Here is a 144,179-nt window from a genome sequence, read left to right on the forward strand (position 1 = left end):
GAGACCTCACACTGCTGTGCTCTGTGCTCTCTGCCCCCAGTGTTATGTATTGTCCCTGGAGAGATGTGTAATCAGCCCTCACACTGCTGTGCTCTGTGCTCTCTGCAGCCAGTGTTAGGCGTTGTCCCTGGAGAGATGTGTAATGAGACCTCACACTGCTGTGCTCTGTGCTCTCTGCCCCCAGTGTTATGTATTGTCCCTGGAGAGATGTGTAATCAGCCCTCACACTGCTGTGCTCTGTGCTCTCTGCAGCCAGTGATATGTACTGTCCTGGAGAGATGTGTAATCAGATCTCACACTGCTGTGCTCTGTGCTCTCTGCAGCCAGTGTTATGTATTGTCCCTGGAGAGATGTGTAATCAGACCTCACACTGCTGTGCTCTGTGCTCTCTGCAGCCAGTGTTATGTATTGTCCCTGGAGAGATGTATAATCAGACCTCACACTGCTGTGCTCTGTGCTCTCTGCAGCCAGTGTTATGTATTGTCCCTGGAGAGATGTATAATCATACCTCACCACGAAAGTATCAAAATTCTTCATAAATGTCATTTTTATGGATCATAACATTGTTACAAGTCTTCGTGGTCACATCAGATTCTGGCTCCAGTGATGGGACCTTTATGGGACCCTCGGTACATAACATAGGACCCTAAATATTACTTCCATACAGATGCCTAAAATAATAGCGCTATACAGTAGCAAGGACCTAATGTAATACTGCACAATATAATACCGACATACAGAGACCGTATACCAACTATACAATGTGTAAATAATACGGCCATACAGTTACATGACGTTACATGGTGATCACACATAGTGAGTGGCAGGTCATGTGGTGCCCCCTACTGAGGGTGGCCATGATGAGGACCTTACTGTGTCTGCATGGGCATCACTTAAGGTCCTGAAATCCAAATTTGACAAGGTATGTGACTATATAGGAGCAAAGGATTAATCACTGGAAAAGCTGGGTGACAAGACCTGCTAATGGGTGACAAGACCTGCTAATGGGTGACAAGACCTGCTAATGGGTGACAAGACCTGTTAATGGGTGACAAGACCTGCTAATGGGTGACAAGACCTGTAAATGGGTGACAAGACCTGCTAGTGGGTGACAAGACCTGTAAATGGGTGACAAGACCTGCTAGTGGGTGACAAGACTGTATTGGGTGTCACTTGGGGTCCCAGAGATAGTTGGAAGAAGAGGATGACCTCACCGCTAAACAAAGCCATAGAGTTACATGATTACATTATGGCTTCCTGTTGCCACCACTAGGGGGAGCTCACTTCATGTAGATTTAGATTCCATTGATATTACAGACTCCTTTTACCTTTTTAGGTGACTTTCCATGTCATGTGTGGGTGTCATATGTGGGTGTCATGATTGGGGCGTTATGATGGCTGTTCTGCAGTGTTTTCCTATCAGCAGGATCTTTTTGTAATTCTCAGAGCTGGTGGCTGGAGAGTAACTGCTATGTTGTCTCCACAGATTGTAGAGGAGAATCTGCTCCCTCTGAAGCATCAGCAGGATCATAGAGGTCATTATGGGATATACTGCCCTGTACTCATGTGAGATAGTTACTTACTGTTAGCTGCAGCAGCTTCTGTTATCCTTATTCTCTCCTCTGCCATTCACTCAGAATCATCACCTGGGTCATATAGGACATTATAGAGACTGTCCTGTGCTGATATGAATAAAGCACTTCGGGTTAGATAGAAAATGACTACGTGCAGCAGCAGAATTCCGATGTCTCTCATTCAGGTGCTGTTTCTCCTTCTGTATCCATACACTACTATAGGCAGCTGTAATGTGATCCCTCTGTGAGCTCACATTCTGTCATGGAGGTTTATACATTCACCTTAATTATTACACAGTGCACGGAGAGCTCCCCCTAGTGGTGGCTGCAGCCAGGCAGAATAGGAAGGATGGGATAGATGGAGATTCAGTATCTAAGTCTGACACATTTTCTTATATTCCAATAACAATTATTTTATATGGAGGTTTGGGGAAAAGATAATAGTACAAGTAGTTACTGGTAAGTAGGGGGGGGGGGGTGTAACATGACGAAAAGTTACTTTGAGATTCTAAAGAAAGTACAAGGAAAACAATTATAGAGAACCTGTCAGCAGAAACTGACCTTATAAAACACTAGCAGCATGTGGCACTTCCATAAAATCTACTTTGAAGTGAGATGGAAATTGGTTGTATAAAGTCAAGGAGGCGGAGATTTTAACACTGAAGTCAAGCTCTCTCTTCCTCAGAAAGCCCCTTTCACTGTAACTGATGGTCCTGCATCCCGAGACATCACTATCCAGATCTCCTGAAGTGCTGTGCACAATGCCAATCACTGAGGAGGAGGAGTTTAGAGATCCCCACCTTGACTTCAGTGTGAAACTCTCCGCCTCCTTGACTTTATACAACCAATTTACAGATCACTTCATCGTTGTTTTTCTGGATGATGTCACCACACAGGACCATGAAAGAAACAAAAACTAGAAGGTGTGACGCTGCCTGACAATATTCTGGCAGTGGTTTGTTGAGCCAATTGCTGATGACAGGTTCCCTTTAAGCTCATATAAGTGGTGATAACATGAGGAAAAGCTCCTGTATCCAACCCCTTCTTCCCGATCCGAGCATTTCCCACATTCCAGGATCTTCTGTGTCGCTATGTGTCATACAATGTATAGACAGATCAATATATTGACTACCTTCAGCCACCACTAGAGGGAGATAACCACATCCTGTGTGTACACTGTATGCAGGAAGCTCCTGAGCCCCCTCTAGTGGTGAGATGTGCCTGTCTGTATACAGGGTTTGGAGAAATGTATCAGATAAACCGTTGTCATAGAGAAGAGCTCAGAGTTTTGGATCTGTGTTATACAAGGTAGCGGGATATTCTCCTATGCTGAAGGTCGTCTGTCTTCTCCCTCCGTCTCCTCATATAATATAATACAATTCATGGTGCACTATATGGCGCCATTACTGCTGTGCTGCATTGTTCCCAATCCTGTGTGTATAATACCGCCAAACCCTGAATGTGTCGTCTCTCAAATGGAAGCAGAAAACATTTACATTTATATAGGAAAATACTGGAGAAGCGCATTCACGGACATAACGAAGCGACTGACGCCAATGTACCACCGCCATTGTGTGCACCACACCTGAGTAGTAGTAGGAGATTAATGCCGCCATTGTGTGCTATACACCTGTGTATAGCGGAGATGAATGCCGCCATTGTGTGCACCACACCTGAGTAGTAGTAGGAGATTAATGCCGCCATTGTGTGCTATACACCTGTGTATAGTGGGGATGAATGCCGCCATTGTGTGCTATATACCTGTGTATAGTGGAGATGAATGCCGCCATTGTGTGCTATATACCTGTGTATAGTGGAGATGAATGCCGCCATTGTGTGCTATATACCAGTGTATAGTGGCGATGAATGCTGCCATTGTGTGCTATATACCTGTGTATAGCGGAGATGAATGCCGCCATTGTGTGCTATATACCTGTGTATAGCGGAGATGAATACCGCCATTGTGTGCTATACACCTGTGTATAGCGGAGATGAATGCCGCCATTGTGTGCTATATACCTGTGTATAGCAGAGATGAATGCCGCCATTGTGTGCTATATACCTGTGTATAGCAGAGATGAATCCCGCCATTGTGTGCTATATACCTGTGTATAGCGGAGATGAATGCTGCCATTGTGTGCTATATACCAGTGTATAGTGGCGATGAATGCCGCCATTGTGTGCTATATACCAGTGTATAGTGGCGATGAATGCCGCCATTGTGTGCTATATACCTGTGTATAGCGGAGATGAATGCCGCCATTGTGTGCTATATACCTGTGTAAAGCGGAGATAAATGCCGCCATTGTGTGCTATATACCTGTGTATAGCGGAAATGAATGCCGCCATTGTGTGCTATATACCTGTGTATAGTGGAGATGAATGCCGCCATTGTGTGCTATATACCTGTGTAAAGCGGAGATGAATGCCGCCATTGTGTGCTATATACCTGTGTATAGCGGAGATGAATGCCGCCATTGTGTGCTATATACCTGTGTATAGCGGAGATGAATGCCGCCATTGTGTGCTATATACCTGTGTATAGTGGAGATGAATGCCGCCATTGTGTGCTATATACCTGTGTATAGCGGAGATGAATGCCGCCATTGTGTGCTATATACCTGTGTATAGCGGAGATGAATGCCGCCATTGTGTGCTATATACCTGTGTATAGTGGAATGAATGCCGCCATTGTGTGCACTAAACCTGTGTGTAGCAGATATAATACCGCCATCATACATGATACACTTGTATAATAACCACCATTGTGTTGAAGCCGCATCATGTAATATATTCTTTGTCCAGAAACATTGTAAGCAGTCCATAGCGGTGCCGGAAGGTGTCAGGTCCATAGCGGTGCCGGAAGGTGTCAGGTCCATAGCAGTGCCAGAGGGTGTCAGGTCCATAGCGGTGCCGGAAGGTGTCAGGTCCAAAGCGGTGCCAGAGGGTGTCAGGTCCATAGCGGTGCCGGAGGGTGTCAGGTCCATAGCGGTGCCGGAAGGTGTCAGGTCCATAGCGGTGCTGGAGGGTGTCAGGTCCATAGCGGTGCTGGAGGGGGTCAGGTCCATAGCGGTGCTAGAGAGAGTCAGGTCCATAGCGGTGCCGGAAGGTGTCAGGTCCATAGCGGTGCCGGAAGGTGTCAGGTCCATAGCGGTGCTGGAGGGTGTCAGGTCCATAGCGGTGCTGGAGGGGGTCAGGTCCATAGCGGTGCTGGAGGGGGTCAGGTCCATAGCGGTGCTGGAGAGAGTCAGGTCCATAGCGGTGCCGGAAGGTGTCAGGTCCACAGCGGTGGGGGGGAGACCATGGGGTACAGGCCGCCCCCCAATGTCCAGTACAGGATCCCCCCCACATCTCTATGGTCCTCGCTCCAGGATCAGGATTTTAACATGTTCCTGTAGGACAAGGAGGTCGATCTCTCCAGCTGCTTCTCCAGGAGGTCACCAAGATCCTGCGACGTCTTATCCAACTTCTCCGCCAAGTGGAAGGTCGTAAGGAGAAGATTATTCATCAGCAGGAAGTTTTTCTTCAGTCTAAGGAAGAAAACAAGTGAGAATCCTGGTATAACCTGGGTACAAGATATACATCCCCTCTATATAGTGATATATGTACAGCTGGTATAACCTGGGGATCTCCTGTATATAATGATATATGTACAGCCGGTATAACCTGGGGATCTCCTGTATATAGTGATATATGTACAGCTGGTATAACCTGGGGATCTCCTGTATATAATGATATATGTACAGCCGGTATAACCTGGGGATCTCCTCTATATAGTGATATATGTACAGCCGGTATAACCTGGGGATCTCCTGTATATAATGATATATGTACAGCCGGTATAACCTGGGGATCTCCTGTATATAATGATATATGTACAGCCGGTATAACCTGGGGATCTCCTGTATATAATGATATATGTACAGCCGGTATAACCTGGGGATCTCCTGTATATAATGATATATGTACAGCCGGTATAACCTGGGGATCTCCTGTATATAATGATATATGTGCAGCTGGTATAACCTGGGGATCTCCTGTATATAATGATATATGTACAGCTGGTATAACCTGGGGATCTCCTGTATATAATGATATATGTACAGCCGGTATAACCTGGGGATCTCCTGTATATAATGATATATGTACAGCCGGTATAACCTGGGGATCTCCTGTATATAATGATATATGTACAGCCGGTATAACCTGGGGATCTCCTGTATATAATGATATATGTACAGCCGGTATAACCTGGGGATCTCCTGTATATAATGATATATGTACAGCCGGTATAACCTGGGGATCCCCTCTATATAGTGATATATGTACAGCCGGTATAACCTGGGGATCTCCTCTATATAGTGATATATGTACAGCCGGTATAACCTGGGGATCTCCTGTATATAATGATATATGTACAGCCGCTATAACCTGGGGATCTCCTGTATATAATGATATATGTACAGCCGCTATAACCTGGGGATCTCCTGTATATAATGATATATGTACAGCCGGTATAACCTGGGGATCTCCTGTATATAATGATATATGTACAGCCGGTATAACCTGGGGATCTCCTGTATATAATGATATATGTACAGCTGGTATAACCTGGGGATCTCCTGTATATAATGATATATGTACAGCTGGTATAACCTGGGGATCTCCTGTATATAATGATATATGTACAGCCGGTATAACCTGGGGATCACCTGTATATAATGATATATGTACAGCCGGTATAACCTGGGCATCTCCTGTATATAATGATATATGTACAGCCGGTATAACCTGGGGATCTCCTGTATATAATGATATATGTACAGCCGGTATAACCTGGGGATCTCCTGTATATAATGATATATGTACAGCTGGTATAACCTGGGGATCTCCTGTATATAATGATATATGTACAGCTGGTATAACCTGGGGATCTCCTGTATATAATGATATATGTACAGCTGGTATAACCTGGGGATCTCCTGTATATAATGATAGATGTACAGCCGGTATAACCTGGGGATCTCCTGTATATAGTGATATATGTACAGCTGGTATAACCTGGGTACAAGATATACATCTCCTGTATATAATGATATATGTACAGCCGGTATAACCTGGGGATCTCCTGTATATAATGATATATGTACAGCCGGTATAACCTGGGGATCTCCTGTATATAGTGATATATGTACAGCTGGTATAACCTGGGTACAAGATATACATCTCCTGTATATAATGATATATGTACAGCCGGTATAACCTGGGGATCTCCTGTATATAGTGATATATGTACAGCTGGTATAACCTGGGTACAAGATATACATCTCCTGTATATAATGATATATGTACAGCCGGTATAACCTGGGGATCTCCTGTATATAGTGATATATGTACAGCCGGTATAACCTGGGGATCTCCTGTATATAATGATATGTGTACAGCTGATATAACCCGGGGATCTCCTGTATATAATGATATATGTACAGCCGGTATAACCTGGGGATCTCCTGTATATAATGATATATGTACAGCCGGTATAACCTGGGGATCTCCGGTATATAATGATATATGTACAGCTGGTATAACCTGGGGATCTCCTGTATATAATGGTATATGTACAGCCGGTATAACCTGGGGATCTCCTGTATATAATGATGATATATGTACAGCCGGTATAACCTGGGGATCTCCTGTATATAATGATGATATATGTACAGCCGGTATAACCTGGGGATCTCCTGTATATAATGATATATGTACAGCCGGTATAACCTGGGGATCTCCTGTATATAATGATATATGTACAGCCGGTATAACCTGGGGATCTCCTGTATATAATGATATATGTACAGCTGGTATAACCTGGGGATCTCCTGTATATAATGATATATGTACAGCCGGTATAACCTGGGGATCTCCTGTATATAATGATATATGTACAGCCGGTATAACCTGGGGATCTCCTGTATATAATGATATATGTACAGCCGGTATAACCTGGGGATCTCCTGTATATAATGATATATGTACAGCCGGTATAACCTGGGGATCTCCTGTATATAATGATATATGTACAGCCGGTTTAACCTGGGGATCTCCTGTATATAATGATATATGTACAGCCGGTATAACCTGGGGATCTCCTGTGTATAATGATATATGTAAAGCCGCTATAACCTGGGGATCTCCTGTATATAATGATATATGTACAGCCGGTATAACCTGGTGATCACCTGTATATAATGATATATGTACAGCTGGTATAACCTGGGGATCTCCTGTATATAGGATATATATACAGCTGGTATCACCTGGGGATCTCCTGTATATAATGATATATGTACAGCCGGTATAACCTGGGGATCTCCTGTATATAATGATATATGTACAACCGGTATAACCTGGGGATCTCCTGTATATAATGATATATGTACAGCCTGTATAACCTGGGGATCTCCTGTATATAGGATATATATACAGCTGGTATCACCTGGGGATCTCCTGTATATAATGATATATGTACAGCCGGTATAACCTGGGGATCTCCTGTATATAATGATATATGTACAGCCGGTATAACCTGGGGATCTCCTGTATATAATGATATATGTACAGCTGGTATAACCTGGGGATCTCCTGTATATAATGATATATGTACAGCCGGTATAACCTGGGGATCTCCTGTATATAATGATATATGTACAGCCGGTATAACCTGGTGATCACCTGTATATAATGATATATGTACAGCTGGTATAACCTGGGGATCTCCTGTATATAGGATATATATACAGCTGGTATCACCTGGGGATCTCCTGTATATAATGATATATGTACAGCCGGTATAACCTGGGGATCTCCTGTATATAATGATATATGTACAACCGGTATAACCTGGGGATCTCCTGTATATAATGATATATGTACAGCCTGTATAACCTGGGGATCTCCTGTATATAGGATATATATACAGCTGGTATCACCTGGGGATCTCCTGTATATAATGATATATGTACAGCCGGTATAACCTGGGGATCTCCTGTATATAATGATATATGTACAGCCGGTATAACCTGGGGATCTCCTGTATATAATGATATATGTACAGCCGGTATAACCTGGGGATCTCCTGTATATAATGATATATGTACAGCTGGTATAACCTGGGGATCTCCTGTATATAATGATATATGTACAGCCGGTATAACCTGGGGATCTCCTGTATATAATGATATATGTACAGCCGGTATAACCTGGGGATCTCCTGTATATAATGATATATGTACAGCCGGTATAACCTGGGGATCTCCTGTATATAATGATATATGTACAGACGGTATAACCTGGGGATCTCCTGTATATAATGATATATGTACAGACGGTATAACCTGGGGATCTCCTGTATATAATGATATATGTACAGACGGTATAACCTGGGGATCTCCTGTATATAATGATATATGTACAGACGGTATAACCTGGGGATCTCCTGTATATAATGATATGTGTACAGCCGGTATAACCTGGGGATCTCCTGTATATAATGATATATGTACAGACGGTATAACCTGGGGATCTCCTGTATATAATGATATATGTACAGCCGGTATAACCTGGGGATCTCCTGTATATAATGATATATGTACAGACGGTATAACCTGGGGATCTCCTGTATATAATGATATATGTACAGCCGGTATAACCTGGGGATCTCCTGTATATAATGATATATGTACAGACGGTATAACCTGGGGATCTCCTGTATATAATGATATATGTACAGCCGGTATAACCTGGGGATCTCCTGTATATAATGATATATGTACAGCCGGTATAACCTGGGGATCTCCTGTATATAATGATATATGTACAGCCGGTATAACCTGGGGATCTCCTGTATATAATGATATATGTACAGCTGGTATAACCTGGGGATCTCCTGTATATAATGATATATGTACAGACGGTATAACCTGGGGATCTCCTGTATATAATGATATATGTACAGACGGTATAACCTGGGGATCTCCTGTATATAATGATATATGTACAGCCGGTATAACCTGGGGATCTCCTGTATATAATGATATATGTACAGCCGGTATAACCTGGGGATCTCCTGTATATAATGATATATGTACAGCCGGTATAACCTGGGGATCTCCTGTATATAATGATATATGTACAGCCGGTATAACCTGGGGATCTCCTGTATATAATGATATATGTGCAGCTGGTATAACCTGGAGATCTCCTGTATATAATGATATATGTACAGCCGGTATAACCTGGGGATCTCCTGTATATAATGATATATGTACAGCTGGTATAACCTGGGGATCTCCTGTATATAATGATATATGTACAGCCGGTATAACCTGGGGATCTCCTGTATATAATGATATATGTACAGCCGGTATAACCTGGGGATCTCCTGTATATAATGATATATGTACAGCCGGTATAACCTGGGGATCTCCTGTATATAATGATATATGTACAGCCGGTATAACCTGGGGATCTCCTGTATATAATGATATATGTACAGCCGGTGTATCCTGGGGATCTCCTGTATATAATGATATATGTACAGCCGCTATAACCTGGGGATCTCCTGTATATAATGATATATGTACAGCCGGTATAACCTGGGGATCTCCTGTATATAATGATATGTGTACAGCTGGTATAACCTGGGGATCTCCTGTATATAATGATATATGTACAGCCGGTATAACCTGAGGATCTCCTGTATATAATGATATATGTACAGCCGCTATAACCTGGGGATCTCCTGTATATAATGATATATGTACAGCCGGTATAACCTGGGGATCTCCTGTATATAATGATATATGTACAGCCGGTATAACCTGGGGATCTCCTGTATATAGTGATATATGTACAGCTGGTATAACCTTGGGATCTCCTGTATATAATGATATATGTACAGCCGGTATAACCTGGGGATCTCCTGTATATAATGATATATGTACAGCCGGTATAACCTGGGGATCTCCTGTATATAATGATATATGTACAGCCGCTATAACCTGGGGATCTCCTGTATATAATGATATATGTACAGCTGGTATAACCTGGGGATCTCCTGTATATAGTGATATATGTACAGCTGGTATAACCTTGGGATCTCCTGTATATAATGATATATGTACAGCCGGTATAACCTGGGGATCTCCTGTATATAATGATATATGTACAGCCGGTATAACCTGGGGATCTCCTGTATATAATGATATATGTACAGCCGCTATAACCTGGGGATCTCCTGTATATAATGATATATGTACAGCTGGTATAACCTGGAGATCTCCTGTATATAATGATATATGCACAGCTGGTATAACCTGGGGATCTCCTGTATATAATGATATATGTACAGCCGGTATAACCTGGGGATCTCCTGTATATAATGATATATGTACAGCCGGTATAACCTGGGGATCTCCTGTATATAATGATATATGTACAGCCGCTATAACCTGGGGATCTCCTGTATATAATGATATATGTACAGCCGGTATAACCTGGGGATCTCCTGTATATAATGATATATGTACAGCCGGTATAACCTGGGGATCTCCTGTATATAGTGATATATGTACAGCCGGTGTATCCTGGGGGTCTTTTGAACGGAATTATATATACATGCCCTCCCCTCTGCTCTTGGTGAAAGCAGTATCACGCTGCTGGTTAAAGTTACTCAGAGAGAAGTTCTATGGATTAGCACAGCAGCATCTCATTACAATCCTGGAATATAAATCCATATTTCACAGTCCTGCTGCTAATGCTACTTAATGCAAATCTTCAGGAACACTACATGACACTGGCTGCAGTCTGTGTGGCCAAAGACAGAACTCCTCTGATGAAGGGGTTAACGGCTATAGAAATCAGGTGCAGTCACTTGTGATAGGACCTCCTGTCATTATAATGTCATTAGTCCTCGGCTGCCTGTCTGACTATTCTGCTGATTTCCAGGCTGTTACCTGAAGATCCAATCTGAGGATCATCAGTCATCCTGCCAATCAGATTGTGTCCTGATTGTACTGATTGCAGGCATTGTTCTCTGAGGCTCTGGTTATCTGGGGACAGATAAGATCTGGAGGAGACAATCACAGGACACTCAGAAGGTAATAGGGATCGATAATGTCTATGACCAAGAGATCAACTTCAAACCCTTCAATATGGGACATTAGGGGTGGGACACGCTGTCTTTACGTTATGGGATTCTGCCCTCTAAAAAAATCCAAAAATTGCACCTATATATGACCTCCATGTGGTTGGATCCACAAAGATCACGCAATGAAGAACTACCCCTAAAGTCCATAAATATCTGCTTGATGTGGGACCTCCAGCCATAACTGATGCAACAGAAGGTCAGTGGGTAAGGTGCTAACAATATAAATTGGGACAACTCCTTCAAGTCCTCAGTAAATTTCTCCTCAAAATCTTTCAATGTTAATCTCAGCTTGTGGTCGCTCAATGTTAAGAGCTCAAGTTGATATCTAAGACATTGGGGGTCATTTACTAAGGGCCCGATTCGCATTTTCCCGACGTGTTACCCAAATATTTCCGATTTGCGCCGATTTCCCTTGAATTGCCCCAGGATTTTGGCGCACGCGATCGGATTGTGGCGCATCGGTGCTGGCATGCACGCGACGGAAATCGGGGGCGTGTAGCCTGAACGAAAACCCGATAGATTCGGAAAAACCGCTGCATTTTTAAAAAAAATCTGTCGCAGAGCTTGCACTTACCTTCACTCAGCCCGAGCCGGTGAACTCCAGTGCGTTCCGATGCTTTTCAGCGCAGCAGCGCCACCTGGTGGACGGCGGAGGAACTACCTTAGTGAATCCCGGCCGGACCCGAATCCAGCGCAGAGAACGCGCCGCTGGATCGCGAATGGACCGGGTAAGTAAATCTGCCCCAATATGTAGTTCTAGAAAAGAAAGTGAAGATGGAGAAGAAGGTCTGTAGGTAAGGGGTTAACAGTAAAACTTGGGGAAACCCCATTTAAGGATAGTGAATTTCCTCTCAATATTCTTGAATGTTAATACCAGCTTGTGGTCAGGCAAAGTTAAGAGCTCAAATTGACATGGATGGAGAAAAAGTTCTATGGGTAAGAGGATAACAATAAAACTTTGGTAAACCCCATTTAAGGACAAGTCGTCAGTAAATTTCCCTTCAAATTCCTTGTAAATTAATACCAGGTTGTGGTCAGTCAAAGTTAAGAGCTCACTTGATATCTAAGGCATTATGTAACTCTAGAAAAGAAGGTGAAGAAGGAGAAGTTGGAGAAGAAGGTATGTATGTAACCATAAAACTCTGGACAACCCCATTTAAAGCATAACTGTTAAATTATAATGAGTTTACCAAATTATTATATGTGATTACACCTTTGAATACAAACAACTTTCTCACCAGAGGTGAAGTGGGCGGAGACTAATGTCTGTCTGTCTGTGCCCTCAAGCTGAGACCAGTTATTATGCCCACAGATCCCATGATGCCTTGTGTTCTCTCTCTAAAGTAATTTAGCATTAAATCAAATTAATTCCCAACAAGTAAATCCAGTGAACACTGCACAGTGCACATACAGGATGTATATGGTGACAGCCCGGCAGCTCCCGTCTCATGGAGGAACAGGGAACATGTAATAAGTAGAAGAAATCATAAGTACTCCAGGTACATGCAATCTATAGCCTTCGCTGTGTGTGCACCAAGAGTTAATGGCTTATCTGCAAAAAGCTGATAGTGATGAGTAGAAGGTGGGGGAAGGGAGCAGCATGAGGTGCAGAGAGATACAGAGAAAGTTCTGTAGAATCGCAGACTGGGATGGAGGGACTGATAGGGAACAGGGGAGATCTTGCACCTCACTATTCTGAGCAGAAGACATCTGCATTGACACATCCAGCTTTGCTACATACACAGAGAGCTCTGTCACATGACCTCCTCCTCTATGAGCAGGGAGAAGCAGTCCCTGTCCACCCATGAAACATCTGATGAACATCAGATAAACATATCTATAGACTCCAGGGCTTATCAGCAGAGGGAGAGGAAGCAGCTATTGCAGCACTGAGATAATCTGAGGGGGATATCTAGGAAACTACTGGATTTAGGTAACAAAGATAATAGGCAAAGTTGTTTTACATCCCAAGAGCTATTGATTTGTGGGAAAAAAAACATCTGAAGTTGGTCAAACCAAAAAGTGGAGATTCTTACTTCTTTCTCTCGTCAAGGAGCTCGGCCCCATCATCATCCATCCGGGTGTGGAGCTCGTGAATGATCTTGTTCAGTGTGCCATAGAATTCCTTGTTGTCCTCTCGGATTCCCTTGTTGTGTTCGGAGATGACCTGTTGGTAGCCCAAGTCTTGAGCGTCAGCGTTGACCGTGTACTTAAGGCTCTGCAGGACCCGGTTGTGGTCCTGAAGAATGTTCTGAAGATACTTCACGTCCTCCTTGATGCTGTGGGAGTTGTCCTTCTCGGCACATGGCTCCTGGCGTGGGGTGACGAAAGTCAGCTGACACTTGTTGGTTTCTTCTGGGTGATATCGCGGCTGCTTGGGTTGGTCTTGAGGAGTGTCGAGGATGTATCCCGATCCCAAGTCAGCCAAGACGCCATCTCCACTCTGGGCGGAGCTTAATGATATTACAAACCAGAAGTTCAGGAAGAGACGGAAGGCGGAGAGCTGCCACATTGTATCCTGGGAATCACAGACAAGACAAATGACAGGTTGGTGTCTTACATAGGACTTACTATTATTATTACATAGGACTGCCAGTTCTGCAGCTCAGATTGAGTACAATTTAGTGCAAAAGTATAAATGCGATTGTACAAGTCTTTAATTTAGGACCATTTGTAAGATCTCTGCTTGCTGTCAACATCAGACAATCATTTAAAACTGCATTTAAGGAAGGAACATTGTACTCATCCTTCTCACACAGCTGAAGGCTACATCATCCAAGTCGGGAATCAGGGGTCGGAATGAGAAACTTGCATCATTGTGATGTTTCACGAGACAATGGGGCTCATTTACTAAGGGTCTGTCGGACGCACTTTCGTTGCGTTTCCCGAATATTTCCGTTTTGCACTGCATTGCCCCGGGATTTTGGCGCACGCGATCGGATTTGGGCACATCGGCGCCAGCTTGCACGCAACAGAAAGCGGGGGGCGTGGCCTTCGGACAACCTGACGGATTTGGACAAACCGCGGGATTTAAAAAAGGTTTTGTGTCGCAGGATCAGGCACTCACATGCACCAGGAAGAAGCAGGGAAGTAGGTGAACTCAGGCGGACCTCGGCACAGCAGCGACACAGGAAGGAACCCGGTCGCACAAGCTTAGTGAATCGCGCCGGACCCGAATCCGCATCGGACAAGACACCGTAGGATCGCAACTGGACCGGGTAAGTACATCTGCCCCATTTTGTCACCTGACTCTGATTCCTACGTCGGAGAACTCTGACATCTGAGCTCTGCCTCCAACCCCTGATCCGACCCTCAAAATTGACCCCTGACCTTGACCCCTGACCTTGACTCAGCTGCTGTGATGTTGGACCAGGACCGTCAAGCAGTGAGATTGATGTCAGATTTGGAAACATGGAGGACACTTCTATTACTGTGATGTCTGATTTATTATTATTTATTATATATTATAATATTTATTATTTATTATTTTTATTTGAAGTTCCAGACAATTCCCGGACCCTGACTCCTAAATACGAGATGAGATTCATGGAGGGGATTTATCAGACAAAATGCCTCCTGTATTGTGGGGTCTCCAGTGAGGGGGCAGCGCACGTCCCTCTCCTCCACTGATAGTTTGTTACAATGTTGCATCATGGATTCCAGTATAATTATGGAAACTCTATAGAACTGTAACAAACCCTCAGCTGTGAGAAGTATGAGGTAGGTGCAGTGGTTTCCTGGTGTCCAGGTGCAGGTGTATTTATAGCTCGGGGAGCCCTGAGATCATCTGTCACCGGGGCCGGGAGATAATACTGTCACATAGCGGAGCCTGGACGCTAATTAATGAGGTGTAACTGCACCTGGCGTCACGGATAGACAGGTGTGCGGCAGGTGTCACCAACACCTACAGTATATGATGACCCTAGAGGAGGAGTCAGGAGGGAGGGGCCAGGACCGGCAACATCTTCATCCCACACATCATCATTTATTCCGGCAGGTGTTTATCTAGAACCATCTGCTACACGGAACAGCGGAGCGCAACGACACTACATCATCAGCACCAGGTGCAGGCGGATAGTACAGATGGAGCAGAGCCAACTGGGTCACTGAGTACAGATCATGTGGTAGATGTGACCTGCAGTCCTATGTAACACCACAGATAACACAGTGATATCTCTGAGTACAGATCATGTAATAGATGTGTCCTGCAGTCCTATGTAACACCACAGATAACACAGTGATATCTCTGAGTACAGATCATGTGGTAGATGTGACCTGCAGTCCTATGTAACACCACAGATAACACAGTGATATCTCTGAGTACAGATCATGTAGTAGATGTCTCCTGCAGTCCCATGTAACACCACAGATAACACAGTGATATCTCTGAGTACAGGTCATGTAGTAGATGTGTCCTGCAGTCCCATGTAACAGCAAAGATAACACAGTGATATCTCTGAGTACAGATCATGTAGTAGATGTGACCTGCAGTCCTATGTAACACCACAGATAACACAGTGATATCTCTGAGTACAGATCATGTAGTAGATGTGACCTGCAGTCCTATGTAACACCACAGATAACACAGTGATATCTCTGAGTACAGATCATGTAGTAGATGTATCCTGCAGTCCTATGTAACACCACAGATAACACAGTGATATCTCTGAGTACAGATCATGTAGTAGATGTGACCTGCAGTCCTATGTAACACCACAGATAACACAGTGATATCTCTGAGTACAGATCATGTAGTAGATGTGACCTGCAGTCCTATGTAACACCACAGATAACACAGTGATATCTCTGAGTACAGATCATGTAGTAGATGTATCCTGCAGTCCTATGTAACACCACAGATAACACAGTGATATCTCTCTGTGTACAGATCCTGTAGTAGATGTGTCCTGCAGTCCCATGTAACACCACAGATAACACAGTGATATCTCTGAGTACAGATCATGTAGTAGATGTGTCCTGCAGTCCTATGTAACACCACAGATAACACAGTGATATCTCTGAGTACAGATCATGTAGTAGATGTGTCCTGCAGTCCTATGTAACACCACAGATAACACAGTGATATCTCTGAGTACAGATCATGTAGTAGATGTGTCCTGCAGTCCTATGTAACACCACAGATAACACAGTGATATCTCTGAGTACAGATCATGTAGTAGATGTGTCCTGCAGTCCTATGTAACACCACAGATAACACAGTGATATCTCTGAGTACAGATCATGTAGTAGATGTGTCCTGCAGTCCTATGTAACACCACAGATAACACAGTGATTTCTCTGAGTACAGATCATGTGGTAGATGTATCCTGCAGTCCTATGTAACACCACAGATAACACAGTGATATCTCTGAGTACAGATCATGTAGTAGATGTGACCTGCAGTCCTATGTAACACCACAGATAACACAGTGATATCTCTCTGAGTACAGATCATGTAGTAGATGTGTCCTGCAGTCCTATGTAACACCACAGATAACACAGTGATATCTCTGAGTACAGATCATGTAGTAGATGTGCCCTGCAGTCCTATGTAACACCACAGATAACACAGTGATATCTCTGAGTACAGATCCTGTAGTAGATGTGTCCTGCAGTCCCATGTAACACCACAGATAACACAGTGATATCTCTCTGAGTACAGATCATGTAGTAGATGTCTCCTGCAGTCCCATGTAACACCACAGATAACACAGTGATATCTCTGAGTACAGATCATGTAGTAGATGTGTCCTGCAGTCCTATGTAACACCACAGATAACACAGTGATATCTCTGAGTACAGATCATGTAGTAGATGTGTCCTGCAGTCCTATGTAACACCACAAATAACACAGTGATATCTCTGAGTACAGATCATGTAGTAGATGTGTCCTGCAGTCCTATGTAACACCACAGATAACACAGTGATATCTCTGAGTACAGATCATGTAGTAGATGTGCCCTGCAGTCCTATGTAACACCACAGATAACACAGTGATATCTCTGAGTACAGATCATGTAGTAGATGTGTCCTGCAGTCCCATGTAACACCACAGATAACACAGTGATATCTCTCTGAGTACAGATCATGTAGTAGATGTGTCCTGCAGTCCTATGTAACAGCACAGATAACACAGTGATATCTCTGAGTACAGATCATGTAGTAGATGTGTCCTGCAGTCCTATGTAACAGCACAGATAACACAGTGATATCTCTGAGTACAGATCATGTAGTAGATGTATCCTGCAGTCCTATGTAACACCACAGATAACACAGTGATATCTCTGAGTACAGATCATGTAGTAGATGTGTCCTGCAGTCCTATGTAACAGCACAGATAACACAGTGATATCTCTCTGAGTACAGATCATGTAGTAGATGTGTCCTGCAGTCCCATGTAACACCACAGATAACACAGTGATATCTCTGAGTACAGATCATGTAGTAGATGTGTCCTGCAGTCCTATGTAACACCACAGATAACACAGTGACATCTCTCTGAGTACAGATCATGTAGTAGATGTGACCTGCAGTCCTATGTAACACCACAGATAACACAGTGATATCTCTGAGTACAGATCATGTAGTAGATGTGACCTGCAGTCCTATGTAACACCACAGATAACACAGTGATATCTCTGAGTACAGATCATGTAGTAGATGTGTCCTGCAGTCCTATGTAACACCACAGATAACACAGTGATTTCTCTGAGTACAGATCATGTAGTAGATGTATCCTGCAGTCCTATGTAACACCACAGATAACACAGTGATATCTCTGAGTACAGATCATGTAGTAGATGTGTCCTGCAGTCCTATGTAACACCACAGATAACACAGTGATATCTCTGAGTACAGATCATGTAGTAGAAGTGTCCTGCAGTCCTATGTAACACCACAGATAACACAGTGATATCTCTGAGTACAGATCATGTAGTAGATGTGTCCTGCAGTCCTATGTAACAGCACAGATAACACAGTGATATCTCTGAGTACAGATCATGTAGTAGATGTGTCCTGCAGTCCTATGTAACAGCACAGATAACACAGTGATATCTCTGAGTACAGATCATGTAGTAGATGTGTCCTGCAGTCCTATGTAACAGCACAGATAACACAGTGATATCTCTGAGTACAGATCATGTAGTAGATGTGTCCTGCAGTCCTATGTAACACCACAGATAACACAGTGATATATCTCTGAGTACAGATCATGTAGTAGATGTGTCCTGCAGTCCTATGTAACACCACAGATAACACAGTGATATCTCTGAGTACAGATCATGTAGTAGATGTGTCCTGCAGTCCTATGTAACACCACAGATAACACAGTGATATCTCTGAGTACAGATCATGTAGTAGTTGTGTCCTGCAGTCCTATGTAACACCACAGATAACACAGTGATATCTCTGAGTACAGATCATGTAGTAGATGTGACCTGCAGTCCTATGTAACACCACAGATAACACAGTGATATCTCTGAGTACAGATCATGTAGTAGATGTGACCTGCAGTCCTATGTAACACCACAGATAACACAGTGATATCTCTGAGTACAGATCATGTAGATGTGTCCTGCGGTCCTATGTAACACCACAGATAACACAGTGATATCTCTGAGTACAGATCATGTAGTAGATGTGTCCTGCAGTCCTATGTAACAGCACAGATAACACAGTGATATCTCTGAGTACAGATCATGTAGTAGATGTGTCCTGCAGTCCTATGTAACACCACAGATAACACAGTGATATCTCTGAGTACAGATCATGTAGTAGATGTGTCCTGCAGTCCTATGTAACACCACAGATAACACAGTGATATCTCTGAGTACAGATCATGTAGTAGATGTGTCCTGCAGTCCTATGTAACACCACAGATAACACAGTGATATCTCTGAGTACAGATCATGTAGTAGTTGTGTCCTGCAGTCCTATGTAACACCACAGATAACACAGTGATATCTCTGAGTACAGATCATGTAGTAGATGTGACCTGCAGTCCTATGTAACACCACAGATAACACAGTGATATCTCTGAGTACAGATCATGTAGTAGATGTGTCCTGCAGTCCTATGTAACACCACAGATAACACAGTGATATCTCTCTGAGTACAGATCATGTAGTAGATGTGTCCTGCAGTCCTATGTAACACCACAGATAACACAGTGATATCTCTGAGTACAGATCATGTAGTAGATGTGTCCTGCAGTCCTATGTAACACCACAGATAACACAGTGATATCTCTGAGTACAGATCATGTAGTAGATGTGACCTGCAGTCCTATGTAACACCACAGATAACACAGTCATACCTCCCAACATTTGGGAAAAGGAAAGAGGGACAAAATGGCGGCACGCGTAGCGTGCCGCGGCGAACCCCCTAAGCCACACCCCCAATCACTCCCTGGCCACGCCCCAAATTTTAGCCATATTAAAAATAATAAAAATCATAATTAAAAAAAAAAAAAAAATATTATCCTCATTGGGATTTGAACCCAGAATCTGCAGTGTCCATGTACAATAATAACACAGCGCCTCAACCCACTGAGCTATAACCTCTGTGATTAACAAGTGGAGAATTTTGGTAACTAAGAACTATATACTGCCTTGGTATATGGGGAGGGATCTTCTCAGATTATTGTAATTATTGAGACTATTATTATTATTATTATTATTATTATTATTATTATTATTATTATTATTATTATTATTATTATTGAGATGATTATTATTATTTTTTACCATTATTAATAATCATCTCCATAATAATAAAATGTATAATAATAATAATAATAGTCTCAATAATTACAATAATAATCTCTGAGAAGATCCCTCTCTATATATCAGTGCATTAGTCTGTGTCACAGTGTAAATGGCAGATAACATGTCTTACTTACCAGAAATCCTCAGCTCTGTATCACTGGGCTTATAGCTCAGTTAGTTAGGCTCCTGTCTATGGTGCAGAGGGTCCCAGGTTCGAATCTCAGCCTGGCCAAAACTTTATTTAATTTAATTATATAAAGAGCTTGTGTCTGGGGAAGACCTGGAGACCATATATGGACAGATAGAGATCTGAGCTGATGACGTGGTCCCTGCTCTCTCCACTAAGCCGACACTTCTCTGAAAAGGATTCCCTGCCGATGTCTGCTCTGGGGAACCCTAGGAGATGCAGTGACCATATATGGACAGATCTGAAGCTGATGACGTGGTCCCTGCTCTGCGCTAAGCCCGACACTTCTCTGAAAAGGATTCCCTCCCGATGTCTGTAGAAGCCATTCTGTACTGTGAGTTCAGACTTTCAAAGTATTTACTATGCGGACACAGCAGCGGGACACAGCGGGACCTGGGGGGAGAATCCGTGACAATATCATAGCTGCCCGTGACGCGGGGCAGAGGTACGAAAAACGGGAAAGTCCCGTCAAAATCGGGACGGTTGGGAGCTATGAACACAGTGATATCTCTGAGTACAGATCATGTAGTAGATGTGACCTGCAGTCCTATGTAACACCACAGATAACACAGTGATATCTCTGAGTACAGATCATGTAGTAGATGTGTCCTGCAGTCCTATGTAACACCACAGATAACACAGTGATATCTCTGAGTACAGATCATGTAGTAGATGTGTCCTGCAGTCCTATGTAACACCACAGATAACACAGTGATATCTCTGAGTACAGATCATGTAGTAGATGTGACCTGCAGTCCTATGTAACACCACAGATAACACAGTGATATCTCTGAGTACAGATCATGTAGTAGATGTGTCCTGCAGTCCTATGTAACACCACAGATAACACAGTGATATCTCTGAGTACAGATCATGTAGTAGATGTGTCCTGCAGTCCTATGTAACACCACAGATAACACAGTGATATCTCTGAGTACAGATCATGTAGTAGATGTGACCTGCAGTCCTATGTAACACCATAGCTCCCAACTGTCCCGATGACGGGACTTTCCCGTTTTTCGTACCCCTGCCCCGCGTCACGGGCAGCTATGATATTGTCACGGATTCTCCCCCCAGGTCCCGCTGTGTCCGCATAGTAAATACTTTGAAAGTCTGAACTCACAGTACAGAATGGCTTCTACAGACATCGGGAGGGAATCCTTTTCAGAGAAGTGTCGGGTTAGTGGAGAGAGCAGGGACCACGTCATTAGGTCAGATCAGCATCTGTCCATATATGGTCTCCAGGGCTTCCCCAGACACAAGTAGTAGTAATTTAATTAAATTACATAAAGTTTTGGCCAGGCTGAGAATCTTGTTAATCACAGAGGTTATAGCTCAGTGGGTTGAGGCGCTGTGTTATTATTGTACATGGACACTGCAGGTTCTGGGTTCAAATCCTAATGAGGATAATTTTTTTTTTTTTTTATTGAGATGATTTTTATTATTTTAATATGGCTAAAATTTGGGGCGTGGCCAGGGAGTGATTGGGGGTGTGGCTTAGGGGGATCGCCATTTTGTCCCTCTTTCCTTTTCACAAATGTTGGGAGAAATGGTGATATCTCTGAGTACAGATCATGTAGTAGATGTGTCCTTATAGATAGATAAATAGATAGATATGAGATAGATAGATAGATAGATAGATAGATAGATAGATATGAGATAGATAGATAGATAGATAGGCTTGAGAAAGGCTCTTGCAGAGCCGAAACGTCGCTGTCACAGTTGCTCACTATGGAATAAAGACACTTTTTTACTTTTATCTACAACGGAGTGCTGCCCGCTTTCTTTATACTATTACTGGAGGACCTGAGGCCCGGTCCTGGGTTGCCTGCACCCAATTTTCTTTTTCTCTGAAGGTTTGTGCTGCTTGGACTTTCTTTTTGTAGATAGATAGATAGATAGATAGATAGATAGATATGAGATAGATAGATAGATAGATAGATATGAGATAGATAGATAGATAGATAGATAGATAGATAGATAGATAGATATGAGATAGATAGATATGAGATAGATAGATAGATAGATAGATAGATAGATAGATATGAAATAGATAGATAGATATGAGATACATAGATAGATAGATAGATATGAGATAGATAGATAGATAGATAGATAGATAGATAGATAGATAGATATGAGATAGATAGATAGATAGATATGAGATAGATAGATAGATATGAGATAGATAGTTAGATAGGAGATAGATAGATAGATAGATAGATAGATAGGAGATAGATGGATAGATAGATAGATAGGAGATAGATAGATAGATAGGAGATAGATAGGATATAGATAGGAGATAGATATGAGATAGATAGATAGATAGATATGAGATAGATAGATAGATAGATAGATAGATAGATATGAGATAGATAGATAGATAGATAGATAGATAGATAGATAGATAGATAGATATGAGATAGATAGATATGAGATAGATAGATAGATAGATAGATAGATAGATATGAGATAGATAGATAGATATGAGATACATAGATAGATAGATAGATAGATATGAGATAGATAGATAGATAGATAGATAGATAGATAGATAGATAGATATGAGATAGATAGATAGATAGATATGAGATAGATAGATAGATATGAGATAGATAGTTAGATAGGAGATAGATAGATAGATAGATAGATAGGAGATAGATGGATAGATAGATAGATAGGAGATAGATAGATAGATAGGAGATAGATAGGATATAGATAGGAGATAGATATGAGATAGATAGATAGATAGATAGGAGATAGATAGATAGATAGATAGATATGAGATAGATAGGAGATAGATAGATAGATAGATAGATAGATAGATAGATAGATAGATAGATAGATAGATAGGAGATAGATAGGAGATAGATAGATAGATAGATAGATAGATAGATAGATAGGAGATAGATATGATATAGATAGGAGATAGATAGATAGGAGATAGATAGGAGATAGATAGATAGATAGATAGATAGGAGATAGATATGATATAGATAGGAGATAGATAGATAGATAGGAGATAGATAGGAGATAGATAGATAGATAGATAGATAGATAGATAGAAGATAGATATGATATAGATAGATAGATAGATAGATAGATAGAAGATAGATATGAGATAGATAGATAGATAGATAGATAGATAGATATGAGATAGATATGAGATAGATAGATAGATAGATAGATAGGAGATAGATAGATAGATAGATAGATAGATAGATAGATAGATAGATAGATAGGAGATAGATAGGAGATAGATAGATAGATAGATAGATAGATAGATAGATAGATAGATAGAAGATAGATATGAGATAGATAGATATGAGATAGATAGATAGATAGATAGATAGATAGATAGATAGATAGATAGGAGATAGATAGATAGATAGATAGATAGATAGATAGATAGGAGATAGATAGGAGATAGATAGATATGAGATAGATATGAGATAGATAGATAGATAGATAGATAGATAGATAGATAGATAGATAGGAGATAGATAGATAGATAGATAGATAGGAGATAGATAGGAGATAGATAGGAGATAGATAGATAGATAGATAGATAGATAGATAGATAGATAGATAGATAGGAGATAGATAGGAGATAGATAGATAGATAGGAGATAGATAGGAGATAGATAGATAGATAGATAGATAGATAGGAGATAGATAGATAGATAGATAGATAGATAGATAGATAGATAGGAGATAGATAGATAGATAGATAGATAGATAGATAGGAGATAGATAGATAGATAGATAGATAGATAGGAGATAGATAGATGTCAGTGGTTTCTGTAGCAGACATGTGATGACAGGCTAGGTATGGATACTTCCGTGTGACTGTATATCTGTGGGATAATTGGCGCTCGGAGCCGTCATCTGGAGGATTAAATTCACATCCCTGAAATGTCTTCATAGTGTAATGTAAGACGTACAATGCAGGAGCGACACAATAGACTCCTCGGGAGAGTACGGAACATTCCGGATCCGAGGCTTAATGGATCACTTAACTAAACTTATTATGAGCAATCAGCGCAGGAGACATCTGTTCTACAGACTGACATTTACTACAGAGCCGGGGATCAGCTACTCCACAACCCCTGTACTGTGACATCACTGTGTATTATCTCTGTACTGTGACATCACTGTGTGTATTATCCCCTGTACTGTGACATCACTGTGTGTATTATCCCTGTACTGTGACATCACTGTGTGTATTATCCCTGTACTGTGACATCACTGTGTGTATTATCCCTGTACTGTGACATCACTGTGTGTATTATCCCTGTACTGTGACATGACTGTGTGTATTATCCCTGTACTGTGACATCACTGTGTGTATTATCCCTGTACTGTGACATCACTGTGTGTATTATCCCTGTACTGTGACATCACTGTGTGTATTATCCCCTGTACTGTGACATCACTGTGTGTATTATCTCTGTAATGTGACATCACTGTGTGTAATATCCCTGTACTGTGACATCACTGTGTGTATTATCCCTGTACTGTGACATCACTGTGTATTATCTCTGTACTGTGACATCGCAGTGTGTATTATCTCTGTACTGTGACATCACTGTGTGTATTATCCCTGTACTGTGACATCACTGTGTGTATTATCCCTGTACTGTGACATCACTGTGTGTAATATCCCTGTACTGTGACATCACTGTGTGTATTATCCCTGTACTGTGACATCACTGTGTGTATTATCTCTGTACTGTGACATCGCTGTGTGTATTATCCCTGTACTGTGACATCACTGTGTGTATTATCCCTGTACTGTGACATCACTGTGTGTATTATCCCTGTACTGTGACATCGCTGTGTGTAATATCCCTGTACTGTGACATCACTGTGTATTATCCCTGTACTGTGACATCGCTGTGTGTATTATCCCTGTACTGTGACATCGCTGTGTGTATTATCCCTGTACTGTGACATCGCTGTGTGTATTATCCCTGTACTGTGACATCACTGTGTGTATTATATCTGTACTGTGACATCACTGTGTGTATTATCCCAGTACTGTGACATCGCTGTGTGTATTATCCCTGTACTCTGACATCACTGTGTGTATTATCCCTGTACTGTGACATCACTGTGTGTATTATCCCTGTACTGTGACATCACTGTGTGTATTATCTCTGTACTGTGACATCACTGTGTGTATTATCACTGTACTGTGACATCACTGTGTGTATTATCCCTGTACTGTGACATCACTGTGTGTATTATCTCTGTACTGTGACATCACTGTGTATTATCCCTGTACTGTGACATCACTGTGTATTATCCCTGTACTGTGACATCACTGTGTGTATTATCCTTGTACTGTGACATCACTGTGTATTATCCCTGTACTGTGACATCACTGTGTGTATTATCCCTGTACTGTGACATCACTGTGTGTATTATCTCTGTACTGTGACATCACTGTGTATTATCCCTGTACTGTGACATCACTGTGTGTATTATACCTGTACTGTGACATCACTGTGTGTATTATCTCTGTACTGTGACATCACTGTGTGTATTATCCCTGTACTGTGACATCACTGTGTGTATTATCTCTGTACTGTGACATCACTGTGTGTATTATCCCTGTACTGTGACATCACTGTGTGTATTATCCCTGTACTGTGACATCACTGTGTGTATTATCTCTGTACTGTGACATCACTGTGTGTATTATCTCTTATTCATAGTGGAGAAACCCTTTTTCTAAAATGTTTTTGAAATTGTGTCCTTGTAAATTTTCCTCTACTATACAGGGTGAGCGGATCCTGACTGATCTGCGGCAGCTGCCGGGTCTCCACGTGAAGGACGCTCTGCCTGGTCACGTAGTGGGCACTAATCTGCGGAGATTACTGTCTGTATTCTCAGCTTCACTCCCAATCGCTGCCAAATTAATTGATGTTACCAGACAATACGGTAAAGGTCTCACAAAAACAAAGCCCCGGCCTCACGATCCACGGAAGAAAGGCATTCTGGGAGAAGAAACAGACGGGGGAACATCAAAGGAGCCGATCAGGTGGGGTCATTAGTGCCCCCATCACGCACTGGATGCGGGGGTCACCGGAGACTCAAGTTGAGGCGTTCAGCACCTGCAATCAGTAGTTGGCAAAGGGATCCCTTATATAATATCACACCAGGGTCCGATGAATTCAAGGGTTCACCTGTAAAATAGATTCTAATTTATTTCATCTTGATAAGGTTTCCATTGTTAGGGAATTCTCCAGTGTCTGCGCTGGAGAGAGGCCAAGACATGAATATCCAGAGCAATTCATCCCACTGCTTAACATGCACAGAGCAATGCGACGGCTACACACTGGTCTCATCTGCTTCATGTATGGTGATAATTTATGCGCAGAATACTTATGACAAAATATGGAAAAACTTTATGATTAATACAAATAGAATAAAACTTTATGACGAGAGTAGAAATCACAGCAGGAGGCAGGACACAGGGCAGAGTATATAGTAGAGATCACAGCAGGAGGCAGGACACAGGGCAGAGTATATAGTAGATATCACAGCAGGAGGCAGGACATGGAGCAGAGTATATAGTAGAGATCAGCGCAGGAGGCAGGACATAGGGCAGAGTATACAGTAGAGATCACAGCAGGAGGCAGGACATAGGGCTGAGTATATAGTAGAGATAACAGCAGGAGGCAGGACACAGGGCAGAGTATATAGTAGAGGTCACAGCAGGACGCAGGACATAGGGCAGAGTATATAGTAGAGGTCACAGCAGGAGGCAGGACATAGGGCAGAGTATATAGTAGAGGTCACAGCAGGAGGCAGGACATAGGGCAGAGTATATAGTAGAGATCACAGCAGGAGGCAGGCCATAGGGCAGAGTATATAGTAGAGATCACAGCAGGAGGCAGGTCATAGGGCAGAGTATATAGTAGAGGTCACAGCAGGAGGCAGGACATAGGGCAGAGTATATAGTAGAGGTCACAGCAGGAGGCAGGACATAGGGCAGAGTATATAGTAGAGATCACAGCAGGAGGCAGGACATAGGGAAGAGTATATAGTAGAGATCTCAGCAGGAGGCAGGACACAGGGCAGAGTATATAGTAGAGATCACAGCAGGAGGCAGGACATAGGGCAGAGTATATAGTAGAGATCACAGCAGGAGGCAGGTCATAGGGCAGAGTATATAGTAGAGATCACAGCAGGAGGCAGGACACAGGGCAGAGTATATAGTAGAGGTCACAGCAGGAGGCAGGACATAGGGCAGAGTATATAGTAGAGGTCACAGCAGGAGGCAGGACACAGGGCAGAGTATATAGTAGAGGTCACAGCAGGAGGCAGGACATAGGGCAGAGTATACAGTAGAGATAACAGCAGGAGGCAGGACATAGGGCAGAGTATATAGCAGAGATCACAGCAGGAGGCAGGACATAGTGCAGAGTATATAGTAGAGGTCACAGCAGGAGGCAGGACATAGGGCAGAGTATATAGTAGATGTCACAGCAGGAGGCAGGACACAGGGCAGAGTATATAGTAGAGATCACAGCAGGAGGCAGGACATAGGGCAGAGTATATAGTAGAGATCACAGCAGAGGCAGGACACAGGGCAGAGTATATAGTAGAGATCACAGCAGGAGGCAGGCCATAGGGCAGAGTATATAGTAGAGGTCACAACAGGAGGCAGGACATAGGGCAGAGTATATAGTAGAGATCACAGCAGGAGGCAGGACACAGGGCAGAGTATATAGTAGAGATCACAGCAGGAGGAAGGACATAGGGCAGAGTATATAATAGAGATCACAGCAGGAGGCAGGACATAGGGCAGAGTATATAGTAGAGATCACAGCAGGAGGCAGGACATAGAGCAGAGTATATAGTAGAGATCACAGCAGGAGGCAGGACATAGAGCAGAGTATATAGTAGAGATCACAGCAGGAGGCAGGACACAGGGCAGAGTATATAGTAGAGATCACAGCAGGAGGCAGGACATAGGGCAGAGTATATAACAGAGATCACAGCAGGAGGCAGGACATAGGGCAGAGTATAAAGTAGAGGTCACAGCAAGACGCAGGACATAGGGCAGAGTATATAGTAGAGGTCACAGCAGGAGGCAGGACATAGGGCAGAGTATACAGTAGAGGTCACAGCAGGAGGCAGGACATAGGGCAGAGTATATAGTAGAGATCACAGCAGGAGGCAGGACATAGGGCAGAGTATATAGTAGAGGTCACAGCAGGAGGCAGGACATAGGGCAGAGTATATAGTAGAGGTCACAGCAGGAGGCAGGACATAGGGCAGAGTATATAGTAGAGATCACAGCAGGAGGCAGGACATAGGGAAGAGTATATAGTAGAGATCACAGCAGGAGGCAGGACAAAGGGCAGAGTATATAGTAGAGATCACAGCAGGAGGCAGGACATAGGGCAGAGTATATAGTAGAGATCACAGCAGGAGGCAGGTCATAGGGCAGAGTATATAGTAGAGATCACAGCAGGAGGCAGTACATAGAGCAGAGTATATAGAAGAGATCACAGCAGGAGGCAGGACATAGGGCAGAGTATATAGTAGAGATCACAGCAGGAGGCAGGACATAGGGCAGAGTATATAGTAGAGATCTCAGCAGGAGGCAGGACACAGGGCAGAGTATATAGTAGAGATCACAGCAGGAGGCAGGACATAGGGAAGAGTATATAGTAGAGATCACAGCAGGAGGCAGGACATAGGGAAAAGTATATAGTAGAGATCACAGCAGGAGGCAGGACAAAGGGCAGAGTATATAGTAGAGATCACAGCAGGAGGCAGGACATAGGGCAGAGTATATAGTAGAGATCACAGCAGGAGGCAGGTCATAGGGCAGAGTATATAGTAGAGATCACAGCAGGAGGCAGTACATAGAGCAGAGTATATAGAAGAGATCACAGCAGGAGGCAGGACATAGGGCAGAGTATATAGTAGAGATCACAGCAGGAGGCAGGACATAGGGCAGAGTATATAGTAGAGATCCCAGCAGGAGGCAGGACACAGGGCAGAGTATATAGTAGAGATCACAGCAGGAGGCAGGACATAGGGAAGAGTATATAGTAGAGATCACAGCAGGAGGCAGGTCATAGGGCAGAGTATATAGTAGAGATCACAGCAGGAGGCAGGACACAGGGCAGAGTATATAGTAGAGGTCACAGCAGGAGGCAGGACATAGGGCAGAGTATATAGTAGAGGTCAAAGCAGGAGGCAGGACACAGGGCAGAGTATATAGTAGAGGTCACAGCAGGAGGCAGGACATAGGGCAGAGTATATAGTAGAGGTCACAGCAGGAGGCAGGACATAGGGAAAAGTATATAGTAGAGATCACAGCAGGAGGCAGGACACAGGGCAGAGTATATAGTAGAGATCACAGCAGGAGGCAGGACATAGGGCAGAGTATATAGTAGAGATCACAGCAGGAGGCAGGACATAGGGAAGTGTATATAGTAGAGATCACAGCAGAGGCAGGACACAGGGCAGAGTATATAGTAGAGATCACAGCAGGAGGCAGGCCATAGGGCAGAGTATATAGTAGAGGTCACAACAGGAGGCAGGACATAGGGCAGAGTATATAGTAGAGATCACAGCAGGAGGCAGGACACAGGGCAGAGTATATAGTAGAGATCACAGCAGGAGGAAGGACATAGGGCAGAGTATATGCAACACCCTCGCCGATGCAATGGCGAGGTAGTGCTTGCGAATACGTCCCACCTGTAGGTAACACCACATTACACTACATGGTCCTTATAGGATCAAGGGGAAATTGCAGTGGTTAATCCTGCCTGGCAAGGCAGATGTTAATCTGAGATGTAATTATGTCAACCAATGTCTGTGTTACAACCTGTCTTTGTGCACTGAGAGGTAATTGGAGGAGCAGCCACCACCTGACCAAAGGGAGGTAATAAAACCTCTGGCCAGGAACGTTCTAGAGGTCTTAGAGAGAAGTCTCTCTCTCAGGAGAGAGAGGAGAGCAGTCTCTCCCAGAAGGGAGAAGAGACCGGTCCTAGTCAGGCCCTCTGGGTCTGCAGGACGCAAGCAGAGAGTAGTTAGCTGAGCAGTAGCTCAGAGTCTCTAGCACACCAGACCAGTGCAGGAAGAGCCTAGCCCCTGCCTGAAGTGGAAGATAAGACTAGAGCTAGTGTAGTGAGGAAAGGGGTATCATCCTACCTTCAAGGGTGATACCTGAAGAGATCCAGGACCGAGCTGAAGCCTCCTCTAAGGACACAGCTGCCTCCCAGCCTGCCCTATACATCCAGGCTGGTGAAATACATCCTGTGGCTCCCTCCAAATACCTCTCCAGTACTCCACCATCTTGTTAAAGGCACGTTGCTGATGTTCCTGCGGTTCCAATAAAGAACTGTAAGTTGTTTTCTTCAACTTCTGCCTCCGTCTGGTCCCTGCTACTACCCCTGCCTTCATCACCGGCACCCTGTCCATCACCCAGAGACTCACACTCGGGACATTAAGGGGTTGCCCCAGGGAGATCCGCTATAGCAGCCTCTCCCTCATCTTTTCTTGCCAACACCACCCTGCTGGAGACCTGCCAGGCTGTAGGACAGCCCTCCGGTTCCCCCGTACCAAGCACCGTGACAATAGCGTGCTTAGGCCGCAACCGCCAGCCACTCCGGTACCGCGGGCCCCGGCTGTCTCCAGGCCTCACCTCAAAGGCTAGGCCCCGGTGGGGGATGTTGCAAGTGGCGTCACGAACAGGATATTTACCTCTGTGCCTTATTACGGCATTAAAGACTTTCCTTTACTGGAAAAAAGACTGTGCTGCCTAACCCTGCTGCCATCCGGGTTTAGGCCCAAGGACTTGTGTGTTTCTGGAATGAACTGTGTTATACTGCTGCCACGTGCGGTCGAGCGCCGCTCCCGCACTCTAGAGGTTAATCCTGGCAAGAACTGTACCAGCTCTGCTACATCCGGCGCTGCCGCGCCTGAAGATTTTTACCTCAGAAACTGTGGCGCAGCAAATAATTCAAGCCCGCCAAAACCTTCACTGGCGGGAAACCCAGATGACGCATCAAGCTCCACCCACGCGTGAAGGGCGCGAACCCCGCCTCCTGTGGCGCAGGAAAAATTAGAGCCCGCCACAGCTCTTGGCGGGAAGGACATGGACTCCTCCCACTGGCTCGAGGCGGACTTCCTGCCCTGCCTCAGAGAAGCGCCAGAACTGGAGTGGACTTTGGACAGAGAGGACAACGCTATGTGGGGTCCTCCGCCTTTCCCTCCTGTGGAGCGTCCGGAGTTTTATGAGGTCCTAGAGACTATGGTGGTGGTCTCTGCGCAGCCCGTCCGAAGACCTTCCGCTGGACATCGGCTGCACCGAGGATTGACTCGGGCCTTCGTCACCAGGACATGTTACCAAACGGTGACGCAGTACCAAATCCCACCCGGGCGGTTCCTCGTCCCTATCCCGGCTACCCTCCCGGTACCGCGGGTCCACGTGGAGGCGCCACGTGGGGAGGCCCCGACTCCTGCTGAGCCAACGCCTGGGCCTAGTGTTGCCGCTCCACCTGCTCCGAGGCCTACTACTCCTGCTGCGCGGCCTGCTAGCCCCGCGGTGGTGGCTCCTGACCCTCCGGTGGTTCCTGCTCCTGTTCCGGCACCTACCTGTCGTCCAAGGAGATCCGAGCCTGAACCGGAGCCACGAGCCCCAGCACCGAAACCTCCGCAGCCTCAAGGCCGAGGTGAGGCCGCCCGCCGGCGACTCCGAGACGCTGTCTCGGACCAGCGACGCAGAGAGAAGGAGGCCCAGCGGTATATGGCCGGTCGATCTACAGCTGGAGCTTGGGTCGAGAAGAATCGCACCACCGGCATGGTCCGGTTCTTCGACAAACGGAAGGGCTATGGCTTCGCCACCCAGGACTACACCGGACGGGAGGTATTTATTCCCCGCCGGTCAGTCAAGAGGCCTGATCTGCCCGAGAGCCTGCACAACCTGAAGCCGGGAGAGTGCATCGAGTTCTCCCTGCAGGAAGGACCTCGAGGACCCTGGGCGGCTGGCGTGATCCGGATCCCCGACTCCGACGAGGACCGTTACTTCCCGCAGGACGACTGGTATGAGGACGACGAGTGGCCGGAGTCTCCGAACACCTCTTCCTCCTCGGCTGCAAGTCCCCGGGCGGTGACCCACGTGAATGCCCCATCCACAGTAATTGTGAGTACGGGTCCCATTGCCATCCATGGGCCGGGCATGATACAGGGCGCCACCCCCACCGGCTCCCCTGCCGGGAGCATTGCCAGGTCCCGCGGCTCTTCTGTGGGAGAAGACATCCCGGCCAGCGAACCTTGTCCGGAGGTTCCGTCTAGGCCCACATCCCCCCTTGCCGGTTACCAATGGGGTGATGACCCGGCCCCGGAAGAACCGGAGCTGGAAGGAGCCGCGGCTCGGCCGCCGGGCTCTGTTTATTTTTTCCTGGACCCCTCTGTGGTCCCTGGCTCAGTTGAGCCCCCGGCTGGAACAGCCGACACCCCGGGTGACAGCGCTCCTCCCCCTGCAGGTCCGGAGGATGTTGCTGCACCTGCAGTACCCGCTACTGCCACCGGGTGTCCCCAGCCGGCACCTACTCCCGCTGAGGATGGACAGGATTCCCTGCAGGAGCTGGATCCTGTCTTTGCTGAACCCAGCGATACTGACTAATCCCTGAAGGGCTGTAGCCCTCTCCAGGTACTATGTCCTTTGTACATATTGTGTATATTTTTCCACTTTCCCCAAAGAGCCAGAGACTTTCCTGAGACTCTTACCCTTATTTATCTCAGTCAAGAGATTATACACTGTCATGTGCTATGATAGCACCCTTCCTCTGCCACAGCAGAGTTTTCTTCAAAGGACACTGTCCCTCTACACATAGAGGAGACCCTTTGCTTCTCAGTGCACTTTTCCCCACCTCAAGGGCTGTACCCAGAAGATGGACTTTGTCAGTAGAGACCTTCTGTGAGACTTTTGCCAGATACTCCAGGGAAAAGTTGCTATTGCTATTGACTATTATTTTGCACTTAATGCCTTCCTTTTTAGGTACGGACATTCTGCATGCACTTTTTATGCCTTTTCTTTGCAGGAAAAGAGACATTTAATACCGTGCTACCCTGAGTAGCTTATCCACCTCTGTAACGTTTGTAACGTTCAAGATATGTACCCATTGGGCTCCTAAGCCAATGTGAATTAACTTGTTGCACACTGTCATATCTGCCAGTAGTCTGCATTAACCCTTTCATAGGCTTTTCAGGTTGTAGTGTGGCTGTGTCGGACCGTCTTTTATGTAAAACACTGACCGCTACCTGATCCCTCAAACTGAGGTTTGCACGTGGGGGTAGTCCGTAAACTGCGGGTCTTTAGGGGACCGGGGGTGTTACACAGATAGCACCTGGATGCCACTCATACATGGGTAAGGTTGTCAGTCAGGAGGTACTCGTGTCGCATATGCTCATGCAATGCAGATAGACACCATATAATTGCCGCCAGGGAAGAAGCGTTGATTAAACAAATATACAGGCCTTGGTGCAAGGAGTGGATTACAGGACATGACACCACACCTTTCCTACTGTACAGTTCGGTTTAATGGCGTCAGCGACCAACTGTCATACAGCTACATATATTTTTGTCTTAGTCCGACACCAACCCAGGTGCCTGTCTCCAGGACCATGGGCGGTTTGTCCCTACACCTCACCTAGCCTGCACTTCCTAGAAGTGCCCTTAGCCCCCTCTGTGCCCCAAACCATCTGTAGTTGAGCCGAGGGCGGCTCTTTCAATTGCCCCCGGGGTATGCAACACCCTCGCCGATGCAATGGCGAGGTAGTGCTTGCGAATACGTCCCACCTGTAGGTAACACCACATTACACTACATGGTCCTTATAGGATCAAGGGGAAATTGCAGTGGTTAATCCTGCCTGGCAAGGCAGATGTTAATTTGTGATGTAATTATGTCAACCAATGTCTGTGTTACATCCTGTCTTTGTGCACTGAGAGGTAATTGGAGGAGCAGCCACCACCTGACCAAAGGGAGGTAATAAAACCTCTGGCCAGGAACGTTCTAGAGGTCTTAGAGAGAAGTCTCTCTCTCAGGAGAGAGAGGAGAGCAGTCTCTCCCAGAAGGGAGAAGAGACCGGTCCTAGTCAGGCCCTCTGGGTCTGCAGGACGCATGCAGAGAGTAGTTAGCTGAGCAGCAGCTCAGAGTCTCTAGCACACCGGACCAGAGCAGGAAGAGCCTAGCCCCTGCCTGAAGTGGAAGATAAGACTAGAGCTAGTGTAGTGAGGAAAGGGGTATCATCCTACCTTCAAGGGTGATACCTGAAGAGATCCAGGACCGAGCTGAAGCCTCCTCTAAGGACACAGCTGCCTCCCAGCCTGCCCTATACATCCAGGCTGGTGAAATACATCCTGTGGCTCCCTCCAAATACCTCTCCAGTACTCCACCATCTTGTTAAAGGCACGTTGCTGATGTTCCTGCGGTTCCAATAAAGAACTGTAAGTTGTTTTCTTCAACTTCTGCCTCCGTCTGGTCCCTGCTACTACCCCTGCCTTCATCACCGGCACCCTGTCCATCACCCAGAGACTCACACTCGGGACATTAAGGGGTTGCCCCAGGGAGATCCGCTATAGCAGCCTCTCCCTCATCTTTTCTTGCCAACACCACCCTGCTGGAGACCTGCCAGGCTGTAGGACAGCCCTCCGGTTCCCCCGTACCAAGCACCGTGACAATAGCGTGCTTAGGCCGCAACCGCCAGCCACTCCGGTACCGCGGGCCCCGGCTGTCTCGAGGCCTCACATCAAGGGCTAGGCCCCGGTGGGGGATGTTGCATATATAATAGAGATCACAGCAGGAGGCAGGACATAGGGAAGAGTATATAGTAGAGATCACAGCAGGAGGCAGGACATAGAGCAGAGTATATAGTAGAGATCACAGCAGGAGGCAGGACACAGGGTAGAGTATATAGTAGAGATCACAGCAGGAGGCAGGACATAGGGCAGTACATAGGGCAGAGTATATAGTAGAGGTCACAGCAGGAGGCAGGACATAGGGCAGGACATAGGGCAGAGTATATAGTAGAGATCACAGCAGGAGGCAGGACATAGGGCAGAGTATATAGTAGAGATCACAGCAGGAGGCAGGACACAGGGCAGAGTATATAGTAGAGGTCACAGCAGGAGGCAGGACATAGGGCAGAGTATATAATAGAGATCATAGCAGGTCATAGGGCAGAGTATATAGTAGAGATCACAGCAGGAGGCAGGACACAGGGCAGAGTATATAGTAGAGATCACAGCAGGAGGCAGGCCATAGGGCAGAGTATATAGTAGAGATCACAGCAGGAGGCAGGCCATAGGGCAGAGTATATAGTAGAGATCACAGCAGGAGGCAGGCCATAGGGCAGAGTATATAGTAGAGATCACAGCAGGAGGCAGTACATAGAGCAGAGTATATAGTAGAGATCACAGCAGGAGGCAGGACACAGGGCAGAGTATATAGTAGAGATCACAGCAGGAGGCAGTACATAGAGCAGAGTATATAGTAGAGATCACAGCAGGAGGCAGGCCATAGGGCAGAGTATATAGTAGAGATCACAGCAGGAGGCAGTACATAGAGCAGAGTATATAGTAGAGATCACAGCAGGAGGCAGTACATAGGGCAGAGTATATAGTAGAGAACAAAATGGCGCTTTATAAATAAAGTTTATTATTATTATTACAGCTTCGCTTCCCCACCAGATCACAAAGTCCAACATCTTTGTTACAAGGTTATGCAAGCGGCGTTGCGACCCTGGAGCCGTCTCTGTACAGATGTGGCGCCATCTTTATGACACAGAACTTGGCTCCAGCGCTGGACGATGCGTCGGGAGCCGCTGATTAACGCTGCGGCAGGAGATTTGTTGGCGACACTTTGTAATGTAACTTTAATGAGACTGAATTAATATGTGGCCGCGGAGGCGATAAATTATGACAATTATGTGAAAAGCTGAAATGTTTCCTGCTGCGAAATTACATGAATATTTCCTGTGATTAATCCGTCAGATCGATCCCGGAAGGTCAAGAGATAAGATGAGAGGTTCATATATCTGTCAGGAGTCGTCATACAGGCGGAAAATCATTCACATCCAGGGAGACACCTTATATACCACAACAGCGAGTATTACACATCACCCCACAGCACAGGGATAATACATACAGTGATGTCACAGTGCAGGGGTAATACACACAGCGATGTCACAGTATAGAGATAATACACACAGTGATGTCACAGTACAGGGATAATACACACAGTGATGTCACAGTACAGGGATAATACACACAGTGATGTCACAGTACAGGATAATACACACAGTGATGTCACAGTACAGGGATAATACACACAGCGATATCACAGTACAGGGATAATACACACAGTGATGTCACAGTACAGAGAAAATACACACAGTGATGTCACAGTACAGAGATAATACACACAGTGATGTCACAGTACAGGGATAATACACACAGTGATGTCACAGTACGGGGATAATACACACAGTGATGTCACAGTACAGGGATAATACACACAGTAATGTCACAGTACAGGGATAATACACACAGTGATGTCACAGTACAGGGATAGTACACACAGTGATGTCACAGTACAGGATAATACACACAGCGATGTCACAGTACAGGATAATACACACAGTGATGTCACAGTACAGGGATAATACACACAGTGATGTCACAGTACAGGGATAATACACACAGTGATGTCACAGTACAGAGATAATACACACAGTGATGTCACAGGACAGGGATAATACACACAGCGATGTCACAGTACAGGATAATACACACAGTGATGTCACAGTACAGGATAATACACACAGTGATGTCACAGTACAGGGATAATACACACAGTGATGTCACAGTACAGGATAATACACACAGCGATGTCACAGTACAGGGATAATACACAGTGATGTCACAGTACAGGGATAATACACACAGTAATGTCACAGTACAGGGATAATACACACAGCGATGTCACAGTACAGGGATAATACACACAGCGATGTCACAGTACAGAAATAATACACACATTGATGTCACAGTACAGAGATAATACACACAGTGATGTCACAGTACAGATATAATACACACAGTGATGTCACAGTACAGGGATAATACACACAGTGATGTCACAGTACGGGGATAATACACACAGTGATGTCACAGTACAGGGATAATACACACAGCGATGTCACAGTGCAGGGATAATACACACAGTGATGTCACAGTACGGGGATAATATACACAGTGATGTCACAGTACAGGATAATAAACACAGTGATGTCACAGTACAGGATAATACACACAGTGATGTCACAGTACAGAGATAATACACACAGTGATGTCACAGTACAGAGATAATACACACAGTGATGTCACAGTACAGGGATAATACACACAGTGATGTCACAGTACAGGATAAAACAAACAGTGATGTCACAGTACAGAGATAATACACACAGCGATGTCACAGTACAGGGATAATACACACAGTGATGTCACAGTACAGGGATAATACACAGTGATGTCACAGTACAGGGATAATACACACAGTGATGTCACAGTACAGGGATAATACACACAGTGATGTCACAGTACAGGGATAATACACACAGTGATGTCACAGTACAGGGATAATACACAGTGATGTCACAGTACAGGGATAATACACACAGTGATGTCACCGTACAGAGATAATACACACAGTGATGTCACAGTACAGGGATAATACACACAGTGACGTCACAGTACAGGGATAATACACACAGTGACGTCACAGTACAGGGATAATACACAAAGCGATGTCACAGTACTGTGTAATACACACAGTGATGTCACAGTACAGGGATAACACACACAGTGATGTCACAGTACAGGGATAATACACACAGTGATGTCACAGTACAGGGATAATACACACAGTGATGTCACAGTACAAGGATAATACACACAGTGATGTCACAGTACAGGGATAATACACACAGTGATGTCACAGTACAGAGAAAATACACACAGTGATGTCACAGTACAGAGATAATACACACAGTGATGTCACAGTACAGGGATAATACACACAGTGATGTCACAGTATAGAGATAATACACACAGTGATGTCACAGTACAGGGATAATACACACAGCGATATCACAGTACAGGGATAATACACACAGTGATGTCACAGTACAGAGAAAATACACACAGTGATGTCACAGTACAGAGATAATACACACAGTGATGTCACAGTACAGGGATAATACACACAGTGATGTCACAGTACGGGGATAATACACACAGTGATGTCACAGTACAGGGATAGTACACACAGTGATGTCACAGTACAGGGATAATACACACAGTAATGTCACAGTACAGGGATAATACACACAGTGATGTCACAGTACAGGGATAGTACACACAGTGATGTCACAGTACAGGATAATACACACAGCGATGTCACAGTACAGGATAATACACACAGTGATGTCACAGTACAGGGATAATACACACAGTGATGTCACAGTACAGGGATAATACACACAGTGATGTCACAGTACAGAGATAATACACACAGTGATGTCACAGGACAGGGATAATACACACAGCGATGTCACAGTACAGGATAATACACACAGTGATGTCACAGTACAGGATAATACACACAGTGATGTCACAGTACAGGGATAATACACACAGTGATGTCACAGTACAGGATAATACACACAGCGATGTCACAGTACAGGGATAATACACAGTGATGTCACAGTACAGGGATAATACACACAGTAATGTCACAGTACAGGGATAATACACACAGCGATGTCACAGTACAGGGATAATACACACAGCGATGTCACAGTACAGAAATAATACACACATTGATGTCACAGTACAGAGATAATACACACAGTGATGTCACAGTACAGAGATAATACACACAGTGATGTCACAGTACAGGGATAATACACACAGTGATGTCACAGTACGGGGATAATACACACAGTGATGTCACAGTACAGGGATAATACACACAGCGATGTCACAGTGCAGGGATAATACACACAGTGATGTCACAGTACGGGGATAATATACACAGTGATGTCACAGTACAGGATAATAAACACAGTGATGTCACAGTACAGGATAATACACACAGTGATGTCACAGTACAGAGATAATACACACAGTGATGTCACAGTACAGAGATAATACACACAGTGATGTCACAGTACAGGGATAATACACACAGTGATGTCACAGTACAGGATAAAACACACAGTGATGTCACAGTACAGAGATAATACACACAGCGATGTCACAGTACAGGGATAATACACACAGTGATGTCACAGTACAGGGATAATACACAGTGATGTCACAGTACAGGGATAATACACACAGTGATGTCACAGTACAGGGATAATACACACAGTGATGTCACAGTACAGGGATAATACACAGTGATGTCACAGTACAGGGATAATACACACAGTGATGTCACCGTACAGAGATAATACACACAGTGATGTCACAGTACAGGGATAATACACACAGTGACGTCACAGTACAGGGATAATACACACAGTGACGTCACAGTACAGGGATAATACACAAAGCGATGTCACAGTACTGTGTAATACACACAGTGATGTCACAGTACAGGGATAACACACACAGTGATGTCACAGTACAGGGATAATACACACAGTGATGTCACAGTACAGGGATAATACACACAGTGATGTCACAGTACAAGGATAATACACACAGTGATGTCACAGTACAGGGATAATACACACAGTGATGTCACAGTACAAGGATAATACACACGGTGATGTCACAGTACAGGGATAATACACACAGTGACGTCACAGTACAGGGATAATACACAAAGCGATGTCACAGTACTGTGTAATACACACAGTGATGTCACAGTACAGGGATAACACACACAGTGATGTCACAGTACAGGGATAATACACACAGTGATGTCACAGTACAAGGATAATACACACAGTGATGTCACAGTACAAGGATAATACACACAGTGATGTCACAGTACAAGGATAATACACACGGTGATGTCACAGTACAGGGATAATACACACAGTGATGTCACAGTACAGGGATAATACACACAGTGATGTCACAGTACAGGGATAATACACACAGGGATGTCACAGTACAGGGATAATACACACAGTGATGTCACAGTACAGGGATAATACACACAGTGATGTCACAGTACAGGATAATACACACAGTGATGTCACAGTACAGGGATAACACACAGTGATGTCACAGTACATGGATAATACACACAGCGATGTCACAGTACAGGGATAATACACACAGTAAAGTCACAGTACAGGGATAATACACACAGTGATGTCACAGTACAGGGATAATACACACAGTGGTGTCACAGTACAGGGATAATACACACAGTGATGTCACAGTACAGGGGATAATACACACAGTGATGTCACAGTCCAGAGATAATGCACACAGTGATGTCACAGTACAGGGATAATACACACAGTAATGTCACAGTACAGGGATAATACACACAGTGATGTCACAGTACAGAGATAATACACACAGTGATGTCACAGTACAGGGGTAATACACACAGTGATGTCACAGCACAGGGATAATACACACAGTGATGTCACAGCAAAGGGATAATACACACAGTGATGTCACAGTACAGGGATAATACACACAGCGATGTCACAGTACAGGGATAATACACACAGTGATGTCACAGTACAGGATAATACACACAGTGATGTCACAGTACAGGGATAATACACACAGTGATGTCACAGTACAGAGATAATACACACAGTGATGTCACAGTACAGGGATAATACACACAGTGATGTCACAGTACAGGGATAATACACACAGTGATGTCACAGTACAGGGATAATACACACAGTGATGTCACAGTACAGAGATAATACACACAGTGATGTTACAGCACAGGGATAATACACACAGTGATGTCACAGTACAGGATAATACACACAGTGATGTCACAGTACAGGATAATACACACAGCGATGTCACAGTACAGGGATAATACACACAGCGATATCACAGTACAGGGATAATACACACAGTGATGTCACAGTACAGAGAAAATACACACAGTGATGTCACAGTACAGAGATAATACACACAGTGATGTCACAGTACAGGGATAATACACACAGTGATGTCACAGTACGGGGATAATACACACAGTGATGTCACAGTACAGGGATAATACACACAGTAATGTCACAGTACAGGGATAATACACACAGTGATGTCACAGTACAGGGATAGTACACACAGTGATGTCACAGTACAGGATAATACACACAGCGATGTCACAGTACAGGATAATACACACAGTGATGTCACAGTACAGGGATAATACACACAGTGATGTCACAGTACAGGGATAATACACACAGTGATGTCACAGTACAGAGATAATACACACAGTGATGTCACAGGACAGGGATAATACACACAGCGATGTCACAGTACAGGATAATACACACAGTGATGTCACAGTACAGGATAATACACACAGTGATGTCACAGTACAGGGATAATACACACAGTGATGTCACAGTACAGGATAATACACACAGCGATGTCACAGTACAGGGATAATACACAGTGATGTCACAGTACAGGGATAATACACACAGTAATGTCACAGTACAGGGATAATACACACAGCGATGTCACAGTACAGGGATAATACACACAGCGATGTCACAGTACAGAAATAATACACACATTGATGTCACAGTACAGAGATAATACACACAGTGATGTCACAGTACAGAGATAATACACACAGTGATGTCACAGTACAGGGATAATACACACAGTGATGTCACAGTACGGGGATAATACACACAGTGATGTCACAGTACAGGGATAATACACACAGCGATGTCACAGTGCAGGGATAATACACACAGTGATGTCACAGTACGGGGATAATATACACAGTGATGTCACAGTACAGGATAATAAACACAGTGATGTCACAGTACAGGATAATACACACAGTGATGTCACAGTACAGAGATAATACACACAGTGATGTCACAGTACAGAGATAATACACACAGTGATGTCACAGTACAGGGATAATACACACAGTGATGTCACAGTACAGGATAAAACACACAGTGATGTCACAGTACAGAGATAATACACACAGCGATGTCACAGTACAGGGATAATACACACAGTGATGTCACAGTACAGGGATAATACACAGTGATGTCACAGTACAGGGATAATACACACAGTGATGTCACAGTACAGGGATAATACACACAGTGATGTCACAGTACAGGGATAATACACACAGTGATGTCACAGTACAGGGATAATACACAGTGATGTCACAGTACAGGGATAATACACACAGTGATGTCACCGTACAGAGATAATACACACAGTGATGTCACAGTACAGGGATAATACACACAGTGACGTCACAGTACAGGGATAATACACACAGTGACGTCACAGTACAGGGATAATACACACGGTGATGTCACAGTACAGGGATAATACACACAGTGACGTCACAGTACAGGGATAATACACAAAGCGATGTCACAGTACTGTGTAATACACACAGTGATGTCACAGTACAGGGATAACACACACAGTGATGTCACAGTACAGGGATAATACACACAGTGATGTCACAGTACAAGGATAATACACACAGTGATGTCACAGTACAAGGATAATACACACAGTGATGTCACAGTACAAGGATAATACACACGGTGATGTCACAGTACAGGGATAATACACACAGTGATGTCACAGTACAGGGATAATACACACAGTGATGTCACAGTACAGGGATAATACACACAGGGATGTCACAGTACAGGGATAATACACACAGTGATGTCACAGTACAGAGGTAATACACACAGTGATGTCACAGTACAGGGATAATACAAACAGTGATGTCACAGTACAGAGATAATGCACACAGTGATGTCACAGTACAGGGATAATACACACAGTGATGTCACAGTACAGGGATAATACACAGTGATGTCACAGTACAGGGATAATACACACAGTGATGTCACAGTACAGGGATAATACACACAGTGATGTCACAGTACAGGGATAATACACACAGTGATGTCACAGTACAGGAGTAATACACACAGTGATGTCACAGTACAGGGATAATACACACAGTGATGTCACAGTACAGGATAATACACACAGTGATGTCACAGTACAGGGATAGTACACACAGTGATGTCACAGTACATGGATAATACACACAGCGATGTCACAGTACAGGGATAATACACACAGTGATGTCACAGTACAGGGATAATACACACAGTGATGTCACAGTACAGGGATAATACACACAGTGGTGTCACAGTACAGGGATAATACACACAGTGATGTCACAGTACAGGGGATAATACACACAGTGATGTCACAGTCCAGAGATAATGCACACAGTGATGTCACAGTACATGGATAATACACACAGTAATGTCACAGTACAGGGATAATACACACAGTGATGTCACAGTACAGAGATAATACACACAGTGATGTCACAGTACAGGGGTAATACACACAGTGATGTCACAGCACAGGGATAATACACACAGTGATGTCACAGCAAAGGGATAATACACACAGTGATGTCACAGTACAGGGATAATACACACAGCGATGTCACAGTACAGGGATAATACACACAGTGATGTCACAGTACAGGATAATACACACAGTGATGTCACAGTACAGGGATAATACACACAGTGATGTCACAGTACAGAGATAATACACACAGTGATGTCACAGTACAGGGATAATACACACAGTGATGTCACAGTACAGGGATAATACACACAGTGATGTCACAGTACAGAGATAATACACACAGTGATGTCACAGTACAGGGATAATACACACAGCGATGTCACAGTACAGGGAGAATACACACAGTGATGTCACAGTACAGGGATAATACACACAGTGATGTCACAGTACAGAGATAATACACACAGTGATGTCACAGTACATGGATAATACACCCAGTGATGTCACAGTACAGGGATAATACACACAGTGATGTCACAGTACAGGAATAATACACACAATGATGTCACAGTACAGGGATAATACACACAGTGATGTCACAGTACAGGGATAATACACACAGTGATGTCACAGTACAGGGATAATATATAAATCATGTATGAAATTCCTTAGCTATATTTGCGTTGGGGCCTGCAATTACAATTATCCTTATTATAAGTCTTACATAAAGTTTTTGTCTACATAAATAGTTTTCCTTTTAGTTTCAGAAGATGCCAACAAGTGCTGAGCACAGAGTCCGTCTTAATAATGCAGAGACAGATGTACCCGACGTCTCACTAGTACATTGTATATTTATATTGTCACATTCTATCACACAATGTCCCCATCTCCCCAGTGATCCATCAGTGTACTGTGTATTATAGCCGTATTATTTCTCAAGGTCTATCCACCCCCACACTGTCTGCCCTGAGTCTTCCATGCAAAGTTAATGGACCCGAACATGTATTCTGCTCACACGAGGACAGAGAAGTATCCAGTATACAAGCAGATGGCGTGAATACCTGTCTACAGAGCTGGGCAGATATCTATGCCAGACAATAGAGGGACTGCACTGACTGAGAACAATACAAGGCTAAAATATCATATGTGCATCCAGCTGCTCAATAGCCAGGGGTGCACAGCCATGAGGCAAATACTGCCCCCTATGTACAGGAATATAACTACTATAATACTGCCCCCTATGTACAAGAATATAACTACTATAATACTGCCCCCTATGTACAAGAATATAACTACTATAATACTGCCCCCTATGTACAAGAATATAACTACTATAATACTGCCCCCTATGTACAAGAATATAACTACTATAATACTGCCCCCTATGTACAGGAATATAACTACTATAATACTGCCCACTATGTACAAGAATATAACTACTATAATACTGCCCCCTATGTACAAGAATATAACTACTATAATACTGTCCCCTATGTACAGGAATATAACTACTATAATACTGCCCCTCTGTACAAGAATATAACTACTATAATACTGCCCCTATGTACAAGAATATAACTACTATAATACTGCCCCCTATGTACAAGAATATAACTACTATAATACTGCCCCCTATGTACAAGAATATAACTACTATAATACTGCCCCCTATGTACAAGAATATAACTACTATAATACTGCCCCCTATGTACAAGAATATAACTACTATAATACTGCCCCCTATGTACAAGAATATAACTACTATAATACTGCCCCCTATGTACAAGAATATAACTACTATAAAACTGCCCCCTATGTACAAGAATATAACTACTATAATACTGCCCCCTATGTACAAGAATATAACTACTATAATACTGCCCCCTATGTACAAGAATATAACTACTATAATACTGCCCCCTATGTACAAGAATATAACTACTATAATACTGCCCCGATGTACAGGAATATAACTACTATAATACTGCCCCCTGTGTACAAGAATATAACTACTATAATACTGCCCCCTATGTACAGGAATATTACTACTATAATACTGCCCCCTATGTACAGGAATATAACTACTATAATACTGCCCCCTATGTACAAGAATATAACTACTATAATACTGCCCCCTATGTACAAGAATATAACTACTATAATACTGCCCCAATGTACAGGAATATAACTACTATAATAATGCCCCCTGTGTACAAGAAAATAACTACTATAATACTGGCCCCTATGTACAGGAATATAACTACTATAATACTGCCCCCTATGTACAGGAATATAACTACTATAATACTGCCCCCTATGTACAGGAATATAACTACTATAATACTGCCCCCTATGTACAAGAATATAACTACTATAATACTGCCCCCTATGTACAAGAATATAACTACTATAATACTGCCCCCTATGTACAAGAATATAACTACTATAATACTGCCTCCTATGTACAGGAATATAACTACTATAATACTGCCCCCTATGTACAGGAATATAACTACTATAATACTGCCCCCTATGTACAAGAATATAACTACTATAATACTGCCCCCTATGTACAAGAATATAACTACTATAATACTGCCCCCTATGTACAGGAATATAACTACTATAATACTGCCCCCTATGTACAAGAATATAACTTCGATAATACTGCCCCCTATGTACAAGAATATAACTCCGATAATACTGCCCCCTATGTACAAGAATATAACTCCGATAATACTGCCCCCTATGTACAGGAATATAACTACTATAATACTGCCCCCTATGTACAAGAATATAACTACTATAATACTGCCCCCTATGTACAAGAATATAACTACTATAATACGGCCCCCTATGTACAGGAATATAACTACTATAATACTGCCCTCTATGTACAAGAATATAACTACTATAATACTGCCCCCTATGTACAAGAATATAACTACTATAATACTGCCCCCTATGTACAAGAATATAACTACTATAATACTGCCCCCTATGTACAAGAATATAACTACTATAATACTGCCCCCTATGTACAGGAATATAACTACTATAATACTGCCCCCTATGTACAAGAATATAACTACTATAATACAACCCCCTATGAACAGGAATATAACTACTATAATACTGTCCCCTATGTACAGGAATATAACTACTATAATACTGCCCCTATGTACAAGAATATAACTACTATAATACTGCCCCTATGGACAAGAATATAACTACTATAATACTGCCCCCTATGCACAAGAATATAACTACTATAATACTGCCCCCTATGTACAGGAATATAACTACTATAATACTGCCCCCTATGTACAAGAATATAACTACTATAATACTGCACCCTATGTACAAGAATATAACTACTATAATACTGCCTCCTATGTACAAGAATATAACTACTATAATACTGCCGCCTATGTACAGGAATATAACTACTATAATACTCCCCCTATGTGCAAGAATATAACTCCGATAATACTGCCCCCTATGTGCAGGAATATAACTACTATAATACTGCCCCCTATGTACAAGAATATAACCACTATAATACTGCCCCCTATGTACAAGAATATAACTACTATAATACTCCCCCTATGTACAGGAATATAACTACTATAATACTACCCCCTATGTACAAGAATATAACTACTATAATACTTCCCCCTATGTACAAGAATATAACTACTATAATACTGCCCCCTATGTACAAGAATATAACTACTATAATACTGCCCCCTATGTACAAGAATATAACTACTATAATACTGCCCCCTATGTACAAGAATATAACTACTATAATACTGTCCCCTATGTACAGGAATATAACTACTATAATACTGCCCCCTATGTACAAGAATATAACTACTATAATACTGCCTCCTATGTACAGGAATATAACTACTATAATACTGCCCCCTATGTACAAGAATATAATTACTATAATACTGCCCCCTATGTACAAGAATATAACTACTATAATACTGCCCCCTATGTACAAGAATATAACTACTATAATACTGCCCCCTATATACAAGAATATAACTACTATAATACTGCCCCCTATGTACAGGAATATAACTACTATAATACTGCCCCCTATGTACAAGAATATAACTACTATAATACTGCCCCCTATGTACAAGAATATAACTACTATAATACTGCCCCTATGTACAGGAATATAACTACTATAATTCCGCCCCCTATGTACAAGAATATAACTACTATAATACTGCCCCCTATGTACAGGAATATAACTACTATAATACTGCTTCCTATGTACAAGAATATAACTACTATAATACTGCCCCCTATGTACAAGAATATAACTACTATAATACTGCCCCTATGTACAGGAATATAACTACTATAATAATGCCCCCTATGTACAAGAATATAACTACTATAATACTGCCCCTATGTACAGGAATATAACTACTATAATACTGCCCCCTATGTACAAGAATATAACTACTATAATACTGCCCCTATGTACAGGAATATAACTACTATAATACTGCCCCCTATGTACAAGAATATAACTACTATAATACTGCCCCCTATGTACAAGGATATAACTACTATAATACTGCTCCCTATGTACAGGAATATAACTACTATAATACTGCCCCCTATGTACAAGGATATAACTACTATAATACTGCCCCGTATGTACAAGAATATAACTACTATAACACTGCCCCCTATGTACAAGAATATAACTACTATAATACTGCCCCCTATGTACAAGGATATAACCACTATAATACTGCCCCGTATGTACAAGAATATAACTACTATAATACTGCCCCCTATGTACAAGAATATAACTACTATAATACTGCACCCTATGTACAAGAATATAACTACTATAACACTGCCCCCTATGTACAGGAATATAACTACTATAATACTGCCCCCTATGTACAGGAATATAACTACTATAATACTGCCCCCTATGTACAAGAATATAACTACTATAATACTGCTCCCTATGTACAGGGATATAACTACTATAATACTGCCCCCTATGTACAGGAATATAACTACTATAATACTGCCCCCTATGTACAAGAATATAACTACTATAATACTGCCCCCTATGTACAAGAATATAACTACTATAATACTGCCCCCTATGTACAGGAATATAACTACTATAATACTGCCCCCTATGTACAGGAATATTACTACTATAATACTGTTCCTTTTATAGTACTGGTGTGGGGTGCCCTCTGTCAGTACTGGTGTGGGGTGCCCTCTTTCAGTACTGGTGTGGGTGTCCTCTGTCAGTGCTGGTGTGGGGTGCCCTCTGTCAGTACTGGTGTGGGGTTCCCTCTGTCAGTACTGGTGTGGGGTGCCCTCTGTCAGTACTGGTGTGGGGTTCCCTCTGTCAGTACTGGTGTGGGGTGTCCTCTGTCAGTACTGGTGTGGGGTGCCCTCTGTCAGTACTAGTGTGGGGTTCCCTCTGTCAGTGCTGGTGTGGATTGTCCTCTGTCAGTACTGGTGTGGGGTTCCCTCTGTCAGTACTGGTGTGGGGTGTCCTCTGTCAGTACTGGTGTGGGGTGTCCTCTGTCAGTACTGTTGTGGGGTGCCCTGTGTCAGTACTGGTTGTGGGGTGTCCTCTGTCAGTACTGGTGTGGGGTGTCCTCTGTCAGTGCTGGTGTGGGGTGTCCTCTGTCAGTACTGGTGTGGGGTGCCCTCTGTCAGTGCTGGTGTGGGGTGTCCTCTGTCAGTGCTGGTGTGGGGTTCCCTCTGTCAGTACTGGTGTGGGGTGCCCTCTGTCAGTACTGGTGTGGGGTGTCCTCTGTCAGTACTGGTGTGGGGTGTCCTCTGTCAGTACTGGTGTGGGGTGCCTTCTGTCAGTACTTCTGTGGGGTGCCCTCTGTCAGTACTGGTGTGGGGTGTCCTCTGTCAGTACTGGTGTGGGGTGCCCTCTGTCAGTACTGGTGTGGGGTGTCCTCTGTCAGTACTGGTGTGGGGTGTCCTCTGTCAGTACTGGTGTGGGGTGCCCTCTGTCAGTACTGGTGTGGGGTGCCCTCTGTCAGTGCTGGTGTGGATTGTCCTCTGTCAGTGCTGGTGTGGGGTGCCCTCTGTCAGTACTGGTGTGGGGTTCCCTCTGTCAGTACTGGTATGGGGTGTCCTCTGTCAGTACTGGTGTGGGGTGTCCTCTGTCAGTGCTGGTGTGGGGTGTCCTCTGTCAGTAATGGTGTGGGGTGCCCTCTGTCAGTACTGGTGTGGGGTGCCCTCTGTCAGTACTGGTGTGGGGTGCCCTCTGTCAGTAATGGTGTGGGGTGCCCTCTGTCAGTACTGGTGTGGGGTGTCCTCTGTCAGTACTGGTGTGGGGGGTCCTCTGTCAGTACTGGTGTGGGGGGTCCTCTGTCAGTACTGGTGTGGGGGGTCCTCTGTCAGTGCTGGTGTGGGGTGCCCTCTGTCAATGCTGGTGTGGGGTGTCCTCTGTCAGTGCTGGTGTGGGGTGCCCTCTGTCAGTACTGGTGTGGGGTGTCCTCTGTCAGTACTGGTGTGGGGTGCCCTCTGTCAGTACTGGTGTGAGGTGCCCTCTGTCAGTACTGGTGTGGGGTGTACTCTGTCAGTGCTGGTGTGGGGTGCCCTCTGTCAGTGCTAGTGTGGGGTGCCCTCTGTCAGTGCTAGTGTGGGGTGTCCTCTGTCAGTACTGGTGTGGGGGGCCCTCTGTCAGTGCTGGTGTGGGGTGTCCTCTGTCAGTGCTGGTGTGAGGTGCCCTCTGTCAGTACTGGTGTGGGGTGTCCTCTGTCAGTACTGGTGTGGGGTGCCCTCTGTCAGTACTGGTGTGGGGTGCCCTCTGTCAGTACTGGTGTGGGGTGCCCTCTGTCAGTACTGGTGTGGGGTGCCCTCTGTCAGTACTGTTGTGGGGTGCCCTGTGTCAGTACTGGTTGTGGGGTGTCCTCTGTCAGTACTGGTGTGGGGTGTCCTCTGTCAGTACTGGTGTGGGGTGCCCTCTGTCAGTGCTGGTGTGGGGTGCCCTCTGTCAGTGCTGGTGTGGGGTGTCCTCTGTCAGTACGGGTGTGGGGTGTCCTCTGTCAGTGCTGGTGTGGGGTGCCCTCTGTCAGTACTGGTGTGGGGTGCCCTCTGTCAGTACTGGTGTGGGGTGCCCTCTGTCAGGGCTGGTGTGGGGTGCCCTCTGTCAGTACTGGTGTGGGGTGCCTTCTGTCAGTACTGGTGTGGGGTGCCCTCTGTCAGTGCTAGTGTGGGGTGTCCTCTGTCAGTACTGGTGTGGGGTGCTTTCTGTCAGTACTGCTGTGGGGTGCCCTCTGTCAGTACTGGTGTGAAGTGTCCTCTGTCAGTACTGGTGTGGGGTGTCCTCTGTCAGTACTGGTGTGGGGTGTACTCTGTCAGTGCTGGTGTGGGGTGCCCTCTGTCAGTACTGGTGTGGGGTGCCCTCTGTCAGTGCTGGTGTGGGGTGTCCTCTGTCAGTGCTGGTGTGAGGTGCCCTCTGTCAGTGCTGGTGTGGGGTGCCCTCTGTCAGTACTGGTGTGGGGTGCCCTCTGTCAGTACTGGTGTGAGGTGCCCTCTGTCAGTACTGGTGTGGGGTGTCCTCTGTCAGTACTGGTGTGGGGTGTCCTCTGTCAGTACTGGTGTGGGGTGCCCTCTGTCAGTACTGGTGTGGGGTGCCCTCTGTCAGTACTGGTGTGGGGTGCCCTCTGTCAGTACTGGTGTGGGGTGCCCTCTGTCAGTACTGGTGTGGGGTGCCCTCTGTCAGTACTGGTGTGGGGTGCCCTCTGTCAGTACTGGTGTGGGGTGCCCTCTGTCAGTACTGGTGTGGGGTGTCCTCTGTCAGTGCTGGTGTGGGGTGCCCTCTGTCAGTACTGTTGTGGGGTGTCCTGTGTCAGTACTGGTTGTGGGGTGTCCTCTGTCAGTACTGGTGTGGGGTGTCCTCTGTCAGTACTGGTGTGGGGTGTCCTCTGTCAGTACTGGTGTGGGGTGCCCTCTGTCAGTACTGGTGTGGGGTGCCCTCTGTCAGTACTGGTGTGGGGTGCCCTCTGTCAGTACTGGTGTGGGGTGCCCTCTGTCAGTACTGTTGTGGGGTGCCCTGTGTCAGTACTGGTTGTGGGGTGTCCTCTGTCAGTACTGGTGTGGGGTGTCCTCTGTCAGTACTGGTGTGGGGTGCCCTCTGTCAGTGCTGGTGTGGGGTGCCCTCTGTCAGTGCTGGTGTGGGGTGTCCTCTGTCAGTACGGGTGTGGGGTGTCCTCTGTCAGTGCTGGTGTGGGGTGCCCTCTGTCAGTACTGGTGTGGGGTGCCCTCTGTCAGTACTGGTGTGGGGTGCCCTCTGTCAGGGCTGGTGTGGGGTGCCCTCTGTCAGTACTGGTGTGGGGTGCCTTCTGTCAGTACTGGTGTGGGGTGCCCTCTGTCAGTGCTAGTGTGGGGTGTCCTCTGTCAGTACTGGTGTGGGGTGCTTTCTGTCAGTACTGCTGTGGGGTGTCCTCTGTCAGTGCTGGTGTGGGGTGTCGTCTGTCAGTGCTGGTGTGGGGTGCCCTCTGTCAGTACTGGTGTGAAGTGTCCTCTGTCAGTACTGGTGTGGGGTGTCCTCTGTCAGTACTGGTGTGGGGTGTACTCTGTCAGTGCTGGTGTGGGGTGCCCTCTGTCAGTACTGGTGTGGGGTGCCCTCTGTCAGTGCTGGTGTGGGGTGTCCTCTGTCAGTGCTGGTGTGAGGTGCCCTCTGTCAGTGCTGGTGTGGGGTGCCCTCTGTCAGTACTGGTGTGGGGTGCCCTCTGTCAGTACTGGTGTGAGGTGCCCTCTGTCAGTACTGGTGTGGGGTGTCCTCTGTCAGTACTGGTGTGGGGTGTCCTCTGTCAGTACTGGTGTGGGGTGCCCTCTGTCAGTACTGGTGTGGGGTGCCCTCTGTCAGTACTGGTGTGGGGTGCCCTCTGTCAGTACTGGTGTGGGGTGCCCTCTGTCAGTACTGTTGTGGGGTGTCCTGTGTCAGTACTGGTTGTGGGGTGTCCTCTGTCAGTACTGGTGTGGGGTGTCCTCTGTCAGTACTGGTGTGGGGTGCCCTCTGTCAGTACTGGTGTGGGGTGCCCTCTGTCAGTGCTGGTGTGGGGTGTCCTCTGTCAGTACGGGTGTGGGGTGTCCTCTGTCAGTGCTGGTGTGGGGTGCCCTCTGTCAGTACTGGTGTGGGGTGCCCTCTGTCAGTACTGGTGTGGGGTGCCCACTGTCAGGGCTGGTGTGGGGTGCCCTCTGTCAGTACTGGTGTGGGGTGCCTTCTGTCAGTACTGGTGTGGGGTGCCCTCTGTCAGTGCTAGTGTGGGGTGTCCTCTGTCAGTGCTGGTGTGGGGTGTCCTCTGTCAGTACTGGTGTGGGGTGTCCTCTGTCAGTACTGGTGTGGGGTGCTTTCTGTCAGTACTGCTGTGGGGTGCCCTCTGTCAGTACTGGTGTGAAGTGTCCTCTGTCAGTACTGGTGTGGGGTGTCCTCTGTCAGTACTGGTGTGGGGTGTCCTCTGTCAGTACTGGTGTGGGGTGTCCTCTGTCAGTGCTGGTGTGGGGTGCCCTTTGTCAGTGCTGGTGTGGGGTGTCCTCTGTCAGTACTGGTGTGGGGTGTCCTCTGTCAGTGCTGGTGTGGGGTGCCCTCCGTCAGTACTGGTGTGGGGTGCCCTCTGTCAGTACTGGTATGGGTGTCCTCTGTCAGTACTGGTGTGGGGTGTCCTTTGTCAGTACTGGTGTGGGGGGTCCTCTGTCAGTACTGGTGTGGGGGGTCCTCTGTCAGTACTGGTGTGGGGGGTCCTCTGTCAGTACTGGTGTGGGGGGTCCTCTGTCAGTGCTGGTGTGGGGTGCCCTCTGTCAATGCTGGTGTGGGGTGTCCTCTGTCAGTGCTGGTGTGGGGTGTCCTCTGTCAGTACTGGTGTGGGGTGTCCTCTGTCAGTGCTGGTGTGGGGTGCCCTTTGTCAGTGCTGGTGTGGGGTGTCCTCTGTCAGTACTGGTGTGGGGTGTCCTCTGTCAGTGCTGGTGTGGGGTGCCCTCCGTCAGTACTGGTGTGGGGTGCCCTCTGTCAGTACTGGTGTGGGTGTCCTCTGTCAGTACTGGTGTGGGGTGTCCTCTGTCAGTACTGGTGTGGGGTGTCCTCTGTCAGTACTGGTGTGGGGGGTCCTCTGTCAGTACTGGTGTGGGGGGTCCTCTGTCAGTACTGGTGTGGGGGGTCCTCTGTCAGTACTGGTGTGGGGGGTCCTCTGTCAGTGCTGGTGTGGGGTGCCCTCTGTCAATGCTGGTGTGGGGTGTCCTCTGTCAGTGCTGGTGTGGGGTGTCCTCTGTCAGTACTGGTGTGGGGTGCCCTCTGTCAGTACTGGTGTGGGGTGTCCTCTGTCAGTGCTGGTGTGGGGTGCCCTCTGTCAGTACTGGTGTGGGGTGCCCTCTGTCAGTGCTAGTGTGGGGTGTCCTCTGTCAGTACTGGTGTGGGGTGCTTTCTGTCAGTACTGCTGTGGGGTGTCCTCTGTCAGTGCTGGTGTGGGGTGTCGTCTGTCAGTGCTGGTGTGGGGTGCCCTCTGTCAGTGCTGGTGTGGGGTGCCCTCTGTCAGTATTGGTGTGGGGTGTCCTCTGTCAGTACTGGTGTGGGGTGCCCTCTGTCAGTACTGGTGTGAAGTGTCCTCTGTCAGTACTGGTGTGGGGTGTCCTCTGTCAGTACTGGTGTGGGGTGTCCTCTGTCAGTACTGGTGTGGGGTGTCCTCTGTCAGTGCTGGTGTGGGGTGCCCTTTGTCAGTGCTGGTGTGGGGTGTCCTCTGTCAGTACTGGTGTGGGGTGTCCTCTGTCAGTGCTGGTGTGGGGTGTCCTCTGTCAGTACTGGTGTGGGGTGTCCTCTGTCAGTACTGGTGTGGGTGTCCTCTGTCAGTACTGGTGTGGGGTGTCCTCTGTCAGTACTGGTGTGGGGTGTCCTCTGTCAGTACTGGTGTGGGGTGCCCTCTGTCAGTACTGGTGTGGGGGGTCCTCTGTCAGTACTGGTGTGGGGGGTCCTCTGTCAGTGCTGGTGTGGGGTGCCCTCTGTCAATGCTGGTGTGGGGTGTCCTCTGTCAGTGCTGGTGTGGGGTGTCCTCTGTCAGTACTGGTGTGGGGTGCCCTCTGTCAGTACTGGTGTGGGGTGTCCTCTGTCAGTGCTGGTGTGTGGTGCCCTCTGTCAGTACTGGTGTGGGGTGCCCTCTGTCAGTACTGTTGTGGGGTGCCCTGTGTCAGTACTGGTTGTGGGGTGTCCTCTGTCAGTACTGGTGTGGGGTGTCCTCTGTCAGTACTGGTGTGGGGTGCCCTCTGTCAGTACTGGTGTGGGGTGCCCTCTGTCTGTGCTGGTGGGGTGTCCTCTGTCAGTACTGGTGTGGGGTGTCCTCTGTCAGTACTGGTGTGGGGTGTCCTCTGTCAGTGCTGGTGTGGGGTGCCCTCTGTCAGTACTGGTGTTGGGTGCCCTCTGTCAGTACTGGTGTGGGGTGCCCTCTGTCAGTACTGGTGTGGGGTGCCCTCTGTCAGTACTGGTGTGGGGTGCCCTCTGTCAGTGCTGGTGTGGGGTTCCCTCTGTCAGTACTGGTGTGGGGTGTCCTCTGTCAGTACTGGTGTGGGGTGCCATCTGTCAGTACTGGTGTGGGGTTCCCTCTGTCAGTACTGGTGTGGGGTGTCCTCTGTCAGTACTGGTGGGGGGTGCCCTCTGTCAGTCCTGGTGTTGGGTGCCCTGTGGTGTAGTGTGTCCGCTGTCAATCCTTGTGTCGGGTAATTTGCATCAGTATTGGCTGTACTGCTGTTGAAGGCCCTCTGTCAGTTCTGTTTTTGGGTCCATCTGTTAGTTCTGTTGTTGGGTGCCCTCTATCAGTCCTGGTGTTGGGTACCCACCGTCAATAGTGGCGTTGGTTGCCCCCTGTCAATACTGGCATTGGGTGCCCTCTTTTAATCTTGGGAGTCCTCTGTCTGTCCCGGTGTTGGTTTTCCTCTGTTATTCCTGGCATTGCGTGGGCCTTCTGTAAGTCCTGGTGTTGGATGCCCTCTGTCATTCCTGGTGTCGGGTGCCCTCTGTAAGTATTGCTTTGGGTACCTTTTGTCTGTCTTGGTTTTGGGTGCCAACTATTAGTACTGGCATTGGGTTCCTAAGTCATTATTTGCATTGGGTGCCCTCTGTCAGTCCAGGCATTGGCTACCTTCTTTCAGTCTTGGAATTGGGTGACCTCTGTCAGTCCTGCCGTTGGGTGTCCTTTGTTAGTACTGGAGTTGGGTGCCTTTATCAGACCTGGTGTTGGGTGCCCTCTGTGAATCCTGATTTTGGGTGCCCTCTTTCAGTATTAGTCTTGGGTGCCCTCTATCAGTCCAGGTGTTAGATGCCCTCCTGTTTGTTCCGGTGTTGGTTGCCTTCTGTCAGTCCTGGTGTTGGGTGCCTTCTGTCAGTCCTGGTGTTGGGTGCCCTCTGTCAGTCCTGGTGTTGGGTGCCCTCTGTCAGTCCTGGGGTTGGGTTCCTCTGTCAGTCCTGGGGTTGGGTTCCTCTGTCAGTCCTGGGGTTGGGTTCCTCTGTCAGTACTGGTGTTGGGCGCCCTCTGTCAGTCCTGGTGTTGGCTGCCCTCTGTCAGTCCTGGTGTTGGGCGCCCTCTGTCAGTCCTGATGTTGGCTGCCCTCTGTCAGTCCTGGTGTTGGGCGCCCTCTGTCAGTCCTGGTGTTGGGTACCCTCTGTCAGTTCTAGTGTTGGGTTCCTCTGTCAGTCCTGGGGTTGGGTTCCTCTGTCAGTCCTGGGGTTGGGTGTCCTTTATCAGTATTGTCATTGGGCTCCTCTATGAATCCTGATGTTGGATGCCCTATGTCAGTCCTGGTGTTGGATGTCCTCTGTGAATCCTGATGTTGGGTACCCTCTGTCAGTCCTGGGGTTGGGTTCCTCTGTCAGTCCTGGGGTTGGGTTCCTCTGTCAGTCCTGGGGTTGGGTTCCTCTGTCAGTCCTGGGGTTGGGTTCCTCTGTCAGTCCTGGGGTTGGGTTCCTCTGTCAGTCCTGGGGTTGGGTTCCTCTGTCAGTCCTGGGGTTGGGTGTCCTCTATCAGTACTGACGTTGGGTTCCTCTGTGAATCCTGATGTTGGGTTCCTCTGTCAGTCCTGGTGTTGTGTGTCCTTTATCAGTCCTGGAGTTGGGTTCCTCGGTGAATCCTGATGTTGGGTTCCCTGTGTCAGTCCTGGTGTTGGGTTCCTCTGTCAGTCCTGGAGTTGGGTGCCCTCTGTCAGTCCACGTATTGGATGCCCTTTGTGAATCCTGATTTTGGGTGCCCTGTGTCAGTCCTGGGGTTGGATGTCCTCTGTCAGTCTTGGGGTTGGATGTCCTCTGTCAGTCCTGGGGTTGTGTGTCCTCTATCAGTCCTGGAGTTGGGTTCCTCTGTGAATCCTGATGTTGGGTGCCCTGTGTCAGTCCTGGTGTTGGGTGCCCTGTGTCAGTCCTGGGGTTGGGTTCCTCTGCCAGTCCTGGGGTTGGGTTCCTCTGTCAGTCCTGGGGTTGGGTTCCTCTGTCAGTCCTGGGGTTGGGTTCCTCTGTCAGTCCTGGGGTTGGGTTTCTCTGTCAGTCCTGGGGTTGGGTTCCTCTGTCAGTCCTGGGGTTGGGTGTCCTCTATTATTACTGACGTTGGGTTCCTCTGTGAATCCTGATGTTGGGTTCTTCTGTCAGTCCTGGTGTTGTGTGTCCTTTATCAGTCCTGGAGTTGGGTTCCTCTTTGAATCCTGATGTTGGGTGCCCTGTGTCAGTCCTATCAGGTCCTGGGACCACCCAGTTCCAGCACAAGGTTGTGTGTTTGTGTTGGGTCTGCCGGCTGTAGATATAATATTACACTGGGGGGCTCGGGGGGAGCACATCCTGTGTATCATTATATGCATATAATCAGCTATAATCCAAGGGGGAGTGTCTAGGATTTGTCATCACGTCTCCTCTTCATTAGTGATAATTGCAGCGTTTCTGTCACATAACGAGGGATTTACTGTTCTCAGAAGAAAATGTCTGAGACCACAAGAACTTGTAACATCAGAGCAGCCAAACACTTGGAGACGGACAAATCCCAAACTTGACATTAATGGGAATGTGAGTCACGGAGCACCGAGCCGCCAAAGCAATAATTACCGGCAAATAGAAACACATGTTTTCACATCCTCACCCTGGCGGCCGACCAGCCACAGCGCCCCCTGTCCACCACAGGCGGTGAGTACAGGCCGCGACCATGAGGGACTCATTCCATGTAAATGAGGCTCCGCTAATGGCGTAATCAGCGTGACAGTGGGGAGAGATCACTCACACATCCTGGATCAGACGGAGATCTCATGTCTCATTATATTAAAAAACAATATTTTTGTGGCGCCCAACATTTATCATCCTATTTGTCGCCGTAGGGATTCGAACTCCAGACACTAAGAGGTCGGTTCCTCGGTTCGAATCCCAGCACAGCCGATGACTCCAAATTAATGTACAAACTTTCCATATTTTGTGGTTAGTATCTTCCCATATTTAAAAAAAAAAAAAAAACAGGCTCCCTAAATCTTCCCCAGTGTTTGTCTGAGGGTAATAAGACGATTTGATGTGAAATGTACAGTAAAAAGCAGCTAAATACAATCCACATACAGCCCTCCTCTACTCAAAGTTGTAGTTAAACCAGTAACTCATAGCAGAAGGGAAGGGCTGTGGGATAGTAGGACAGCTAACATCACAGAAGTGACTTGGCCCTTGATGAAGCTGTAATCCTGGATTAATTCCACAGTCCTGCTGCTACCACAAACACACACAAAGGTCTGATTACACATCTTTCCTGGGACCATACCTAACAGAGAACACAGAACACAGCAGTGTGAGGACACACCTCTAGTGCATTTGGAGAAGCTACAATCCTAGAATATAAATGCATATATCACAGCCCTGCTGCTACTAACAACATACACAAAGGTATGATTACACATCTTTACAGAGACACTGTCTGCAGAGCACAGCATTGTGAGAGCACAGCTCTAGTTCACTTGGAGAAGCTAAAATCCCAGTATATAAATTAATATTTCACAGTCCTGCTGCTACTAACAACATCCTCAGCAGGAATAACACATAACACTGGCTGCAGTATAATGCACTGAGAGCAGAGCAGTGTGAGGACATGTCTCCAGTGCACTTGGAGATGACCTCTTACCCTAACCAAAGCATAACCGGGTCTGGTATTGGCCCAAAGATGCTAAATAGGACGGTAAGTTGTCACAATGGGGCAGATTTACTTACCCGGTCCATTCGCGGTCCAGCGACTCGTTCTCTGCGGTGGATTCGGGTTCAGACGGGATTCATTAAGGCAGTTCCTCCGACATCCACCAGGTGTCGCTGCTGCGCTGAAGAGCATCGGAACGCACTAAAGTTCACCGGCCTATTCCTAGTGAAGGTAAGTGCAAGCTCCGCCACACATTTTTTTTTTTTAAATGCGGCGGTTTTTCCGAATCCGTCAGGTTCTTGTTCGGCCACGCCCCCCCCCCCCCCCGGATTTCCGTCGCGTGCATGCCGGCGCCGATGCACCACAATTCGATCGCGTGCGCCAAAATCCCGGGGGCAATTCAGGGAAAATCGGCGCAAATCGGAAATATTTGGGTAATACGTCGGGAAAACGCGAATCGGGCCCTTTGTAAAGGGCTTTGGCCAGCAGAGTAAATCACTGCAGTGATAGGAGACAGGACTGTGTTTGGCCAAGACCTGGTCCCACAAGTAGATGATTGGAGAAAACCAAGGTCAAAGATGTTACAAAGTTACAAATGTCAAATTCCTAAAGATTCTAAACGGATTATAAATTTCTTTTTGGCAATAAAGGGAGGACAAGGACGACCCCTACTGACCTCAAGGACCTTCATATGAAGAACTTCCCACCAGACCCTAAGATGGACATCAATGAGGAACTCAAGACAATTTGTCAGATCAATAAAGTTGAATGCACCAGTAGATGGAGAGCCCCTTTAAGGGTCCGCATCATATAGTGATAGAAGCACATAACATCCCGGAGGACCAGGTCCTAATGACTACTCAGTATAATTGCTCCGCAGTCTTCCTTATCTCATGGAGATAACACACAAGTCCTGGTGACAGTGACAAATGATCGGACCCTACACGATGCCATATGGAGATTGCATGGACTGGATTATACCCCGAGCATGGAGAGCGCGGATCACACAGGAGTCATATGGGAAGATGCCGGATGTCTGCCAGATACATGGGAAGAAGAAGCTTCATGGATGACAAGGTCCTGCACCTCTGTAGGGAGGGACCGCTGCTCGGCTGGCCGTACTATGATGTATGGGACCATCTGTCTGGCGTTTGTCTATATCAAAAGTTTGTGAACCCCTGTCCATCATATTAATACAAACTAACTAAACCTCTTAGTCCAAAACCAGCTCCACAAAGGACCTTCACAAGTCACATGGAATCCAGATAGAGATGGTCACCTCAACTAGAACCCTTCTGTGACATCTGGGCAGGGGTGCACCAGCCATAAGGCGAGATGAGCCTATTGCCTGAGGCAGCACCCCCTGCAGCAACATGGTTGGCGGCATCAGGGGCGCAGTTATCGGCTACAAAGCAGAACATGACACTAAAGAATAATGACACCTGACGTCAGCATGGGCGTGAGACACTGCATGGAGAACCCATTGTATAGCATGCATCAGGCAGCAGTTTCGGTTGACCCCTGCACCTGGGGCAGGAGTATAACAAACATGTATTGTAGTAAAATGAAGAATACAAGGGGAGCATAGCCCTGCCCCTGAGTGGCCCCTGCAGCCTCAGGGCCCCATACTGTGTACAATGACTAGGGATCTTCTATCTCTGCACCATACAATGTGCCTCGTATCCCAACCACCCTGCACCCCCCACCACAATCGTCCTGTGGTGCGATGCTCTGCAGACGCTCCCTCTCTGCAATCAATCTCCTTACAGTAACGAGGATTTCACATCCTTCCTGATATCCCTACCTCCATTAATACCGCACTCAGGACGTCCGATCTGTTACAGTGTGTCAGCTGTTAATGAGGCAGTGAATTAGGGGGGCCATTTATTACTGGGCAGAGGAGATACAGTGGGGAGGGGGAGATGGTGAAGTCCTGGGGCTGCCGGGAAGCTACATTACGCCATATGGATGTGCGGCTGCAGGGGACACGTAACATCACAAGCCGTAACCGGAATGTGCTGCCTGGGATCCATCCCAAACGTATAAATCTGACACCCCTCCCAGGACTTACTGCTAAAACTAGTGACCCTATAGAAGATCAGAGCATGGCGACCCCTGGTGGGCAATACAAGAGGGGGCATCAACCTCCAGGTCACACCCCAGCATCAATACTGACTCATAAGGGTATACACAATCCTGTAAGAACCCAGACAAGTAATGTTCCATATAGTGCCCGGATATCACTGCTATATATAGACCGTCTGCATGATTACTATACATAACAGAGTGTCCAAATAATCATATACAAGTAGGACTGTATAATACTGCCATATACTGTAATGATTATACTTACATAATACTGCCATATACTGTAATGATTATACTTACATAATACTGCCATATACTGTAATGATTATACTTACATAATACTGCCATATAGCATTCATTGAAAACTTCTATAAAATTTGCACATAATACTGCCATATCGTTGTAACATAGTACTGCCATATCGTTGTAACATAATACTGATCTGGTGTCCCCTGCACTGCTCTGGCAGAACGCACCATCCGCAGAAATGTGTGTTTCATGACACCACACAAATAATAATAAATAATAATTCCTGTATTTATATAGCGCACACAGGTTACTCAGCGCTGCACAGAGTTTTGCCAAATCGGTCCCTGTCTCCATGGGGCTCAAAATCTAATCATCCTACCAGTATGTTTTGGAGTGTGGGAGGAAACCGGAGGATCCAGAGGAAACCCACGCAAAAGCAGAGAGAACATACAAAATCTTCGCAGATTTTGACCCTGGGACTTGAACCCAAGACCCCAGCACTGCAAAGCTGTAATGCTAACCACTGAGCCACCATGCTGCAAGGCTGTAATGCTAACCACTGAGCCACCGTGCTGCAAGGCTGTAATGCTAACCACTGAGCCACCGTGCTGCCAGGCTGTAATGCTAACCACTGAGCCAACGTGCTGCCAGGCTGTAATGCTAACCACTGAGCCACCGTGCGGCCAGGCTGTAATGCTAACCACTGAGCCACCGTGCGGCCAGGCTGTAATGCTAACCACTGAGCCACCGTGCTTGGTCGCCTGTGACACATTTGAGGTGGCGACACTTCTTAAATTCCTGTTCCAGTTTGCACTAGACAGAACCTGACTTTCTGTGTTTTTGTGCTTCTCCTGGTGTGAATGTGACAAGTCCTGGGGGTCTGGAGGAGTGAGACTTGTCAGGGGATCCTCTGCCGTTATCCATCATGATCAGTGGATTTACGGAGCGCTCTATTACAGGCGCACGTTGTGGGATTACTCCGTGAATACAGACAATCTCATCTACGCAATTCATGACAGATTTCATTGCAAACCAAATTGCAAATAGTTGTCCAGGCGGAAGCTCCAGCCCCATGATACCGCGGGTAATAGATTCATCTGATAAGTCTAGGAATATATGTCATCAGGGCGGGACAAGCTGGGACAACTGCATGCAGAGCAACTCCTCAAAGAGTGTGACAACTCCTTATGACTACATCTAAGGCAGCACGGTGGCTCAATGGTTAGCATTACAGCTTTGCAGCGCAGAGGCCCCTTAGTGCCCGACACAATATAATACCCCCTTAGTGCCCCTAAACAGTATAATGCTCCTTTATTGCCCCACATGGTATAATGCCCTCTTAATACCCCCCAAACAAAACACATTATAATGCCCTCTTAATACCCCCCAAACAAAACACATTATAATGCCCTCTTACAGCCCCATTCAGTATAATGCCATCTTAGTGCCCCCTATAATGCCCTAGATGGTAAAACGCCCTCATAGTGCCAGGCTGTGAGTTGACTCCCCAGGATATGAGATGACTCCCCAGGCTATAAGATGACTCCCCAGGATATGAGATGACTCCCCAGGCTATGACATGACTCCCTGGGCTATGAGATGACTCTCCGGGCTGTGAGATGTCTCCCCAGGCTATAAGATGTCTCCCCAGGATATGAGATGACTCTCCAGGCTATGGGATGACTCCCCAGGATATGAGATGACTCCCCAGACTGTGAGATGACTCCCCAGACTGTGAGATGACTCCGCAGCATATGAGATGACTCCACAGGTTGTGAGATGACTCCGCAGCATATGAGATGACTCCACAGGTTGTGAGATGACTCCGCAGCATATGAGATGACTCTCCTGGCTTCATATTATGACACTCATATAATGTAATGGCGCCTCAGGCTTTACACAATGACTTCCCAGACTTCATGTATTGATTCCACCGGCTCCTTATAATGACTTCCCAGGTTCCATGTAGTGACTCCCAGCTAACATAATGGGGCTCATTTACTAAGGGTCGTGTAGCACTTTTGTCGGACTGTGCACCTTTTTCGGGGATAAAACTCCTTGCATGGGTTTTTAAGAAGTGTCTGCGCTGGGGATTGTGGTGCATGTGACTCTTTTTGGGGCACAGCTGCGCTGCTTCCACGTGGCACAAATTAGAAGGCGTGCTGGCGACAATCCAAGTGATTTGGCTCAAGCGCCATATTTAACTTTTAAATTGTGTTGCACGCCCTATGTTTAACATGCACCACAAAAAAGATGGCGAACTCTGTCGGACCAGTGCAGGGAAGCGACACATTCATGATTTCAGGCGCACGATATTGTGATGACTACCCAGGCTGTGAGATAACTCCCAATGGAGAACAGGGAGTCTGACCTCTGGGGATATTCCATAAATGTCAAGGATGGAACCGCATCTTATTTTTCTGCATATTCTGCAATGGCTCCTCACTCTACACTGATGCACAGCAAGAAATAATGTGACGCCAGGTCCTGTAAGAAGTCATCTGTCTACAGGGACACAGGAGTGGCACATTTTTTGATTATCCTCTGGTGATGACCACTGGGTCACTAGGTTTTAACGTTAACCCAAAACATGATAACCAGTGGGGGTCTGTCCACTTACTCATCACACGCTGGGAGGGAGCCAGGTTATGTGAAATAAAGTTTTATGAAGTACTGAAATGATTCAGAATGATGACAAAGGCAACCTGCCACCAGCTAAAAGTGACATTCCTGGTGACAGGTTCTCTTTGAGTTGCTGTTTTTTAGTTGAAGTTGCAAAACAAAAGTCATGGTCTAGTCCTGTAGACAGAATCTTACCGCAACTTCCCTGTACAATTCGGTTATGACCTCCCTCCTTGCGTGTGGTCTAAGGAATATTTCCTCAACTGAAGAAAATAAAAATGCAGCAAAAACTGAAAAAACCCCATTAACCATAAAAGCGTTGCGCCCACCAGATCCGCCCGATGTTCAGAGGAGGAGAGGAACACGTGGGGTTTTATGGCTGCAGCCTCAGCAGAAAACGTGGACCAGTTCTGTGCGGCTTCTGGAAACTTCTAAATTATAAAAGGATAATATGGGACCCAATAATTATGTATCTTCTGGTAAATGTATCCTCAGAAGCTCATCCTGAAGGAACAGTCCTGGCAGATGTGTTATAATAGGACTATGGCGTTATAATGGCGCTGGGGGTGTCAGCATGTGATGCTCCACCAGTCACCCATCTGCGCTGGATTTATCCGGTGGCTGCATTGTCGGGGCAGTTGTATGCCAGAACTGCGCTATAGCCCACGTCTGAACGGCGCCATAAACCGCAGCGCCAGGGACACCCCCCTCCACACCACATCATGCCCACTTGGAGTGGAAATGGAGGTTGAGCAAGGGGGAAATGGACACAATTCCAAGCTAAATGTAATGAATTGTGCCTATTTCAGGTCTTGTATGCCGGAAACTATCCGGAGCTGAGGCTACATGGCGCGGATACTCCACGCCCCAGTAGCCTCTTTGATCCCCCTTCCGGCACAGCTACAAGGAGATGCGCGCCCTCGTCCGTGAAGCCGGAGTTCTGCGCATGCACAGGCCCGTGGCTGCACGTCACTGCTGCTCATAGTTGCTCGCCGAAGATATGCCGGTAGGAGGATCAAAGAGGCTACTGGGGTGTGGAGTAGATGCGCCGTGTAGCCTCAGCTCTGGATACTCCACACACCCCAGTAGCCTCTTTAGAAATTTTGCATATTAGGGCAATAAAAGTTAGAAAAAGATACAGGGGACGTAAGGATTAGCCCTTAAAAGGGCTATCCTCATGTACAATAGAAGCACCTACCACCTGATCTACCTCAATAGGTAGATCTGTAGTGGTAGGTTTACTTTAAACAGAAAATTCCCACCCTCTACGATGTTCATATTCCTTAATAGACCATATAGACAAGGTTCAGTATCTCTTATTGTCAGGCGGGGAGGGGGGGGGGGGGACTAGCTAAGCCCTGACTCTAATTCCCTCATACGGTCCCTGGAAACCTGATGACCGCCTTAGACAACAGCCCTTAAATGTGTAACATTCACCTACAATGAATAAAGTTATTTGGGGAGAGGAGAAACAAAACAATAGTCACCGTGTTAGGAGTGGGTAACGCAGAAGACAGGGGATAGTGTGCCCTGAGTTTGCCCCAACCTCTGTCCCTTCCTATAGCCCCCCCACGCTAAACCGCGGGGCAACTACTTGAAGACTCGAAATCCACTGGATAAGTGTGGGAAGGGAAACACAAACAGACTGACAAACATAAAACACAAAAGAGTGGTAAACTAGCCGATTCACAACGAGAGGGTACGTCAAGAGCAAAGTCAGTAGGCAAAGAGTCAAGGTCAAAAACGAGCCGAGGTCACAACGATACAGATACAGATACAGAGCAAGTCAAACCTAATGCTGAGCGAGTGGAGGAGGGATTTCAAACACTGGCACAGGTGACTAGTGAAGCTGCAATTTATGCAGCTAGAACTCCACCGCCAGAACCTGATAGGTGCTGGACAACTTCTGGGAATTAACCCCTCATGGTGCAGAATAACCAAGCACAATAGCAGGCACCATGCAGAGGTACCACAAGTCAGCAGTTCAGAACACAACTCCTAGACAGCGTGAGATCTTAGCAGCCGCTGTCCGGGACGAGAGGAGGAGTTAGCGCGGACACACGCTGGAGGTTGGAGAACACTGCTAGCACCACCAGAAGAGCCAGAAGTACCAGCATTCTCTCCAGCGAACCTGACACACCGATCCTAGTCCTACTAAACTGGGAGGCTTTGTCAAAACAAAATTGTAAACCATAGAAAAGTACAAACCAAATTCCCCACCAGATGGCAAAGCAGTACACAATCAAGAGACAACGGGGTGGTCAGAAAACAAAGCAGAAGTCAGGCAACTACAATACACACATAGTCGGTAAACCAATCACCGGCAGAAAAATCCAGCTCCAATAAAGCTTTATTACTAATTAGCTATTACAAGCTAAATATGAGAAGATCGAGAAGCTGACAAGCAAACGACTTAAGGTTTAACCCTTGTCGTCTTCTCAAACCATCACAGTAAATAGGGTGCATGACACATATGACTTTTTACCGTTTTTTTCCCTACAAAATCCATGAATGCCTTTAGTTATCGCTGTACCTAGAATCTGCTGATTGCGGGAGTACGCGGCCGCCATCGGAGCGCCTGTGATCCTGACACCCTGTCGCCATGTAAGAGTAATGGGCAGGACGTGTAGCTGCAGGAATCTCCATGATTTATTGCCTGTGTCACTGGATTAGGAATCTAAGTCCAGGCCCCTCGAATCTTTTAAATAGCGGTGATCTGACTAGTAATGATAAGGAGATGTTTCTTATTATTCACCTGACTGACAGACGGAGCTGGAGGCCGGATCTGCCCAGAATACTGATGGGCCCGGAGTCAGGGATTTGCTGATTTGTCTTTTTACCATATAAGAAACATGGATGTATATGCAACAAGGGAGAAATATAGAGATAGAACTCAAATTGTTACAAAAACCAATGATGGGGAGGTCAGAGAAAACACAGAACAATAGATCCACCAGACAAAGGGTTTCAGAACTTCCTGGACCACCAATCTTCCTCCACCAAAAAATTTTCCCCCGTGCAGAGAGTTTTATTTAAATGATAAAAAATAAACAGACAATTTTGGAAATGTTATTCCTCCATCTTGGTGGGAGTAGTTTGGAGAAGGTCCTTTTACTGTACTTACATGTGATCCAAGTATAAGATGTCAATGGTGGGGGAGTGTGGTGAATAAGGACACGGTGGGGGGATTGGTGTGATGAATAAGGGCATGGTGGGGGGATTGGTGTGGTGAATAAAGGCACGGTGGGGGGATTGGTGTGGTGAATAAAGGCACGGTGGGGGGATTGGTGTGGTGAATAAAGGCACGGTGGGGGGATTGGTGTGGTGAATAAGGGCATGGTGGGGGGATTGGTGTGGTGAATAAGGGCATGGTGGGGGAGTGTGGTGTGGTGAATAAGGGCATGGTGGGGGAGTGTGGTGTGGTGAATAAGGACATGGTGGGGGAGTGTGGTGTGGTGAATAAGGGCATGGTGGGGGAGTGTGGTGTGGTGAATAAGGGCATGGTGGGGGGAGTGTGGTGAATAAGGACATAGTGGGGGAGTGTGGTGAATAAAGGCACGGTGGGGGGATTGGTGTGGTGGATAAGGGAATGGTGGGGGAGTGTGATGTGGTGAATAAGGGCATGGTGGGGGGATTGGTGTGGTGAATAAAGGCACGGTGGGGGGATTGGTGTGGTGAATAAGGGCATGGTGGGGGAGTGTGGTGTGGTGAATAAGGGCATGGTGGGGGAGTGTGGTGTGGTGAGTAAGGGCATGGTGGGGGAGTGTGGTGTGGTGAATAAGGGCATGGTGGGGGAGTGTGGTGTGGTGAATAAGGGCATGGTGGGGGAGTGTGGTGAATAAGGGCATGGTGGGGGAGTGTGGTGTGGTGAATAAGGGCATGGTGGGGGAGTGTGGTGTGGTGAATAAGGGCATGGTGGGGGAGTGTGGTGTGGTGAATAAGGGCATGGTGGGGGAGTGTGGTGAATAAGGACACGGTGGGGGAGTGTGGTGAATAAGGGCATGGTGGGGGGGGTGAATAAGGACACGGTGGGGGAGTGTGGTGTGGTGAATAAGGGCACGGTGGGGGGATTGGTGTGGTGGATAAGGGCATGGTGGGGGGATTGGTGTGGTGAATAAAGGCACGGTGGGGGGATTGGTGTGGTGGATAAGGGCATGGTGGGGGGATTGGTGTGGTGGATAAGGGCATGGTGGGGGGATTGGTGTGGTGGATAAGGGCATGGTGGGGGGATTGGTGTGGTGGATAAGGGCATGGTAGCGGAGTGTGGTGTGGTGAATAAGGGCATGGTGGGGGAGTGTGGTGTGATGAATAAGGGCATGGTGGGGGAGTGTGGTGTGAAGAATAAGGGCATGGTGGGGGAGTGTGGTGAATAAGGGCACGGGCGGGGATTGGTGTGATGAATAAGGGAATGGTTGGGGGATTGGTGTGATGAATAAAAGCATGGTGGGGGATTGGTGTGATGAATAAGGGCATGGTGGGGGAGTGTGGTGTGGTGAGTAAGGGCATGGTGGGGGAGTGTGGTGTGGTGTATAAAGACATGGTGGGGGAGTGTGGTGTGGTGAGTAAGGGCATGGTGGGGGAGTGTGGTGTGGTGAATAAAGGCACGGTGGGGGGATTGGTGTGGTGAATAAGGGCATGGTGGGGGAGTGTGGTGTGATGAATAAGGGCATGGTGGGGGAATGTGGTGTGGTGAATAAGGGCATGGTGGGGGAGTGTGGTGTGGTGTATAAGGGCATGGTGGGGGAGTGTGGTGTGGTGAATAAGGGCATGGTGGGGGAGTGTAGTGAATAAGGACATGGTGGGGGAGTGTGGTGTGATGAATAAGGGCATGGTGGGGGAGTGTGGTGTGGTGAATAAGGGCATGGTGGGGAAGTGTGGTGTGGTGAATAAGGGCATGGTGGGGGAGTGTGGTGTGGTGAATAAGGGCACGGTGGGGGAGTGTGGTGAATAAGGGCATGGTGGAGGAGTGTGGTGTGGTGAATAAGGGCACAGTGGGGGAGTGTGGTGTGGTGTATAAGGGCATGGTGGGGGAGTGTGGTGTGGTGAATAAGGGCACGGTGGGGGAGTGTGGTGTGGTGAATAAGGGCACGGTGGGGGAGTGTGGTGTGGTGTATAAGGGCATGGTGGGGGAGTGTGGTGTGGTGAATAAGGGCATGGTGGGGGAGTGTGGTGTGGTGAATAAGGGCACGGTGGGGGAGTGTGGTGTGGTGTATAAGGGCATGGTGGGGGAGTGTGGTGTGGTGAATAAGGGCACGGTGGGGGAGTGTGGTGTGGTGTATAAGGGCATGGTGGGGGAGTGTGGTGTGGTGAATAAGGGCACGGTGGGGGAGTGTGGTGAATAAGGGCATGGTGGAGGAGTGTGGTGTGGTGAATAAGGGCACGGTGGGGAAGTGTGGTGAATACGGGCACGGTGGGGGAGTGTGGTGTGGTGAATAAGGGCATGGTGGGGGGAGTGTGGTGTGGTGTATAAGGGCATGGTGGGGGAGTGTGTTGTTGTGAATAAGGGCATGGTGGGGGAGTGTGTTGTGGTGAATAAGGGCATGGTGGGGGAGTGTGGTGTGATGAATAAGGGCATGGTGGGGGAGTGTGGTGTGGTGAATAAAGGCACGGTGGGGGGATTGGTGTGGTGAATATGGGCATGGTGGGGAAGTGTGGTGTGGTGAATAAGGGCATGGTGGGGGAATGTGGTGTGGTGAATAAGGGCACGGTGGGGGAGTGTGGTGAATAAGGGCATGGTGGGGGAGTGTGGTGTGGTGAATAAGGGCATGGTGGGGGAGTGTGTTGTGGTGAATAAGGGCACGGTGGGGGAGTGTGGTGAATAAGGACATGGTGGGGGAGTGTGGTGTATAAAGACATGGTGGGGGAGTGTGGTGTGGTGAATAAGGGAATGGCGGGGGAGTGTGGTGTGGTGAATAAGGACACGGTGGGGGAGTGTGGTGTGGTGAATAAGGACACGGTGGGGGAGTGTGGTGTGGTGAATAAGGGCATGGTGGGGGAGTGTGGTGTGGTGAATAAGGGCACGGTGGGGGAGTGTGGTGTGGTGAATAAGGGCATGGTGGGGAAGTGTGGTGTGGTGAATAAGGGCATGGTGGGGGAGTGTGGTGTGGTGAATAAGGGCACGGTGGGGGAGTGTGGTGAATAAGGGCATGGTGGGGGAGTGTGGTGAATAAGGGCATGGTGGGGGAGTGTGGTGAATAAGGGCATGGTGGGGGAGTGTGGTGCGGTGAATAAGGGCATGGTGGGGGAGTGTGATTTGATGAATAAGGGCATGGTGGGGGAGTGTGGTGTGGTGAATAAGGGCATGGTGGGGGAGTGTGGTGTGGTGAATAAGGGCATGGTGGGGGAGTGTGGTGAATAAGGGCATGGTGGGGGAGTGTAGTGAATAAGGGCATGGTGGGGGAGTGTGGTGTGGTGAATAAGGACATGGTGGGGGAGTGTGGTGTGAAGAATAAGGGCATGGTGGGGAGTGTGGTGAATAAGGACACGGTGGGGGAGTGTGATGTGATGAATAAAAGCATGGTGGGGGATTGGTGTGATGAATAAGGGCATGGTGGGGGAGTGTGGTGTGGTGTATAAAGACATGGTGGGGGAGTGTGGTGTGGTGAGTAAGGGCATGGTGGGGGAGTGTGGTGTGGTGAATAAAGGCACGGTGGGGGGATTGGTGTGGTGAATAAGGGCACGGGCGGGGATTGGTGTGATGAATAAGGGAATGGTTGGGGGATTGGTGTGATGAATAAGGGCATGGCGGGGGAGTGTGGTGTGGTGAATAAGGACACGGTGGGGGAGTGTGGTGTGGTGAATAAGGGCATGGTGGGGAGTGTGGTGAATAAGGACACGGTGGGGGAGTGTGATGTGATGAATAAAAGCATGGTGGGGGATTGGTGTGATGAATAAGGGCATGGTGGGGGAGTGTGGTGTGGTGAATAAAGACATGGTGGGGGAGTGTGGTGTGGTGAGTAAGGGCATGGTGGGGGAGTGTGGTGTGGTGAATAAAGGCACGGTGGGGGGATTGGTGTGGTGAATAAGGGCATGGTGGGGGAGTGTGGTGTGATGAATAAGGGCATGGTGGGGGAATGTGGTGTGGTGAATAAGGGCATGGTGGGGGAGTGTGGTGTGGTGTATAAGGGCATGGTGGGGGAGTGTGGTGTGGTGTATAAGGGCATGGTGGGGGAGTGTGGTGTGATGAATAAGGGCATGGTGGGGGAGTGTGGTGTGATGAATAAGGGCATGGTGGGGGAGTGTGGTGTGGTGAATAAGGGCATGGTGGGGAAGTGTGGTGTGGTGAATAAGGGCATGGTGGGGGAGTGTGGTGTGGTGAATAAGGGCACGGTGGGGGAGTGTGGTGAATAAGGGCATGGTGGAGGAGTGTGGTGTGGTGAATAAGGGCACGGTGGGGGAGTGTGGTGTGGTGTATAAGGGCATGGTGGGGGAGTGTGGTGTGGTGAATAAGGGCACGGTGGGGGAGTGTGGTGTGGTGAATAAGGGCACGGTGGGGGAGTGTGGTGTGGTGTATAAGGGCATGGTGGGGGAGTGTGGTGTGGTGAATAAGGGCATGGTGGGGGAGTGTGGTGTGGTGAATAAGGGCACGGTGGGGGAGTGTGGTGTGGTGTATAAGGGCATGGTGGGGGAGTGTGGTGTGGTGAATAAGGGCACGGTGGGGGAGTGTGGTGTGGTGTATAAGGGCATGGTGGGGGAGTGTGGTGTGGTGAATAAGGGCACGGTGGGGGAGTGTGGTGAATAAGGGCATGGTGGAGGAGTGTGGTGTGGTGAATAAGGGCACGGTGGGGAAGTGTGGTGAATACGGGCATGGTGGGGGGAGTGTGGTGTGGTGAATAAGGGCATGGTGGGGGAGTGTGGTGTGGTGAATAAGGGCATGGTGGGGGAGTGTGTTGTTGTGAATAAGGGCATGGTGGGGGAGTGTGTTGTGGTGAATAAGGGCATGGTGGGGGAGTGTGGTGTGATGAATAAGGGCATGGTGGGGGAGTGTGGTGTGGTGAATAAAGGCACGGTGGGGGGATTGGTGTGGTGAATATGGGCATGGTGGGGAAGTGTGGTGTGGTGAATAAGGGCATGGTGGGGGAATGTGGTGTGGTGAATAAGGGCACGGTGGGGGAGTGTGGTGAATAAGGGCATGGTGGGGGAGTGTGGTGTGGTGAATAAGGGCATGGTGGGGGAGTGTGTTGTGGTGAATAAGGGCACGGTGGGGGAGTGTGGTGAATAAGGACATGGTGGGGGAGTGTGGTGTATAAAGACATGGTGGGGGAGTGTGGTGTGGTGAATAAGGGAATGGCGGGGGAGTGTGGTGTGGTGAATAAGGACACGGTGGGGGAGTGTGGTGTGGTGAATAAGGACACGGTGGGGGAGTGTGGTGTGGTGAATAAGGGCATGGTGGGGGAGTGTGGTGTGGTGAATAAGGGCACGGTGGGGGAGTGTGGTGTGGTGAATAAGGGCATGGTGGGGAAGTGTGGTGTGGTGAATAAGGGCATGGTGGGGGAGTGTGGTGTGGTGAATAAGGGCACGGTGGGGGAGTGTGGTGAATAAGGGCATGGTGGGGGAGTGTGGTGAATAAGGGCATGGTGGGGGAGTGTGGTGAATAAGGGCATGGTGGGGGAGTGTGGTGCGGTGAATAAGGGCATGGTGGGGGAGTGTGATTTGATGAATAAGGGCATGGTGGGGGAGTGTGATTTGATGAATAAGGGCATGGTGGGGGATTGGTGTGATGAATAAGGGCATGGTGGGGGAGTGTGGTGTGGTGAATAAGGGCATGGTGGGGGAGTGTGGTGTGATGAATAAGGGCACGGTGGGGGAGTGTGGTGTGGTGAATAAGGGCATGGTGGGGGAGTGTGGTGTGGTGAGTAAGGGCATGGTGGGGGAGTGTGGTGTGGTGAATAAAGGCACGGTGGGGGGATTGGTGTGGTGAATAAGGGCATGGTGGGGGAGTGTGGTGTGATGAATAAGGGCATGGTGGGGGAATGTGGTGTGGTGAATAAGGGCATGGTGGGGGAGTGTGGTGTGGTGTATAAGGGCATGGTGGGGGAGTGTGGTGTGGTGTATAAGGGCATGGTGGGGGAGTGTGGTGTGATGAATAAGGGCATGGTGGGGGAGTGTGGTGTGATGAATAAGGGCATGGTGGGGGAGTGTGGTGTGGTGAATAAGGGCATGGTGGGGAAGTGTGGTGTGGTGAATAAGGGCATGGTGGGGGAGTGTGGTGTGGTGAATAAGGGCACGGTGGGGGAGTGTGGTGAATAAGGGCATGGTGGAGGAGTGTGGTGTGGTGAATAAGGGCACGGTGGGGGAGTGTGGTGTGGTGTATAAGGGCATGGTGGGGGAGTGTGGTGTGGTGAATAAGGGCACGGTGGGGGAGTGTGGTGTGGTGAATAAGGGCACGGTGGGGGAGTGTGGTGTGGTGTATAAGGGCATGGTGGGGGAGTGTGGTGTGGTGAATAAGGGCATGGTGGGGGAGTGTGGTGTGGTGAATAAGGGCACGGTGGGGGAGTGTGGTGTGGTGTATAAGGGCATGGTGGGGGAGTGTGGTGTGGTGAATAAGGGCACGGTGGGGGAGTGTGGTGTGGTGTATAAGGGCATGGTGGGGGAGTGTGGTGTGGTGAATAAGGGCACGGTGGGGGAGTGTGGTGAATAAGGGCATGGTGGAGGAGTGTGGTGTGGTGAATAAGGGCACGGTGGGGAAGTGTGGTGAATACGGGCATGGTGGGGGGAGTGTGGTGTGGTGAATAAGGGCATGGTGGGGGAGTGTGGTGTGGTGAATAAGGGCATGGTGGGGGAGTGTGTTGTTGTGAATAAGGGCATGGTGGGGGAGTGTGTTGTGGTGAATAAGGGCATGGTGGGGGAGTGTGGTGTGATGAATAAGGGCATGGTGGGGGAGTGTGGTGTGGTGAATAAAGGCACGGTGGGGGGATTGGTGTGGTGAATATGGGCATGGTGGGGAAGTGTGGTGTGGTGAATAAGGGCATGGTGGGGGAATGTGGTGTGGTGAATAAGGGCACGGTGGGGGAGTGTGGTGAATAAGGGCATGGTGGGGGAGTGTGGTGTGGTGAATAAGGGCATGGTGGGGGAGTGTGTTGTGGTGAATAAGGGCACGGTGGGGGAGTGTGGTGAATAAGGACATGGTGGGGGAGTGTGGTGTATAAAGACATGGTGGGGGAGTGTGGTGTGGTGAATAAGGGAATGGCGGGGGAGTGTGGTGTGGTGAATAAGGACACGGTGGGGGAGTGTGGTGTGGTGAATAAGGACACGGTGGGGGAGTGTGGTGTGGTGAATAAGGGCATGGTGGGGGAGTGTGGTGTGGTGAATAAGGGCACGGTGGGGGAGTGTGGTGTGGTGAATAAGGGCATGGTGGGGAAGTGTGGTGTGGTGAATAAGGGCATGGTGGGGGAGTGTGGTGTGGTGAATAAGGGCACGGTGGGGGAGTGTGGTGAATAAGGGCATGGTGGGGGAGTGTGGTGAATAAGGGCATGGTGGGGGAGTGTGGTGAATAAGGGCATGGTGGGGGAGTGTGGTGCGGTGAATAAGGGCATGGTGGGGGAGTGTGATTTGATGAATAAGGGCATGGTGGGGGAGTGTGATTTGATGAATAAGGGCATGGTGGGGGATTGGTGTGATGAATAAGGGCATGGTGGGGGGATTGGTGTGATGAATAAGGGCATGGTGGGGGATTGGTGTGATGAATAAGGGCATGGTGGGGGGATTGGTGTGATGAATTTTGGCATGTGGGGGAGTGTGGTGTGATGAATAAGGATACAGCAGGGGAGTGAGGTCTAAAGGACATGTGTGGAGGTGGTTGGCTGTAAGGTTGGCATGTCGGTCGGTCAAAAGGACATGTGGGGGACTGGTGTGGTCAATAAGAATTCAGTGGCTCAATCTGGTAGATATAGACATGGATGGAGGAGTGTTGGGTCGTCATAGACATACACGGTGGGTTGTGGAGTAGAACAACTTGACTGGTCAAAAAAAAATCCTAAACCCAATCCAACAACTTTGGGATGTACTGGAGTCTGTGAGCCGGGTCCTCTCATCCAACATCGGAGCAACATCTGACCTCACCGATCCACTTCTGGAAAATTGGGAAAATATTTCCAGAGACAACTTTGAAAATCCTGTAGAAAACCTGCCTAGAAGATTGGAAGGAAATGGTGGGAAGGTCCATATTATGGACTATGGTTTTCCAATGCATCAAAGCTCCTGTCCGTGCGGGACAAAAATCTCCACCAGAAAGAGTTAATTTTCCAGTGTCTAGAATATTTTACTGGAAGAACGGGAAAACGATATAAGATATTCCGGCAAAACACAGACTTCCCATCCCGGCCCCGTCTAAGTAATGGTGGGGTCACGTCTCCACACGGCAGCACATATGGTGAGCAGACGTCTTCACCACTACTGTACATACAATTAGCGGCTCCCTCTCCGGGAATTCCTCATTCCTGGAATTACTCCAATATTTACTTTTTATCCCGTTAATTCATCAGTCTGGAAGCCGAGAGCACAAAACTCCAGCGAGACCAAGCAGAGAGACAGTAACCGGTAAAGTAACCCGGCGGAGGATGGAAGAGACCTCATGTCACATGTCACCACTTACCTAATCAATAGACGGCAATTACTATCAGCACATTGTCACCGGGGAGGGGGGGGGGGGGTCTAGTGCTCTATTATATAGTGGTCACTCAATACTTCACCTGCAGCAATGCTGATTATAGATCAGCTCAGGAATATTAGGGGACAACTAAAGGGTAAGAAAAAGTCTCTTAGGGTTCATTTTTACATAGTAGGTTTTTCTATTGGAGGCAGCGTACTAATGATATATTCCTATACATAGGGGGCAGTATTATAGTAGTTATATTCTTGTACATAGGGGGCAGTATTATAGCAGTTATATTCTTGTACATAGGGGGCAGTATTATAGTAGTTATATTCTTGTACATAGGGGGCAATTTTTATTGTAAAAACCAACAAAATACAATTAAACAAAATCATAAATACATTCTTCTGTATACACAATTAGGAATCAAACAAATATAAACTCAGAGTAAATGTAACTTAGAGTCCATAGCTGCTGCTGCTGGAAAGGAAAAAGAAGAAAACTAAATCAATAAATATAGAAATTAAACACCAGATATATTCCTCCATAATTTCCTATTTCTCTGGTCTTTCCTGACTTCCAGTGATTTTATCCACCTTAGCTCAGACAATATTTGGGATACCACAGCCATGTAGTTATAGTCCTCACTATGTAGGGACACCCGGGTTCTGGCATGCCAGTGGTAATACTTTATCACTGTTATTATGAGATACATGGTTCCCGGATCTATAATACCATCTGGAGATGGGACGCCATAGATGATGTCCGGGTACTGGAGGAATTGCAGCCTCGGGATGTTCAGCAGGTCAGACACTTCCCTCCAGATCTTCCTCCCTCCCCAGCACTCAGAGATGAAATGCTCCATCGTCTCCTCCTGCTGACACCCCAGGGGACACTTCCTATCTGCCACACTCACAAACTTTAGGTTCCCTCTCACAAATAACTTCCCATGTAGTGACAACCAAGAAATATCAAACAACTTGGGGGGAAGTCGCTTCCCATTGAGGAACCTGAGACTCTTCTGTAAGGTGGTGGTCACACAGTCTCTGAGAGCAAGTGGTGAGTGGTAGAAAGCCCGACATATCCTAGTATAGAGATCCCTCCTGGTGTTACTGACAATGTAGGACTTCTCCAGCTTCCACATCCTGACACACTTCAGACCATATACCAGATACTGGGGGAGGAAGCCAGGAGTCCATCGGCCCCTCTTGAGACTGCCGCCTCGCACCCAAGACTCTGCAAAAGGCAATATCCAGTCCCTGACACTACTTACCCACAGGAGACCATTGTTTGAGTCCAGGCAACCAAAATTGACTTTCAGAAACATGGAGTCAAAGAACACCCTTGGATTTAACATATCCAGTCCACCCTCTCTCCTCTGCAGGTAGGTGATCCCTCTTTTTACTGGGTTCAACCTGTTCCCCCATAAAAGCTGGAAGAACAGGCTAAAGAGCCTAGCGGAGAAAGATTCTGGCAAAGGAAAGACGACAGAGACGTAGAGGAAGACAGGGACCAGGTAAGTCTTCATCAGAGTAACCCTTTCTCTATAGGTCAGCCTCCAGTTCTTCCATCGCTGAACCTTTACATTTCCGGTATCCAACTTCTCTTCCCAATTTAGTTTGGCATTATCTTCCCTCCCGAATTTAACCCCAAGGATCTTAATATGGGTGGAGGCCTTGGCGAATTGTGGCAGATCAAAGCCAGGAGCAGCATCCAATGTCCAGAAAGCTTGACTCTTCTCAAGGTTGACCAGAGACCCGGAGGCCCCTGAGTAACTTCTGATGGCTGTGGACAGCATCTCCACCTCACGAGGTTCAGATATCACCACAGTCACATCATCCGCGTAGGCGACTACCTTCAAAGGCAAGCAATGGGGGACAGGCACCCCCTGAAAATCACACCGCTGCAGTGATCTCAGGAACGGGTCGATAGCAAACACATACAGCAGTGGACTCAGAGGACAACCTTGTCGCACCCCAGCCTCTACCCCGAAAGTGTCCCCCTGCCAACCATTGATCAGAGGAAAGCTCTTCGCCTCTCTATACAAAGTTCTCAGCCAATCTATAAATTGTCCCGGAATACCGTACTTTGATAAAGTGGCCCATAGATAATCGTGATCAACCCTGTCAAAGGCTTTAGCCTGGTCCAGACCTACAACATATCTCCCACACCTCAGAGCTTTACATCTCTCAAACATCTCTCTAATCGAGATGACTGCTCCAGAGATGTTCCGCCCTCTTACCGTGCCGTACTGAGAGCCTGCCAACAGTGCCGGGGACAAACAGACTAACCTAGAAAACATAATTTTTGCCAGAATCTTCCTGTCGACATTCAAGAGGGCGATCGGCCTCCAGTTCTTGATGTCACTAGGCTCCTTACCTTTAGACAGCAGAATAAGGGAGGACACTCTCATGGATGGAGGCATCAGGTGATTTTTTAGACAATTGGTAAACACATCCACAAGGATCGGGGCTAAGAGGTCTCTGAACTTCTTATAAAATTCTGCTGTAATACCGTCAGGACCTGGTGCCTTCTTCAGATGTAACTTATCAATGGCCTCTTTAACCTCCTCCTCTGTTATTTCTGCTGTCAAAGGAGAAAAGTCCAAATCTCTAGTGTCAGGGCCTGGAGTTGCCTCCAAGAATTGAGCCATTTTGTCTTTATCCAAAACCTTCTTCTGAAATAACTCAGCATAGTAGGATCTCACCACCCCCAGGATACCCTCCCGAGATTCCTGTAAAACTCCCTGGGAGTCAGTGAGACCTGTGATCGATTTCTTAGCCACACGTTCCCGGCAACTCTCATATGGATCTGGCGTGACTAAGTTTCCATAGTCACGCTCCACAACCAGGGACGTGTAGCGGCTGTACTGATACTGCTTTATTTCAGATTTCAGTCGGTCAATCTTTTGTTTGTCATCCCCACCCGCCGAATAGAGTGACTCCAATTCTTTCCGCAGCTTGAGATACTGGCTGTACTTATTCTTACCCTTCTTTACTGACAGTCTCTTCAAGAGGGACCGGATCTCCTCCTTGACGTCCTCCCACCAGTCGGATATGTGGTTATAGAAATACACTCTCTCCGATTCACCCTGTATAAGAGAGTGGACTTGCTCCTGGACAAACACATCTTCTAATAGGGTAGAATTTAGTCTCCACAAGCCTCTTCCTATATCTGGCCGTTCTGTATTACCTAAGTAGAAGTATAGGGCCAGGTGATCCGAGTATGGGACAGACTTCTCACTTCTATCCCCAATGACCTCCGAGGGAGTCACCAGCGCTAGGTCTATTCTGCTATGCCTCCCAGCACAGGAGTAGGTAAATTTGGGTTTCCTACCACCCTGCACAAAGACATCAGACAAACCTGACTGTGCTATAATATCATTTAAGACCTTAGAGTCCCTAGCAAGAGGCCTACCAGTGGGTCTGTCACTCACTGTCCTAGTGGCGTTGAAATCACCCGCCATGATGACTGGGAGAGATGTAAATAAATATGGCTTCACATCATTAAATAGATTGACTCTGTCAGTCACTGTCTGTGGACCATAGATATTGATAAGCCGGAGCCTTCTACCTCGGATAGTAACCTCCAGCACCAAACATCTTCCCATCGACACCTCGGTTAGTCTGTGAATGGTGACATCGTGGGTATTAAACAGTATGGAGACCCCAGCACACGGCTCCACAGACAGTGACCAGATGGACGGCCCGGAGCGCCATTCTCTCTCTGCTTCTTTTAACAAACTAAGACTATTAAGATGAGTCTCCTGTAGGAAAAAGACATCGGCATCGAGATAATGTAGATGTTCATACACCGCATGTCTTGTCCTTCTTGCCCTAATGCTGTTGACATTGCTAGATATTATTTTCAGATTAAAGTTCGCCATTAGAGCCATAACAAGAAGCAGAGAGAGTGTCCCCATCATCATAAATCTGGATCAGATCCCTCCTCTTCACCACCCGTCTCCATGTCTGATTCAGACTCTGGCCCCACCCTATGGGGTCTCCGTTTTGAGGGGGGGTCACCATCGGGATCCTCATCATACTCTGCCACCATCCTCTGCAGTTCCTTCTCTAGCTCCTCCTCTGCGTCTGACTCTGAGAGGACACTGAATCTATTCACAGTCATGGTCATGTCTGTTCCACTGTCCACTCTGATCTTTGATGACTTGTGAACTGTGGTCCACTCACCCTCAGGCTTCCGGGTGGACCTATCTTTTTTCCTCCTCTTATTAGCAGATGTTGTGGCTGAAGAGGGAATGAGCACTGAGGGTGGTGCAACCTGCTGGACAACTTCCATATCTCCCTCTGTGGTTTGGGTCTGAGGCTGGTCTGGTGTTGGTACAGCATCACTTGATTCTAGGACCTGCTGAGGTTCTGGCGTAGCCTGATCTGACCCTAATAACAAAGCCTCCTCCTCCCCCAGGTCATCTGCCCCTGCCAATAGGTCTTCATCAGGGAAGCTCTTACAGATGTTGTGCCAGGCATTGGGACAATCCCTGTGGGCATGCCCGATCTCACCGCACAGGTTACACCTGATGTTCTGGCAGTCCGCACTCACATGGCCGATATCCCCACACAGGCTGCACTTGACCACAGAGCAATTACTGGCGATGTGACCGACTCTACCGCATTTGAAGCATCTACGGGGCTGACCTGGATAGAAACATACCCCCTTCTCCCGGCCAATGAAGAAGGAGTTGGGCAGATGCTGGGTTATGTTGTTATATTGTCTTAATTTCACCAGGACCTTCCACCCTCCTGTCCAGATCCCGTCCTCATCCCGGGTCTTGGTGAGCTCTGACATGAGGTCACAGTGCCTCTTGAGCCAGATGACAATATCCTGCTGGGGAACAGACTCATTCCAGAAGATGACTGTGACAGTGACTGTACCAAGTTTAGAGATGGGGATGAAGCTGAAATTATTCCACCCCTCTGCATCTCTAAACCTGGGGAAGATGGCCCAAAAGCGGTCCAGGTTGCCCATCAGCTTAAAGCTCACATCATATCCCTGGCGATCGGGGAGGTTAATTACTGCCAAAATGTCACTTGGCGAGAAACCCATTTGTTCACACAATAGTGATCTGACCACAAACCGCCTGTCAGGTAGGTCCTCCTTGGCCCCTTTGTGCCTAAATCTCACCACATTCCTCCTCTTAAATGCCTGACCGGTGTAATGAGAGCCGGATGAAAAAGATGGTGCACCCCGGCTCCAGGCGTTGCCAGAAGAAGACTGGTGAGGGCCCGTACCCTGCTGTGTCTGGGGGCGCTGCGGGGGCTGCTGGGCTCCTGCACTCTGAGGGTCTGATACCTCAGCAACTAGAGGGGGGAAGTCCTGAGCATCAGACTGTACTACCCCCTCCCCACCATCAGCCTCCATACACTGCTCTACCTGCTCTATGGCAACATCCCACACAGACTGCGCTTCCCCTGCTGGAACATTATCACACACAATGGTATTATCAGGAGGAGATACAGATGCATCAGCATTATCACCAACATTGGGGGCAGCAGTGTCACAGATATTAGAAACAGCATTAGGCACTGATGTATGAGCAGTATCAGGCACTGAAGTCCCATCAATGTCAGTACAATCAGTCCCAGCAGAGTCCTGATGATCCTGCTCAAATGCCACAGTGTTACCTTCAGGATCAGGTGCACAGTCCTGCTGCAGTGAGCCGTCAACTGGGACTTGTGGTGCTTGTTCTCCACCGCTACCATCAGGCAGATATCCACGTTGCACGCTGAATGCTGGGACATGTGGTGTTTGCTCTGCTCTGGTAACATCAGAGGGACGGCTGTGATCCTTCTGCTGATTGCAGGCTGCTGGGACTTGTGGTGCTTCTGCTGTGGGTGGTTGCTGTTTCATGGCTTTATCTTTCTTGTAGAGATCCCCTTGCTGGTATGGGAAAGTCGCAGGCTGAAGTATAGGTTTCCCCTTGGTCTCAGTTGCCGGATTAGATGCTCCTCCATGATGTCTCTGGGCCTGGAAGCGCTCCTGGTTCCTGTAGGTCTCTGCCAGGGGACCCATCTGCTCCAGGACAGCCTCAGTCTGGGCGACATTGTCAGCGAGCTGCTTGGCCAGGGTGGTCAGCTTCTTGTCTAACAGCTCATGTCTCTCCGGGTTTGCTGCCTTCAGCTTGTAGGCACAGTCAATGTTTTTTTGTAGCAGCAGTTTTTGTTCCTTCAGGTTTCCCAGTCTCTTTACCAGTGCTGGGATCTGATCAGCCAGGAGGAGCTCAGGTGCACGCTCAGCCGCTGCATAGGGAGTTGCTGCAGGTGCACGCTCAGCCGCTGCACATGGAGTTGCTGCAGGTTTCTTACAGGTGGTAGGTGATGGCACTCTGTTGGGTCCGTGCCTCTGCGCCACTGTTGGGTTCTGGCGCGCTGCCGCTCTTACTGCTGGGGGATGACACTGTCCAGTAGCAGCACTTGTAGCAGCCTGAGGCCTCCCTGCTAGTTTGGTCTCGGCCTTGCTGCCTCCACTCCCATACCTTGTGCGCTCAGAGCGGATGAGTACAGGCTGCTGCAGGTTCTCCAGCAAGGTCTGCTTCTCCAGAGATGTCCTCCTCTGCCTGGCTGATGGAGGTGTACACGGCACAGGTGAGGCCGGGGCTGGAGGCTTCCTCTGCTCCTGCACAACCTGCTCGCTCCTCTGTCCTGGATGACCCGACATTGTGTTCCCACTCACTGGCTTCTGCTGCACATTCACACTGGTAGGTGACTTCACCAAACTGGAACTTACTGCTGCTTCTTTCTTCACAAACTCTTCATTCTTTACTTCACTGCTTCTGGCTGAACTGCAGCCGCTGACATGACTTACTGTACCGGAGATTTTAGGATTCTCATCCATTAGTTTTGGTGTCTGGGAGTTATTTCCCAGATTAGGCCTTGGAGCCTGGGCCTTGCATGGGGAAGTTCCCCACCCAGGGTGGCCCCGCCCTGGGCTAGCTCCAGACATGAGGAGACCTCAGGAGCTCACACTGCACACAACCTCTCAGCAAGGGGGCAGTATTATAGTAGTTATATTCTTGTACATAGGGGGCAGTATTATAGCAGTTATATTCTTGTACATAGGAGCCAGTATTATAGTAGTTATATTCTTGTACATAGGGGGCAGTATTATAGTAGTTATATTCCTGTACATAGGGGGCAGTATTATAGTAGTTATATTCTTGTACATAGGGAGCAGTATTATAGTAGTTATATTCTTGTACATAGGGGGCAGTATTATAGTAGTTATATTCCTGTACATAGGGGGCAGTATTATAGTAGTTATATTCTTGTACATAGAGGGCAGTATTATAGTAGTTATATTCCTGTACATAGGGGGCAGTATTATAGTGTATTCTTGTACATAGGGGCAGTATTATAGTAGTTATATTCTTGTACATAGGGGGCAGTATTATAGTAGTTTTATTCTTGTACATAGAGGGCAGTATTATAGTAGTTATATTCCTGTACATAGGGGGCAGTATTATAGTGTATTCTTGTACATAGGGGGCAGTATTATAGTAGTTATATTCTTGTACATAGGGGGCAGTATTATAGTAGTTATATTCCTGTACATAGGGGGCAGTATTATAGTAGTTATATTCTTGTACATAGGAGGCAGTATTATAGTAGTTATATTCTTGTACATAGGGGGCAGTATTATAGTAGTTATATTCTTGTACATAGGGGGCAGTATTATAGTAGTTATATTCCTGTACATAGGGGGCAGTATTATAGTAGTTATATTCTTGTACATAGGGGGCAGTATTATAGTAGTTATATTCTTGTACATAGGGGGCAGTATTATAGTAGTTATATTCTTGTACATAGGGGCGGTATTATAGTAGTTATATTCCTGTACATAGGGGGCAGTATTATAGTCGTTATATTCCTGTACATAGGGGGCAGTATTATAGTAGTTATATTCCTGTACATAGGGGGCAGTATTATAGTAGTTATATTCCTGTACATAGGGGGCAGTATTATAGTGGTTATATTCTTGTACATAGGGGGCAGTATTATAGTAGTTATATTCCTGTACATAGGAGGCAGTATTATAGTAGTTATATTCTTGTACATAGGGGGCAGTATTATAGTAGTTATATTCTTGTACATAGGGGGCAGTATTATAGCAGTTATATTCTTGTACGTAGGGGGCAGTATTATAGTAGTTATATTCTTGTACATAGGGGGCAGTATTATAGTAGTTATATTCTTGTACATAGGGGGCAGTATTATAGCAGTTATATTCTTGTACATAGGAGCCAGTATTATAGTAGTTATATTCTTGTACATAGGGGGCAGTATTATAGTAGTTATATTCCTGTACATAGGGGGCAGTATTATAGTAGTTATATTCTTGTACATAGGAGCCAGTATTATAGTAGTTATATTCTTGTACATAGGGGGCAGTATTATAGTAGTTATATTCCTGTACATAGAGAGCAGTATTATAGTAGTTATATTCTTGTACATAGGGGGCAGTATTATAGTAGTTTTATTCTTGTACATAGAGGGCAGTATTATAGTAGTTATATTCTTGTACATAGGGGGCAGTATTATAGTAGTTATATTCTTGTACATAGAGGGCAGTATTATAGTAGTTATATTCCTGTACATAGGGGGCAGTATTATAGTGTATTCTTGTACATAGGGGCAGTATTATAGTAGTTATATTCTTGTACATAGGGGGCAGTATTATAGTAGTTTTATTCTTGTACATAGAGGGCAGTATTATAGTAGTTATATTCCTGTACATAGGGGGCAGTATTATAGTGTATTCTTGTACATAGGGGCAGTATTATTGTAGTTATATTCTTGTACATAGGGGGCAGTATTATAGTAGTTATATTCCTGTACATAGGGGGCAGTATTATAGTAGTTATATTCTTGTACATAGGAGGCAGTATTATAGTAGTTATATTTTTGTACATAGGGGGCAGTATTATAGTAGTTATATTCTTGTACATAGGGGGCAGTATTATAGTAGTTATATTCCTGTACATAGGGGGCAGTATTATAGTAGTTATATTCTTGTACATAGGGGGCAGTATTATAGTAGTTATATTCTTGTACATAGGGGGCAGTATTATAGTAGTTATATTCTTGTACATAGGGGCAGTATTATAGTAGTTATATTCCTGTACATAGGGGGCAGTATTATAGTCGTTATATTCCTGTACATAGGGGGCAGTATTATAGTAGTTATATTCCTGTACATAGGGGGCAGTATTATAGTAGTTATATTCCTGTACATAGGGGGCAGTATTATAGTGGTTATATTCTTGTACATAGGGGGCAGTATTATAGTAGTTATATTCCTGTACATAGGAGGCAGTATTATAGTAGTTATATTCTTGTACATAGGGGGCAGTATTATAGTAGTTATATTCTTGTACATAGGAGGCAGTATTATAGTAGTTATATTCCTGTACATAGGGGGCAGTAGTATAGTAGTTATATTCTTGTACATAGGGGTCAGTATTATAGTAGTTATATTCCTGTACATAGGGAGCAGTAGTATAGTAGTTATATTCTTGTACATAGGGGGCAGTATTATAGTAGTTATATTCCTGTACATAGGGGGCAGTATTATAGTAGTTATATTCCTGTACATAGGGGGCAGTATTATAGTAGTTATATTCCTGTACATAGGGGGCAGTATTATAGTGGTTATATTCTTGTACATAGGGGGTAGTATTATAGTAGTTATATTCCTGTACATAGGGGCAGTATTATAGTAGTTATATTCCTGTACATAGGGGGCAGTATTATAGTAGTTATATTCCTGTAAATAGGGGACAGTATTATAGTAGTTATATTCCTGTACATAGGGGCAGTATTATAGTAGTTATATTCCTGTACATAGGGGGCAGTATTATAGTAGTGATATTCTTGTACATAGGGGGGCAGTATTATAGTAGTTATATTCCTGTACATGGGGGGCAGTATTATAGTAGTTATATTCTTGTACATAGGAGGCAGTATTATAGTAGTGATATTCTTGTACATAGGGGGGCAGTATTATAGTAGTTATATTCCTGTACATGGGGGGCAGTATTATAGTAGTTATATTCTTGTACATAGGGGGCAGTATTATAGTAGTTATATTCTTGTACATAGGAGGCAGTATTATAGTAGTGATATTCTTGTACATAGGGGAAGTATTATAGTAGTTATATTCTTGTACATAGGGGGCAGTATTATAGTAGTTATATCCCTGTACATAGGGGGCAGTATTATAGTAGTTATATTCTTGTACTTAGGGGCAGTATTATAGTAGTTATAGTCCTGTACATAGGGGCAGTATTATAGTAGTTATATTCTTGTACATAGGGGGCAGTATTATAGTAGTTATATTCTTGTACATAGGAGCAGTATTATAGTAGTTATATTCCTGTACATAGGGGGCAGTATTATAGTAGTTATATTCTGTACATAGGGGGCAGTATTATAGTAGTTATATTCCTGTACATAGGGGGCAGTATTATAGTAGTTATATTCTTGTACATAGAGGACAGTATTATAGTAGTTATATTCTTGTACATAGGGGCAGTATTATAGTAGTTATATTCCTGTACATAGGGGGCAGTATTATAGTAGTTATATTCCTGTACATAGGGGGCGGTATTATAGTAGTTATATTCCTGTACATAGGGGGCAGTATTATAGTAGTTATATTCTTGTACATAGGGGGCAGTATTATAGTAGTAATATTCTTGTACATAGGGGGCAGTATTATAGTAGTAATATTCTTGTACATAGGGGGTAGTATTATAGTAGTTATATTCCTGTACATAGGGGGCAGTATTATAGTAGTTATATTCCTGTACATAGGGGGCGGTATTATAGTAGTTATATTCCTGTACATAGGGGGCAGTATTATAGTAGTTATATTCTTGTACATAGGGGGCAGTATTATAGTAGTGATATTCTTGTACATAGGGGGGCAGTATTATAGTAGTTATATTCCTGTACATGGGGGGCAGTATTATAGTAGTTATATTCCTGTACATGGGGGGCAGTATTATAGTAGTTATATTATATTCTTACACAATGGGTCAGTATTACATTGGTTACATTTTTATTATTCTATAATATTGCAGTTTTCTGGTGATGATCCCAGGACAGAAGATGATCATTTCCCTATTATATTCTCACCTCGGCTGTTACCCCGGATTCCTCTATGTGATGTAGATTCTTGGATATTATGATTGGAGGTTTCATTGAGCGCAGTTTGTATGAATTAATGTGAAGATATCATCACAGTTTATTCCACGTTTACAGCTTTGTACCATTTCCTCTTTCTCGGGGAAAGTATAAATTGAATATCACAGCGGGAGGTGAGAATGTGCCAGATATTAGAGAGTGAGATCCTGTACATTGAGGACTGTCATCCCCCATCGCTTCCCCCACCACCAGGCCTAGAGCTGCACATAATGATCATGAGCACAGTCTCCCGTGAGTGATTTTGGGGAGTATCCGCCGCTTCTCCCGCTGTCAGGAGGTGTTTATTGCAATGTGTATTCACACGCAGAGGATTTTATCGATTTCTCAGGAGAGATGAATATATGACAGTGTTATGGAGACATTGGGGGTCATTTACTAAGGGCCCGATTTGAGTTTTCCCAACGTGTTACCCGAATATTTCCGATTTGCGCCGATTTCCCCGGGCTTTTGGCGCACGCGATTGGATTGTGGCGCATCGGTGCCGGCATGCACATGACGGAAATCGGGGGCGTGGCCCAACGAAGACCCGAAGTATCGCTGGACTCGCGCTTACCTTCACCAGGAATAGGATCGTGAACTCCGGCGGACCTCAGCGGACTTCAGCACAGCAGCGACACCTGGTGGACATCGGGCGCACAACCTTAGTGAATCGCCGGAAGACCCGAATCCTCCACACACAACGCGCCGCTGGATCGCGAATGGACCGGGTAAGTAAATCTGCCCCATTATATACTATATATATCACAGATGGGGACGCATTGTATTACAGTCGGGGTTCATCATATTGAATATAAGTCAAATCTTCGTGTTCGAAATGTGCAGATAATTTTCCATCCCTCGTCATTTAGAGTCATGGAAAGACTAAAGTTGTGCACAATTCCAGGATCTTTGGTTTGTTACCTTTGGATATTATTCAAGGATGGATCAGGGACCCGTGATCCAGGAGATGACCCATAACAGAACTTTTCTCCACTGGTTTGGTGGTTTGATGAAGAGACGACTGGCACAGTCAGTGGTGACTTCTTGGTGGAGGCTCTTAGCTTGGTGGTTACACTTCTTATAGTCATCCTCTTGATACAATGGGCCAGATTTACTTACCTGGTCATGTCGCGATCCAGTGGCGCGTTCTCCGTCGAGGATTCGGGTCTTCCGACAATTCACTAAGGCAGAGCGCACGATGTGCAGCAGGTGTTGCTGCTGTGCTGAAGTCCGCCGAGGTCTGCTGGAGTTCACCATCCGTTGCTTGGTGGCATGTCGAGCGACACATTTTTTAAAAAAAATATGGCAGTTTTTCCGAATCCGTCGGGTTTTCCGATGGCCACGCCCACCCCGATTTGCGTCGCCTGCATGCCGGCGCCAATGCACCACAACCCGATTGCGTGCACAAAAAAAACGGGGGGAAATTCGGCGCAAAACGGTAATTTTCGAGAAACGCAACAACAAATAGCGATTTGGCCCCTTAGTAAATGACCCCCAACAAGTCCCAACTGGTGGATCCAACACAACAATAGTTGTGCTGTATCCGCCTCACCACAAAATTCTGCACGTAAAAGGGCGTTCCGGTATAGAGTAGGACTGTGCACCAAATTTATTACACATCCTGCTGCTGGTGCTATCCCAGTGCCACAAGCAGAACCTCTAGAGGAAACAAATATGACTCCATGTTGTATCATTAGGAAGGTTGAGAACCACAGATTTAGAGAATTTGATGTGGGTCCCTCTAAGGATTCTCAGGAAACTCCCTATAAAGTCTCTTTATAAATAGCAAGTCTATGGGGCACATTTACTAAGGGCCCGAATCGCTCTTTTTCGTCAGGTTTCCTGAAAATTACCGGTTTGCGACGAATAGCTCCAGGTTTTTTGGCGCACGCGATTGGATTGTGGCGAAAATCCGACGGATTCGGGAAAAACCGCAGTATTTAAAAAAAAAAAAAATGTGTCGCTTGACATGCACTTACATGCACCAGGAATAGGATGGTGAACTCCGGCGGTCCTCGGCACAGCAGCGACACCTGGTGGACATCGGGCTCACGACCTTAGTAAGTAAATGTGCCCCAATGGATGAGTTTCTATTCAAGCTTGGATTCATCTGTCCTGATCAATTTCAGTCCTGCAGCAGAAATACTGCTACCGGATGCTGTGAGCGTTCTCGTTCCTGTACGTTTTTGCCTCTTTACATTGTGCCAACACAATTCGGAACATAGGATCTGACATTCACTCCCAACACCTTACAGCGATAACAACCCAATTAACCACCACCGACACATATTACGAATGCTAAAACCTGGCGTCGGCCCCACATACAATCTATCTGACATGTGCCATCAATTATTCAGCAGAGTTGTGAGATTTGGCTCCTCAGCTCGGTCAGAGGAGAAGGTGGGGTCAGCGAGCCGCGATAAAGACCATGACCTACCCAGGAGGTGCTGAAGAGCAAGTCGTGTTCCCTTTGAAGGATACACATTTGAGGGCGGGGGCGCCTCAGTTTTTAATCCTCTTTTAGGGTTTTTTGTACACAATGGGAGGGATTTATCACACGCTGGCCAGCATATGATGTGAACATTGCGCCCCATCGGGCATTTCTACGTCAGGTCCGGCCAATTGGGATACAATGGGCCGTATGCCAGCAATTGAACTCATTTCAGGGCTTCTACACCAGAAACTGGTGCACTAGCTGCAGCATGTGTCAGCGTCATCCTTGGTCTGTGATGTGCGACTGAGGAGACGCTGATTTAACTCTTAACTCTTAACTCTTCTATTTGGACTTTGCTTGTGTGAACGAGGACTTGGGCTGATGGCTGTTTGGAGATGATTGTCCCGCACCCTTTTCCTCCTTCAGTCCGGTCCAGTAACAGCAGACATCCATGACTTACAGAGCTCTGGGGTAGAGTCTCTAGTTTCCCATAAGTACAGGCAGTCCCTTACTTAAGAACACCCGACTTACAGACGACCCCTAGTTACAAACGGAACTCTGGATGTTGGTAATTTACTGTACTTTGATCACAGAGACCAAAAAATTTTTGGCTGGGGGTTACAAGAACAACTTAAGAACAAACCTACAGAACCTATCTTGTACGTAACCCGGGGACTGGATGTATTTTGTTCACACTTAGTTTAGGGCTGGTTAAAGTTGATCTTGGCTAGCTCCATACTGTGTGAGAGAGAGACTTCATTCCTGGTATTTGGATCCAGGCTCAGACTACTCTTCTGTATCTGCGATTTGGTACTTCTTTCCTATCTCTGTTGTGACCTGGCTCGTCGACTAATTTTCCTTGTTTGTGTCATCTGTTTGCACTTTTACCTAATGATTAACCTTCTTCATGTTGTACCGTACTGTTTAGGGTATGGAGCATTTTGAGGGGCTTGAATTTTGGGCTGACTGTCCTGTTTGTCTTTCATAAAGCTAGTCCCTTCATTACATAGGTCCTGAAAAATCTCCCCATTGCTCCTTGGGGTTGTGAGTCCGTACCAATTAGGAGCTTCCTATCTTTGTATATGCTTTTATCTGCTATGTGAACTGTATTCACAAATTAAATTGGATTTTATCAGTCAGACTGGATTTCCCTGCTTACCATGTTGGATTTACCTCGTTGCATCTGGGCATCGTCCATCTTTGTGGTGGCACATCGTGAGTGAGCTGGTTTTCTATTTGCTGATTCTACGAGAGGCCCATGGAGCTTCAGGGGTTTGGGAAAATGGTTAAAGACAGGTTTGTAGCTATAGGACGAAGCAAAGGAAGAACTTACATCCTGCTGCTATCCACATGCAGAACCTCTAGAGGAAACAAATATGACTCCGAGTCTTATTGTAAAGACTTCAGACTGTAGATAAGAATTACCGGAGAAGCTTCTCATTTCTCTACGGTTGGAGTGCGCTCCACTCGTAATTGTTTCATTCCTCTGCAAGGCCAAGAGTTCAGCCGCCGCTCCATTATACTTCCCTTTATTGTATGCGAATGTAAAAGGTAATGAGAATGTGACTCCGGCACGAGGTGTGGGAACGATATGGAGACGCACAATGGAAGCCGTACACGATATTATCCGTCCGCTCAATGAGAGACATCTGCCGCGTTACGATGTAATATAAACACCACCTTCACAGCTCGGGCTTTTATTATGTCTGGAAAATAGAATTGTTCCTCAAGGTAGACGTTACTAATGCCGGAGGATCTTATACGGAGGAGTGTGCCGGATCCAAGAGTCTGAAGTGTCTCCTTACCCAGATGTTCACGCAGAGTTCCTCAGGAGTTGGCCGGGTAGAAGTTTTGTTGCCGTTGGTTTGGCTTTTGCTAAACTGAGATGGAAAAACGACAGAAGTGTCTCATTCTCCAAAATAAAACCCTCACCACAAGTGTCACCTCTCCCGGTCAGGTCTCCAGGTCATGGTCAGCCAGAAAAGTTACAATTTAGTATCAAGTGTTCTCCTCCAATGTCTTCCGCAGAAGCCGAAGGAAAATTAGAAACAAAGTCAAAGGTCAACGGTGCAACAAATCACCGAGTAGATGGGAATGTAACAGAGACAAGCCAAAGGTCACCACCTGGGAGTCAGACGCCATGTACGGGGTGAAACCATTAGCAGCAAGTCTAAAGTTTTAGCTTACAATCTACCCACATAAGTAAGGGGCAGATTAGAATTTTGTTGTTTTTCACCAAAAAACTTCAATCAAATGCCTTGTGCCCCATCTATCAAGGGTTTAAGGAAGTTTCCACATCCCTGGTGTCTCATTTACTGTATAAAAGTGTCAGTCACAGGGTGGCAATAACGATATCAACTACAATATTGTCCCCATAGCAGTCCAACATCTGGACCCTCCACTGATCAGCAGATCCAGGCCCGCTCCTGCAGTGCTGGGAGTAACTACAGGGGTAGCGGGTATAGCGGCTGCTATGGGGCCCACCGTGTGTGGGGGCCTGGCTACCCGACCTGCCACACTGCAAAGAATGCAGGATGTATATATTTACATATATGTACATATTATACACAGCAGACCCGGGAGTTTAGATAAGAAATATCGGGAGAGGGAACAGCAGAACGGCAGAGCCAGGAATCTCCCATCTCTACATCCTGCTGTCTACATCCCCCAGGCATGAAGCCGGATAATAAGGATAATAGGGATAATAGGACTTCCTGACAGTGAGTATATACATATGTGTGTATGAGTGTATGGATGTGTATATGTGCTGTAGGTGTGTACATGCTGTTTGTATGTGGTACTGTATGTATGTGCGTATATGATGTGTGTATGCTGTATGTGTGTGCATATGGTGTATATTATTTACATATGTGTATATGCTGCATGTGTGTATATGGTGTATACTGTATGTGTGTGCATATGGTGTATATTATTTGCATGTGTGTATATGGTGTATACTGTATGTGTGTGCATATGGTGTATACACTGTATGTTTGATTGTATATGCTACATGTCTGTATATGGTACTATATGTATATATATGTGTATATGTTGTATATGTGTGTGTATATATGTGTATATGTTGTATATGCTGTATGTGTGTGTATATGATGTGTATATGCTGTATGTGTGTGTATATGATGTGTATATGCTGTATGTGTGTGTATATGATGCGTATATGCTGTATGTGTGTGCATATGGTGCATATAATGTATATATGTGTATAGTCTGCGTGTGTATATATGCTGTATGTATGTGTGTTTATGCTGTAAATGTGTGTATATAAGGTGTTTATAGTGTATGTGTAATAATATAATGTACATATACTATATGTGTGTGTATTTAATATGCAAATACTGTGTGTGCTTAAATGTGTGAATGTCTGTGATAGTGTGGAGTGTATGAGTGTATGTATGTATATAGGTATGTATATGTTTGGATATATGAGTGTATAAATGTATTTAATTGTATAAACATGTGTGTGTACAAATATATATTTTTTTTAAATGGGAGGGGGGCCCAAATCAGACGTCTGCTATGGGCTCATCCTCTCCTAGTTACGTCCCTGCCCTGTGGATACAGTAGTGAAGCTTTACCCCATTTGCTTGGATAGAAACTAAGTTGCAGTACTTGAGCATGGCCACTACAAAGTGGATGGAGCTATATTCTTACAGCTTAGTGCACTGATGGTTCCGGATCCTGGACCGGTTTATCCGTATGTTGGACTCCCATTGATCTGATACTGATCTCAAAATTGGCTTGAGGACCCCTTTAACTGCAACAGACCCCGAGTTTTCTGGGGACTTCTGCCCCATAGTCATTGGACTTTCTCTCACAGAAGTTGTGCCTGAGGCTCCTGCGGTTCTCCCTCTAGTATATAGTGGTGGCTCGTGGCTCGTGGCTCTAATAGTGGAAATCCTGAATCTCCGTTGTGTGATGTGACAGCTGCCGGAGCCGGATGAATATTTTACCAAGTGCTGAGACATCTGACAATTATTAAAGTGACGGTGACAGAAGTAATGGAGATTCCTGTCCTGCGCCGCCGCCAACCCCTCCGGAAAAGTGAAATGTTATCCGATTCTAATTCAGGACAAGTCGTAACAAAAGGTTCCAGATTCTACGAGATCATGAAACGCGCTGCCAGGAGCTCAGTAATAGTAATGGAAAGAATCGCTAAAACACAAAGTCATGTGCACCCACACTGACTGCACCAGGGAAACTGTCAGCAGCAGCGACCTGTCCTCTACTGAGATCACTGTGTTATCTGTGCTGTTACATAGGACTGCAGGTCACATCTACTGCATGATCTGTACTCGGAGATATCACTGTGTTATCTGTGGTGTTACATAGGACTGCAGGACACATCTACTACATGATCTGTACTCAGAGATTTTACTGTGTTATCTGTGGTGTTACATAGGACTGCAGGACACATCTACTACATGATCTGTACTCAGAGATATCACTGTGTTATCTGTGGTGTTACATAGGACTGCAGGACACATCTACTACATGATCTGTACTCAGAGATATCACTGTGTTATCTGTGGTGTTACATAGGACTGCAGGACACATCTACTACATGATCTGTACTCAGAGATATCACTGTGTTATCCAGGGCCGGTTCTAGACAAAGTGGGGCCCTGGGCAAAACTAAAAGTGGGGCCCCAAAATAAAACTATTTTATGACCAGTCACAGTCAGCAAGAGGCTCCCTTTAGTATGGTAAAAGAAACTGTAATATGGGAGAATTTTATAGGAGATAGATAAATGATAGGGAGATTTATGGGCAGCATGGTGGCTCCGTGATTAGCACTACAGCCTTGCAGCGCTGGTCAACATCTGCAAAGATTTTGTATGTTCTCTTTGTGTGGGTTTCCTCCGGGTCCTCCGGTTTCCTCCCACACTCCAAAAAATGACTGGTAGGTTGATTAGACTGTGAGGCCCATTGGAGAGAGGGACCGATATTTTCTGAAAGCAAACACTTGCCTCATTTTCAAAATTGCATCAAAGATTTTATAGACATATGCGCCTTCATGCAATTTTGATTCAAATTGAAACATTTTATTAAAAAATACTTAAAATTTGACTTTGATGGCAAAAAATTTGATCCAAACAGAAAATGTTTACCTTCACATCTCCTAAATGTAATACATGGACATTTGTAGAGTTCACAAATGTGCCCTATTGATATGTTCACATAAATAAATCCACATAATATCACTAAAACTGTAATAACTAGATATCTGCTTTTCAGCTAGACATTTTTAGACAGTCACAACCTGTAAAATATATCAATAAAACAGAATAAAAAGTAAAGGTACCATAAAACCTATAGAATTTTGAAAGCAGACAACCAGGTGATGCATTTGGCAATTAACATTCATTTCCTCTAAAATATGTACAAATCCAGATACTTATATAAAGAAAATCTACTTTCCTAAACCAGTAAGATGTGAGGAGAGCATACAGACCCCACACCAATATATTCACCAAAATATGCAGCAAAGGGAACTGCAGAAAATTCACACAGATGTATCATTGTCTGTTCCTTAGACAATGGTAACCCAAATAAATAACTATATATCCATAAACCGAGCTAATGAGATAATAAAAGTCACGTTTAGATGTCGCCATTGTATTATCCGCACAATAACAGATCCCTCCGCGCTTCATAAGAATGAGAGTGAGAACATAACATAGGTGTAAATAATGGAGGATGATGGGAAATAAAAACTTTATTCTAGGACATGTGTGTGTTTTTGGTGTTACATATAGCTTTATGGACATGTTCTGGTCGCGGTGTAATCACATTAGGCGAAGAGGATTGAATGTTCATCGTATCAGTCAATTTTCCCAACAAAAAATAACTATCACAAAATAAAAGGGAATAAGAGAGAATGGGCCACATTTATCACTTTTGTGCGACTAGGTGTAGTAGTTGCGCCTAAATTCGGGCGCACTGTTTTGCCAGAATTATCACAAGCTACAACCATCTGTGATAAGTTAATTTCCTGCCTCTTATTAATCACTTTACTTTAACACAGTTTAGGCGCAATTTTGGCGCAGTTTAGGCGCAATGTTAGATTCAGGCACTTACATGTGATCCTGCTACAAGCTCCTCTCTGCTTCTCCCACATCCCAGCATGAAGATAACACTCACAGCAGCACCCAGGTGTGTGACACCCAGCACCCAGTGACCTCCTCAGCAGTGGCTTCTCCTGGGGGAGGATCCCCCAGTGCTGGTCCCCTGCTGCGCCCCTGGAATTCTGCACAGTATCCCCCTCAGACACACTGGTGATACTGTGCAGAATTACATGGGGGACACTTGTCAGTACTATCTGCAACATTCTGTAACGTTCTCTTCTCTCTTGCTCTGAGCTCAGGATTCTGAAGAATGTTTTGTAAATAGAAGGTGATGAAGTGTAATCAGAGTCTGCAGCTCCTGTCTGCAGAGCATCTCATGTCTGTATGATCTGTTCTAGTGTCTGCAGTGTCTGGATGAGCTTTGCTGCTAGAAATGAGCTATTCTGCAAAGGGGCTCAGTGCTTTCTTCTCAGTTAACGCCAGCTCCGGGCTGGAGCGTTTTTGCCCCTAAATTAAAAAAGTCACAAGTGATGAATATCATTAGGCGCAGCAAAGCATCTGGATTGCTAGGATAAATGAGGGAAAGCTGGTTATTTTTGCTGCGCAGCTAGTTTGGCGTTTAGTCGCAAAAATGGCACAAAAACGGTGCGCCTGAATGAAAAGGCGCAAAAACAACAGAAAAAAACGATTGATACATGTGGCTCAAAGTGTGTTCTTAGAAATTTCTGCATAGAGAAGGGTTAAAAACATGAATATTAGTTGATATTATCCCTTCTCAAAATGCAGTAACATATAAAGTGAATATTTCCATTATCTGTGAGCTGCAGCAGCTCCTGTGTGCAGCTAATGCTCCCTGCAGCCTGATGGCTAAGTATCTGGATTGGGGGGTTAATTTCAGGTCTCCTCTTTTATATGAATCTAAATTTGTGTTACTAAAATGTAGGAAAACGGAGATATTAACTGTTAAACTGCCGTTGGGAGTGATTTTTATATATAAAAATGTCACCTGATATTCTCACTTTAAACCTGAATATCTCTGGATCCATAGCACCTAGAAACAAAATTCAAGATTCATTTGAAAGAAGAGATTTTCCCCTTTCTCACAGGGGCCCTGGGCAATTGCCACCTTTGCCTACCCATAGCGCCGGCCCTGGTGTTATCTGTGGTGTTACATAGGACTGCAGGACACATCTACTACATGATCTGTACTCAGAGATATCACTGTGTTATCTGTGGTGTTACATAGGACTGCAGGACACATCTACTACATGATCTGTACTCAGAGATATCACTGTGTTATCTGTGGTGTTACATAGGACTGCAGGACACATCTACTACATGATCTGTACTCAGAGATATCACTGTGTTATCTGTGGTGTTACATAGGACTGCAGGACACATCTACTACATGATCTGTACTCAGAGATATCACTGTGTTATCTGTGGTGTTACATAGGACTGCAGGACACATCTACTACATGATGTGTACTCAGAGATATCAGTGTGTTATCTGTGGTGTTACATAGGACTGCAGGACACATCTACTACATGATCTGTACTCAGAGAGATATCACTGTGTTATCTGTGGTGTTACATAGGACTGCAGGACACATTTACTACATGATCTGTACTCAGAGATATCACTGTGTTATCTGTGGTGTTACATGGGACTGCAGGACACATCTACTACATGATCTGTACTCAGAGATATCACTGTGTTATCTGTGGTGTTACATAGGACTGCAGGACACATCTACTACATGATCTGTACTCAGAGATATCACTGTGTTATCTGTGGTGTTACATAGGACTGCAGGTCACATCTACTACATGATCTGTACTCAGAGATATCACTGTGTTATCTGTTGTGTTACATAGGACTGCAGGATACATCTACTACATGATCTGTACTCAGAGATATCACTGTGTTATCTGTGGTGTTACATAGGACTGCAGGTCACATCTACTACATGATCTGTACTCAGAGATATCACTGTGTTATCTGTGGTGTTACATAGGACTGCAGGACACATCTACTACATGATCTGTACTCAGAGATATCACTGTGTTATCTGTGGTGTTACATAGGACTGCAGGACACATCTACTACATGATCTGTACTCAGAGATATCACTGTGTTATCTGTGGTGTTACATAGGACTGCAGGACACATCTACTACATGGTCTGTACTCAGAGATATCACTGTGTTATCTGTGGTGTTACATAGGACTGCAGGACACATCTACTACATGATCTGTACTCAGAGATATCACTGTGTTATCTGTGGTGTTACATAGGACTGCAGGACACATCTACTACATGATCTGTACTCAGAGATATCACTGTGTTATCTGTGGTGTTACATAGGACTGCAGGACACATCTACTACATGATCTGTACTCAGAGATATCACTGTGTTATCTGTGGTGTTACATAGGACTGCAGGACACATATACTACATGATCTGTACTCAGAGATATCACTGTGTTATCTGTGGTGTTACATAGGACTGCAGGACAGACATCTACTACATGATCTGTACTCAGAGATATCACTGTGTTATCTGTAGTGTTACATAGGACTGCAGGACACATCTACTACATGATCTGTACTCAGAGATATCACTGTGTTATCTGTGGTGTTACATAGGACTGCAGGACACATCTACTACATGATCTGTACTCAGAGATATCACTGTGTTATCTGTGGCGTTACATAGGACTGCAGGAAACATCTACTACATGATCTGTACTCAGAGATATCACTGTGTTATCTGTGCTGTTACATAGGACTGCAGGACACATCTACTACATGATCTGTACTCAGAGATATCACTGTGTTATCTGTGGTGTTACATAGGACTGCAGGACACATCTACTACATGATCTGTACTCAGAGATATCACTGTGTTATCTGTGGTGTTACATAGGACTGCAGGACACATCTACTACATGATCTGTACTCAGAGATATCACTGTGTTATCTGTGGTGGTGTTACATGGGACTGCAGGACACATCTACTACATGATCTGTACTCGGAGATATCACTGTGTTATCTGTGGTGTTACATAGGACTGCAGGACACATCTACTACATGATCTGTACTCAGAGATATCACTGTGTTATCTGTGGTGTTACATAGGACTGCAGGACACATCTACTACATGATCTGTACTCAGAGATATCACTGTGTTATCTGTGGTGTTACATAGGACTGCAGGACACATCTACTACATGATCTGTACTCAGAGATATCACTGTGTTATCTGTGGTGTTACATAGGACTGCAGGACACATCTACTACATGGTCTGTACTCAGAGATATCACTGTGTTATCTGTGGTGTTACATAGGACTGCAGGACACATCTACTACATGATCTGTACTCAGAGATATCACTGTGTTATCTGTGGTGTTACATAGGACTGCAGGACACATCTACTACATGATCTGTACTCAGAGATATCACTGTGTTATCTGTGGTGTTACATAGGACTGCAGGACACATCTACTACATGATCTGTACTCAGAGATATCACTGTGTTATCTGTGGTGTTACATAGGACTGCAGGACACATCTACTACATGATCTGTACTCAGAGATATCACTGTGTTATCTGTGGTGTTACATAGGACTGCAGGACACATCTACTACATGATCTGTACTCAGAGATATCACTGTGTTATCTGTGGCGTTACATAGGACTGCAGGAAACATCTACTACATGATCTGTACTCAGAGATATCACTGTGTTATCTGTGGTGTTACATAGGACTGCAGGACACATCTACTACATGATCTGTACTCAGAGATATCACTGTGTTATCTGTGGTGTTACATAGGACTGCAGGACACAGCTACTACATGATCTGTACTCAGAGATATCACTGTGTTATCTGTGGTGGTGTTACATGGGACTGCAGGACACATCTACTACATGATCTGTACTCGGAGATATCACTGTGTTATCTGTGGTGTTACATAGGACTGCAGGACACATCTACTACATGATCTGTACTCGGAGATATCACAGTGGTATCTGTGCTGTTACATAGGACTGCAGGTCACATCTACTACATGATCTGTACTCAGAGATATTACTGTGTTATCTGTGGTGTTACATAGGACTGCAGGACACATCTACTACATGATCTGTACTCAGAGATATCACTGTGTTATCTGTGGTGTTACATAGGACTGCAGGACACATCTACTACATGATCTGTACTCAGAGATATCACTGTGTTATCTGTGGTGTTACATAGGACTGCAGGATACATCTACTACATGACCTGTACTCAGAGAGATATCACTGTGTTATCTGCGGTGTTACATAGGACTGCAGGACACATCTACTACATGACCTGTACTCAGAGAGATATCACTGTGTTATCTGCGGTGTTACATAGGACTGCAGGACACATCTACTACATGATCTGTACTCAGAGATATCACTGTGTTATCTGTGGTGTTACATAGGACTGCAGGACACATCTACTACATGATCTGTACTCAGAGATATCACTGTGTTATCTGTGGTGTTACATAGGACTGCAGGACACATCTACTACATGATCTGTATTCAGAGATATCACTGTGTTATCTGTGGTGTTACATAGGACTGCAGGACACATCTACTACATGATCTGTACTCAGAGATATCACTGTGTTATCTGTGGTGTTACATAGGACTGCAGGATACATCTACTACATGACCTGTACTCAGAGAGATATCACTGTGTTATCTGCGGTGTTACATAGGACTGCAGGACACATCTACTACATGACCTGTACTCAGAGATATCACTGTGTTATCTGTGGTGTTACATAGGACTGCAGGACACATCTACTACATGATCTGTACTCAGAGATATCACTGTGTTATCTGTGGTGTTACATAGGACTTCAGGACACATCTACTACATGATCTGTACTCAGATATCACTGTGTTATCTGTGGTGTTACATAGGACTGCAGGTCACATCTACTACATGATCTGTACTCAGAGATATCACTGTGTTATCTGTGGTGTTACATAGGACTGCAGGGCACATCTACTACATGATCTGTACTCAGAGATATCACTGTGTTATCTGCGGTGTTACATAGGACTGCAGGACACATCTACTACATGACCTGTACTCAGAGAGATATCACTGTGTTATCTGCGGTGTTACATAGGACTGCAGGACACATCTACTACATGATCTGTACTCAGAGATATCACTGTGTTATCTGCGGTGTTACATAGGACTGCAGGACACATCTACTACATGACCTGTACTCAGAGAGATATCACTGTGTTATCTGCGGTGTTACATAGGACTTCAGGACACATCTACTACATGATCTGTACTCAGATATCACTGTGTTATCTGTGGTGTTACATAGGACTGCAGGTCACATCTACTACATGATCTGTACTCAGAGATATCACTGTGTTATCTGTGGTGTTACATAGGACTGCAGGACACAGCTACTACATGATCTGTACTCAGAGATATCACTGTGTTATCTGTGGTGTTACATAGGACTGCAGGACACATCTACTACATGATCTGTACTCAGAGATATCACTGTGTTATCTGTGCTGTTACATAGGACTGCAGGATACATCTACTACATGATCTGTACTCAGAGATATCACTGTGTTATCTGTGGTGTTACATAGGACTGCAGGACACATCTACTACATGATCTGTACTCAGAGATATCACTGTGTTATCTGTGGTGTTACATAGGACTGCAGGACACATCTACTACATGATCCGTACTCAGAGATATCACTGTGTTATCTGTGGTGTTACATAGGACTGCAGGACACATCTACTACATGACCTGTACTCAGAGATATCACTGTGTTATCTGTGGTGTTACATAGGACTGCAGGACACATCTACTACATGATCTGTACTCAGAGATATCACTGTGTTATCTGTGGTGTTACATAGGACTGCAGGACACATCTACTACATGATCTATACTCAGAGATATCACTGTGTTATCTGTGCTGTTACATAGGACTGCAGGTCACATCTACTACATGATCTGTACTCAGAGATATCACTGTGTTATCTGTGCTGTTACATAGGACTTCAGGACACATCTACTACATGATCTGTACTCAGATATCACTGTGTTATCTGTGGTGTTACATAGGACTGCAGGATACATCTACTACATGATCTGTACTCAGAGATATCACTGTGTTATCTGTGGTGTTACATAGGACTGCAGGGCACATCTACTACATGATCTGTACTCAGAGATATCACTGTGTTATCTGTGGTGTTACATAGGACTGCAGGTCACATCTACTACATGATCTGTACTCAGAGATATCACTGTGTTATCTGTGCTGTTACATGGGACTGCAGGACACATCTACTACATGATCTGTACTCAGAGATATCACTGTGTTATCTGTGCTGTTACATGGGACTGCAGGACACATCTACTACATGATCTGTACTCAGAGATATCACTGTGTTATCTGTGGTGTTACATAGGACTGCAGGACACATCTACTACATGATCTGTACTCAGAGATATCACTGTGTTATCTGTGGTGTTACATGGGACTGCAGGACACATCTACTACATGATCTGTACTCAGAGATATCACTGTGTTATCTGTGGTGTTACATAGGACTGCAGGACACATCTACTACATGATCTGTACTCAGAGATATTACTGTGTTATCTGTGGTGTTACATAGGACTGCAGGACACATCTACTACATGATCTGTACTCAGAGATATCACTGTGTTATCTGTGGTGTTACATAGGACTGCAGGACACATCTACTACATGATCTGTACTCAGAGATATCACTGTGTTATCTGTGGTGTTACATAGGACTGCAGGACACATCTACTACAGGATCTGTACTCAGAGATATCACTGTGTTATCTGTGGTGTTACATAGGACTGCAGGACACATCTACTACATGATCTGTACTCAGAGACATCACTGTGTTATCTGTGGTGTTACATAGGACTGCAGGACACATCTACTACATGATCTGTACTCAGAGATATCACTGTGTTATCTGTGCTGTTACATAGGACTGCAGGACACATCTACTACATGATCTGTACTCAGAGATATCACTGTGTTATCTGTGGTGTTACATGGGACTGCTATCTTCCATGCAGTATAATACAATATAATAATAAAAGTGATTTCTTACCTTTTTATGGTGATACTTGTAGAATTCGGACATAACATCAGGTGCGGCTGAATATTGAGGGTTGATTTTTTTTTTAAATTCCCAAAAAAGTGTAGTGGATCCTGGTGCTGGTGCAGGAGTTCGGGGCGATGCTAGAGGCGGCTGCAGGAGTTCGGGGCGATGCTAGAGGCGGCTGCAGGAGTTCGGGGCGATGCTAGAGGCGGCTGCAGGAGTTCGGGGCGATGCTAGAGGCGGCTGCAGGAGTTCGGGGTGATGCTAGAGGCGGCTGCAGGAGTTCGGGGCGATGCTTGAGGCGGCTGCAGGAGTTCGGGGCGATGCTAGAGGCGGATGCAGGAGTTCGGGGCGATGCTTGAGGCGGCTGCAGGAGTTCGGGGCGATGGTTGAGGCGGCTGCAGGAGTTCGGGGCGATGCTAGAGGCGGCTGCAGGAGTTCGGGGCGATGCTTGAGGCGGCTACAGGAGTTCGGGGCGATGCTAGAGGCGGATGCAGGAGTTCGGGGCGATGCTAGAGGCGGATACAGGAGTTCGGGGCGATGCTTGAGGCGGCTGCAGGAGTTCGGGGCGATGCGAGAGGCGGCTGCAGGAGTTCAGGGCGATGCTAGAGGCGGCTGCAGGAGTTCGGGGTGATGCTAGAGGCGCTGCAGGAGTTCGGGGTGATGCTAGAGACGGATGCAGGAGTTCGGGGTGATGCTAGAGACGGATGCAGGAGTTCGGGGTGATGCTAGAGACGGATGCAGGAGTTCGGGGTGATGCTAGAGGCGCTGCAGGAGTTCGGGGTGATGCTAGAGACGGATGCAGGAGTTTGGGGTGATGCTAGACGCGGCTGCAGGAGTTCGGGGCGATGCTAGACGCGGCTGCAGGAGTTCGGGGCGATGCTAGACGCGGCTGCAGGAGTTCGGGGCGATGCTAGAGGCGGCTGCAGGAGTTCGGGGTGATGCTAGAGGCGGCTGCAGGAGTTCGGGGTGATGCTAGAGGCGGCTGCAGGAGTTCGGGGCGATGCTTGAGGCGGCTGCAGGAGTTCGGGGCGATGCTAGAGGCGGATGCAGGAGTTCGGGGCGATGCTTGAGGCGGCTGCAGGAGTTCGGGGCGATGGTTGAGGCGGCTGCAGGAGTTCGGGGCGATGCTAGAGGCGGCTGCAGGAGTTCGGGGCGATGCTTGAGGCGGCTACAGGAGTTCGGGGCGATGCTAGAGGCGGATGCAGGAGTTCGGGGCGATGCTAGAGGCGGATACAGGAGTTCGGGGCGATGCTTGAGGCGGCTGCAGGAGTTCGGGGCGATGCTAGAGGCGGCTGCAGGAGTTCAGGGCGATGCTAGAGGCGGCTGCAGGAGTTCGGGGTGATGCTAGAGGCGCTGCAGGAGTTCGGGGTGATGCTAGAGACGGATGCAGGAGTTCGGGGTGATGCTAGAGACGGATGCAGGAGTTCGGGGTGATGCTAGAGACGGATGCAGGAGTTCGGGGTGATGCTAGAGGCGCTGCAGGAGTTCGGGGTGATGCTAGAGACGGATGCAGGAGTTTGGGGTGATGCTAGACGCGGCTGCAGGAGTTCGGGGCGATGCTAGACGCGGCTGCAGGAGTTCGGGGCGATGCTAGACGCGGCTGCAGGAGTTCGGGGCGATGCTAGAGGCGGCTGCAGGGGCTCGCTGGATATTCGGATCTCATCGTTGCTGAGAAGGAGAAATGACTGGGACTGAATAGTTCCTTTCTCTCCACTTCCCAGGATCTCGGATCTCGGAGTTTTTTTAGTAAATGTACTTACCATGTGTGGAATGCTAATGAGTGACAGATGAAACAGGCGGCGGAGGGGGACACGGGGGTAATGGGCACCGGGGAGGAAGGGGCTTCAATACATATGGTCTGGGACACAGCTGGGACCCCAATTCCTACCTGTGCACTGCCCTCCACCCATCCCAATATTCCCAAAATAACTTCAGAGGAAGGAGAGGAGGGAACATCTGGAGGGACATTACTGCACAAGAGGGGGAGGGGAGGGGGAGGGGACCACATCAAAATATTTGGGTTACTGTAGAAGGTCCTGACCTCATCACGGTTTTGGCCGCCATCATTGTTTTCACAGTGAAATCAGTAACCGGATTACGGTGGATCGCGGACGCGTACAAATGGGGGGGGGGGGGGCGCTGACGTCTGGTCCTGGAGGAAAATGAAGATGATTTAAAAAACAGAAAACCCAAAAATTAGTAAAAAAAAAAAAAAAAAAATTCAAAAAAAGTATTTTAAAAAATTGTGAAAAAAAATTTGAAAATAAAAATTCCAAAAATAATAACGGTTTTACTTCCTTTAAAATGAATAATCCCCAAAAAATGTTTGGAACCTATCGAGGGTAATAATTTGTAGAGCCACATACATGGATATCTGTGTGTGACTTGTACACGGATTGTAGCGCTGCCCGAGGCGTCACTAAGGAAGATACAATATAGAAGAAAGTTACAAAGTCAAACGGATTGAAATAATTACATTTAAACAAAAAAAAGAGTTTTTTTTTCCCCCAAATATTCTCACCGTAAATCATATCTGGAAGTTTTAGAGCAGTAATTTGTGTTATTGATTTATAAATGTCAGATTGGAAATGTTTATGGAAATGTCATTGGACTTAAAATAGAAATAAATAAATAAATAAATAACAAAAATAATAAAAAATAAATAAATAAAAATTAAGGAAATTTATCTTAACAATCCATTGTGATAACCCCTCGCTCGTGACTGTGTTAATCTTCTTACAGTTGTTATCCATGACCTCCTTACTGCTGAAATCACACTTTTAACATTATGATAATGAGCCAGAAGTGCTATGGGCGTGTTACCGGAGCCCCTCTGTGTTGTAGCTTGACAGGCTGTTACACAGTCTCCCCCCTTCTTCTGTTTGATGTGATCTCACACAGTGGGAAGGGGAAGTGCTAAGAGGGCAGGAGGAGGGAGAAACAGTGTAACAGCCTGTGAAGCTACAGCACGGGGGGCTCAGGTAACACCCCCCTAGCACTTCTGACTTATAAAAGATTATTTTAGAAGGAAGGAGGCCATGAATAACATATATAAGAAGATTCCCACTCCCACGGGTTACATGATGAACAGAGAATAAAGCATGAAGCAAACAGCGCTGCTCCCTGTGTAGTGGTCAGACCGGGTTACTGCAGATCTCACACCACAGGTCAGCTGCAGTAACTCAGTTCACCACCGCACACAGAGCGGCGCTGTTTGCATCCTGTTCCATCCTCTGTAGACCTGGTGCCATGAATCTGGGGATATTACTTGGATATTGCACGTCTATAATTAATAAAAGTCAACAATATTTTTAGCCTGAAAAACCCTTTTAAGATCCGTGTCCATTTTTTTTATCACCTCCTCCTAAAAGCCAGAACTTTCTAATCCGTCAGTTTTCAGATCTGTACGAGGTCTTGTTGTAGAACAAGTTGTACTTTCTGCTGACACCGTGTAATAATCTGCGCCGTGTACTGGGAAGCTGGAAAATGATTCCAAATGTGGTGGAACTGATGAAAAAAACCTGGTTGTGCAATTTTTTATGGACTGTGGTTTAGTTGCTTTCACTGCCCGGTCCGATTGACTCTTCCCCTTTATTCTTTGGGTCGATACGATCACTGGGTTTGTAATTTATATCGTTCTTTTATGTCTTAGTACCTTTACCCCTTCTCAATGCTTAACTATTACCACACAATGCCGGGAAGGAGATATGGAGAGATATGGAAAATTGGCTGAATTTTGCAGCAAACACCCACTGCTAGCACCCGCTGTCAGTGCTGGTGCAGATCACAGCTTTAAACTTGATTTTGAACCCCAAAATGGAAAATAGCACTAAAATGATCAAAGGGCTCTGGGGGGTGTTACCTGAGCCCCTCTGTGCTATAGCTTCACAGGCTGATACACTGTCTCCCCCTTTGCTCCCGCACCACTTTCCCTGTGCCTAATGTAATCTCACACAGAGGAAAGGGGGAAGTGCTCCTGCACAGTGTAACAGCCTGTGAAGCTAAAGCATGAAGGGGCTCTGGTAATGCCCCCATAGCCCTTCTGGCTCATTAGCATAATTGTAAACATTGATTTTAGAAGGAAGGAAACCATGGATAAGAAATATAAGAAGATTCCCATAGTCACGGAGCCTGGATCAATGATCCAGTTTCATAAATTTAATCCTGATACAATACTTATTAGTTCTCACATTTGGACGTAGACTTTTCCATGTTTTGTTTTCTTAAAAACCATAAATTAGCCATAAATTTCCATGTGAATCACAGTAACTGCGTGTCCCGTATATGCAGGAATTAATTACAACAATAGAAGGCGTTTCATTAATCTGATTATCAATTGAAAGGCCATGAGCGAGATAACAATGGGATTCACAGAACCTTGATGGATTCTGGGGGAGGGGGAGGGGGGGATACATGAAATTGTATCAAATTGTATAATTATCAGAATCAGAGATGTTTTAACTATTTCTGTAATGATTCCAGATTGAGAAGGTTCAATAAGATATTCAAGACCAACGGTGAATGGTGAATGGTCAACCGCTGCCCGATGTCTACTGGGGTCTAGAGGGTCCTAACGGGGAAGATTCCTACAAGGGTTTTCCCCCTTAGAGGAGAGGGTCAGATGTAAATGCATCAGTGATGTTGTCTTTACTGTAGACCACCAGGGAACCATCAATAATAATAATAATGAGAGTTTTATTAGCCACATTTAACCACCAGGAGCTCTAGACCACCAGGGAACTATAGACCACCAGGAGCTACAGACCACCAGGAGCTACAGACCACCAGGGAACTATAGACATCCAGGAGCTACAGACCAACAGGAGCTAAAGACCAACAGTAGCAATAGACCACCAGGAGCTACAGACCACCAGGAGCTATAGACCACCAGGAGCTATAGACCACCAGGAGCTATAGACCACCAGTAGTTATAGGCCACCAGGGAACTATAGACCACCAGGAGCTATAGACTACCAGGATCTTTAGACCACCAGGAACTATAGACCACCAGGAGCTATAGACCACCAGGAGCTATAGACCACCAGGAGCTATAGACCACCAGTAGTTATAGGCCACCAGGGAACTATAGACCACCAGGAGCTATAAACTACCAGGATCTTTAGACCACCAGGAGCTATAGACCACCAGGAGCTATAGACAACAAGGAGCTATAGACAACAAGGAGCTATAGACAACAAGGAGCTATAGACCACCAGGAGCTATAGACCACCAGGAGCTACAGACCACCAGGAGCTATAGACCAAAAGTAGTTATAGGCCACCAGGGAACTATAGACCAACATTAGCAATAGACCACCAGGAGCTACAGACCACCAGGAGCTATAGACAACAAGGAGCTATGGACCACCAGGAGCTATGGACCACCAGGAGCTATAGACCACCAGGAGCTATAGACAACAAGGAGCTATAGACCACCAGGAGCTACAGACCACCAGGAGCTATAGACCACCAGGAGCTACAGACCACCAGGGGCTATAGATGACCAGGAGCTATAGATGACCAGAAGCTATAGACAACAAGGAGCTATAGACCACCAGGAGCTATAGACCACCAGGAGCTATAGATGACCAGGAGCTATAGATGACCAGGAGCTATAGACAACAAGGAGCTATATACCACCAGGAACTATAGACCACCAGAAGCTACATACCACAAGGAGCTACAGACCACCAGGAGATATATACCACCAGGAAATATAGGCCATCAGGAGCTATAGACCTCCAGGGAACTATAGACCACCAGGAGCTATAGACCACAAAGGAACTATAGACCCCCAGGAGCTACAGACCACCAGGAGCTACAGACCACCTGAAGCTACAGACCACCAGGAGCTACAGACCAAAAGTAGTTATAGGCCACCAGGGAACTATAGACCACCAGGAGCTATAGACCACCTGAAGCTACAGACCACCAGGAGCTACAGACCAAAAGTAGTTATAGGCCACCAGGGAACTATAGACCACCAGGAGCTATAGATCACCAAGGAACTATAGACCTCCAGGAGCTACAGACCACAAGGAGCTACAGACCTCCAGGAGCTAAAGACCACCTGGAGCTACAGACCACAAGGAGCTATAGACCCCCAGGAACTACATACTACCAGGGAACTATAGACCACCAGGAAATATGGCCAGTATGGACCACCAGGAGCTTTAGACCACCAGGGATATTTTCAATAGACAACTATGGCTTTGCTACGTTTATTTATATAGTTTCCTAGCCACCAGCATGTCACCTGCTTGTCAGGCCACTAGTGTCCATCCCCGATGCCCTAGCACATGCCACTAGTATCCATCCCCGATGCCCTAGCACATGCCACTAGTATCCATCCCTGATGCCCTAGCACATGCCACTAGTGTCCATCACCGATGCTCTAGCACATGCCACTAGTTTCAATCCCCGATGCCCTAGCACATGCCACTAGTGTCCATCACCGATGCTCTAGCACATGCCACTAGTTTCCATCCCTGATGCCCTAACACATGCCACTAGTGTCCATCACCGATGCCCTAGCACATGCCACTAGTTTCCATCCCCGATGCCCTAGCACATGCCACTAGTTTCCATCCCGATGCCCTAGCACATGCCACTAGTTTCCATTCCCAATGTCCTAGCACATGCCACTAGTTTCCATTCCCGATGTCCTAGCACATGCCACTAGTTTCCATTCCCGATGTCCTAGCACATGCCACTATTTTCCATTCCCGATGTCCTAGTACATGCCACTAATTTCCATCCCGATGCCCTAGCACATGCCACTAGTTTCCATCCCGATGCCCTAGCACATGCCACTAGTGTCCATCCCCGATACCTAGCACATGCCACTAGTTTCCATCCCCGATGCCCTAGCACATGCCACTAGTTTCCATTCCCGATGTCCTAGCACATGCCACTAGTTTCCATCCCCGATGTCCTAGCACATGCCACTAGTTTCCATCCCGATGCCCTAGCACATGCCACTAGTTTCCATTCCCGATGTCCTAGCACATGCCACTAGTTTCCATTCCCGATGTCCTAGCACATGCCACTAGTGTCCATCCCCGTTGTCCTAGCACATGCCACTAGTGTCCATTACCGATGCCCTAGCACATGTCACTAGTTTCCATCCCCGATGCCCTAGCACATGCCACTATTGTCCATCCCCGATGCCCTAGCACATGCCACTAGTGTCCATCCCCGATGCCCTAGCACATGCCACTAGTGTCCATCAACGATGCCCTAGCACCTGTCACTAGTTTCCATCCCCGATGCCCTAGCACATGCCTCTAGTGTCCATCACCGATGCCCTAGCACATGCCACTAGTGTCCATCACTGATGCCCCAGCACATGCCACTAGTGTCCATCTCCGATGCCCTAGCACATGCCACTAGTGTCCATTCCTGATGCCCTAGCTCCTGCCACTAGTGTCCATTCCTGATGCCCTAGCTCCTGCCACTAGTGACCATCACCAATGTCCTAGCACATGCCACTAGTGTCCATCCCCAATGCCCTAGCACATGCCACTAATTTCCATCTCGATGCCCTAGCACATGCCAGTAGTGTCCATCACCGATGCTCTAGCACATGCCACTAGTTTCAATCCCCGATGCCCTAGCACATGCCACTAGTTTCCATCCCCGATGCCCTAGCACATTGCACTAGTTTCCATCCCCAATGCCCTAGCACATGCCACTAGTTTCCATCACCGATGCTCTAGCACATGCCACTAGTGTCCATCCTCGATGCCCTAGCACCTGCCACTAGTGTCCATCCCCAATGCCCTAGCACATGCCACTAGTGTCCATCCCCGATGCCCTAGCACATGCCACTAGTGTCCATCCCCTATGCCCTAGCACATGCCACCAGTGTCCATCACTGATGCCCCAGCACATGCCACTAGTGTCCATCTTCGATGCCCTAGCACATGCCACTAGTGTCCATCACTGATGCCCCAGCACATGCCACTAGTGTCCATCTTCGATGCCCTAGCACCTGCCACTAGTTTCCATCCCCGTTGTCCTAGCACATGCCACTAGTCTCCATCCCCGTTGTCCTAGCACCTGCCACTAGTGTCCATCCCCGATGCCCTAGCACATGCCACTAATTTCCATCCCCGATGTCCTAGCACATGCCACTAGTGTCCATCCCCGATGCCCTAGCACATGCCACTAGTAAATTTAAAGGGCCAGCGCTCCACTGTAACAATGACCTAGGAAACGTCCAGCAATGTCATTGATCAGATGCCGTTTGACTTCATGATTCCTGCCCCGTACATGTGTACAGATGTCTCCAATTTATATTCCTACCCTGCTGACATCTAGTGTTGACCCTGATGTGACCTGACTATGGACTTTGCTACCCCCTGACCTTTGGCCTGACCCTCCGCCCATGCTAGAACTGCCCTGACCTTAGCTTGTTTTTGACTAATCTTTGCCTGACCTGACTAATCCTATTGCAGTAATTGTCCAGTTCCTGGTACTGGGGTTTACAAAGTTCTGTGTCAAACATTGCAGGTTTGGGTTCCATAGACATCAGACAGAAGTCCAGGTTTGGCGTCAGGCCCACCCTCCTGCAGGTAACATTCACAATCTGTGTGTCGGCACCGATTGCAGGTGTTAACCCTTTAAATGCCGCTGGCAAAGACGACAACGGCGCATGCGTAGAGCCATCTTCCCTATGATCGCTGCTCCCCGTGACGTCATGCAGTGGCATTTAAAGGGTGACACCGGATGTTACAGTAAGTGAGCAAGTAAGTACCCAATCTGAACTTTCACATCGGGTTCAGCGGAACTAGGCGAACCCGAATGGCTCTGCTCATCCCTAGTAGTCCGTCCCTGTTGTCATACTTTATTCCACTTGTGCCCTACATTTCTTCTTTTTAGCCTACAATATATATATATATATATACATCAGTAGGAAGTCAGGAAGTCAGGCTGCGGGATCAGACTACACAGGACTGTCGGTAGTCTGTAACTATGGAAACACATATGTTTGGATTAGATCTGTAGGAGATGTTGGTGAATAACAGTTTCCATATTACGGATCAGTATTCCGTTAGAGATAATTGCTCCCACACTAATGTGATGTTCCCTTCTAGCTGGGAAGGAGATTTTCAGGGAATTGTGGGAAGATTTCAATGTCTGGATAGCGTTTTCCCACTCGGACAGTAATGAATCTAATTCTGTGGATCTGTAACATAGAAGTCTTATTGAATCCATGTGTTGGGAGGGGGGCACATACTTTTATAGGCCCAGTATTTCCCAGAGGTCTTCCTCTGTCCGTATCTGCAGTGTGAGCTCCACTTCCGCTGCTCATGTTTTGCTTTCCCCCTGAGCGGCCAGGCTTGTCTCCACATACCTTTCACATCAATGTCTGCGGTTTCCAGTGTTTTTACGGCAGAAGTTGGCCTATGGTAGTGACACAATAACCCGCGGGACACCGCAGGCACCAGCACTGAAATAATAGCATCTCACAGGAGACGGTCCAAAAATGTGCAAAAACTGCCAATAACCCCTTCATGTCTGCTCCTTCACCCCTGAGTATCTGGCCGGTAAATGTTGGATGACCCTTGACATAGAACACACAGAGAATTTTTGGAGATATGTGTAATATTTTATGAAATTACTTGTACTATGATGAGGTAAAAAAAAAAAATTAACATTTGCTAAATAAATGTAAACTGATCCGAATTGGATAAAACTGCATATTTTTAGTACAGTCAGTGATGTGTGAGGACCAGCACCTCTCCCCTCTATCGCAGCTCAGTCACGTACTGTCAGGGTCACACTGTTCCTGGTCCCACCTTGGCAGCCCCTCTAGTGCTCCTATAGATGTGAGTACATTACTAGGCTCTTACAGGGATGACGTGCTCCTACATAATCCCCAGAGACCTCTACTTGCAGGTAGGGCTTGTTCACACAGTGCAATAGCAACGTAACCCCACTGAGGCATGACCCCAATGTAGGGGCAGCTGGATTCCCTAGGACCTGAGTGGCTTGTAGTGCGGCCCAGCACCAAAATGTGTCGTGGTGGCTTGGTCCAGGCCTCGTTCACACCAGTCAGGGCCAGCTCAGAGATTCAAGAAGATGGGGAGGCAGCAGTGTAGAGAAGGGATCCCCCTGGGGCACTACCAGTGTGTGTCATAACAGATCCCGAGGCAGATAGTGAAAGGGAGGCCAGGAATCCTACTTAGAGACAGAAATAACATCAGCAGGTAACAAGCTTTGAACGGTCCTCCAGGTTGACAGAAGGCTGTGGATTGTCTGGCTGTGATGACTATTTCATTGTGATTTCAGTAGTAGCCCTAGTCCAGTGGTCAGAGGGCTGGCTTGTAGGAGCCAGTTTGGTTCTGCTGCTTTGGCAGCAATCTATGTGCAGAGATCAAAAGATTAAGACAAAAGACCAAGGAAATCCATACAGAGAGAGAAATTATAGACTCTCTTTCTGGATCTCAGGACAAAAAAAGATGCAATGGAACCTTTAAGACATAATTACAGTCATCTAGAAGGTTCTGCTCAGGGTTAACTGTGGGGTTTTGAGGTGACAGGTTCCCTTTAAAGTTCCTGACCTAAAAGGTGATCCTGCCCACTTTCTCCTCATGTTTTTGTGTCTGATCTGTCCTGAATCACCTTGGTGCCATTCACTTGTGTGTCCGAACCTGGCAGCAGGGCCGGTACCAACACTGGGCAGACCTGGGCAAGTGCTGGGGCCAAGAGCTGCTGGGGGGGGGCACATAAGGCTGTATCAAATGAATCCATAGGAGGTGAGGGGGCTGTATCTAATGAATCCATAGGGGGTGAAGGGCCAGATCTAATGAATCCATAGGGGGTGAGGGGTTGTATCTAATGAATCCATAGGGGGTGAGGGGTTGTATCTAATGAATCCATAGGGGGAGGGGGGCTTTAAATAAAATAACCATGAGGGGGCTGTGTGGGATGATAAACTAAGGGAACAGGAGACTGTTATAGTTTCAGAATTTTTAATGCCATCATGTGAGTTCACTGCAAAGGGGCCCACTGAGGGTCTGTCACCCAGGGGCCCACTGAGGGTCTGTCACCCAGAGGCCCCCTGAGGGTCTGTCACCCAGGGGTCACTGATACCTGGAGCCGACCCTGCCTGCCAGGGGACTAGAACAAGAGGTAGTGACAAAGTAGTCCAGACCCCTATACGGGTGTTAGAGGGGAAAATAGGGGAGACGACACTCTTACCAAGTGCTACATTGTAACCTGCCCTGTGATCTATGGGATTCCCTGTAATAGTCGGAGCTCACTCCATCCTCTTCAGTCAGGAAGACATTTACAATTTTTCTTACAACCTTCTCTAGTTAATATCAATCATGTAACAGCCGTAACGCTCCCTCCCCGGAGTCTACACATGACAGCGGTCGTCTCCCAGGTCATGTACAGGGATAATTATTCTGTTTATTTTACATATCACCCCCCAGAGGTCATGTAAAGCCCCCGCAGCCCCCACTGCCGGCATTATTATAATATTCTGATTTGCATACAGTCCATGAGCACTTCACAGACTCATTGTCACCTCTTCACCTTCACATCCAGCGCGTCCTCTCCCCTCCTGTCCATCTCCTCATCACACGGAAGGAAGAATAAACATGACCACGAGAAGACGAGACTCTCATCGTCTTAATGATTAGGACCTCCTGACCCGCACTCGGTGGTTCCTGCACCGAGCGCTGATCCAGTCATGTATACAGAGGCCTGAAATATTCATTAGCTAAAGTGCACTTCCCCCCCGAAGGGCTTTATCCAGGGATGGAAGCGGCAGCCGTGTATAAACACTGCACTAAGGAGGATTCTGGAGGGAAACGACTTCTCGGCTTACAAATACTACAGTGCAGGACATGCAGAAGCCTTGGAGAGCTGTGTGCTAACCCTGCGGAGAGCTGTGACCTGTGGAATATCATAAAAGACCTGATAAAGCTCCCGAAATGGAAGCGAAACGCGTCGTCTGTTACAGCTTGGAAATCATTTTATATGGAAAACAAACATGGATGATTCTTTATATATTGTCTATGGGATATAAGAGGACAATACAGTTTATGGAGAGAGGTGTAACAGGGGGAGGAGGACTACAAGTCCCATCATGCCCAGCGGATAATGTGGAGAGGAATATAACACAGGGTTTATAACTACAAGTCCCATCATGCCCTGCGGATAATGTGGAGAGGAATATAACACAGGGTTTATAACTACAAGTCCCATCATGCCCTGGATGTTATTATAGGAATTATTAGGGAACAGGGAAGTAGAAGATAACTACAAGGTCCCCCCATAACAGGTCACATAGGGAGGGGCACAACAAGGAAGTGGACTACAAATCCCAGCACTTCCGGTGTGTTATCAATGGATGTGTATAATGGGGAGGACTAGGACTTCCCTCATGGCCAGGTATTCAACGGGGTATATAAGAGAACAGTAGCTACGGGAAGTATTCAGATCTCTTCAGAATTTTCACTCTTTGTTTCATTGTAGCCAATTGGTAACATCAAAAACAGTAACAATAATGTACATTCTGCTCCCAACCTGACGGAACAACACAATCTAGTAATCTGGTGATGAGTATTCAGCCCCGGTGATAAGTATTCAGCCCCCGGTGATAAGTATTCAGCCCCTGGTGATAAGTATTCAGCCCCCGGTGATAAGTATTCTGCCTCCGGTGATAAGTATTCAGCTCCTGGTGATAAGTATTCTGCCTCCGGTGATAAGTATTCAGCCCCCGGTGATAAGTATTCTGCCTCCGGTGATAAGTATTCAGCCCCCGGTGATAAGTATTCAGCCCCCGGTGATAAGTATTCAGCCCCTGGTGATAAGTATTCAGCCCCCGGTGATAAGTATTCAGCCCCTGGTGATAAGTATTCAGCCCCCGGTGATAAGTATTCAGCCCCCGGTGATAAGCATTCAGCCCCCGGTGATAAGTATTCAGCCCCCGGTGATAAGTATTCTGCCTCCGGTGATTAGTATTCAGCCCCCGGTGATAAGTATTCATCCCCCGGTGATAAGTACTCAGCCCCCGGTGATAAGTATTCAGCCCCCGGTGATAAGTATTCAGCCCCCGGTGATAAGTATTCAGCCCCCGGTGATAAGTATTCAGCCCCCGGTGATGAGTATTCAGCCCCCGGTGATGAGTATTCAGCCCCTGGTGATGAGTATTCATCCCCCGGTGATGAGTATTCAGACCCCGGTGATAAGTATTCAGACCCCGGTGATAAGTATTCAGCCCCCGGTGATTAGTATTCAGCCCCCGGTGATAAGTATTCTGCCTCCGGTGATAAGTATTCAGCCCCCGGTGATAAGTATTCTGCCTCCGGTGATAAGTATTCAGCCCCCGGTGATTAGTATTCAGCCCCCGGTGATAAGTATTCAGACACCCTGGTGATAAGTATTCAGCCCCCGGTGATAAGTATTCTGCCTCCGGTGATAAGTATTCAGCCCCCGGTGATAAGTATTCAGCCCCTGGTGATGAGTATTCAGACCCCGGTGATAAGTATTCAGCCTCCGGTGATAAGTATTCAGCCCCCGGTGATTAGTATTCAGCCCCCGGTGATAAGTATTCTGCCTCCGGTGATAAGTATTCAGCCCCCGGTGATAAGTATTCTGCCTCCGGTGATTAGTATTCAGCCCCCGGTGATAAGTATTCAGCCCCCGGTGATAAGTATTCAGCCCCCGGTGATAAGTATTCAGCCCCCGGTTATAAGTATTCTGCCTCCGGTGATTAGTATTCAGCCCCCGGTGATAAGTATTCATCCCCCGGTGATAAGTATTCAGCCCCCGGTGATAAGTATTCAGCCCCCGGTGATGAGTATTCAGCCCCCGGTGATGAGTATTCAGCCCCCGGTGATGAGTATTCATCCCCCGGTGATGAGTATTCAGACCCCGGTGATAAGTATTCAGACCCCGGTGATAAGTATTCAGCCCCCGGTGATAAGTATTCAGCCCCCGGTGATAAGTATTCAGCCCCCGGGGATAAGTATTCAGCCCCCGGTGATAAGTATTCAGCCCCCGGTGATAAGTATTCAGCCCCCGGTGATAAGTATTCAGCCCCCGGTGATAAGTATTCAGCCCCCGGTGATGAGTATTCAGCCCCCGGTGATAAGTATTCAGCCCCCGGTGATAAGTATTCAGCCCCTGGTGATAAGTATTCAGCCCCTGGTGATGAGTATTCAGCCCCTGGTGATAAGTATTCAGCCCCTGATGATAAGTATTCATCCCCTGGTGATGAGTATTCAGACCCCGGTGATAAGTATTCAGCCCCCGGTGATAAGTATTCAGCCCCCGGTGATAAGTATTCAGCCCCCGGGGATAAGTATTCAGCCCCCGGTGATAAGTATTCAGCCCCCGGTGATAAGTATTCAGCCCCTGGTGATAAGTATTCAGCCCCCGGTGATGAGTATTCAGCCCCCGGTGATAAGTATTCAGACCCCGGTGATAAGTATTCAGCCCCCGGTGATAAGTATTAAGCCCCTTGTGATGAGTATTCAGCCCCCGGTGATGAGTATACAGCCCCTGGTGATAAGTATTCAGCCCCTGGTGATAAGTATTCAGCCCCTGGTGATAAGTATTCAGCCCCCGGTGATAAGTATTAAGCCCCTGGTGATAAGTATTCAGCCCCCGGTGATGAGTATTCAGCCCCCGGTGATAAGTATTAAGCCCCCGGTGATAAGTATTCAGCCCCCGGTGATGAGTATACAGCCCCTGGTGATAAGTATTCAGCCCCTGGTGATAAGTATTCAGCCCCCGGTGATAAGTATTCAGACCCCGGTGATAAGTATTCAGCCCCCGGTGATAAGTATTAAGCCCCTTGTGATAAGTATTCAGCCCCCGGTGATGAGTATACAGCCCCTGGTGATAAGTATTCAGCCCCTGGTGATAAGTATTCAGCCCCTGGTGATAAGTATTCAGCCCCCGGTGATAAGTATTAAGCCCCTTGTGATGAGTAATCAGCCCCCGGTGATAAGTATTCAGCCCCCGGTGATGAGTATTCAGCCCCCGGTGATGAGTATTCAGCCCCCGGTGATGAGTACTCAGCCCCCGGTGATAAGTATTCAGACCCTGGTGATAAGTATTCAGCCCCCGGTGATAAGTATTCAGCCCCCGGTGATAAGTATTCAGCCCCCGGTGATAAGTATTCAGCCCCTGGTGATGAGTATTCATCCCCTGGTGATGAGTATTCATCCCCTGGTGATGAGTATTCAGCCCCCGGTGATAAGTATTCAGCCCCTGGTGATAAGTATTCAGCCCCTGGTGATGAGTATTCATCCCCTGGTGATGAGTATTCATCCCCTGGTGATGAGTATTCAGACCCCGGTGATAAGTATTCAGACCCCGGTGATAAGTATTCAGCCCCTGGTGATAAGTATTCAGCCCCTGGTGATAAGTATTCGGCCCCCGGTGATAAGTATTCAGCCCCCGGTGATAAGTATTCAGCCCCCGGTGATAAGTATTCGGCCCCCGGTGATAAGTATTCAGCCCCCGGTGATAAGTATTCAGCCCCCGGGGATAAGTATTCAGCCCCCGGTGATAAGTATTCAGCCCCCGGTGATAAGTATTCAGCCCCCGGTGATAAGTATTCAGCCCCCGGTGATAAGTATTCAGCCCCCGGTGATGAGTATTCAGCCCCCGGTGATGAGTATTCAGCCCCGGGTGATAAGTATTCAGCCCTCGGTGATAAGTATTCAGCTCCGGGTGATGAGTATTCAGCCCCCGGTGATAAGTATTCAGCCCCCGGTGATGAGTATTCAGCCCCCGGTGATGAGTATTCAGCCCCCGGTGATGAGTATTCAGCCCCCGGTGATGAGTATTCAGCCCCCGGTGATGAGTATTCAGCCCTCGGTGATAAGTATTCAGCCCCCGGTGATAAGTATTCAGCCCCTGGTGATAAGTATTCAGCCCCTGGTGATAAGCTCAATTGGGTTTAGGTCCCGGTTTTGGCTGGGCCGGTCAGGAATGGTCACAAGAGATGTTCTGAAGCCTCTGCTGTGTTATTAGCTGTGTGCTTAGGGTCATTGTCTTGTTGGAAGGTTCGCTCCAGTCTGAGGTCCAGAGGTTCTCATCCAGGATATCTCTGTACTTGGCCCCTTTCATCTTTCCTTCCATTACACCCAGGGGTCCTGTCCCTGCCCCCATAGCCTGATGCTGTCCCCACCATGTGTCACTACTTGGATTGTACTTGGCAAGTGATGAGCAGCCACCGCTTAATTAAAGAATTAACACCAGAAAGTCCAATCTTAATCTCATGAGAGCAGAGAATCTTATTCCTCATAGTGTGGGGTCCTCCATGTGTTTTGCACACTGTATGCGGCTTTCATATGTCTTGTACTAAGGAGAACATTCTGCCATAAAGCCCTGACTGCTGGAGGCTGCAGTGATAGGAGACTCCCATCTCCCTCCTGCATCTCTGGAGCTCAGCCACAGTGATCTTCTTTACCACTATTCCTTTGCTTCCTTTGGCTGGACAGAGTTGGGGTCATCACAAACTTCTTGTATTTAAGGATTTTGGAGGCAGACATTCTTTTGTAACCTTGGCCAGATCTGTACTTTGCCACAATTCTGTCACTGAGCTCCTTGGGCAGTTCCTTAGACCTCATGATTCTCATGTGCTCTGACATGCACTGTGAGGTCTTATATAGGCAGGTGTGCGCCTATCCTTATCAAGTCCGATCAGTTAAATTAAACAAAGCTGGACTCCAATGAATGAGGAAAAGAATCTCAAGGAGGATCAGAAGGATATGGACAGCATGAAGTTTAATATCACTGTCACAGGTCTGAATTCTTGTGACCATTAGATATTTCTGTTTTTATTGATTAATAAATTAGCAAAAATATTTACATTTCAGTATTTTACTGTCAAGATGGGGACAGAGTGTCCATTAATGAGCAAAGAAAATGACTTTTTTAATATTAACCATTTTAATTTGATGACTCTCATGTAGGTGTTACCAAAACCATCAGTATAGTAAAACACTCTTACTTGGCTACAGCTTAATTTTTTCTTTAAACATGGCTGAGCTCTATTTTGCAGCAGAAACCCACCGTTGATTGCGGACGTTTATTGATCCTGACTTTTCTTATTTTTTCTTTTATAATGATGTGTTAAAAATTCTGAGGTGGAGTAGTCCCGATTTTGATGCACAGTCCTCCAACAGTAGAAGACCACATCACAAAGAAGATATAGCATTTGAGGGCTGGAAGAGGCGGATTGTATTATATAGACTGATGCACAATAAAGACCGTAAAGTTGTATCGTGTGTTTGTCTACTTTGCCTAATTTATTAATACATTTATTGATATTCCCTTTTATTGGTGATGGACAGGATAGGGTTGTGGAGGAGGCCGCTTAAGATCATTTTAGGAGTTATGGAGGAGGCCGCTTAACTTTTTTATAGCGGTTATGGAGGAGGCCGATTAACTTTTTTAATAGGGGTTATGGAGGAGGCTGCTTAACTCATTTATAGGGGTTATGGAGGAGGCCGCTTAACTCATTTATAGGGGTTATGGAGGAGGCCGCTTAACTCATTTATAGGGGTTATGGAGGAGGCCGCTTAACTCATTTATAGGGGTTATGGAGGAGGCCGCTTAACTCATTTATAGGGGTTATGGAGGAGGCCGCTTAACTCATTTATAGGGGTTATGGAGGAGGCCGCTTAACTCATTTATAGGGGTTATGGAGAAGGCCGCTTAACTCATTTATAGGGGTTATGGAGGAGGCCGCTTAACTCATTTATAGGGGTTATGGAGGAGGCCGCTTAACTTATTTATAGGGGTTATGGAGGAGGCCGCTTAACTCATTTATAGGGGTTATGGAGGAGGCAGCTTAAAGGGATTTCCCATAAAGCAATGTTAGGCCCTATCCACGGGATGGGGTCTAACTTATTGATCAGTGGGGAGATCGCGAAAACGCAGGGCCGCTCCTCAGACTAATGGAGCAGATGGCCGTGCATGACTGTTCTGCCCCATTAATCTCTATGGAGCTGACAGAGATAGCCAAACCCAGCTTTGTGGGAAAACCCCTTTAACTCCTTTTTTGGGGTTACGGAGGAGGCCACTTAAGTTTTTAATAGGAAAAATGTTATAAATTTACTATAATTATATTTATTCACTATCGTTCTATGGAAACTATCTATAAATTTATATCATATACATTGTAATAATTCCATACACAATAGGTTACTAAGTCCTGTCAGGAGCTGATAATTTGGATGTTTAGGCCATTTGTTTTCACATGCTCTTTGTAGTTACATCTTCATATGGAATGGTTGAAAAACACTTACAATATGTCCATAGATTAAAGTAAGAAGGGGAGATGGATGAGAGGAAGGGGCAATTTTGGTTATGGTATCTTCTCCAACAATCCACAATTGTCACAATAAGGTGGACTCATTTACCTGACCTTCTGACAGGTTCCCTTTAACTTAATATACCTTATTGCAAATAGCTAGCTTCTACTCTTGCAGTGATTGTATATAGACAGTGTCAAGCCCCTGTATACCCATGTAGTAACATCATTCTAGACAATGGGGCTCATTTACTAAGGGCTCTGCGGCCGCACTTTCGACGGGTTTCCTGAATTTTTCCATTTTGCGCCGAATTCCGCCGGGATTTGGGCGCACGCGATCGGATTTTGGCACATCGACGCCGGCTTTCGTGCGACAGAAATCGGGGAGCGTGGCCGTCAGACAACCTGATGGATTCGGAAAAACTGCAGAATTTTTTTTTTAAATTGTGTCGCAAGATCAGCACTTACATGCACCAGGACGAAGCAGGTGAACACCGGCGGACCTCGGCGCAGCAGCGACACCTGGTGGATATTGGGCGCACGGACCTTAGTGAATCCCGGCAGACCCGAATCTGCATCGGAGAATGCGCCGCTGGATCGCAACTGGACCGGGTAAGTAAATGAGCCCTATTGACTTACCCCCATCATCACATGAACATCCATCTCTTTATAGGTAGCCTGCACCATTCAACGTCTCCCCTGGGAAGCCAAAATATTCTTCCTTTGAGAAGGAAACCCAATGCACGCACATGAGCCGTCTTCCTTTATCATCGTAACTCCTCGTCTGCTTCAGCCGGGGGCGTTGTGCCTGCGGTGGGCCATCTTTTATTCATACTGCGGCGTGTTAAACACACTCTTTACACATCTCACATTAGAAATGCACAAGATCAGAAGAAATCACAAGGAATCGATCAGAGTTCTCATCTCCGTCAAGTTCTCAAACAATTTTCTAAGTCGTCAAATAGTAAAACTTGGCTTATTGTCTTAAAGGATCCTCCATTATTGCCACCACCTGTGGTAGAGGTGAGGTCAGATCTCAATGGCCCACATTTAGTGTTTACCATTGTGCACCAGTTTTCTGTCTGACTTGGCACTGAAACGAACATGCAAACTGCTTGTACATGTATTTATGAAGTGTCTGTGCCACAAAATTCTGCACCAAAAGGAGCGTTCCGTTGCCGTTTTGGACCATGCGCCACATTTATTACAGTGACTGGACAAAATTGAGTCCTATGTAGATACTTAGAAGCAAAAGGACCACTTCAACTCTAGCTGTCTACATCCTTGGGCTCTCCAGATTATTCTGGTGGCCCACTCTTCTTCAACCCCAAGACAAAGTCCCTACACGTCTCCAAATTAGGTTGTCTTCTGCTGTATCTCAGGAGTCCGCTATTGGGTTAGAGCCTGGGCCCACCGGAGAATCCTCTGAGACTCCGGTGGGCCAGTCTGATGCTTATTCTCAAATGAACAAGAGGAGTAAATCACTGATGGATGATCAAAATCAAACATGGCGGACCATGCTCGTGGTTCAGCTGGTATTAAAATAATCGGACAAAGTCACTGACCCTATGTTGCCCTATCCATCATGGGACATTACATCCCATAGAGTCCCATAGAATGAATGGGTTTATGCGACTTCAAGGACAGATTATAGGATGACCCAATTCTGGTGGCTTTGGGTTCTCTGTTTTGCCTAAGGTTTTCGACGAAGGTTCCTAAGAAGTGCGGTCCGAACCGATGTCACCTGATATTGTAAGGACTAGTTCACAAAACAGATGAGAGACCCACCATTCAGATCCTGTGGCTAAGGAATAACAATGCAGTTGAGCCGAGGGTGGGAGGTGCGCGATTCTGGAAGTAGCAATGTTTCTTCATCCCGTAAAACCACCTTGAAATATTTGACCATCTTTCTTTTTCTGAGGGGAAGCAGTTGAATATTTGGAGCATTCACGTCGTCTCGTGTTACTGATGTCTCCACGACCCCCGACACCAGGTGAGACATTTACAGGAGCAGCGAGGTCTCCAGACACTTGTCTCTTTCTAATTTAAGAGACGTTTTTCCAAAACAGAGGAAGTGAAGGACCTGTTTATATCTGTGTGAATCCTGCTCATGATGTCTTCAAGACGGCTCCGAGTGCCGCAGCTGCAGAGCGACGTCATCTGTGAGACGCGTCCGGGGATCTATAACGAGGAGATAGATACAAAGATTCTACTGTGCACAAGAGGAGCCGGGAGTGAGAGTCATTCTCCGAGCCATCACTGTTACTGTAGAGGCGTAGAGGCGTCCTGTACATAGGGGGAAGTATTATAGTAGTTATATTCTTGTACATAGGGGCAGTATTATAGTAGTTATATTCTTGTACATAGGGGGCAGTATTATAGTAGTTATATTCCTGTACATAGGGGGCAGTATTATAGTAGTTATATTCCTGTACATAGGGGGCAGTATTATAGTAGTTATATTCTTGTACATAGGGGGCAGTATTATAGTAGTTATATTCTTGTACATAGGTGGCAGTATTATAGTAGTTATATTCTTGTACATAGGGGGCAGTATTATAGTAGTTATATTCCTGTACATAGGGGGAAGTATTATAGTAGTTATATTCCTGTACATAAGGGGCAGTATTATAGTAGTTATATTCCTGTACATAGGGGGCAGTAATATAGTAGTTATATTCTTGTACATAGGGGGCAGTATTATAGTAGTAATATTCTTGTACTTAGGGGGCAGTATTATAGTAGTTATATTCCTGTACATAGGGGGCAGTATTATAGTAGTTATATTCTTGTACATAGGGGGCAGTATTATAGTAGTAATATTCTTGTACTTAGGGGGCAGTATTATAGTAGTTATATTCCTGTACATAGGGGGCAGTATTATAGTAGTTATATTCCTGTACATAGGGGGCAGTATTATAGTAGTTATATTCCTGTACATAGGGGGCAGTATTATAGTAGTTATATTCCTGTACATAGGGGGCAGTATTATAGTAGTTATATTCCTGTACATAGGGGGCAGTATTATAGTAGTTATATTCCTGTACATAGGGGGCAGTATTATAGTAGTTATATTCTTGTACATAGGGGGCAGTATTATAGTAGTTATATTCCTGTACATAGGGTGCAGTATTATAGCAGTTATATTCTTGTACATAGGGGGCAGTATTATAGTAGTTATATTCCTGTACATAGGGTGCAGTATTATAGCAGTTATATTCTTGTACATAGGGGGCAGTATTATAGTAGTTATATTCTTGTACATAGGGAGCAGTATTATAGTAGTTATATTCCTGTACATAGGGGGTAGTATTATAGTAGTTATATTCTTGTACATAGGGGGCAGTATTAGAGTAGTTATAGTCTTGTACATAGAGGGCAGTATTATAGTAGTTATATTCCTGTACATAGGGGGCAGTATTATAGTAGTTATATTCTTGTACATAGGGGGAAGGATTATAGTAGTTATATTCCTGTACATAGGGGGCAGTATTATAGTAGTTATATTCCTGTACATAGGGGGCAGTATTATAGTAGTTATATTCCTGTACATAGGGGGCAGTATTATAGTAGTTATATTCTTGTACATAGGGGGCAGTATTATAGTAGTTATATCCCTGTACATAGGGGGCAGTATTATAGTAGTTATATTCCTGTACATAGGGGGCAGTATTATAGTAGTTATATTCCTGTACATAGGGGGCAGTATTATAGCAGTTATATTCTTGTACATAGGGGGCAATTTTTATTAGTAAAAACAAACAAAAATTTACAATACATTCTTGTCAGAATGAAAAATAAAACAATTATTTAACAAAGATCAAACACATCAGCAAAATAATGAATTTAGAGTAACTTCAAATTAAAAAGTCCATCACTGGTAATAAGGGAAAAATAGAAATAAACAGAATTCCATGACATATAATCCATCACTGTAGATTTATGTTCTTCCATAACTGAACATTCTCACTCTTTTTCCTAAACTCTAATGATCGGATCCACCTCAGCTCTGATAGTATCTGTGTGACTGCGGTCATGGGCTGGAAGGACTCATTATGGACGGACACTCTGGTCCTGGTGTGCCAGTGGTAGTACTTAGTTACCGTGATGATCAGGTACATGGTCTCCCTGTCGATGCCGGCTACCTGTGGTGTCACCCCATAGATTACATCAGGGTAGGTCAGAGACTGCAGTCTTGGTATCCTAAGCCTGCGGGACACCTCCTGCCATATCCGTCTCCCTCCCTGGCACTCGGTAATGAAGTGCTGCATCGTCTCCTCCTGCTGACAACCCAAGGGGCACATACGGTCTGAGACACTTAAAAACTTTAAATTACCCCTAACAAAAAGCTTCCCGTGCAGTGATAGCCAAGCAATGTCGAATAGTTTTGCAGGGAGCCTAGGACTATTGAGGAGCTTCAGACTTTTCTGCAATGTGGCCGTTGTGCAGTCCCTCAGAGCTGGCTGTAATGTATAGAATGATCTACAGACACTGGTGTAAAGGTCCTTCCTGGTCTTATTCTCCAGATAGGTCTTATCTATTCTCCACTTTTTCACACACCTGAGACCATACTCCAGATACTGGGGGAGGAAGCCAGGAGTCCACCGACCCCTCTTGAGACTGCCGCCTCGCACCCAAGATTCTGCAAAAGGCAATATCCAGTCCCTGACACTACTTACCCACAGGAGACCATTGTTTGAGTCCAGGCAACCAAAATTAACTTTCAGAAACATGGAGTCAAAAAATACCCTTGGATTTAACATATCCAGTCCACCCTCTCTCCTCTGCAGGTAGGTGATCCCTCTTTTTACTGGGTTCAACCTGTTCCCCCATAAAAGCTGGAAGAACAGGCTAAAGAGCCGAGCGGAGAAAGATTCTGGCAAAGGAAAGACGACAGAGACGTAAAGGAAGACAGGGACCAGGTAAGTCTTCAGCAGAGTAACCCTTTCTCTATAGGTCAGCCTCCAGTTCTTCCATCGCTGAACCTTTACATTTCCGGCTTCCAACTTCTCCTCCCAATTTAGTTTGGCATTGTCTTCCCTCCCAAATTTCACCCCAAGGATCTTAAAATGGGTGGAGGCCTTGGCGAACTGTGGCAGATCAAAGCCAGGAGCAGTATCCAATGTCCAGAAAGCTTGACTCTTCTGATGGCTGCAGACAACATCTCCACCTCACGAGGTTCAGATATCACCACAGTCACATCATCCGCGTAGGCGACTACCTTCAAAGGCAAGCAATGGGGGACCGGCACCCCCTGAAAATCACACCGCTGCAGTGATCGCAGAAACAAATCTATGGCAAACACATACAGCAGTGGACTCAGGGGGCAGCCCTGTCTCACCCCCGCCTCTACTTCAAAAGTGTCCCCCTGCCAACCATTGATCAGAGGAAAGCTCTTCGCCTCTCTATATAAAGTTCTCAGCCAATCTATAAATTGTCCCTGAATACCGTACTTTGATAAAGTGGCCCATAGATAATCGTGATCAACCCTGTCAAAGGCTTTAGCCTGGTCCAGACCTACAACATATCTCCCACACCTCAGAGCTTTACATCTCTCAAACATCTCCCTTATCGAGATGACTGCTCCAGAGATGTTCCGCCCTTTTACTGTGCCGTACTGAGAGCCTGCCAACAGTGCCGGGGACAAACAGACTAACCTAGAAAACAGAATCTTTGCCAAAATCTTCCGGTCAACATTCAAGAGGGCGATCGGCCTCCAGTTCTTGATGTCACTAGGCTCCTTACCTTTGGACAGCAGAATAAGGGAGGACACTCTCATGGATGGAGGCATCAGGTGATTTTCTAGACAATTTGTAAACACATCCACAAGGATCGGGGCTAAGAGGTCTCTGAACTTCTTATAAAATTCACATGTTATACCATCAGGACCTGGTGCCTTCTTCAGATGTAACTTATCAATGGCCTCTTTAACCTCCTCCTCTGTTATTCCTGCTGTCAAAGGAGAAAAGTCCAAATCTTTAGTGTCAGGACCTGGAGTTGCCTCCAAGAATTGAGCCATTTTCTCTTCATCCAAAACCTTCTTCTGAAATAACTCAGCATAGTAGGATCTCACCACCCCCAGGATACCCTCCCGAGATTCCTGTAAAACTCCCTGGGAGTCAGTGAGACCTGTGATCGATTTTTTTGCCACACGTTCCCGGCAATTTTCATATGGATCTGGAACCCCCAGAGTCCCGTAATCCCGTTCTACAACAAGAGACGTGTAGCGGCTGTACTGATACTGCTTTATTTCAGATTTCAGTCGGTCAATCTTTAGTTTGTCCCCCCCTACCGCCGAATACAGTGACTCCAATTCTTTCCGCAGCTTGAGATACTGGCTGTACTTACTCTTACCCTTCTTCACTGACAGTCTCTTTAAGAGGGACCTGATCTCCTCCTTGACGTTCTCCCACCAGTCAGATATGTTTTCATAGAAGTCCTGTCTCTGGAGCTGGTCCTGAAAAAGGGAGTGAACACAATTCTGGACACAGACATCATCCAGGATGCTAGAATTGAGCTTCCATAACCCCCGACCAATGTCCGAGCGGTTAGAGGCTCCCATACAAAAAAATAACGCCAGGTGATCAGAATATGGGACAACCTTCTCACTCATCCCACTAACAGTCTCCGAGGGACTCACAAACGCCATATCTATCCTACTGCTCCTGTCAGCACATGTGTAGGTATACTTGGGTTTCCTGCCACCCAGGGTAAACACATCACATAAATGGGCCTGTGATACGATGTTCTGTAGGACTTTGGAGTCTCTGACCACTGCTCTGCCCGAGGACCTGTCACCTGATGTCATGGTAACATTGAAATCACCTGCCATTATTACAGGGATTGAGGTAAATAGATATTGTTTCACCTCATTGAACAGCTGGATTCTCTCTGTCACTGTCTGTGGGCCATAGATGTTGATCAGCCGGAGCCGCCTACCATGGATGGTCACCTCTAGCACCAGGCACCTCCCCATAGCGACCTCCGTCAGCCTGTGCACCGTCACGTCTGTGGTGTTAAACAGTATGGCGACCCCGGCGTACGGCTCCACAGCCAGTGACCAGTAAGAAGGACCAGACCGCCACTCACGCTCAGCCTCACGGAGATGCCCTAAGGTGGTCAGACGGGTCTCCTGCAGGAAGATGACATCAGCCCCCAGATATCTCAGGTGGTCATATACAGCGTGTCTGGTCCTTCTTACTTTAATACTGTTAACATTGCTGGAAGCAACTCTTAGAGAGAATCCAGCCATCATAAGGAAACAGAAAAACAGAGCAGCGACCCCCATCATCATGAGTCAGAGTCAGATTCCCTCTGCCTACCACCAGTCTCCATGTCTGACAGGGGGTCTCCAGCTTCAGAAGAAGGGGGCTTCTTTTTTGTCGGAGGGTCTTCTGTATCCCCGTCACACTCATTATCGATGCGTTCTAACTCACGCTCAAAATCTCCATCTGACTCTGATAAGACATCATATCTATTGGAAAGGACCATGACCCCGGCATCACCACTGGCTTTTTTCATGGTCTTAGACCCTGCACCATACTCTGTCTCAGGCTTACGGGTGGATTTGTCTTTTTTCTTTCTTTTGTTCTTTTTGGCCTCCTCATATTCGGTAGTAGATGTTATAGAGGCTGCTGTCTGAGGCTGGTCCTGAGTGACAACCTCCATATTCTGCTGAGTGCGGACTGCTCTCTGAGGATCTGGCGCAGTATCACCTGACCCCTGCTGTACCTGCTGCCTAGTTAGTATTTGACCTGACATCAAGGCCTCCTCCTCTAAGGCGTCTGCCTCCTGTACTATCTCGTCATCAGAGAAATCCCTGGCGATGTTATGCCAGGCCTCCGGGCAATCCTTGTGCGGGTGGCCCATCTCTCCGCAGAGGTTACATCTGACCATCTCACAGGTGGCGCTGAGATGGCCGACCTCCCCACACAGGTTGCACTTTACTACTGTGCATACTTTGGCCACATGACCGATCTTACCGCATCTAAAACACTTTCTCGGCTGCCCGGGATAGAAGCAGACGCCTTTCTCTCTCCCTATGAAGAAGCTGTTGGGGAGGTGTAGGGTAATGTTATTATACTGACGTAACTTCACCAGAACCTTCCACCCTCCAGTCCAGATACCGTCGGCGTCTCTATTCTTGGTGAGGTCTGACACAAGATCACAATGGCGCCTGAGCCACACCAGAATATCCTGAGGGGGAACTGACTCGTTCCAGAAGATGACATTAACCACCACAGTACCTGGCCTGGATATGGGGACAAACGTGAACTTACACCAGCCCTCAGTGTCCCCGAACCGGGGGAGTTTATCCCAGAACCTGTCCAGACTAGACATGAGCTTAAAGCTGACATCATAGCCCTGTCTGTCTGGAAGGTTGATGACCGCCAGGATATCATCAGGCGTGAACCCCATCTGGCGGCACAGGAGATCCCGTACCACAAACCTCCTATCTGGGAGATCTTCCTTAGCGCCTCTGTTCTTAAAGCGCACCACATTCCTCCTCTTAAACGCCTGCCCGGAGTATTGTGCACTGGAGGTAAAGGAGGGAGCGCCGCGGCTCCAGGCATTTCTGGGAGGTTCATGACGGGGTTCACTCTGGCTATTAGGGGGAGGGTCTAATCTAGGGGGATCTGACTTATTTGGGGGGCTTGATGTTAGAGGGGGGAAATCACATACATCATCCTGTACAACCCCCTGCGCCCCATCCACCTCTATGCTATTATTAGATGGTTGCATATCCCAGACAGACTGAGGGTCCCCTCCATCCCCCAACCCCTCAGGTTCATCAGAGTGTCCCCCAGTGTCCCCAGTCTTGGTCACAGCAGCACAGATCTCCTGGGACAGTGCATCAGTCTGACACACAGAGGAAAATGCTTTGTCTTGCTGCTGCGCAGTCACTGCTGGGACTTGTTGTACCACATCCTCGTGCTCCTTCTCAGTGACTGCTGCAGAGGTCTGCGGCTGATCCTGCGACTGTCCCTTTTGGAAGGAGAAACTAGCAGGTTTCAGTACAGGTGTTGTAACACGGGGCGCATCTGGGATCTTGGGTCTGGGGTCACAGCTCTGCCTCTGCTGTGAGAAGCGCTCCCTATTCCGATATGTCTCAGCCAGGGGTCCCATCTTCTCCAGAACACAGTCCATGTCCCTCACCCCCTGTGCCAGCTCTATGCTCAGTGAGTGCAGCTTGGTGTCATACAGTCTCTTACTCTCTGGATGCGCAGTTTTCAGGTTATACAAACAGTCTATCTGCATCTGCAGCATTTCCTTATGGTGGCTAAGCTCCCCCATCCTCCTTACCAGTCCTGGGATCTCCTCTGCTAGCCTCAGCTCAGGCGCTCGCACGGTCTCCTTCCCCTGCTGTGCTGGTCGGGGTGCTGCTCCAGGTGGGTTTGGAGCACCCGTCTCCTTTGCTGCTCCAGTCTTTCTGTCTGCAGTGGCAGAGCTTGAGGCCTGTTCACCCTGTGCAGGGACACTCAGCGGCTTAGCTGTAGATCTGGTGCGGCCTGTGCAGGCCATGCTGGACACCACATCCTTCTGCAGTAAGTTCTCTTGCAGGGTTTGTCTCTCCAGGGATGTTCTTCTCTGTCTGGGTGCAGGAGTGGGGGGCTGTGCACCTGCTGCTCGTCCTGCACTCACCACCTGTGCTGCTCCATGCTGGCCGGGCCTGGGACTCACTTCCTTCATTGCTTCACTCACTTTGTTTTCTTGTATCTTCTTTACAACATCCATATTCTGTTGACTTTCTTCCTTACAAACGACTATGGGATTTCCATCCCTTGTAGAAATTGTATGGGAGTTTTCTCCCGGTGTAGGCCTGGAAGCCTGGGCCTTGCTTGGGGAATCTCCCCACCCAGGGTGGCCCCGCCCTGGGCTCGCTCCAGACATCAGGAGACTCAGGACCTCAGCTCTAACACAACCTCCCAGCAAGGGGGCAGTATTATAGTAGTTATATTCCTGTACATAGGGGACAGTATTATAGTAGTTATATTCTTGTACATAGGGGGCAGTATTATAGTAGTTATATTCTTGTACATAGGGGGCAGTATTATAGTACTTATATTCTTGTACATAGGGGCAGTATTATAGTAGTTATATTCCTGTACATAGGGGCAGTATTATAGTAGTTATATTCCTGTACATAGGGGACAGTATTATAGTAGTTATATTCCTGTACATAGGGGACAGTATTATAGTAGTTATATTCTTGTACATAAGGGGCAGTATTATAGTAGTTATATTCCTGTACATAAGGGGCAGTATTATAGTAGTTATATTCCTGTACATAGGGGCAGTATTATAGTAGTTATATTCCTGTACATAGGGGACAGTATTATAGTAGTTATATTCCTGTACATAGGGGGCAGTATTATAGTAGTTATATTCCTGTACATAGGGGGCAGTATTATAGTAGTTATATTCTTGTACATAGGGGGCAGTATTATAGTAGTTATATTCTTGTACATAGGGGGCAGTATTATAGTAGTTATATTCTTGTACATAGGGGGCAGTATTATAGTAGTTATATTCTTGTACATAGGGGACAGTATTATAGTAGTTATATTCCTGTACATAGGGGGCAGTATTATAGTAGTTATATTCCTGTACATAGGGGCAGTATTATAGTAGTTATATTCCTGTACATAGGGAGCAGTATTATAGTAGTTATATTCTTATACATAGGGGGCAGTATTATAGTAGTTATATTCTTATACATAGGGGGCAGTATTATAGTAGTTATATTCTTGTACATAGGGGCAGTATTATAGTAGTTATATTCCTGTACATAGGGAGCAGTATTATAGTAGTTATATTCTTATACATAGGGGGCAGTATTATAGTAGTTATATTCTTGTACATAGGGGCAGTATTATAGTAGTTATATTCCTGTACATAGGGGGCAGTATTATAGTAGTTATATTCCTGTACATAGGGGGCAGTATTATAGTAGTTATATTCCTGTACATAGGGGGCAGTATTATAGTAGTTATATTCCTGTACATAGGGGCAGTATTATAGTAGTTATATTCCTGTACATAGGGGGCAGTATTATAGTAGTTATATTCCTGTACATAGGGGGCAGTATTATAGTAGTTATATTCTTGTACATAGGGGGCAGTATTATAGTAGTTATATTCTTGTACATAGGGGGCAGTATTATAGTAGTTATATTCTTGTACATAGGGCCAGTATTATAGCAGTTATATTCCTGTACATAGGGGGCAGTATTATAGTAGTTATATTCCTGTACATAGGGGGCAGTATTATAGTAGTTATATTCCTGTACATAGGGGGTAGTATTATAGTAGTTATATTCTTGTACATAGGGGGCAGTATTATAGTAGTTGTATTCTTGTACATAGGGGGCAGTATTATAGTAGTTATATTCCTGTACATAGGGGGCAGTATTATAGTAGTTATATTCTTGTACATAGGGGGCAGTATTATAGTAGTTATATACTTGTACACAGGGGGCAGTATTATAGTAGTTATATTCTTGTACATAGGAGGCAGTATTATAGTAGTTATATTCCTGTACATAGGGGCAGTATTATAGTAGTTATATTCCTGTACATAGGGGGCAGTATTATAGTAGTTATATTCCTGTACATAGGGGGGCAGTATTATAGTAGTTATATTCTTGTACATAGGGGGCAGTATTATAGTAGTTATATTCTTGTACATAGGGGGCAGTATTATAGTAGTTATATTCTTGTACATAGGGGGCAGTATTATAGTTAGATATATACTTATATATGTTTTCAAAAACATAATTGGAGTCATTGTCGGTGAATGTAGGATGTTGAGGCTCCACATAAACCTCATTTTGACCGGTTAAAAGCATAAAAATAATTATTCATCCCAGACCTCTCTCTCCTCATCGCTCCTTCTGGACCACACTGTGTAGTCTGGATGACAGTATATCATAAATTATTATAAACTTTCCCTGCTGTAATGTTCAGACTTGAGAGAACTGGACATAAACCAGGGTTTACGAGACGTCGGACAGATCACCGCTCGCCCCGGGGCTGTGCTGAATGCTGAGAACCTCTGGCCGGGATGGAAAAGGATCTGATGTGTGATTATTATTTCTCTTCTGGAAGGTGAAGGCTTCACAGAGAACGTTCTATATTCCTGAGCGTCTCGGCAGGACGTCGCCACAGGACACTCTTGAAGCAAAGTTCACCACATCAAAGGTCTTGTCTCCTCTGTTCTGCGTCCTGTAAAAACACATCTAACCGCAACCTAACATCCAGAAGTGGGAAATAATCGAGAAGTTTGAGAGAGATTTAAGTAGAGTGAACTTAAAGGGATTTTTCTGGCACAACTTTCTGATGACCTATCCGCAGGACAAGTCATCCAAATGGGTTCAATGGGACACCTAGCGCCCCCACAATCAGCTGTTTGTCAGTATTACTTGCTGCACAGTGAGTGGAGTTGGAAGCAGACAGCTCCGTCCACTCTCTAGTGGTCAGGCGGAGGTACTGACTACAGCTCCAAAGCCATTGAAGTGCAATAAACTTGATTAGCGAGAGGGATGGATGTTGAAACCCCATTGATCTGGTATTGATAAGGGTCTATCATTGTTGGTGATGTAGCTTTAAGATGTCACCGCTATGTAGATAATGGGGCTCATTTACTAAGGGTCCGTGGACCGAGATTCTGTCGGGTTTCCCCAATATTTTAGTTTTGCGCTGAATTGCCCTGGGTTTTGGGCACACAGGATCGGATTGTGGCGCATCGGTGCCAGGATGCATGTGATAGAAATCGGGGGGAGGGGGGTGCGTGGCCATCGGACAACCCGACGGATTCAGACAAACCGCGGAATTTAAAAAAGGAAATTGTGTCGCAAGATCAAGCACTCACATGCACCAGGAAGAAGAAGGTGAACTCCGGCGGATCTCAGCGCAGAAGCGACGGATGCAGGAAATAGGACGCACCACCTTAAAGAATCGCGGCAGACCAGAATCCTCGACGGACAACGCACCGCAGGATCGCGACAGGACCGGGTAAGTAAATCTGCCCCCATGTGTCCTGCATTTCTCAGGGAGGATCCTATCCCATTCTTCAGAGCCTGCAGGTCCTTCTCTGAACTCTGAGCTTTAGTTCCTTCCATAGATTTTCGATGAGATTCAGTTCCAGCAGTTGCCTCAGCCGTTCCAGTATCTTTGTTTTCTCTCTCTGAAATCCACCGAGAGTTTCCTTGGCGTTGAGGTTAGATTGCAACGTACACGTTTTCTGAGGATGTTTTTCATTCCCAAACAAGGATTGGAGAAAAATAAGGGGAGAAATAGCAGGTCTGAATGATATCTTCTCAATCATGAATGATCGACACCTGCTGTTGGCTTCAAGAACTGCATTAAGGGTGCGGTCACAAGTAGCGCTAGACATGTGTTTACAGACGCAACGCTAGCACCCGGGGATGGGCCTCAGCCCGATTGCATAGGCGCTTCCAGTGTAGGGCATGCGATCGGTAACCACCACCTGGTGTCTTGTATTGTTTGAATGCAAGACATCGAGTGTTGGTCACCGATCGCATGCGTTTCAATGCTAAGGCATATGCAATCGGGCCGAGGGACATCCCCAATTGCTAAACGGTTGTCCCAAGAACCTCACTTCCTGTGTCAGTGGGATTACACAAACCCACCAGGTATCATTGTACCAAAGTTTCTAAGACCAAACTCATTCATGGGTAACAGGCCTTGGTCAACCTGAACATGGGAATGCAGCCTCTGTTTGGGATCCATGTCTTGCCGAAAGATGTCAGTAGGTTTTACCAAAAACGTCTCAGGACATTTCTCCGTTCATCTTTCTATCAATCATATGGAGTTTGCCAGTGCCGTATTTTATGTATTATATGATTTTACCAACACCAAACTTCACTGTTAGTCTGATGTTTCCAAAATGATGAGCTGGGCTTTTTTGCCTCCACATTTAGCTTCTATATTATGGCATCCAAAGAGATCAATTTTGTCCTCTGTATCTGAGAAGACGTTATTCTCCTAGTATCTCACAAGCTTTGATTACAGCAAGGTTTGTTTTTTTAAGGAGCACCTTGATAATTTTTAGGCCATCAGCTGAAATTATGTTTCACTTTGTGGCCGGATTGCTTTCTAGTTACTGATAGACATCGGCTGGTGTCATGACTTTTTGCACCTGTCTTTCTTCTTGGGTTCAGTACTTGTTTCCTGTCTCTCCATTTTTACTCATTATTATAGGACATCTCTTTGTCAGTGTAGATTGGTTGGGTTTTTATTGACTTCTGGTGACAATGTCAATATCACCTTTAGAAATATATTTACCATATATACTCGAGTATAAGCCTAGTTTTTCAGCACAAAAAAATGTGCTGAAAAACCCAAACTCGGCTTATACTCGAGTAAAAAAAATATCAAACCTCACCTTTCTGGCTTCCCCCGCTGCTGGCTATATACTGGGGCAGGGGGCTGGCTATATACTGGGGCAGAATATATACTCAGGGATATGGGCTGGCAGGCTATATACTCGGGGGCAGGTGCTGGCTATATACTATGGGGCAGGGTCCGGCAGGCTATATACTGGGGAGGCTGTGACCAATGCATTTCCCACCCTCGGCTTATACTCGAGTCAATAGGTTTTCCCAGGTTTTTGTGGTAAAGTTAGGTGCATCGGCTTATACTTGGATTGGCTTATACTCCAGTATAAACAGTACTTAGAAAATTGGTGATGTCTTCAATATTTATCCACTCTGTCATGCCTGATGCCAGAAGTGTAGACTTGAACCGTGTTAGCCGTGGAGAACAGAAGAAGTGTGACGAAATTTGAGGCTTTTTGAGTACCGTATTTTCCGGACATAAAAGCCTTGGATTTCCTTGGAAATCCAAAGTGCGCCTTATAGTCCGGTGCGCCCTATAGGAGGGCAGCGGACCTACTTACATAGGTCACCGCTACCGGAGACAGCAGATCTCCAGCGGGAACTGCAGACCACGTGGCACGAACAACTTCTGCCGCGTGGTCTGCAGTTCCCGCTGGAGATCTGCTGTCTCCGGTAGCGGGGACCTATGTAAGTATGGTCCGCTGCCCTCCTCCACCTCCCCCTCACCTTCCCCGCTCACCTTCCCCGCGTTCCCCGTCGCGTCTCGGCGTCGCGTCTCGTCCCGTCGGGTCTCCGCTCCGCCCCCGGACCTCCGCCACGCCCCCAGACCCCGCGCCTTATAGTCCGATGCGCCTTATATATGGAATTATTACATATATAAGGCGCATCGGACTAATGCGCCTTATATTCCGGTGCGCCTAATGGCCCAGAAAATACGGTATATTTGATGGTGAGCTTTCCAGAACCCATTCTCAGGATCTGCCCGGTATTTAAAGTGCCTAAACTAAAAGTCCTAGATCCAAGGCTCAAAGTTTTGCCTGCTCTTTGATCCAGAGAGTCTGAGTTTCGCGAGCTTCCTGGTAGTTTCAGAAGAGTGGACACGTGAGGTTTAATCACTATATGGTACAGCAGAGTCCTCTCCCAGGATCTGGTCATCTCCATATTGAACCAATTATCCATGGAAATAAAGACGAGAGGAGAATTCCAGATTCCTCTGTAGTCGAGAGTTGTAACCAGCTCCAGCTGATGTGACTTACAGTGAGCCGGCTAATCAGTCCCCGCTCGTGTCTCATGGTTTTCATGTTGATATGACTGTCTGTTTCATGTCAGGTCTGATTCTCTGCAGATATCAGAGGCGAGTCACTTTTGAAAAACAAGAAGAGGACAGGTTTCCCGTGATAAGCCTTTCCGATGTCCCAGACTTTAGACTTCTTCCAGCGCTGCCCACGCCGCTCTTCTCTATGACTTCACGCTCGGGGCTTCTGGCCAGGGCTGAGAATAAAACACAATGAGATCATTGAAGACCAAGTCACTTTCATACAATAGAAAGTGTAACTAACAATATCCACAAGTCAGGGAGTCCATACTGCATTCCTCTGTCTCTCGGTGCTCACCTTAAAAGTTTGGATTTGGCTTAAATGTTATCCCCTGTCTTCAAGAGAAGTCGTCCTATTTCCCCAAATGAATGGAGTGGTAGGTCCAAGACTTGACTATCTCAAGTATCTGCAAGTTCTGTAGAGAGTGGCTAGATTGGTAGTGCATGCATTAGACACAGCAGTGTGAGGACACGCCCCAGTGCACATGGAGAAGCTGCAATCCTGGAATAAATACCCATAGTTGACAGTCCTGCTGCTACTAACACTATACACACTATATAACACTATACCTCCAGGGACAATACATAACACTGGGGGTCATTTACATTTTCCCGACGTGTTTCCCGGAATATTACAGTTTTGCGCTGATTTTCCCTGAATTGCCCCCGGGTTTTTGGCACACGCGATCGGATTGTGGCGCATCGGTGCTGGCATGCACGTGACGGAAATCGGGGGGCGTGACCATCAGAAAACCCGACGGATTCGGAAAAACCACCATATTTAAAAAAAAAAAAAGTGTCGCTTGACACGCGCTTACCTGCACCCACGATAGCTTGGTGAACTTCAGTGAACTCCGACGGACTTCAGCGCAGCAGCGACACCTGGTGGACATCGGGCACACGACCTTAGTGAATCGCCGGAAGACCCGAATCCTCCACAGAGAACGTGCCGCTGGATCACGAATGGACCGGGTAAGTAAATGTGCAGCCAGTAAAACAGCAGTGTGAGGTTTGATTACACATCTCTCCAGGGACAATACATAACACTGGCTGCAGAGAGCACAGAGCACAGCAGTGTGGGGTATGATTACACATCTCTCCAGGGACAATACATAACACTGGCTGCAGAGAGCACAGAGCACAGCAGTGTGAGGTCTGATTACACATCTCTCCAGGGACAATACATAACACTGGCTGCAGAGAGCACAGAGCACAGCAGTGTGAGGTCTGATTACACATCTCTCCAGGGACAATACATAACACTGGCTGCAGAGAGCACAGAGCACAGCAGTGTGGGGTATGATTACACATCTCTCCAGGGACAATACATAACACTGGCTGCAGAGAGCACAGAGCACAGCAGTGTGAGGTCTGATTACACATCTCTCCAGGGAAAATACATAACACTGGCTGCAGAGAGCACAGAGCACAGCAGTGTGAGGTCTGATTACACATTGCTCCAGAGACGATACATAACACTGGTTACAGTCTACATGGTAAAAAACTGCTGCTCGGACCCCCGAAATCTGTAAGTCTTGGCCATGGAAGGGTCCCATCAGCTGTTCTGTGATGCCTATTGTTCTGTGATGCCTATTGTTCTGTGATGCCTATTGTTCTGTGATGCCTATTGTAAGCCTCGATGTAATTGGAATGGAAACTTAAAGTGATGAAAATGTATTTTTATTTGTTGCACTGGTCGCTGCCCAGGAAACCCTGGATACAGTAACTTCATTGTGCTCTCTGTTATTTTTTGGCAGAAGACGATTTCTTGACCTTCTGGAGACATGCTGATATTTCTCATGAGGACATTAGACAAACTGGAAACGTGTTTGTTTACTCGCCAAGGACGCCATGTCCTGACCCGTGCAAGAAGGAGACACGGAGACAGGAAATTGCTGGAAAGTGGTGCAGTCATGCACCGGGGGACCGGCATACTGAGCGCCACACCAGCATTGCCAAATTTACCCGGCATAGGGGCTGCTCAGGAAACATTCAAAGGGAGTCAAAAATGTCAGAAAGGCAGGAAAAATAGTATATACCATACCTGAAGTAAAGCATAAACTACATCATTCCTGGAAATGTACTAATAAAATCCTCGTCCAGAGCTTCTAACTACAGACCAGTCTCTAATCTCCCTTCCATCTCCAAACTCCTGGAGCGCCCGGTCTATTCTCTATAACCCGCTATCTCTCTATAACTCCCTCCTTGACCCCCTGCAATCTGGTTTTCGCTCTTTGTTCTCCACTGAAACTGCTCTTACTAAAGTCTCCAGTCGTCTCCTCACTGCTAAATCCAAAGGTGACTATACTCTCCTCATTCTCCTGGATCTATCGGCAGCGTTCGATACTGTGGACCACCAGCTCCTCCTTAGGATGCTTCACTCCATTGGCCTGGAGGACCCTGCACTCTCTTGGTTTTCTTCCTATCTCTCTGATCGCACTTTCAGTGTTTCCTTCTCTGGATCTTTCTCTTCTCATCTTCCTCTCAGTGTCGGGGATTCCTCAAGGCTCATTCCTAGGTCCTCTCCTCTCAGTGTCGGGGTTCCTCAGGGCTCAGTCCTAGGTCCTCTCCTCTCAGTGTCGGGGTTCCTCAGGGCTCTCTCCTAGGTCCTCTCCTCTCAGTGTCGGGGTTCCTCAGGGCTCAGTCCTAGGTCCTCTCCTCTCAGTGTCGGGGGTTCCTCAAGGCTCAGTCCTAGGTTCTCTTCTCTACTCCTTCTATACTGCCCCCATCGGACAAACCATTGGGAGATTTGGTCTCCAGTTTCATCTCTGTGCTGACGACACCCAATTATATACTTCTGCACGTAACATCAACCTAGCCTTACTGCAGTACACCAGTGACTGTCTCTCTACTGTCTCTACCATCACCCCTGCCTTACTCCAGAACACCAGTGACTGTCTCTCTACTGTCTCTACCATCACCCCTGCCTTACTCCAGAACACCAGTGACTGTCTCTCTACTGTCTCTACCATCACCCCTGCCTTACTCCAGAACACCAGTGACTGTCTCTCTACTGTCTCTACCATCACCCCTGCCTTACTCCAGAACAACAGTGACTGTCTCTCTATTGTCTCTACTATCACCCCTGCCTTACTCCAGAACACCAGTGACTGTCTCTCTACTGTCTCTACCATCACCCCTGCCTTACTCCAGAACAACAGTGACTGTCTCTCTATTGTCTCTACTATCACCCCTGCCTTACTCCAGAACACCAGTGACTGTCTCTCTACTGTCTCTACCATCACCCCTGCCTTAGTCCAGAACACCAGTGACTGTCTCTCTACTATTTCTACCATCATGTCCTCTCTCTACCAGAAGCTTAATGTTTCAAAAAATGAACTTCTTGTCTTTCCACCATTTACTAACCAACCCAAGTCTGACCTCTGAATCTCGGTCTGTAGAGTCACCATAACACCATGGCCGATGTCTTGTGGTTGTGCTGGACTCTGACATCTCCTCTACGCCTTACAAACACTTTCACAGCAAAACATTTCTAGAATCCGTCCTTTCTTTACCATGGAAACCTCTAAAACCCTAATTGTCGTTATTTACTCTCATCTCCACTGCTGTAACTCCCTACTAATCATTTTCCACTAACTAAACTCTCTCTGCTACAAGCTTTTCTTAATGCAGCAGCCACAATGGTTGCTCAGTCCCAACACTACACCGGATGCTTCCAGTCTCTGTCAGTCCCTGCACTGGCTATCCATTACCCCTTCTGTATTTAATTCTAATTAATCACCCTCATCCACAAAGCTCTGCACAGTGCTGCACCCCCCCCCCCTCTCTCTTCTCAGCCGCCCAGCCCGTGCTCTTTGTTCTTCCAGTGATGTCAGATTACTTTCCTCCTTAATTCGAACCTCCCAATCACGTTTCCAGGACTTCTCCTGGGCTGCACCAATTCTCTGGGATGCACTACCTCAAACTATCAGAATAATACCAAACTACTAAATGTGCCCTAAAACCATGTTCTCAGACAGGCCTATCACATACCCTAACTGCATGTAGCTTTCACTTTCTTCTCTCTAATCCTCCTCTTGTCTATGTAATCCCTCATCACTTGATACCATTAAGCACGTTTCTCTGCAGACTGTACGCTGGTGCATGTTACATTCAGCATTATTCATCTATTTATTGAATTATTCTATCACTTACAGATTGGCTGGAACATTTACAAGTCATCTTCAGTGTCCCCCCTTTCATCCAAATAAGCTGTAAACTCTTTTGAGCTCCTATTGTTTTATCCGATTATGTTTTTGCTCTGTAACGTTTTGTTTTATCCTGAAAAATCATGTTTTGAGTGCAGCACACGGCAAAAAAGTCAATAGAAAAAATAAAAAAACATTATTTATTTCATCTTTCAGACATCAAGGTACCAAAAATATGACTAAGGGCTCATTCACGCGGCCATCTGCGGTGACGTATGTGCAGCTGCAAATTTGCGGCCACATATGCTTCCCCATAGACGGCGGTGGTGGTACCGTTCCGCGGTCAAGTCGTGGCTGTGGAACGACCTAGTGGCACCACACCGCAGAAAGACCATCCTGCTTTGCGGCGAGCTCTGCTGAAGACCGGTCCCAGGTGTCGGCTTGTGTCATGCTCCGCGGTGCTCCAGGGGGTTCACTACCCAGAAGTCTGACGCTTTCAACGTATTGGCGTCCTCTGTGCACTTATACGATTAATAGCTGAGGCAGAGTAGTTAAAAATAAGCTATTGCTTAAATTACCATTTTGGCACCTTACAATAAATAAGTGGGTTCAGGCACTCGGTGTCTAAAAGGTCCCCCATGACTGGCACAGCGTGCACCCTACACAGACGGAGCCACACGGTGCATCCTCTATCTTCTACTTCCTTCAATTAGGGATCTGTTCAAGTGATCAGCGGATGTGAAAATATTATCCCCTTTCCAAGACAATAATATTTGGGAAAGCCCCTTTAACACTTTCTAGTCTGCATGGTCGCAGCAGTTGACAGGTTCCCTTTAATGGTCTTCTATGTTCCTATACCTGGCAGACGCTCCATACACTGGCGTCTCTCCTCTCCGCGTGTTCCTGTATTGTGACAAGCGCGGCCCTTCATCACTTTATCCTCTGGCTCATAAAATGAACGAGTTTTCTGCACCGTCCCTTACCTGCCAATTGTGGAATCAGAGGAGATTAGAGGCGGGGGATTTTATCCTGTAAACTCTCTCGTACAATGCGTCTTGGCTCTTGTGTATAAGGTAAATATAGACTCCCCACCTCGGATGATTTTGCATAAAGGAATCATGATTCGAGGTCTCTGACTTGTGATACATCGGGAAGTTTCTCTGTCGGGTTCACGTGAGGACAATGACCTGCAATAAGATTTACACGGAGATTAGGAGGAGATCTGATAGACCTTGTATAGAATGTAATATGTAATAATATTTACTTACCTGCTGCAGTTGTGCAAACAGTGACCTGTATCTCATCTCAAGGTACATGACTCTCTTCTTTCTGATGTATTATCCAGCCGATCTTTATGACTCCTGCTCCTGGTAGTACAGTCAGTGCTTTTATTCCGAGGTTTTTATTCCAGAATCGCAGGTTTTCCCAGGATTCTCCGGTGCTGGGTGCATGGTCCGGGCACTGGACCCGCTCCAAGCAGATGGATGGCAAACTCTGACTGAGCAGTAACTGCCCCTTTAGGTGACATTTTTTCGATCTTGTCGGACACAGAGCAGCCGCAACACAAAACCGGCGCAAACACTTCATAAATACACGAACAAGGAGTTTGTACGTTCTTCTACAGAAAACTGGTGCATACACTTTAATAAATGTGGGTCAATGGGGCTTATTTAATAAGGGTCTCGCGACCACATCTCCAACTTTTCGGGGATCGTGCCGCCGGGACAGAGATTTAGAAGGGGATTGTGTCGCACGTGATCGGATTTTGGAGCACCTGTGCTGCTTTCATGCGACACAAATTGGGGGGCGGACTGTTGGGCGATCCGACGGATTCGGACTACACGCGGGATTTAACTTAAAAATTGTGTCGCAATCCAAGCACTTGTATGCACCAGGAAGAAGAAGGTGAACTCCTGGGAACTGAGCGGGGAAGCGACACATGCAGGATATCGGGCGCACGATCTTAGTGAATCGCGGAGCATGATCATCGGACACTCGGGAACACCTGTGGCCGGGTAAGTAAATGTGCCCCAATGTGTTCACAAATTCTAAGTATGAACGTAGACTTAAACTTCTTCACGACACCCCACATTTCCCCCTTTACTAAATAAAAACTGTAGCAGCCGTCTATCTGAATACTACAGCTGGCAGTAGTGGAGCTGTTAAGCATATCAATACCAAGAGGGAAGAGCACAGCAGTGTGAGGACACTGCAGAAGCTACAATCCTGGAATATGAATCCATATTTCACAGTCCTGCTGCTACTAACAAATGCACAAAGGTCTGATTACACATCTCTCCAGGGACAACCCTGAACACTGGCTGCAGAGAGCACAGAGGACAGCATTGTGATGACTACAATTCTGAAAAATGTATATATATCTCACAGTCCTGCTATTAACAAAGTACACAAAGATATGAATACACATCTCTCCATGTAAAATACCTCACTCTCTCTCTACAAAGAGCACAGCAGTGTGAGGACCCCAGGACAATCCTAGAATATAAATCCATATAATCACTGTCCTGCTGCTACTAAAACCATATGATTACATTGGTATGATTACACAGATCTCCAGGGACAGTGACATTTCTGCTGATAGGTTCCTTTTACTGTGATGCAGATTAGTTATACCTCTGTATATGACAGAGCGGGGCTCCTGTAATAACTAGCATCTGTCGGGGGCCGCGCGCTGTTACTAATAATAATAAAAACTCTCTCCATTTGGTGAACATTATATAAAACCTGAGCGACCCGCGAGCAGATGTGAAGGGCTAATCCAATCAGTATTGACCGCGTACTGCTAACCTCCTGTTTATTCGCTCCTGCGCTCCGCTCTCCATTATAGCTTTCATCTTTCTAGAGAAAACAAACCACTCGAAGATAATTCAGAGCAGAGACTGCGGGAAAGGAGGACTCACTGAGCGCAGCGGCCTCCAGCCCCCTCTATACTATACTTACTATAGTGTATATACAGCCCCCTCTATACTATACTTACTATAGTGTATATACAGCCCCCTCTATACTATACTTACTATAGTGTATATACAGCCCCCCCTA

At 46.3% G+C, this 144,179-nt stretch overlaps 1 protein-coding gene across 1 annotated transcript; it reads right to left on the bottom strand.

The window, feature by feature from the left end:
- Nucleotides 1-521: 521 nt before the first annotated feature.
- On the bottom strand, nucleotides 522-103,557 carry LOC140122730 (uncharacterized). The gene is made up of 3 exons (XM_072143878.1): nucleotides 103,013-103,557; nucleotides 13,815-14,296; nucleotides 522-5,104 (listed from the first exon to the last, which is right to left on the bottom strand). The coding sequence occupies exons 1-3, from the start codon at nucleotides 103,043-103,045 to the stop codon at nucleotides 4,948-4,950; spliced, it is 672 nt and encodes a 223-aa protein (XP_071999979.1). The 5' UTR covers nucleotides 103,046-103,557; the 3' UTR covers nucleotides 522-4,947.
- Between the last annotated feature and the right edge of the window lie 40,622 nt (nucleotides 103,558-144,179).

Source organism: Engystomops pustulosus, chromosome 3, assembly GCF_040894005.1.
Source record: "Engystomops pustulosus chromosome 3, aEngPut4.maternal, whole genome shotgun sequence".
NCBI lineage: Eukaryota > Metazoa > Chordata > Amphibia > Anura > Leptodactylidae > Engystomops > Engystomops pustulosus.

Bases quoted from the DNA above. Each gene is read 5' to 3' on its own strand.
- LOC140122730 (XM_072143878.1), bottom strand. From the start codon at position 103,045: ATGTCCGAATTCTACAAGTATCACCATAAAAAG. The intron at 14,297-103,012 runs GTAAGAAATCAC...TGTGATTCCCAG, and splicing joins ACAAGTATCACCATAAAAAG to GATACAATGTGGCAGCTCTC. The intron at 5,105-13,814 runs GTAAGAATCTCC...TTTCTTCCTTAG, and splicing joins CTCCTTGACGAGAGAAAGAA to ACTGAAGAAAAACTTCCTGC.